The sequence below is a fragment of the Cuculus canorus genome, chromosome 12 (assembly GCF_017976375.1).
Source record: "Cuculus canorus isolate bCucCan1 chromosome 12, bCucCan1.pri, whole genome shotgun sequence".
NCBI lineage: Eukaryota > Metazoa > Chordata > Aves > Cuculiformes > Cuculidae > Cuculus > Cuculus canorus.
Window position 1 is genome coordinate 4,369,813 of NC_071412.1, and position 144,179 is coordinate 4,513,991.

Below are 144,179 nucleotides of genomic sequence, written 5' to 3' on the forward strand. Positions count from 1 at the left end.
AACTAAATTATCACAGAAAATTGCAGCAAACCTAATTAAGCTGAGTTTGTGGAGAGAGATATTGGTTTTAACCACATGAATATCTATTATCTGCAGTCACTAAAGATGCTTACAACACAGCCCTCTCTAGCAAATCATGCAGTACCTAGCTAAAATCTATAAGGACTCTCTCTCGTGTGCTTCCATATGGTACAAGGTGTTTAATATTAATCCTTAAGATGGCAAATTTTTGTGACGTTTGAAAAATGCTCACATATGCTCATAGTGAGGACCAATATGGCTACAAACAATTTGTGCAATGTGGATGACACAGCAATCTGCTCTCTCAAACAGTGGGTTTGCAACATAGAAAGATCAGGGAAGCATTTCCTAAGCAAATGCAGAATGCAAAATATTGTTCCTTCAGGAACCGGCATATAGTGCACACTGAGAATCCCACAGACCATTCATCACAGATTCTCTCTTCTAGAAAGGGAAGACAGTAAAATCCCATTATAATATTTCGATTAAGGCAGATAACAAAAGAGGTGGTGTGACCTCATGCTAATCAGAGAAGACTCGGCCGGTGTTGCACGGTCCCAACCAGACTCATCACTGAGTGAAGAATTGATTCTCTTCTGCCCCTTTCCCCTCTTCCCCGGGCTACGATTAGTATCATTATTGATTAGTGATCATTATGAAAACACTGTCCAAAGATCCCAATGAAGGTCAGAACCCCATTGCTATGGGCTTTTCAGTCCTGAGGATTTTACAGATGTAAGTCTTGCTCCGTTCTTATTGTAAGCTGCTCTGTATCTCATTGTTTACGGCCATGAATACTTCAGAGTGGTTGTCAGCTGTTCTTGTGGTGTTTTTTTCCCCAATATATTTATACTAGTTGAGAGAATTACAGTCCTTTAGTACCTGCCTGTTGACTGGATTCTGATATACTGATAGTGTAATATAGATAAAGAGAGTCACTTGGGAAACTCTACCAGAGCCTAAACAACACTAAAGGAGGAGACTGAAGGCGATAAAACCAAAATCTAAAGACTTGCTAATTGTTCATTGCTAGCTGCTGTTTCGCTTGGGACATTTGGAAAGGGGGAGAGAAGTGAAAAAGATAAATCAACATCACTTTGACCTCCTGATTTATTGTTTTTCACGTGCATCAATATTAGTGGCTCTTACCGCCATGGTCCTGTCAGGGAGTCACTGGAGGGAGACAGAATCTGGTCCAATCCTGGCAGATTTGCTATGCTGAGAGAAAGGAAGGAGGGATGCTAAAGCTAGCTGGTACTACAGTACTAATGTGACTTTCACAGGTTTTACGGGAGGATGTGTTATGCTTTTCACATTAAGAAAATTTTCTAGGGTGACTGTTTTGTGCTTTTTGTTACACAAAACTCTTAGAGATGAGAGTCTAAGTCATTCCCATAGATACTACTCTTGGCTAAAAAAAACCAAGAAAATTTTGTGGGCATAGATTCAAAGAAAATGTTTACAAAGTGGTAATTACTGCCATGTGGTGAAGGAGCTCAAGTCATCACGTCACGCAATGGAAATCTTTCTGTGTCTTAGGACTGTGCAGATCAGAGTTAACAAGTCAATATAGCCCGATAAAAACTTTTACTGTCTTGAAGAGAGGGAGTTTGGGTCAAAATGCTTCTATAAAAAAGTATACATAACATGTTGACCAAATAAAAGATCTGCATTGTTTACCTTCTCACTCATATATCATTGTTTTATTATAAAGATTGTTACCATATCTTTATTATTCCTTGTCTTCAGCCATAAATTCCTATTAAAGACTCACTGAATTTTAATGAGCATATATTTTGCAATATAACATTGGTGTTTACAGTGCAGTTTTTACAGTATGATACAATTCTGACGATGTAGAGTTATTTCTTCATAAAATGAACAATTACCTTTAAAAAAATCTTCACCCCTTAATATAAAATCAATGTATAAATGTGTGGATGTAGACAACTAAATGCTGGATATTCTGTCTGCAGAGAAATAGATCTGTGCAAGAGAGGAAGAACTAAAGGACTTTTTGTGGTCTAGCTCTTAAAATGTGTTAGTACAGCATCATACTTGGAACAGTTCAGCTGAAAGGGACCTACAGAGATCATTCAGTCCAACTGCGCGGCCACTTCAGGGCTGACCAAAAGGTAGAGCATGTTATCAACAGCGTTATCCAAACATCTCTTAAATATTGACAGGCTTAGGACAACAACTGCCTCTCTTTAGTAAAGAAATATTTTCTAAAACCTAATAGGATCCTCCCTGGATGCAGCTTTGAACCATTGCCGTGCATCCTGCTTCTGGATGCCCGGGAGAGGAGATCAGCACCACCCTCTGCCTTTCCCCACCTCAGGAAACTGCAGAAAGCAGCAAGATTTCTCCTCAGCCTCCTTTCCTCTCTACCAGACAAAACAAAAGACAGGCCAAAATTTACAGGGAGTTCCAGTAAAAAGCCATTATATGGCAGCTTATGTTTGATAAATACACTCCGTTATTTAAATATAGGAGCAGAAAAAAAGGACAGCTTATGAGATACAGCGGTGAGAGGCCCATTACAAGTCTAGCCAAAGGTCTGTTATATGTGCTCCCGAGGGCAAATCTCTCCTGTAGTGCTCAAGCTGAATGATGAGATAAGGTGATTTTAGCTTCCTGAAGGATTTTATCTCAACTGAACTCCACTGTCTCTATTAGGACTTTGCCTTAACTACAAGGCCAGTATAAACAGTCACTGTCACATTGAAGACAATAGCTGTTAGAAAGGAATCAATTTGGGTTTTTTTAAGGAACCCATGTCATTATATCTGTATCTGCCAAGTAGGAGACTGATATCACAATACAAGCAACTTCTGAGGACACATGAAAGGCAGTAATTATAGGTCAGTTTTCTGAAGACTGTTAGGAAAATAAATAAAGTGGATCGCAACCATAATGTTACAAAACATTAGGGGCTTTTTTAAAGATAAGGCTCTCTACTAAAAAAAAAAAGACCCATAACTAGCCTCCCAAACTCTAAGGCTAGATTACATGGAGTACAAAGAGAAAATGGTGACCTTTTTGAAGGATATAAAATTCCAAAGAGATTTGAGAGCATAGATGCTACAAGATGGTTTGAACTTGTGTCAAATACGTGAACAAGAGACATGAACTAAAGCCAAGAAAGGGTCAAATCCTAAAGGAATGCGAGTAGAGTGTCTCTGTGCACAAAGACTAGCTAAGTTGTACTAGAAACAAGGCAATTTTTTGAACAGCCACAGCAAGAAATCGGGTTAGGCAAATGTCTAGGGAAAAGATGTAATTATGGGATGTAGCAATTAGCTCCAGACAAGGCAGTGATGCTGAGACGATCTGATGGTTGCTTCTGATTTCATGATTCCCTTGCAGTTTGTGCATTTAGACTAAATATATTTCTGTTCAGCAACAACTGCTCTTTCTGCTCGGAGACGTTGCCGTACGTGCAATACTGGAAGCAGCAATAGTGTGAGTTCACGCTGCTTGATTAACCTTAGTATGCATGCTGCTGTTTAATAGAACCTATGTATGAGAAACTCTCTATGAAGAGTTTGCTCACAATTGCCACTCCTCGGATGCATTAATTGCTGCATCAGATTTCTTTATTGCAGCTTACTTAACCAAGATTAAAAAAACCCTGCAAATCCTCTACCCCACCCATGTTATGCTGAATGTAGGGAAGAAAACTGGGTGACTCCCTAGGTAACTAGGGAGCTCTTCACGGAGAGCTCATTTCCAGTAGACTTCTAGTGACCTTAGAGTTCCTTTAACTTACAATATGATGGCTATCTCCAGTCTCACTCCCACTTCCTTCCTCAGTATCACAGGACATACCACAGTTCAACTGAACTTTGTCTTGTTTGCTGTCCCCATGTATGAAGTTAGAGATTCCTTCTCCATATATTCTTCTTCAGATGCTGAGGACATTTTGAGACTACAGTCCACTTCAATGCTTTGTGGATTACTGCCTTTGTAACAAATTGTTTATAACATTTATAGCAAATTAAATCAAAGTAATTATAAAGATCTTTGAAGAGACGCTATTATTTCCAAAGACTGACTGTGATAATAAAAACACCCTGCAAAACAAATTTTTCAGGGTGTACACTGTCCACTTTAATGATTAATTTCACTAAACATCTCATTAATAGCACAGATTGTTTTGCCAATGCTTCTGAACAAACATAATTGGAAAATTTATCAAAAATACCTTAATGAATTTAGTGCTGCAAAGGACAAAACAGAAATTAATAGCAATATCTAATGATTTATTTGCATGTTATGGTGTATTCTTTTTGTATTTGGGATCAGAGCTGTAGATCTGTACAGCTTGCCAGTTCTAGCAGTGGGTTTTCTCCTAGCAGTGTTTTACTATTCCCAACACTCCTATGTGAAGCAAGTCTTGAACTCAGTCTTAGAACTGAAGTTTGTAAAATTCTCAAGGAATGTATATGTAAGCTGAGCAAAAGGAACCAATTAATCCCCAAAGCAGAGCTCTGCTCCTTTGGTATTCTAGCTTGGGAGCCCAGCTGTGACTCAGCCAGCTCCCCGAGCCGTGCTTCTTTCCTTAAAGGATAAAATGAGAAGCATTTTGTGCACACTGCTGTGTCAGAGAAGCAGGGACCGGGATGCTATTGTTATGCTCATCTGAAATCAGAAGTGCTCCTGCATCTGTCCATTCAGATCTACCCAAGAAGGTTGAAAATGCTGACATCTTTTCTTGTCTGTCATTGTTTTCACTGTGCAGCTTTCTTGGAACAGAACTGACATTTTCTGTGTGAAGCAGAGCAGGGAATTTAGAAAAATATGTTCTTTTTCTACATGGTAGATTGTATACAAGCAGCTAGCAATATGTTTGGATTGATTATGTTCACCATTCTAATGTTCCGAGAAATAATTTATTGAGGTTTATTGATGTTTTTAGATCTGGTACCTTAGCAGGGTTTTGGGGAGGCAGAAGGGAGGAGAGGAGGAGGTGGCAGAGCGATGAAGGGAAGGTTGGAGTGGTTTTGTGAGTATTCAGTAGTACCTTTTCAGCCAGTAGTATGCATAGCTCATGAGCCAGCAATGTAATACTCTTCTTGGATTGCAGAAATTTGAAAATTATTCCATCACAGCCTCTGGCTTGCTTTAGTTGAGCATATGGTCTCCATGAACACATTGACATGGAACTTTCAACCATTTCTCAGTGGCTTTCCATGAAAATAAAATTTAGTTGCTGTTATAATGGGACAAAGCAAATGCAGAAGTATCATGAACACAGCTCAGGAGACCTGTTAGCTGTCTTTGTAGAAAAACTATGTCAACCTTTTTGGTAGATAGCCAAACTGCTTAAGAAAATAAGCTTTGTACTAGTAATAGTGTCCTCTTAAGTTTTGAAAATGGACAAATGGACAACTCCAAACCTTCTGTTCCTTCTGTGAAACATGTATGAATACGCTAATCCAGTGTTTGAACATGTATGCGCTCATATAAACAGTCATATGAATCTGTGTATTTATATACATAAAGAGAAATATTAGTTGTAACTACCAACCAAATAAAAATACATCTTAGAAACAGAGAGATTTCTTTTAATTCTTAAAAAGACTTATAAACAATGATTACAACTCCTTCAGATACTCTGGTAACTAAGGTGGATATTTCGTGTATGTATTTCAAGTGTGTGTTCTGTGTTTCAGTAACCAATGTTAGTTGTTGACTGTTCAACTTGCACTGTTTGGTGCCAGCCTAGAACGTGCATGTCAGTTTTAACAGCAACTTAATATTACTGTTTGATTTGATTTGATTGTTTGATTATTTTCACAAACTAGAATAAGATTTAGGTCATAACTCTTACACCCTATTTCATACAGCTGAATAGCACAAAGAAATTTTATGTGGAAAGAGCTATTCATGTGCCCTAATTTGCATAATGGTCTTAGAGTCGCCTTATTAGCTCAGATGCAGTGTCACACTGATGAAGTTGTTCCTCTGCCAAAGTCAGCTCAGTAAAAAGGAATCTAAGTACCTGTACTCTGTGAGTTACACCCTCCAGCTGTGCCCTTAGAAGTTATTGATCTAATTCTTGCCTCTCCTGCAAAAAACCTTGTGACCTTCAGAAGTGTCTGATTTCTGTTTGCCTCAGTTTCACATCTGTAAATAGGACTAAATAATTTTCTTTGCTGGCTTTGTTTTATGTGGTTTAAGTGCTTTGGGATAGGGGTGATCTTTTGCTGTATAGTCAACAGGACTTTACAAGTAGACAACTATCCAGCTTGAGGTCACTGGCTGCTACAGTAGGATGCATAATTTTACTCAGTAATATATTTAACAGAAAAAAAGTAATATGAAAATTCTTGCACACTATGACTTTTGGGAAACATTCCAGAAATGATGCAACAGTGACTGCACCAATTAATCAAGTTGACCTGATACTTTGCAGAGCTTCACTATGCCAGAGGACTAATATAAAGAACCAATCTGTTGGTGCAGCCAGCTGAAAGTTCACAGAGATTCCAATTCTGAAGTGACAGATATGGGATTCAAGCACATCCAGAAGTGTAGTGTAAATAGTGGTGGACACACATTTAGGCTTACATTTTTTAACTGTGGTTTTTAACTCAGAGGTAGATAATGCAATAAGTATTCATTCAAGCACCTTTCTTCTCAAGATCTTTAAGATCAGACATTAATCTTTAGATTAAATACATCTTGTCCAGTAAGTTAGTCAATCTGTCATTTTCTCTCTATGATCAGTATTAGAAATTTAGGAGGTATCTGAGCTGTTAATAAGCTTTCTACATCTGTAACTGGACGAAGGAATAGGATCTCAGCTGCTATTAGGTTAACTACTGCAGAGAGCTTTACCAGTTACAAATATATTATTCTGTACTTCCCACTTGGCAACCGGTGCGTCTACACAATTTTCAGGTCTTATTCTCCCTGCTGAATAGCATTCCACACTGCATTTTAGCTGCTAGCCAGAAGCCAGCATACTACCCAGTTAACGTGTTCAGCACCGTGGCTTAGGTATAAAAAATGAAGATTTGAAGTTGATAACAATCTCTGCAGCTCCTTTAAAATCAATGGACTATCTAAACTGGCGTATGTCAGCTGAAGATTTGGCCTTGACACAATTTTTAATGTAGCCTTTACATGTTGTCATTGGACAAATGTTCCAAGTAATTTTATTTTTCAACAGTTGTGCCATAAATGTGCTGATGATTTTGCAAAATAGCTTTTGAAGTTCAGACATCATCAAGGCAATACTTGAACATCTTTAGCAAATTTATGGTCACTTACGAATAAGCCAGCCTGTAGTTTTCATCTTCAGTTAGAGCTTATGAGACCTTATATCGTGTGCTGTAGCAAGATGGGTTATCATTAAATCTTCTTCTCACAAGAGCAGATGAGTCTGTGTTTATGGAAGGGTATATAACTGACGAGCATCTCTGTGTCTGTTTAGGAGTCGAAGACCATCTTAGTGGAATGCCATAGTATTAACACATAATTTAAGTAGAACCCTCAGTCTTGTGTGTCGATAGTGAACTTAGAAGTCACACGGCTACTTACAGGTAGAAGAATACCTCTTGAGAACTGCAACTGATAAAACACCAATCCATGTTGAAGGATTGTATGAGAAGAGTGAGGCATGCCTTTTTCCTCAAGACAGTCAGGCACAGCACAGTCAGAAGCACAGAGAGGTCTCAATTTTCATCAACAATTCATTAAAAAACCGAACATCATCTAATACAGACTTGTCCATAAAATATGTTTGCCACTCAGTGCACTGTAACAAATATTAATAAATAACAATAAGCTTGTTTCCTTGCTATTTCTAATTAGCAGTAACAGATTAAAAACAAACAAACCCAAACTATATCTCTTGAAAACTTTAAATGTACTAAAGAAGACGATTCTCTCTGAACTGGAGAGAGATTTTTCAGCCTTGTGTTTGCTGACCTTTCTCCAAGTCTTTCAGGTGACTGGCTGTCCTCTGCAAAAACAATAACCAAGTGCTGGAGAGAATTCATTCTTTCACATAAATCCTAAAATGGCACTTTTACTCAATTAGAAAAGAAGGAATAATTTCTCTCCAAAAAGGAACAGGTGTCAGGGTTTTCTTTAATTTCATTGTGCCATCTTCCGTGCCTTCATTCTGCTCATTATAAAGATAGGGATGAAATAGGAATTCAGTGCTGACATTTTGGAGATGGACTTTGGTTCTGGTTTTGCAGTCAAGCTGTGTTTGCAAGGATGAAATTCAATTTTCCTTGCATTTCCTAATACTATAGGAAAAGTAGTGTGAATTCTATGTTTTAAAAACTAGAGGATCTTGAACTTAATTGAAATGGAGCACATGGGAATTGGCTAGATATCCCTCCAGCCTTTGGTGCTGTGACTGCGGGTTTTGCGCTTAGTTAAATGATCACGCGTGAATTGCAAGGGTGGATGATCCTTCCAAGAGGAGTTGTAGACCCTATTAATACCATCCAGTGAAAAGCAAGTCTTTTCATGTCTTTGGAGAACTGTGCTCATGCCATCCTTTGTCATAACAACTACACCAACCTCATTTTTGACTCTTGATTGTTTCCAGATGTTGATCTGGGAATATAGGAATACGTACTTACCATTATATCTTTGCTTAAACATGGCAGAGAAACTGAGTTGTATTATTAATGGCTATTGGGGCGGTGTGGAAGAAAAATGCTATACATCATTTAGACCTACAATTTAGGCCTTCCAGAGAGAGTGGGCATAATTTTTTCTTTAGTTACGTCAATCGATCTGAAAGTCTCTTTTTCCAGTGGACCAATATACACTTTATGTCCATCCTTGCAGTCTTTCGTATTCCTTCTTCTTTTATTGAAATACACTCATTAAATCTTTACTCCAGGTGATTCTTATAGCATAAGGGGAAGGAAAGAATGTTTCATAGTGATATTTTATCGCACTTGTTCCTTAAAATGTTGAAGTCTGTAACGTTGTTCAGCCCCCAGGTGTAGAACATGAACTCCTGAGGTTGAACAGAATGATTCACTTGTTTCACTATGAATTCAAAGTGGATATGAAGCATAAATCCCCTTTTTCCCTGTGTAATATAGTAGCCATGAATCACAATGTCACGCTGAGTCGATCATAATCTAACACTTCACGCCTCAGCCAACAACTTGATTTGTCAGGAGAACGGGCCTGCAAGCTGCCAATAGCATTGATTCCCATTGGAGAAGAAAGGATAATTAAGCCCTCAGTGAGCTAATTTCTCCTTTCTTTTATAAAAATAACATTTACTTTTATCTTTTAAGTAAACAGAAATTAAGAAATATTACATATGTATAGAATCAGTTAAGTGTTTACCTTCCCTAAATCACTAGTATGAGTTTCTGTTCCATTTCTACCTGGCAAAATGTGTCCAGGATCATTTTATTTTGCCATACAATAACACATTGTGCTACATCTCAATTAGGAAAAGTCACACTAAAATTAATTATATGCAGTCTGCAAGCTAAATGGCCTGAAACAGGGTACCACCATTCCTGGGTGCAAGTGTGAAGCTGTCTGTCTGTGAACTTGGTGATGAGCATGATTTAAATTGTGCTTTGTTGGAATTCCAGTGTATTGTGCTGATGTAATGAACCAAATCTGCTTTGAGTCCTAAATATGGCTTATCAGTCTTAAACGTCTATGAAGGTCAGAAGCTGTATTTCTAATATACTGTGATATTTTTCCCTCATGGAAATGTAGTATATGAAGAGATTGACCTGCTATGAGTGAAAAAATCCTGTAGTTTCCTGAGGAGGAAGAATGCCTTGATTCTTTGTTTTCACTGCTATGATTTTAGCCAACAAGTGGAGGCCTCTTTTTCATGTGTGGAAATGCTTATACAAATAAATGGTATACTGGCATGCAGGTATTTATTTTACTATGCTTATGAATATATACATTAAAATTAGATTTGGTTCTTGCATCTATACCCCCAGGGTGCTTGGGAATTTATGAAACACCTAATAGTCCTTCCTCAGGCTGGATAAATCCATTGATCAGACTATATAATAGATCCTTCAATTGTTTTTCCTTTCCATTGTAGGAAAGAATCTATGGAAGAGCCAGTACCGATCCATCAGGGCCAAATCACTCTATCCTTCTTACTTGCTAAGTTTCATGTTTGGCAGCACAACAGAAAAAGAGAAGCACAGACTTTCCATACCTAAGGTTGGAAGGTTCAATCTTGTCATCAAGTCCAATTTCCTGTAATCATAAGTAATATTACAGGAGACACACTCCTAGACTACCAGAGTTCCTGCTTGCTGTAGCCGCAAAGCACTTCCCAGTGTCCTGGAACAAACTCTGCCCTTACCATAAATGATCAGACCAGCTATCAACATGGAAAACAGTCTCTTAACTTCAGTAATACAGAGGAATCTACATCTTTGTTCTATGGCTTTTATGTAATGTAGCTGAAATATTCTCTGCTACACTATTGTATGTTTTTTTCAGGAATGGGCATTTCCAAAAGGCTGTGGTGTCAGAGAGAAGGAGCTGTTTGTATCTTTATCAACTCTGGGCATCACACAGCCCTAAGAGTTGAGGGGTGAAGCTTTCTTTGTATTTCATAGAATCATAGGATGGTTTGGTTTGGAAAGGACCTTAAAGCTCATCAAATTCCAAACCTCAGGTCATGGGCAGAGACACTTCCCCCTGGATCAGGGTGCTCAAAGCCTCATCTAATGTGGCCTCGAACACCTCCAGGGATGGGATATCAGCAGCTTCTCTCGGCAACCTGGGCCAGGGCCTCACCACTCTTACAGTAAAGCATTTCCTCCTAATATCTAATCTCAATTTCCACTCTATCTCCTTAAAACCATTCCCCCATCATCCTGTCCCCGTGCTCCCTGAGAAACAGCTCCCCCCAACTTTCCTGTAGACCCTCTTTAAGTACTAGAAAGCTGCAGGCCGAGAAAGCACTCTCATTTACAGACTTATAGCAAAGCTCAACTTGCTTAGATCAGAACGGTCATTAAAGATTTTCTGGTCACTTAGGACCTAGTCTTTTACTTACTACTACACTGAAATTTGATGCAGTTACAATATTGTGTAAAGCTTTTGTTCTCTCAGTAATTTCTTATTTCTTCCTACAACTGTCTCTCTTAAGAGCCATAATTTGGTTTTCCTATTAGATATTCTATCCTTGCTGGGATATATGCCATTCTTAAGTCTCCGGAAACAAGTGGGTTTTTTTATTTTGGCATTGAAAAAGCTTAATGTGGGCCAATTGTACTTACCTTTTTTCCAAGTATTTGCTTGGGTTGCATTGCTAAGATATCACGTCTCCACACCCTCTTCCCTTCTCCACTGGAGCAGAATGCAAACAATATCTTCGAATATGGCTGCTTTTCCACAAGTATGTTTTCTGTATTTTGGGGTTTATCTAAAAATAGAAGTTTTCCTCAGCAACTTAGCTGCTATTCAAATGAAGCTATATGCAAATTGTTCTCAGGCAGGGAATTTAAGTGGAAATTTATTTTGACATCTGTTAAAATCTTCTCAGATTTTGTTTGTGGCTAAAAGCATTTTAAAAATCTGTCAAAAAGAAAAAAAAACTACCCTAAAAACAAACAAACCAACCTTTCTTTGTTACTGAGGAAAAGCAAGGTAAGTTAAAGATGAGTTATAGACTGTGACCACTGTCTATTTGGAAGCTATAAAGTATATTTACAAGTGCTACCCACCTGCTATCAAGTTAGGATCACTTTACGCTTACAACGCAAATGGTTTCTAGTGCTGTGTCCTTACTCTTTCTACCCATCTGTGTGACTGTGTTGTTTTGGGGAGGATGCCCTCTTTAATAAATACTCACAAAGTACCGAAGACAGTTTGGCACTAATTTCTGAGTGGTCCTCAAGAGGTTAGTGCAAATATTGTGTATGCATTGTCCAGCACAAGAGCTTAGTTCCCTGCTGGAATTGGCTAGATAATTTTACACTATTAATAAATGATAATAAATATGGGATTGAAGATCTTCTTTTAGTCTTCTACAGAGAACATGCAGTGCCCCAATCGCCCACAAAAGACAGTAATTTTTAGAGGTATGTATAAAGTTATCTAGAGATTGCATACATCAGAGAATGACAAAGGAAAGAGAAGTCAAATCCAAGTGTCTTAATTACTCCCAGTTCTATCAAAATCTCCCTGGAAAATTCAGATTTATTTCCATCTTCCACGATCTTTGCAGTTCCTTCAGCAGCTACAGAAATTAACTGTACTATGACACTTGTCATTTTCTCCAGATTGTTTAGTTACTATTGTAACTGAATAAATGCAAATGTAAAAATGCAAATGTTCCATAGTAACCCATGACACAAATATGCTAATAATCGTGTTTTAGAAATAGATTTTGTTTCAACTCTCCTGCAACATTCATAGCCTGTTTCCCTCTTCAGTCTCACATGACGCATTCCAGCATATAAGTCCTTCAGAACTGGAGTCCTCACTTCTCCTGTTCACCAGGTTTGATTCTACTGCATCAATAAAGGTGACGTCATCTCACGTTGTTCCGTGACAACAAATTCTTGCAAAAAATATGATTTCAAATAGTGTGGTACTTAACATACAGTATCCATGAGATTGCTTACAGCAGATTTCTACTTCTTTGTAGTCTGTGTGTGGGGGGATTTGTGGCAGACAGGAAGAGGTGACTTTGCAGATGCGCATAGGAAGTGAGCGGCAGCTTAAGAGGAACATGGTTTCATCTGCTTCAGTAATGCCACTCTGGGTGAGCTAGCGGAGCAGGAGCCCAAAACAGTAGGAAAACTGCATCTGGGAACTAAAATTTCCATTTTGAGCCACTTTACAAAGGATCTGACATCATGGCAGAAAATTTGACCCTTAGTAAATTTTAGAGGATATTTTCAAGCAATTTTTACAAGGTATTTTGGATAGAAACCATCTTTTATGTATTAGTTGACAACTGCAGATGTTGTTTTTGTTTTTCATTTAGCTGCCTCTGAATTTTAACTAAGGCAGAGGTCAAAAGGCAAGTGCATACTCCCTAACTCTAGCAAAACAGCACTTAATAATAAAGTTCACATCTTGTATAAAGATATATTGGTTCCCATAATTCATGCATCTCTCCAAAGAAAATAACAGGAATTTGAAGAGAGATGTGTCAGAATGGGGACAAAATCCTTTTCTCTAAATGTTTTATGGCTTGGCTTATATTTTGTGTAATATCACAGATGTTTTTAGGTTTTGTTTTCTAGGAAAAAGCTATAAGTTTGTTCAGTGCAGAAGTTCAATGAACCTTAGTATGCAAGAACACATTTAAATTACATGGAAGTTACCCTTCAGTATTTTTGCTTGCTTAATGTGGGTTTAGATTATGAAAATATCCTAATTGTCAGAAAGTATCATTTTGGCAAAAGTTATATTTCTTCTTTTTCCCCCAAAATGATGCTACCAGGATTTTGTCACTTGGAATGCCATGATGTCCTTTGCCTGTTGCACAACATAGTGGTATAATACACATGAATGATACCATATTGACTCCCTTAGTCTACGGTTCTAGAACTATTTGTACTTATTTTCTCCTGGGAAAACCACTTTTAACTCACAGAAAGGACTCTCAATAGACAAAGTGACAGTAAACCAGTAAAAATTAGATGTACTAGAAACCTGCATATGACATATTAAATAATAAGCTAGCTCACTTGTAGCTTACATCAGTGAGAAGTGGTTTTAATCACTAAGGGATGTAAGGGGGAATACAGTATTGTGAATCCCTCCACTCTAGTTCTTCCTAGTTTTTCCTTTGGTTGAGCAGGAAACATACTTTAGCAAGTGGCTAATTTGATTTGCAAGATCATGGAAGTGCTGTAACTACAACTATCATGCTAACTTGGACAAGAGATTTTTTTGGCTATGAATATAGTGTCTTTGAGTGACCTGCAGAGAGGAAAGAATAACGGGCCAGAGAAGATACTACATACCGGAAAAAGTAGGAAAAAGAGTTAAAGGTGTACATCCATGATGGGATAAACAGCTCCCAGAATCTTCACCATTTTATTTACATTGAATTTGACTGTTGATTTATGGAGCCTTGGGCAGATAGCGGAGTATATGCTAAAAGTACTTCTCAGAAAGCTGAGAAAATTAAACCTTGGATTGCAAGACCTGAACACAAAATGTGAATAGCAAATAACACTACAGTGACCAAAGGGTTTAAAGACTTGATTCTAGCTGAGCTGTTTGGCCTTAATACAGCAAGGCATTTAAACTTATGCTTATCTTTAAGCATGTGAGTAGTCCCATCAAGTTTAAGTAGTCACATGCTTGAATGGTTTGCTGGTTTGAGGCCAGAGTGCTCTGAACCTTGCAGGATTAAGTCCTAAACCAATGGCTTCTCTGTCAAAACTTTAATTCATTTCTAAAAGCTCTCATCAATTCTTGAAATTCTTTATGCAATTGGATTTGGGGAGAATTTGTTTGAAGTAAGAATGGGTAAGAATTTGTAGGACTGAGCTGTCCAAGGAAAAGCAGCACAATATTTGCATATGAAAACAATGCTGCATAGCCAAGAACTATTGTAACTTTCCTTCAGCATCCTGCTGTCACCAAGCAATGTAGGCTTTGTTATTCACAGCCATGATGAAAACATCAAGGAGAACTCATATTAAAAAGAAAAAATTCATGAAGGTGTTTCTTGTTTTTTTCAGGACTGAACATATGTACTATTGTTCTCCTTATTTTTCACGCTCTTAGTAACCTTGATTTTAATCCTGCTCATTTATTTTGCCATTGAATTAAAGGGGAAAGCAGGATTGTATTTCATATTGGAAGGTTATAGTCAGCTGTGTAATCTAATTATGATGACTCACTGATCAGTTTTGATCACTCTGGCCAGGTTTCACTGCTGATTTCAGTAGAGTTAGAATTTCCATACAAAGTAAATTCTATAGCTTTTTGAAAATCAGAGCACAGCATATGCACAGAATACCGAGCTAAATCATTTAGAAGGTTCCATTTGCAGTCTCTTCATTGTGTCTACAATTTTATTTACCTATAGTAAGCTGCTTTTTCCTCTTAACATGCCTCTATCCTTTCTCTAAGGGGTCAACATGACTTAACAGGGGAGCTTCAGCCCAATGAAACTGGTAAATGCCATTTCTAAAGTCCCTGCAGTACTTCCTGATCTTCTCATGCAGAATAAATGAAGTCACTTTGTCTTAACAATAGTATGTCAATATTAATACACGTAGCGGAGGAGAAAAAGTTGCCAAGGCAAGCCACCACTAGACATGAGAAGCAGAATTCTACCTTTGAGACCTTGGATTGATTTTTAATGGGATGGCCTCACAAAGCTTATTCGTGCCAGGATTATGGCTTGTATAGTCTTTAAAAATCCATGAGCCATCTCCACTCCTGGGGACTACTGAGACCTTACAGAATACAGTTTCCTGGCATTTTTTCATGATATTAATACCATGAAGTCAGTATCTCTGAAATTGAGTATCATAGGCCTCTTTTCCTATAAAAATAGTCAAGATGATTTAACTATGTTCGAAGTTCCGCGGAGGACAAGGAAAACATAAAAGTCATGCATGGCCTGTTTCCTAAACTTTGGAGCAGGAGAGGAGATACTTTAAATTTGGACGTAAAAATGTTCCCAGTTTCTCTTCTAAATCTCAGTTTATTCCATAAATTCTCCTAAGTGAGTTTACATTCGCACTGGTGTGATTGCAAACAGAGTATAGAAGATAGGTGAAAGAAGGCAAAAAGGGATATGAGATTCTTAAATGCCTTTTAATAGGCTTCTAATGGAAGGGACTTTGGCTGCACCTTAGAAATATTATAAGCACATTCTGTCACAGGAGTATAGCTCTCTAATATGCCAGAGATGCTGATTCTGGAAGTTATAAATCACTTTATTCCTTCAGTTCCTGTTTATGTCACTAGCCTTTATTTACAGAGTGTATGGAGATTTTCATCTGTTTGGATTGCTCAGAATGGAGAGTGCATCAGGCATTATATCTACATTACATTTGTGAGAGAGCTGTGAGTCAACTGCAATTTGTTTTGCTGTAATAACATAGATAAGTATTGGTAGTAAGAAGGTGTTAGTTCAGTACCAAAATGTGAAGAGTCTCTTCATTTTCAGCAAGGTGAATTACAGTATTAATTTAATTAAAAGAACATTGTGAACAGCTATTGACAATTTTCCCTCTCTCTCTCTCTCTTAAATATGCTTGAATTGTAAACCAGATTCTGCTCTCAAACCAGATTTATACCTGAATAACTCCATTGACATCCATGAAATTATTCCTAATTTGAATCAGAGCCAACACGATTAAAAACTGAAGATTGAAAGCTCTTACTAGCAGTTTTATCCTTTATTTTGTGAGTTTATTATTTTATTATGACTCTGCTCCAGTGAGGTCGTTGCCTATTTTGGTTTTGGTTTGTGTACTACAGAGGTGGGTGTGCCTTGTTTACCTCTCAGAATAACATCACTGCTGTCCATGCCCACGTACAGACTTGCTTTCCCCTCAGAAACTTATACCAAAATGTATACAAACCTGGAGGAGGGCAACTTTGGGAGAAGTAGATCTGCCCAATAAAAACTTCTCTGGTGGTTCAAAAGCTCAGGCAATTTGAATGATATATGTACTGAACAATCTGAAAGAGGATGTTTAGATATTTGTGGTGATGGTCAAGTGGCTGAAATGGGATAATGTTTTTTATTTTATAATGAATGACTGTAAGTATGCATGAGTTTAAGTAAAAAAGCATCTTATGTTCTGGTAGTTCTATTCCAAAACCCATGAGTTCTTGCAATGCTATTATTTTTGTCAGACTATCTCGTGCTTTCATGAAATGAATCATTACTTTCTAAAGTCCATTTAGGAAAAGATGTGTTTTTCTTTCACAACTAAATGTATTACACTGTTTTCCTCAGACCAGGCGCCTCCTTTAATCACATTTTAGAGACAACTGTATTTAAACCAGACCATCCATATTGATGTTATTCTGACAGATATGTAAAGAAACTCATCTGATTATCGTACTCTGATTATCACAACAAGGTACTACAGGCTTACATACTGCCTTTCTAGGCAGCGTAAAATGGAGCAAGAATAGCCATGAGTAAACCTATATCCCAAGCAGCAAAGTTTATTTGGAGGGAAACAACCAGAAAGTTGTAATTTAATGCCTTTTGAGAACTATGTAGGCTCAGGTTTGGAAACTGTTTCAGAAGGAAACGGCTGGAAGATAAGTGAAAATGAAACCAAATTTCTCTGAGACAAAACAGTTCTTCAGCTGCCTGAGAAACCCAGGTAATGGGCAAGATCGTTAACAGAATGACTCAAGGGTTTTTTGTAATAGAAATGAGAGGAGAAGGATGAAATTGTGAAAATAACTACTCTTTTTTTACTAGATGACAAAATAGAAAAGTTATTGTCTCCATTAAGACACAAACCTCTACTGTGATGGGTATATTGTGCTCGTATCAGCCTATCTGAATCTTTTAAAAATTAAATGCAGTTTTGTTCAGCATTTGCGTAGCAGCCAAAAATTTTTTTTTTTTTTTCCTACCTTGCAAAGCACTTCACTGAAGAGAATAATCCATAGAGTCATCACTGAAATAAATCAAGTTCTTTGATTCAATGCTAAAGTTCAAAATCATCTAGTTTCAGTCTCTACTTCTAGACATCATTGCTATCTATTCAAACGAAGCAATGTGATTTAGAGATGGTGCTGCCACCTCCTCAGTGTATCATCTGGTATAGAATAGGTCCTTGAGGTTACACCGCTCTCAATGTTGCATTTTCAGTGATGTCTAATCTAATAGAAAGATCCATCCTACCATGTTTGTTTGTTTGTTTGTTTACTGGACCTGTAGCTGGTATGTACCCCCTTGTCATATTCTTGATAGACGCTCATGGATCTACAGGACTATTCTAAATTAAAATCCATGTGTACTTTTCTCTGGGATGTTGGCCATGACACAACATCAATTTTATATTTGTATAAATATAAAATTTGTCAGAATCAGATCCCGGTATATAAATGTGACATAGGTTCATCTATGCAAGTTAAGGGTGGGACTTCTCTAAAATTGTCACAGGGCCAAACTGAAAATGAAAGAGCCTGAAGAGAGATGTATTTGCTAGGATGTCAAAATATAAATTCATCACTGTGGACTCTAACACAAGAATCAGAGAGAAAAAACATGCTCCTCTTTTCTTCTCTACCACCCGCCCCAAGACAGGAGTGTTCTAATCTGTTATCTGCAATAAGGAGAGATCAAGCTTTGCACATAGTTAACTTGATGATGTTTTGATTGTCTAAAGGAAATAGCTTGTTTTGAAAAGAGCCTCCAAGAGGCTATTAGCATTTTTAATTGCATAGATTCTGTTTAATGCCACCCTATTTCCACTTCCCATTCTTCTCATCCTCTTTATTCCCTTGTGAGGAAATAGCATCTCCTTCCACTCAGATGCTCAGATGCATCAGAACTCTTCTACTATTGCCCAGAATTAGTCTCTGTCATCACTTTAGATGTCTTTTAGTTTCTGCTGGGTTCTACTATACAAATATGGGTCTGTGCAGTGCTTTCATTAGAATGATCTCAAAACTCAGCCACATACACGTAGATGCACTTATTTTCACTTCTTTCACCATTGTCATCTGCTATCCATTCTCTCAGGAATGAAAATAAAACCCCTGGCTCACTTATTTCAGTCTAAACATTTGAACGTGCTGTTTGCTCTCTGCTTTCTAACTCTGTGTAGACTGCCATTAACGTCACCTCATTGTGATACTTCACTAGAATTCACTTTTTTCAGACATTGAAATTATGTTGGGAACTAGAAAACAAGGAAGAGTCATTTGGCCACTATGGTTGATAAAGTTGCTTTATTGATGTCAATGGCACCTTACTGAATCAATCTAAGAAAAGGGACAAAAGATTGGGGGGGAGGGGGAAACAGTATGGACTTTCTTCTATCTTTTCACATCTCTTCATGTCATCTGAGATGTTTGCTGTTGTGTAGGCATGTTACAAAGGGGATATTCCAAATATTTCTGTAACTGGGAGGGAGTTCAGAATAGCACAGAACACATGCAGCCACGGTGGGAATGGAGTGGGAAGCTGTGCAGCTGTGAACACATCACACAAGTAGTGTTTCTCTTCTTCTCCATTTCCTCTGCAGGCATTTATTCCCCTCTGACAAGTCAGTGTTGGATTACTTGCAGTGCATCTGAAAGAAGCACATGCTTCCTGGGTGCTGCGTAGAGCTTTATCTTCTCCTCTGCTTTGAGAAACCATATTCAGTTGAGCCTGGATCACAAAAGAAGCCATGGTCCCCAAATACTACTGATAGAGGGAGTTAGTTCTGAATAACAGGGAGAGATCTGAAAACAAACAAAAAACAACCAAGAAAAACCAAATCCAAAACCTGCTGTTGTTGTCCTGTCTCTGTTGTGATAAATCTTTAGTTGCATTAGTTGGTTATTGGAAATCAAAATAGTTGGTTGTTTCCCTGGTGTTTAAGAGACCAGCTATTGATAAAGGGCATTTTGGGGAAGGTGGCTAATAAAAGAACTTAAAACAGATCAAAGGGCTTAGATATCAAGAGACAGACAACACGTGTGACTGCAGTGTGAAGATTGTACTGGAACACAGGTTCTTAGCAGTTTCTAAGCATTTAAAGACTGTTCACATCCTTGAGTACACCAAGGATGCAAAATACCCAAACTCTTCATGCCACAATGACAGAGTTCTATGAACATTTTGAGTTTTTTTGACTTGGGGTAATTTTTTCCTTTGGGGAGATGATCTGGTTCTTAAAGTTTTCTACAAAAGTGCTTTGTGCTTCTCAAGCTTTTCAGTTCACCAGCCTCATCAACAGAAGCTGTGAGAGGTATCAAACTGTGTAAGCAGGACAATGCAACTTCAACTGCCTTTCCTGAGTAGCCGTGTCAGACCTCCCTTGCCATCCGTTTCACAGAAGTACATCCCAGTGGCACTGTGTATGTTAATAGCGGTCAAAGGAGAAGCCTTTGTTAGTGCCGTAACTGGAAACAGATGTTAGATGCAGACAGACATCGAAGAAAATGCGCAAAAAGAATTGCTTCACAAGCTGATAATTTGAAGGCTTAATTTGCTATAGGCATTCATCTGTGCATTGGGTGGTGATCATTGATTCTGGTCTGATGTCTCACTTGATTCCTGATAATGCAGGGAGAATACATCAGCATCTGAAAGTGCTTCCAAGCAGTCTTCCAGATGTGAAAATAAATTACAATTAAAATGGCCTGTTTCAATGCTGCGTAAAGAACCTCAAGCCATCCTACGTTTCATAAAGACTTTATTCATCCTGAATATGACAATGGAGGCAGTGTGGGTAAGAAAAAGGAAGAGTCATAACTTCATAAAATATGGATAATGGAATTAAATACCTGTAGTCACATCTAAAAGAAAACAGGTAGATAATTGCCAGCCTTCAGGAGTCTATTGTTTACAGTGTGTGCCTTCTATTTAAAAAGTTCATTGAGATGCAGCGATGGGCCTGTTTTCTGGGTCTGTCTCAAGATGGCAGAGTAAGCATAATTACTTACTTCAAGAAAACAAATGCTATGTAAGAAGATTTCTAGGAGGAAAGGACAAGGATAACAGAAACAGCAGTTTGCCAGGATAAAAACAAACTTGTTCATCTGTATCTAATAAGATTGGTTTAAAATGATACTGTTTCAAATTATAAAGAACTCAAGTGAATATGTGCATGCATCTGTTTTCTTTAAGGGGAAATCTATGATTTAAAATATTCAAAATGCATTCCAAATCTGGATCTCAGGAGTCACTGGCACAACTCACAAAGCGTTAGGAAAGAGTAACGGGCCAAAACTGACTTTCAGTTCGGTTTCAGTTCAGATAAGCCTGAACTTAAAGCAAAAGTCTGGAGGCTTTGCAGTTGGTGCTGTTAAAAAAATTGCATTTTTGAAAGCTCTGATTCAGCAAAACACTGTATTCCTCAAAGCACTTCAAACCAAACACAATTTTAATTATTTTGCTGAAAAGGAATAGGTTTAATCAGATGTTTAAGAGTTGTTCCCCACTGCCCAGGTTACCATGCAATGCAATCTGAAATATCTCAGTTTTGCCCCCCATCTATATTAGAAAAGTAGTCAAATAAAATATATGGATTTCGTTTATTTTATTTTGAGCAGAAAAAAATTGCGTTAGGGTTTGAATTTTGAAGGCAACTTGTACAATGATGATGGTCTGCAATATTGTAAAGGACCAATCAAATATTATCGGTTTGAAGGTTCTGGGCCAGTGTTTTCTTCTTCGTTCAGTATGGATCTTATTTTTATTGAAGTATTTAATCTATCTCCTCTCAATTCTGCCTTTTGCATGATGCAGTTTTAGTGTAATGAATCAGGCTCTTACTGAGATATGCTCAGTTCTTTTTTGTTGTCGTCGTTAGTCTTTTTAAAGAAATCTGAAGCTAACAGTGGTTCAAATATATTTGACAAGGTGAATAGAATCATGCCCCTAGATATCCTGCATTTGTAAACTGACGAATAAAATTGTCAGTCAAATCACTGGGTTATTTTTCGGCTGTAATGAAGAGTTGAATTTTCCTTCTTTCCTATGTTTTTAACGTTGGGTAGGTTTATTTAACCTTGAGACTTCAACTCGCTCTTTCAGGTCTTGCTCTCTTCTTTTTTTTTCCTTCTGATTAATGTTTTCAAAAATAAGTCATGCAACGTTTGTGCTGTAACAATTATGTCTTCTCACTTGTCATCTCAGTATAAAAATGTTGCTGCATCTAGGTGAAGTTCAGCTCAATAAGCAAGTAATTTCTGAAGCCTTCAAAGTGACTTAGTTCCTCCCTTAGAGAGTAGAAAATATTTCCAGCGTTTGTGCCAGCACAGTTTTTAAAAAACATTATTAATAGTCAGAGGTATCTTTCTCTTGAGGAGTCAATGTGTCTTTGTTGTAAAATAAATCTGTATTCATCATCTGTCCTTTAATAGTAAATCTTTTAATTGAATTGTTCATTGAGTATAATTTTCTATGGTTTTCTTCCAGAAACTGAAGAATGGCTATTACTGCAATATATTTATTAAAATGTTTAAATATGTAAGATATTCTTCATGAATACAAACCCTACCATTTTAATTCAAGTGCATCATTAGAAGAAAAAATACTTCATGATACTGGAAAATACCGTACACCCACAGGAACAATGTCTGCTTAATTACTGAAAAATAATCTCCATCTGGTAGATCTGTCTTCCCAGTCCATACTAAAATAAGTCTTCATATAATCTCTGAAACATTCTCCTTAAACACACTAAGATTTTTGTGGTTATTAGTACTAATTGTGTTGCACAACTAGGGGAAATTTATTTAGCATGGTGGAGGAAGTAATGTCATTATGAGTTGATTAGTGTGAACAATCTTTGACAATATGTAGTAGCAGCTAAGGTTTCAACCACTGACACCTCATTATTCTGATTGCGGTTTGATTTGCAATGTTAAGAAGCAACAGGAAAAAAGCAATCATCCAAACCTACCTCTATCAGCCGAGAACAATGGGAGAGACCGTGTGGGCTTCGAGATGTTCTAGACATTTCCTTCCCACAAGAAAATAAAACCCACTAATTGACAAATGACTGACACTGTTTAGCAATTAGCACGTACACTGTGATGTATCTAACACATCTTATTCTGTGTGTGCTTTGCTGTGTCAGGAACTGATAACAAGGGTAGAAGCGTATATTATTTTATATGTTATGTACTCTTGAAGTATGTATTATTTAGAGCAAAGGTGATGGATCTCATGATGTTACAAATCATTCATTCTTTGATTGGGATCTAGCAGTAAATTAAAGGTAAAATCCTTTGGGTCAAGCTTAGCACTCTGCATGGGAATGTGGGTGGCGTAATCCCTGTTAGCATCAGCTTTTACCTCCTGGTCATGGGCAGCAGACTTTCTCCCTGTGTCTTATGGCGCAGCAGTAGCAGTTAACGATAGGAATCTCTAGGGAACAGTAGGAACGGAAGGTATTTTAGTGCGCCAGTATTCCTACTAGTACATTCTCAGGAGTGATTTGCAGGTTACCATCTCTATTAGTAGGACTTGATAAAAAAGCTACTTGTATCTCCTCTGTGGAGCGAAACTGCCTTGCAGAAAAGAATGCACCCAGGCTTTTGGTGATGCCAGTGTGTGGTTCCTGCAGAAGGGTCAGCAGCTCCTGGCAGTGTTCCTGCGAGTGGTCTCACCTGCCCATGCCAGAGAAGTTGTGCAAATGCACATTCACGTTTTCTGACTGTGGTTTCTTGACTACTTAGGACAAGGCTTTAATCCAATGGTGTTGAAATGTTTGATGTAGTCATGCTGTGGAGTACTAGTATACTTCACCATGGTGTTTGAAAGAGGTATAACAGTTTACGTTGGATACTGGTATTTGTACTTATGCGCAAGCCCACAGGGCAGAGAGATATGTGTTTTTCTTGGTTTGCTATAGGCAATGCTTCTTACGTTAGCTTCCCCCTTAGAAATCCTCTGGGCCGTAGGGGACATAAACTGACCTGTTTAGAGCTCAGTGCTCTGAAAGCCGTTCTGAGGTTTCATTTGAACCCAGGGTGACATTTTTGCAAAATGAAAATTCTCAAAAGTCATGCTAATTTTAGGACTAATTTAGTGATTAATAAATGTCCCCAATGCTTGTATTTCCCTCTTCAAAGAGCGCTGATTTAAATGCTATTTAATACTTGTTTAATGTGTTTGCCATCACTTAAACAAGTAATTAGAGCACGTGGTACAATCCGTAGCCAAGCAATTGAGTCTTTATTAGTAATCTTGGGGGAAAAGGAGAATGAGGACAAGGTGCTTGTGTTACTGTCTGTACTAATTTGGACTTAGGAAAATAAGCATCTGTTCAACCTATACATATTGGCAGGAGCTACAATTGAGCTGGGAAACAGAGTCGTAGCTTAGTATGAGAAGAAATACAGGACTATTGTCTTTCACTTAAGACAAAGAGACTGTTAGAAGACATGTTAAGATCATAGAATCATTGAGGTTGGAAAAGACCTCTAAGATCACCTCTACGTCAGCGTAACGCCACCATGTCTACTAAACCATGTCCCAAACTGTCTCATTTACATGTTTTTTTGAACACCTCCAGGAGCAGCGACCCCACCATTTCCTTGCGCAGCCATTCCAATGTTTCACCACCCTTTCAGTAAAAAAAAATTCCTAACATTCAGCCTAAACCTCCCCTGACACAACTTGAGGTCATTTCTTCTCATCCTGTCTCTTGTGACTTAGGAGAAGAGATCAACATCAGCCTCAGTACAGCCTCCTTTCAGATAGTTGTATACAGCAATAAAGTCTCCCCTCAGCTTACTCTTCTCCACACTAAATAGCCCCAGTTCCCTCAGCTGTTCTTCATAACACTTGTGCTCCGGACTGTTTAACAGCTTCGCTGCCCTTCTCTGGATACCCTCCAGCAGCTCAATGTCTTTCTTATACTGAGTGACCCAAAACTGAACACAGTATTCCAGATGCAGCCTCACCAGTGCTGAGTACAGGGGAACAATCACTTCCCTGGTCCTGCTGGCCACACTGTTTCTGATTATAAGCAAGGATTCTTTTGGCCTTCTTGGCCACCTGGGCACACTGTTGACTGATGTTCAGCCTGCTGTTCACCAGCATCCCTAGGTCCTTTTCTGCTGGGCAGCTTTCCAGCTATACTTCCCCAAGCCTGTAGCATTGCATGAGATTGTTATGATGGAAGCGCAGGACCAGGCACTTGGCCTTGTTAAACCTCCTAAAACTGACCTTGGCCCACTGATCCAGCCTGTCCAGATCCCTCTGTAGAGCCTTCCTACCCCTGAGCACATTGACAATCCCACCCAATTTGGTGTCATCCAAAAACTTAGTGAGGGAGCACTCAATCCCCTCGTCCAGATCATTGGTAATGACAACTGTCCCCAGCACTGAGCCCTGGGGAACACCACTTGTGACTGGCCTCAAACTGGATTTAGCTCTGTTCACCACAACTCTTTGGGCTCAGCCATCCAACCCAGCAAAGAGTGCACCTCTCTAAGCCATGAAAATTGTTTTCTGGGGTAAATTGCCCTCTCTGTTGTGTAGCAGGAATGCCAGGAGACTCCTTTAAATTAAACAGACTCATTCTGCCCTGAGTTTCTAGAACAAGAAACAGCATCATTTGGACAGATCGCTAAATCGGGTAAACCAGAGGCACTGTTCTCACAAGTGTCTCCTGGACTGGTAGGGCAACTGTAGGCTGCGGCTGCACTTTTAACTCAACAAGAGAAAGTTCTGGCAGTGAAATTCAGCTGTCAGTAACAAGAGCTACAAATACAAGTATTTAGATAATCATTTGGGATAAACTAGTTATTCTGTCCCTGAATGCTGTTGATTAGAACATACTTGAAATAATGAAAGATATTCAAGTGTACACAGTGTGCTTAAGACAATGGCATCCTGGTTCAGCAAATCTTAGCCAACGCTGCAAAACAAATGTTTATTCATTTGACTGCTATTCCATTAACGAAATAAGTTGCACAAGGGGGCATCTTTATAATTTAAAGACAAAATGGGAAGGACTGTTTTGTTCAATTTGCTTCATACGGTGCAGAAGACCATCAAAGCTGTTGCAAGCAGCTGCCTGCCAATAGGCCTGAGTCGCACGCTGAGAGGCCAGGGGTTCTCTGAAAGCAACATGCACTCTGCCACCTCTGATGTCAAGTTAAACTCGATCCTGGCTGAAAACTTGGTAGTTTTGCAGATTCACTGTTGTTATAGCACTGTGATGAGCAGAGGAAAAGAAAAGGAGCCCAAATATCTATTCCTCGCAGTCAGTGACTTATTCTATATCTGCCCTCCCCTGTTTTCTCCACCTTCAGGATGGTCAGAATAACTTTCTCTCAATGGCACACTGTATGAATGCTTTAGTTTATATAAATAAAGTAGTTTGAGTTCCATTGACAACCTTAGTGCAATAACTCAGGTCTCATAGTCATTTGGAGTTATTTTTATACTGTGAGTAGTTCTTAAGAGTAGCATTTCTGACTGGCTGAGAGTGACATTATAGCCCTGTCAGCTGGTTTCTGCTTCTTGTATTCATGATTACAAATTCTGATTCAGAAGAAGATATCCCACTTGGTGTGTTTCTACAGGATTGCTACACCTCTCAGAGGGTAGACTACTCTGACCTCCAGCTTCATGTTGCATAATGATACTTGAAGAGTACAGTAATCACTCATTTACTACTGCCTGGTGAAGCTTATTGCTTAAATACTATGTATGGATTTAGAAAAACAGAAAAAACAGAACCAAAGTGTGGCTGGGTCCAAACAGTTCACCGGCTTGATTGATTCAACGCACTCAGATGATGGTACTTGAAAGGCAGCAGAAAGAGGCTTGCGTCAATCTGACAGGCAGGAAAGCGAGTCAACGTGGCTGTCTCTGAACTCATGCTCTCTTCCAGGTGAACACAGACATGCAATGCAATCTGTGTGACTCTCCTGGGATCCTTGTGTGCCTCTGGGGTGCTGCAGAATGTACTGAACCCTGGAGGTTAAGTGCAAGTCTTGTAACAATCCTTTTTTATTATATTTAAAGAATAGAAATCTGGATTTGTTTTCTTTCTCTGAACGGCATCAAATCCACTTGGGGCGGTGTATCCCTTTTGGAAAACTGTTTTCTCTTTGTCAGTGAAGCTCTGCTGACATTTTTAGATTTTTACACTATTGTGGGCTTTAGAGGCTCTGGGATTTTGTGAATGCACACTGCTAGCTGCCGCGGGACAAGAAGATTGTGCAGAAAGGGTTTGCCTTGGCAGGTCAGGCCTGCAGGGTGACTTGAAGTGATTAGTCCAGCTGCAATTAGGGACTCTGACACCTGGAGTTGTATAGTGACTATGTTTAAAAAGAAAGATAGAAAGAAGCGTGCACACACACCCGTCAAGAAAAAGAAAAAAAGCAATTAAAAAAACAAAGTTCTCAGCCGAATTACAAGCAAACCTGAGTTCATTTCTTGGTTTGGGTGGACCTGGTAGCTATGCCAAGGTCTAAGTTTGGGTTGAACCTTAGCCAGACGTAAGGTTTTACTGTGCAGTAACTCTGGCAGTCAGAGAAAATACACACAGAGACAAACCTCCCATTGTGAGGCCACACAGCCCAGCCTTCCTCCTCCCCGAAAGCTCTATTTGGCTAAAGGCAAGAGCACGATTGCCATAATTCCTCTTTTCTCTGAGTCCATTTCTGGGTCTGTAGCATGTGGTTCTGTTAGCAGTTTTGCTCTCTGCGTCTCGACACTGCCCCGTGGTAGCAGCCAGCCCTCAAGGAACGGGCCACGTTACCCGTCCCGAGCTGTAACCAGTAAAATTTCACTGCCTATGAGGTCAGCTTTCGCAGTTTTGATCCTTTCTTTTTCAGTCTTTTTATTCTGTGCACATTTTATTACCAGAACAGAAGTCTGGGCATGTAGTTGTATTTTTTGCTGGATCTGGGCATGTGTTCCCATAAACCTGGTAATCAAAGCAACATGGACTTGGGAGTGTAGAACATCAGAACTACCAAGTATGCCCTGGAACGGAGAATTGCTACTGTGTTGTTGCATGTATTACTGCTGTGTTTTTTACAACTATTTTGTTCAGCTTTGTAGTACTTAATCAAATTAAGGGCAAAAGGTGAAGCATTGATCACACATTACTGATCATTTCATCTGTTGATGTTTCATGAGTATTCAGTTCTGCATACTAATAAAGCCCACTTGCTATTAGCATGCTTGAGAGGATGTGAAAAATGGTTTAGCACACTCATGTTTGGAAAGAATAACAGAATGTCTTGTTGTCAGGAAAGCACACACTGTAGAGTAGGAGTCAGAGGATGCTACATTTACTATTCTGTATGTATAATAAATAGCTGGTTAGGTATGTTACAGCTGAAATGTGAAATGTCAGGTTTTATTAATGAAAGAGATAGCGCAGAAGGATTGATGCAGACTGGCTGGCTGGGCATCCTGACTGCCTGGCTGTGGGCACTGCTTTGCAGAACAAATACGATCCAGGCAAGGGATTTGTGCCGGCTGCAGAATTTGTGATAAAACACAGATTTAAACCTTGTGATAAAGAAAGGGAAGAACATAAAAAGAGCTCTTAAGTCAGAAATAAAGGATATCATTCACAGCCCATTGAAATCACCAGGCATTATCTCATCTCAGTGGGCACTGGATTAGGCCTCCAAAGCGTTGAAGCAACATTCAAGCAAATCGACGTTCGTATCAGAGCACGAGAGCGGCGGTGTTCAAAATGAGAATGCTTTGGAGTGAACTCAAAGCACAGCCACCTGATCTTGGTCAGTCTCCTTCAGTTCATCTCTGCTTATTCAGAGTTCGGAGACAGCCATGCCCATTCTAACAGGACCCAACGTGGCTAGAGCACGGAGGGGGTCCTGCCCAGCTGTTTCTTGGAAATGAGAATGTCCAAAAGGATTCTCAGTCTTTAAAACTGCGTTTTATTAGAAACCCACAGTGATACACGGCAACAGTTCTTTAAACAAGAGAAAACTCAGATCTGCCTGGTGAGACAGGTTCAGTGAAAGGTCTTCAGGCAAACTTCCCGTGAGCCTGCTCTGTCCTTGCTAGGACAAAGAAGTGAACCCTTACCTCCATCTTTGTTTTTCAGTCTATTGACTTTCATTTTGTTTCTGGATTGCAAATATTTTCTCATCTCTTTGAGCAGACCTTTGCAGACTTTTTGATCCCTCAGGAAGTTTTCATCTATCAATGACTTTTCCAGAAACTTCAGGGGCTGTGTCCAGTTGTTCCCTCTGCATTTCCCAAGAGTCTTAGTCTGTAGTCATGTTCAAGGTTTCTTGTGTATAGTTTTCTTTCCCTTTCACAGCCCAGCCTGGCCTCTACTCCAGAAGGATCTCCAAAAACATGTATTATTAATTTCTTTTCAGTAAGGTCTATTGACATGGCTTTCTCCAGGCAGCTCCTCTTGACCTGGACTGCAACAGGGAGCAAAATGTAACTAGTTTGATCTTTTTGTCCGCAGCCAGTCTTTTTAGCAGCATATATTTTGTGACTAACAGTAGCTTGTGAACAAACAACTCCTAAGCCTCAGATTAGACTTTCCAGTAGAGACATGTGAAACTGTCAAGGACTTGGTTAGGTGACACATAATATATATGACAGACAGTAGGGAAGCAGGATGCTGTGTTTCAGTGTGCTCCTTGGATTGACACACCCTAACAGCGTAGGCGTGTGTGCGAACGGCCGTTTGTTAGTAGAACCCAGTAATGAAGTTTTCCTGTATTAAAATTTCCTTGCTATTATGACGGGAAGCACAGAGCCATTCCTAGCTTAGTGATAATCCCCCTTGATGGTTTCATTTCTGTATTGTGAGTGCTAATAGATTCGACACCCAGCTGTGTCATTACCAGGTTGTCATTCATATGGAAGTGTCTTGCCACAGGTGATAGATGCTGTTGATCCTAATATCTTTCAAATGTTGAAGCTAAGGAAATGGAATATCTGTAAGAAGTGAACTGTGGTGAAATTTCATTTGTTACAAGCTAGATTGTTTCCTTTTCTTCTCTGGGTAAGTTTGTGATGGTTGCCATGTGTTTTTTAAGCGTACTGTATGTGCGTGCATATAAACAGCATTGATTCTGACCAACAGATTATAATAAAACACAATTTCTCTTAGACTTATTAAGTAGTGTTTATGCCAGCTCTGCCTGCAGGAAGTGTCCTGTAACCAAATGCTATCTCAAAGTAGCGGTGGGCACCGCTGTGTACTGTTTTTAGATTTCCTTCTCCCTGTTCTCATTTCAGAAGCGGTATTCCTGCAATTGGCACTGAGATAACAGAAACAAAAATTTTCACAGATCAACGTTTTCATTGGATCAGAGACCAGGCCAGGTCATGGAGTAACACTAATCCTAATTATAATCTATAATACTTTTTGATGAGTAACAAAGTTTTCTGCTCTTGAATATGTCATCATATAGGGGGTGTATGTTGGAGAGCTAAAATTTAAAGCATGGCATGCTTATATAGCTGGCACTGAAAGCTGAGGGTACTCTTTGCTTATGTAAACATGTAGATTTTCTTCCAGATCTGATAAAAACAAGAAAGCAATGATCTTGTGAGCATGGCATTGGGAAATGAGTCTCACTAGGCTGCATCACTTTCTAAGAGAAAGGAAATAATGAGCTTAAACTGAAATAAATTATTTTTACAACTGTCCTAGAGAAAATTTTCATGTATGCAGAGAGACTGCACAGAGACAGAGCTGCCAGCACTGCCAGTGCTCTGACAGCTAATATAACTAAATGAGATCAGCTCCCACCTATCAGAGCATCAGGAAGGGTTCAGAGATTACTTAAGATAAAATAAGTTGAAAAGAAATGAAATAGAAGAGCTTTCTTCTTTTGAGGTACAGGAGGCACACAAATCCCATTATTTTTGTAATAGTGTTTTACAAATCCTCTCCCTCACCACTTTGAAACTCATTTGAGCTGCTTGCACAGTTCATCCAAAGCTTTCTGATTTTCTTGGGTGGGATATCCATCTGATTTACTTTGCTGCATTCAAGTTAGTCAAAAGAATCAAATGGCTCTTGGTATTTTCAGCATGTAATATGGTTTCTTCTCTGTACCCGATGCTGTATTTCTTTTAAAGAAGACTGAAAAATGAAATAAAAGAGGTTTCAGGTCTAAAAGTCTAAGCGAATCCACAGGTTCCCCCCTCTTTAATAATTGTAGTCATTCACTGTGCTCATAAATTTTTCACTGAAAACCAGGGAGAAATTAATACTGTGTTTACAGGTGGGTTCAAGCACATGTTAAGTATTCAAGAGGTTTCAAATTAGATTTAATACATTTAAATGCAATTTCATCCATGTCCTTCTGGTCTATATTGCCATTGTTCTTCATGTGGCCTTGCAGGTGAATTGACAACCATAGGATAAATTCAAATAAAAAGGTGAAAGGATTAGATCCTATGCAAAAAGTATGATTTGTGTTTCAGTAAGTTTCATAGGTTGCTTCATACATAAAAACTTTCAGTTGTGAGTCTCAATGTATTTTTAGTCCTTGAAAATCTTTTGGTTACAGCTCAGATTTCCCCTTAAGTGGCAAAATGAGTGTGGTACATCCCTTTTGCCCCTGTAGTCTCCTTTCTTGGAGGAAGTATCTTTGTCCTATAACTTTTCTCTGCTTGCCTGGCCCAGACAAGATGGCTCTGCTGAAAACCTGTCCCTACAAATTGTCATTGACTTCAGTGGATGGATGATTCCCCCCCCCCCTTGCCATTTCCATAATGGGATTACAATTTACAGAGTTGCACGGTTCTAGGAAACCTGATAGCTGGACTAATGTTAGGTCCCTCCATGGGTATACTGTGAGCTTTGTCGCAGTTATAATAATTGCCATAGTACTTTGAATTAGGATAATTGTAATTAGGATGTGTTAAACCACAGAAAGTATCTTGGGGGGTGTAAGGAGTTTCAGCTGATACTTGTTGGTTATTCTTACTAAAACTCTTCCAGACTGGGAAGGAAAATTGGCAGAGGAGTGTGATATCAGCCAGTTTTACATTGCTAGATCTCTGTGCAAGAAATTAATAGTTTGTGTTAATATGCGTTACTTAACATCATTTTCTTGTAATTCTTCTTTTGGCGAGGAAAAGTGCTAGTGGCCCACGGAGCCAATCACAGGCACGCCTGATGTTGTTGGACTATGTTGACCTCACTTACTTGGGTGTAGGTGAGAACAGAAACCTGTGAAGGCAGCACGTCCAGTGTTTGGTTTGTTCCATTGCTTCTTTTAGGGCTCTTTACTGTTTTGCAGTGAAAAGGTCCTTACTTATAAAAAATCTTTAGTAGCCAAAATCTTAGCATAGGAACTGATAAACTGGATGCCATACCTGCTCCTCTGAGTCACTTGGGGCCCCCAGGAGTGATGGTGTAAATCAGCCTTCTTCCCCAGGAAGTCACATCAGCACATTCACTGAGAGCAGTGCATGGCATGTGACTTCAGCGGGGAAAGCCTTTCCTCTCTCACTACAGCACAGCATGAGGGCAACGTGTCCCCTGGGAAAGTGCACTTTTTCTTTCAGTAATGCTGCTTCAAAGTGTGGAACCTCTTTTCAAGACTGTTCTAATCTGCAAATGCTTTAGTCCTGCCTGGTTTAAGGACACAGTGCAGGAACCGTGTGTTCTCAGTAATAACTTACACGCCTATCATCACAGAGATGAGGGGTCTGGCTGACTTAAGGATGTGAGGGTAATAAAATTGTTCAACTGAGCTTTTGAGGGGAAAACCAGACAGTTTTAGACATACACTGTCTATCCTTACTTTGTACCAAAGAAGTCAGCACTGAGTATATGACAAAATGGTTCCTTAGGACAGAACCCAAACACGTTTAGGATATTTGTCCACCTATAGGACAGAAAAAAAAAGGCTCATTTTTGTCTGAGCTCACTAGAACCATCATCCTCTTTTAGCAAAAAAGGACACTGTTTCCTCTCTACCCAAGAACAGTGAAAAGGCGCCCCTTTTCTACGACACACACAAGTGTGCTCCATTTGAAATCAGTGGACAAGTTACCTCAGGGGCAGCAAGGCACATAAGGATTGCCAGTTCTGTGACAGAAGCCTTTCAGAAATGCTTTGTTGTTATCTGTAGCCATTGACACTTAGTCTGAACGTGGACTGAGCTGCCAAAATCCTCAGAGGAACTCTATCAGCATCCTACCAGCGTTGTCTCAGGATCCTAGCGCTATTGATTTTGATTAAAGCAGTGCCTTCTGCATTTGTTTCCCTAAATACTTTACTACCCAAAGTAATAAACACAGATGGATGTTCTAGGCTCTCTTGTCAAGAACAAAAAATCTGTACAATAAAAGTCCACCTTTTAAATAGAGAAACTGTAAAAAGGCTCTACTTCCCAAGTATTATTTAATGGTAATGAAGAGAGCGTAAGATAAGCTATATTGGAAAAGCAATAAAGGCCAAGTTGCTGTACATGACATCTAATTTCTGTATCAATTGATTTACTTGCTATTGATATGCCACAGTATTTATATACCCTGCCCCAAAAAATGAAACATTAAGTATGGCAAACTGCTCCTCCTCGCTGAACATCAGCGTGGTTAGTCTGTGCTGGGGTTTTTTTATTATTATTATTGTTATTATCTTGCTAATAGGATAGTTTAAACAGCACTTTTCCCCCTTAATCTGGGAATGCCTATGAACAGTTAGGGTCATCTTCATAGCTAGCTAAAGAGCCTGGAAGCCCATGACAGTAGCTTTGTGGAGAAACTGTGATAAACCTTGTATTCTGTGAGGGAATGCATTTTGATTTGTGTGTGCATTTCAAGTGGTGTCCCCAAAGGTACGTGATCTCCTCAAAGGTGCTTGGCCTCGCCCTCACTGAGGTTGCTGGAAGTTGTTAGGTCATCACTAGAAAATCTGCATAAACATCTTTCATCCTTCCCTGTAACTGGCAGAGAGGGAACTGCATGACTGAGGGCAGTTTTGGTCCTGGGTCACTGGTGAAAACACGGTTTGGGTCCTTTGGAACTGACAAGTCATCGCTGTGCAACAACTCTTCAGCAGGTTTCGGTCTCGTCCTGGTATCTAATGGATAGTAAAGGTCATCAAGAAATCCTGATAAGTACTACCAGACAGGTTCTTTTCTCAGCAATCACAGCAAAGGAGTAGAGGTTGAAAAGGAGTGGGCGAGCATAGAGCTCAACTATCTCTCTCTGTGTTAGGTTATCGTGAAGGTGAAGCTAAGACGTATTACTGTGCAGCGTGAGGGCAGCCTGGCTTACTGCTGAATCTGCTTTGCAAATAAACAGTGACATCTACTTATCACCTGTCCCACTGATACCCTTCACACGTACCGGGGTCAGTTGCTTTCTAAATGTAAGAAACTATTTTTTTTTTTTTTTTACTTATACATATTCCCACCTCTGGTGCAACACTACTCAAAGTAATCTTTTCTACAAATTGAAATTTTTTGCCCACAACAGAGGCAGATGCAATTCTGGTTTAAATGAGCAGCATATCCAGTCACAGAACTTTGACTGTATCACGTGGCAGAGAGGTACACAAAGTACTAACTGCTGCAGTGGGAGGGGTAACTAAAGCCCCTCAGCCCTCCGCAGCGTGTCCAGCCTGCTCCTGAAATCCGAATCATCATATATAACGATGATGTTTTACTCATAACGTACTCACAGTTACAGCAAATGTAGTGGTTGTTTCTATATGGACCTAAAAGTAAGTGTTTCAAAATACCAACATTTACTCTGTCATCATTAATTTTGAAACCCAAAAGGGGAAAGCGGGAGACTCCTGTCTCCTGAAGTCACAAGGCAACTGAACCAAGTTAACTTTAAAAACTTCTCCCGGGGCTTTCTAAATCAGCCTGTGTAATAGCTCATTAGACAATATTATGCCAGATAACGTTCACTTCATTTGACTGTAAATTTTAGAAACTTACTTTTGGGTAATCAAACCTTACGGCTGCAGTAATGAAGGCTTCATACAAAACCAGGTAGATTTTAGCACTACTTATGCTGTTCAACATCTGGCACTCACTGAGAAATTATAGGCTATTGTGTTTGGATGTGTAGATGCTGCGCAGTGTTTCCTAGCTTACCAGGGATACTTTTTTCCCCAGCTCAGAAGAGCAAATAGCTTACATTGGCTTGTCCTATCAAATTCAGGCTGACACAGTCACTGATAAGGAACACCCATATTTCCAATATGTTTGTGACGAAACGTTTCAGGCACCACAACTAGGACATGTAAAATAATTCACTTAAAAAACAATGCAATTGGGAGGTGTTCCAGCTCTGTGCTGGCAAAGATTACTGAAGATTATGTATGGACATGCACAGCTAGCAGTGCTGCTGTTCTAACAAAAGGACAAGAAAGGGCCTTTAAACATCCTGAAATACTTGGATAACCTAAAAAGGAAAAAAAAAACAAAACCCAAAACATTTTTAGGAAAACAATGGATTGAAACTATCGAAGTGAAACACATCGCAGGTCCTGTGCAGAGGCCAAGACTTGATGCAAGGACCAGAAAGCAGCTTTCAGGGTGCAACTCAGCTTTTCTTATGTAGATTTTCTTTCCTTATCTGGCATAAAAATTGCAGACCTTTTCTGCTGTCCCTCTACGTCTTTCATTTCCTTGCTGGATACCGGGTGGATCTCACCATACCTTTACATGCATTTATTCTGCTCAGTGCTGCACTGAATTCCTGTGCCTGCACTGTGGTATGTTGACAAATACCACTAATTCACAAATGTTTAAAAAAAAAAAAAAAAGAGATTATTCTCAAAGCCTATCTGGACAATTTTAAATTGCTCAAATTGTCTTTAACTACAACTGCGCTTTCTAACAGAATTGTTATTTTAATACACTGCTTACTGTAGGTTGGGCTGTATTAGCATAACTTTAATCTTTAACCCTACAGGAATAAGCAACACTTCTATGATCTGTAATTTTTTTTAAGTATACCAATAGAGGGAGATATGACCAGCTGGAGTGCGTGGAGTTCTGACTGTATGGATGTATTCAGGCAGCCCAGCGGGTGCGTTTGTGATACACAAAGGCAACTAAATATGGTTGATTTCAATAAAAGCCCAGTGTCTAAATGCTGTGGTAGCATCTAAATCATCTATAAACGCTTTTAATCTTGTACAGCACCTGAAAAGTTGTGAAAACCACCACAAGTAAGAAACAATGGGGATTTGTGATGGTTTCAGGAATTTTTTACAAAGACAGTTTACACACCCTTTTGCTGTCAACAGCAGGCGTGCTTTGTGCTCTGCACCATGTCATCAAATGCTTCAGTTAATTACTCACTAATTATAACACTGTTGAATGGCTACACTGTGGCAACCATATAATTATGGAGGATAGAGTACTGAACAGTTGCAAAGCTGAGCATATTGACTGATTACAATAAATCCCCTGCTTATTGTTGATATTTTTCACCTGCTTAACAATTATAATGTTTGCCTATCATACCCTCGAACTCGGAGCAATATATGAAGTGTTAGTAGCAGAAGTTAATTAAAGTTGAAAGCAGGTAAGCTGTAGCGAAACAGTAGTGTGTGATGACAAATGTGTTGAAACACAAACCTAGAAATGGCCCTTCACAGCTGCCGGGGCACAGCACCGCTCTCACCCTCACCGTGTAACTCCCTCACTGTAATAAGGAAAAGGAGAAAGAAACCATTGATATCTTACATATAGAGTGTGGTGAGTCAAAAATCTCAGGGCAGCTCACAGAGATGGGGAAAGAGTTTAGCTTGCGTGTGCTTCCAGGCTTCCAGCATCACCGAGGGGAGAAGCCGTTGAAAGAGCTGCTGGAAATGTTGCCAGCTAATGAGCCCCACAGGGACTCTTTTGGCACGCTGGGACGGGCTGGAACACTGCATGCCCCTGCTTTACCAGCGGGTTCCCCATCTCTGGCTGGCAGGAAGCAGATGATGCACAGCTGGCTCAGGTTATACTTCCCAAACAGTCTCTTACATCACAGGAAATGTCAAAGAACCATCTTGAGGCAGCTGCTTAGGCTGCTTTATGATTGCTGATACGAAGTGTAACTGAAGATCTGCATCTACCCTTTTTTTATGTTTAAAGAAAGAAAAAGAATCCAGCCCTTGAACAAGATATTTTTCTCCTTGTGCTTTCCACAATGCTTTTTCTGGCCCCTCAAAATAAACTGATGTTCAGGATTTGGAGAAGCGTATAGTGAACTGCCACTTCCATTCATATCTGACACTGTAGCCAAGAACAAGATGCAGAGCTGTTCAGCAGAACACACTAATTCATTAAAACTCAATGAAAGCCCTGCTTGCTCATGCTGCTACAAGTAGCTCTTACTTTGTTCTGAGAATGGAATAGCAAAGCAGGAAATGTCTGATCAAAATGTTTTCAACTTCATGTAAAGGAAAGTGAGTCACTCAACGCTCGCACAGTTCTTCATTCTCTAACAATGCCACCTGCCAAATAAATACGCACTCAGAGGAAGGCTCAGTGATTGACATGTGCAGAATATGAAGTGGTGCATAGTCAATTTTTCACTTCAAGTATATGTGAAATTCTTTCCAAAAACACAAATCTTTCTCACAGAGTACTGCTAGTTCCTTCCCTGTGAGTAGAGGTTGACTCTTGGAGTGGCCTTGCTTTTTCTCTATATTTAAGAGCTCTGAAAGTCGACAGGAAGCCTACAGCATCTGTGCGAGCTATTAATGAAAGAGGAACCGATAGCACACTTTGAAGCTTCTGTCTTTATTGTTGGTGTTCATTATTGAAAAGAATAAAATGTTTTACCAAGATGTGATAAATTAACACCATATGGAAGACTGCAACAATTGGTGGGTCTGGCTTTGGACTGCATTGGGAAGAAGATAATGCTGGTGTAATTACACACAGCTCCGGACAGTGGTGTGTCTGACCTATAGTCATTTGTATGACAACAATAATCCAGTGACAGAATGTCATCCCGTTCTCCTTTCCAAATCCTCTTAGCTTTGTTACAGCTAATAATGTGTCTGTGGTCTGTACATTTTTCTCAGCGTTCAGGTTTGTTTTGGAAGCGTTCCATTCCTCAGCCAGCATATAAACTTCAGCAGAAGTGATAGCCTGGACCTGGAAGGGTTTCAGTGCACAACAAGGGAGGGCGTTTACTGCTTTTCCATGCCTGTTGAGAGTGATAGACTGGTAGACTCTTCTGTTGATGATATATGTAAACATGGCTGTTTGCTAGTGTGTTCAGTGTAGTTATAAAAAAGGCTACCACAAAAGGGTTTGCCAGAGATATAGCAAGGCTCTTTGCTCTTTACCCTACCATAGATCTGGTAGGTTATTTTTTTATGTGTGTATCTGAATTTGGGTACATTTTTCTTGTACTGTTGTAAATGGGCCTGATTCTGGCCAATTTGCTTCGTGAAGATAATCACATATTCACTCTGAGATATTTGTGCATCTTTGAGCTTTTTTCTCATTCAAAGCAGCTTTTCCTCTGGAACTTTGACCCCTTTCACTTCAGCGTGTCTCTTAGAAAAATATGACTTGTGGCTTTTAAATGTCCTTTAGCTTTGTGAAGAAGTGACCTTCAGAACACTGTCAAGATGAGGCCAGGTTATCAGCTAAGAAAAAGAGAGGACGAACAGGTTTCCCTTTACCTTTCTTGCACTTTCAGGCTTTGAACATTTTTGAAAGGCTAATATGAACCTTGCTTCTCCTCCTTCCAGACTCTTTCTGGTCCATAGAAGCTCCTGCAAACACTAGTCTTGGACAGATTCCCTAGTACTGGGAGCAGGGATTCATAGGCAAGAAACATTCAGGCTTTGATTTTGCAGAATGAGGTGCAGGGAAATGTGTTTCAGATCATGGAACACAGGGAAAACTGCTGCATTGCCACCTCGCATAGACCCGTGTAGAGCGCTGGGGTTAACGGCTCCATTTAGCATGAGGTCAAGTCACACTTGGAAAGCACCACATAATAGCATGGGTCAATCCAGTACTGCTGCAATAAATAGGAGGTTTGTAATGTATTCCTATGCCTTAGCCCGACAACATGCAGAAGCAATAAGAACACCAGACCAAAACGCTGCTTCTGATTCCTCTTCCATGAAATGCGGGTATCAGCCAAGTGTTGTTATGAGCTCCGAAAAGTTCAGTAGTCTGAACTTTCACTGATTCTACAATTCAGTGAAGGCGGCTGTTCTTGTCAAGAACGGAGCCAGAGGCACATGTAATGTAAAACTGCAGTTCCATTGATTTCAGCAGAACCAAACAGGCTTGTATTGCATCAAGAAAGATGATAGGCAATATTCAGCAAATGATGGGAAATAAATAATTTTAACCCCTAAAATCCGTATCAGTGTGCAAAAATTGTGAAATATACATGAACAATAAGCACATAGGTTTGAGCATGTGGCTGAGGGTACCTGTGACACAGTTAATTCTCTATCTAGAAAATTAATGCATAAGTGTAAAAGGGTGCTGCTCTTTGCTCAGGTCCTTTTCACACTGAGAGTGCAGTTGTAGGGAACAAGAGGAGCTAGCAGAGAGCAATGCAGCTTTTTTCACGTCGTGGAGAGGACTGATTTTCTTTGTAAAGATTTTTTCCTTTGGCTGTGCCAAGGATCATTTGCTGATTTAAAAGAACATTTCCCTCTTTGAAAGGGAACAAACAGCAGCTCTGTTTCATCTATATCAAGAGGTATAGCGGTGTACAAGGGTAGCCAGGTGACAAATAGGCAGCCTGTGCCTGAGCCCTCACATTGTTAAATGCACGCACAGAGCTGAACCCGTGTCAGGAGCTGCAGAAAGCAAATGTTTGTTGCACATGCTCCGTTAGTCCCATTATCGGCTTTGTAATGAACAAGCAAAAAGGAACTGGTTTGTCACATAGCGACTAACTCTAACACAGTGTGTCATTCATGAAGGAAATTTAATTTTGTGCTTGCAGTTTAACTCGGAATTACCCATTAATCATTTCTTCCTCCCCAGATATTGACTTTGTACTGATTGCATGCGGTAGGCTCAGCCGGGCACACGGGCGCAGGTAGTGAACGTGCACCGAATCGGGGCTCTGTGCCACACAGAGCTCTGCCGGAACTTTCCGCAGCCAATTTCTGTTATTCTCATCTGTCAAACGAGCTGATAATGTTGTGGGAAACCATAGCCCTCCCAAGCCCACAGCTATAGCTCATCACACGTGAATTAACGCACATCCTTTCCCCTGCGCAGCCCTCCCCGGGGCAGGGTGTCTGGCTCCCGGCTGCTGGCACCGTCCGGCGTTGGGCAGGGGACTCTGACAGCCAGGCCAGGGCACAGTGTTAGTCAGCACGGATAAATGAGCAGAGGTGGTTCTTTCCAGGTAGCACAGGTAAAGGTGGTCCTGAGAAAAAGCAGTGTTATGATTTTCCATATCTCAGGTAGCAACCATATGGTTTATTACATTATGATTTATCCCTGATCTAACGCACATACTAGCACTTGCACAGGGATAGACGTGCTTCCCAGCTTATGGAAGCTGGCAGGGGCTGTTGAGGAGCCTCACCAGGGGTGCCATAGGGCCAGAGTACCTTTTGAAAGCTTCATCTGCTGGGAGCTGTGTGCAGCACGACTCCAGCCTACAGCTGGTTTTACCAGCTTTTGCCCACTTGGCTGACTAAAGGAGTATAATGTTACTGCAGGATGAATTTTCTTTTATTTCAGCAATGAACAGACTTTCTGAAGAGTTTAAAAAAAACAAACCACAAACTGGGGACAAGATGAAGAATTTACAAGGCCAAACCATTTTGTTTTTTCAAGAAAGGACTTTTCAACTTTCTGCTTTGATTGAAATACTTTTTATGAGAACAGAAATGCCTGTTAAAAAAAGAATAGGTGAACTGGCTGGGTTAGATGAAATAAACTCTTTTCTTTAACTCAACAATATGATTTCCGTATTTACTTGGATTCTTACGTTTTTTCGTAGAAGCAATGGCATTAAAAGAAACTGAATCACTTTTTTTTCAGTGTTTCCTTTCCTTTTTTTTATTTTTTATTTTTGTTCCTCCTCACTCACTTTGCCCTTTCCTCAAAATCACTCCATGTTTGTATAAGGTTTGTGCCTGGAGTTGGCACAGAGCAAGCAGACGCTGTTCTTTGACCTGCATAGGGACTTTTGATGCCAACGGTATTCTTTAATGAGACTTATGTCTTCCCAGTGACCCATCTGTGCTCTTACTGAGCTGGTACAATGGGGCCTTAGGGCAACGATGAAAGAGGCAGAGTATGCTAATCCACATCCTCAGCTACTTTTCACTGTTTGCATGTCAGATAAAATTCCAAACCAGCTCCTCTCTACCCTGAAATCCAGACAACACAGCTGCGCTGCAGGCCTGTAATTCTGTTATTGCATTTTCCTTCCTACAAAGCAGGAAAGGGAGAGGTACCTGCATTTAAACCTGTCTTCAGTTTGACACTCTAAAAATTCTCTAAAAATAATATTTGCTAACTTATGATAAAAGCTTTGACTATACTTCTGTCAGGAGGATCTAGGCTACCTAATGACCAAAAGAAACACAAATTACTGTCATTCTGTGCAGTATGCCTTTTGTTCTTGAAATCTGCAGAATTATTTTTCACATTTCTACCAATGGAAACAATCTCAAACTCGTTGAGGCACAACTAAGTAAAGAACAGAGCCTCTTACAATGGGAAAAGGGGAAAAAGATAATAGATGACTGGGCTGCCTTCTTTCATTTTCTGACCTTTAATTGAACGATTGAAGATAAGTAGTTCCTGGGAGAAAGCAAAAGGCTGATTCACTTACCCTGTAGCTTTGAGTGAAAAAGCTTCCTGGAAGCCTTACTATATATTATGAATCATCCTCTTGTCATTCCAAGAAGTTTGTAGCCCAGTAAAATGTTAGGAATGGATTGATAGTGGAGTGATGGGCAGTAGGGCCTAAGTGTGAGGTTAAAGGTCTCAGGATAATACATTCAGGCGTCCCTCAGGACATTTTTGTAAAGCTGATGTTTCTGACCTCAGGAATCCTTGTCTCACTGTATTAGGATTCACTGCTCTCTTAGAATAATGTCATTTTGAAAAGTTCACTTGTTTTACATGAAGTTTTGAAGCATAAGACTGTTTCAGTTTTCTTTCAAGAAACTCAGATGGAGTTGTCATCACTTTGTGCTTGTGGGATTATAGAGCGTGTGAGCTTGACTGATTATCAGTGCCATTTCAACCCTGTGACATAATTGAGAGTAGCTATAAAATAGGTTTGATCACAGTAAGGAAGGAATCAATTATTAAATCCTTGAGGGTGGCACAGCGTGCTACGGGTAGAAAAGAACAAACTTTTGCATCTTTTGAGGAGGCAGAACAGGGGTAAGAAAAGTAGCAATTCCTCTGCCTGGGATGGGGAGCAAGTGTCTCATGGTATGGTAAGAATTCAATTGACCTTGAAAATATGTGAGACTGGTTCTTTTGTAGAACCACGTTCTCTCAAGATGCTCATTAGAACATCTAATTCTCCCTGTTGACCTAGGAACTATATTCTTTCTAAGATGTAACTGCTTCCCTTTTTTTTAAGATATATTTTAAATCAAGATGCTAACTCAGTGACCATATCTTAAGCTGACGACCGCGTGCCAGAGAGCCAATGTTCCTGTACGTAGTATTTTTATGCCCTCATGTAAACACAAGTTGAAGAATGCTCATTTCTCTCTAGTTGTTCACTTTTAACCAAAGGAGAGAACAGGGGATTTACAGAGCTTTTTCTGTGCTGTGATCTTTTCCATCGTGCACATTTAACCAATGTGGAATTGCTTCCAAGTCTTGGTGTGGACTGTCCCACGAGCCCTCGTAGTCTGACATTAGAGATGAGGAAGAACTAGTGCATTGCTACCAGTTTATTCAAAGGGTAAAAATAGCCGAATATTTTAATGACTTTCTTAAAAGTACGTAGGACTGGCATAATGATACCACTTCATTGACATGTTACCAATTTACATGTAAGCTGAAAGAGATATTTCTTGGATTGACTGAGCAGTAGCATTTAAAATTATTGTAGCTTGGATTTTAAATGAGCACTTCACTAAGGTGAATACGGTACTGAAGAGTGACGGCTTCTTTGCCTTTTTCTGCTGATATTGTTTAGCTGGAGACAGCTTTCTGCAAGACTGGATTACCAGGGCAAAAGTGCATTGATTTACATTCTGAAGGTTATCTTTCCAGCGGAAAAAGACACAACATTGTGTTTGGGGTTTTTTCTTAAGTAAAGATTTGGAAGAAAAAATACATAGTAAAATAAAATTAAAGTTGAGGAGGAATAGTTCTGTGTGGATTTCTAAATAGTGAACTTTAATGCTGAGGGGGTGAGGTGTTTATATTCTGGTCAACTCTTTGTTGTTCCTACTTGTATGCCGGTATGCATCACAATAATGTATTTTCGCCCTTGCTTTTTGCTTTAGCCATTGACTCATTGACTTGTTTGTTGATAAAAGACAGTCAGCTGAATGAATCTTGGGAAAGGTTGACCAGATTTTTGATCACTAATGGTATGGTACCTCAGACCGCTCTATATGGAATGCCATTTGATTTGATTTATATAGTGAAGAGTTAACATAATATTATCTAAAGTGCTTTTTAGGATTGATTTATATACTCCTACTTTAACATTAATTGGAAAGTATCTATTGTTATCTCTCTAAAGGTCAGTGTCTCCTCTGCTTAGTCACGTGAGTAATGTAATTGATCGCAGTGCATCTGCTCATGAGAATAAGGTGATCCTGATTTGATGCCATGTTGAATGGGAATAGCTCCAGTAAGTCTGGATTTAGATGTTGAACAACACAACTTCAGAGCAATAGACCTTATATCTTGCACATCTTTGCATTGCTTCCTTTCTTATTTTGTGTGACTAGAACACTGTTAAGAATAAACTTGGGTCCTTTTAGAAATGATTTCCAAGTCTACTTGTAAGGAGATAATCCTCGACAGCTTCAAATCCTTCATCAAATGTTCTGCCTCTTTGTCACCATCTGCTTAGAGCAGGGTAGACAAGTAGCTGCTTGGTTTTTTTTTCTCCAGCTGTAGGTACTTCATTTACTGTGCCAGTTGTTACTGTCCCAGTAAGGTAACTCGGAAACTGCATTTCTCCATTGCTCAGCATTATGCATGTTGTGTTGTCAAGCCTTGGCGTTTCAGCTCAATACAGAAGGAAAATCAAGTTTGAAATTTTAAATATAGACATATAAATAAGAAAGCAAAAATCCTATTTATTGGAACTAGGCATTTACCTGTATCCATGCTTCTCAGAGTCACTCCTGTAATTCTGCTTCCTGTCATTTTTCTGAAGTGAATAACATCCATATGCTTGTTTTTCTTCAATTATTTTTGACAGTGTTTATTTCTGACACATTAACCAATTGCTTGTAGTCTCAATTATCTCAAAGGACTGGAATTAACATTTTAATAAGATATAATCTGCTTCCATTCATAAATTTTGAGCTTTAAATTATAACACATAATGCTTTAGTGCTGAATCATTTGAGGGATTCTACAAAATATAGAGATAATTGAAATGAGGATTTAAACTTGGATTATTGAAAGGAGGATTAAATTCAATCTGTGAACAGCTTGAAATTCTTTATGTTAATACAAACACAAAAATTCTGTCAGATTTAGAGCATAGAGCCTGCTGTTCGTTGGGAAGCAAGAAACATATTTTCCTCTAGACTTGAAATACGTTAGAACTGTAAAGGGGAAAAAAGGAGACTTTATTTACAGATGTGGATCTATAGGAAAAATAAAGTTTAGAGGTTTAGGAAATCTCATGCCAATTAATAGAGTTCCTTCAGTTACAGAAGAATAAAGCTGAAAGGTACCTTGTTACATCTTCTAGTCCATCTTCCTTCTCCAAAACAAGATGTGCAGGATATTTCTGCCAGTCCTGACAGGCATTTATCTAACTTCATGCTTTGGACTTCCAATGGCAAAGCCTTTCCAGTCTCCCAGACAAGCTATTCCTAAGCTTTACTATCTTTCATAATAGGAAAAAAAAGTCTTCCTTCCTATAATTACCCACAATTATTTGCCTTGCTTATCTGGACCCAAATTTATTTTGTTCTTCCTGGCAACTGTCATATGTATGCTCCAAGAGTGTAGTATTCCTCAAACACTCTCTCCCATAATTTCTGTCCTTGGGCTAACCTACCCAAATCCCTTGTTGCAGGTCATGTTCCCTATAGTGGTTTCTGGTATAATCCCAATAGCATTTGCTTTTTTATTTTTTGGCTGCACAATACGGTTCACTCACAGTCATTTTTCAATCTGCTATCTGGCTTTTTTGCTCTCCTCAGTGCTGCATGTCTGCCTCTGACTGCTCCTGCATAAGCAAGAACAAGTCCTTATCTTTGGCTTTAATTAGTTTTATCATCTTTTTTTTTTCCCTACACCACTGCTCTGGTTAGTCAAAATCATTTTGGTTTCTGTTCCCATCCTCTAGCATACCTGCAGCCCCTCCCTCTCTGGCGTCATCCGCAAGCTTAGAAAGCCTCTCTCCTTGATCAAACCTTGGATAGAACCAGAACCAGGATGGAGCTCAGCTTCTCACTCCAGTGGTTTCCTTCTTGCCCTCTCATTAAAGGAAATGAGATTTCTTTTTTGGACACAATTTGTTCTTGCAAAATTCTTATCAGCTGTTAACTACCTTCTTGCCATCTTCCAGGTGCTTACAAATAATTTTATTACCTCCTTTTTTTTTTTTCAAGAGTTGAAGTAACCTCTCTGTCTGATAAAATTTTCCAACTACTCTTTCTTCCCGTTTTTTTACAATGAGGACTGAATTTATCCTTTCAGCAAATGGTTCCATGTTCAGATAAGATAATCACTTCTGAGATTTCTTCAGTTTGTTCTCTGCGTATTTTATAATGAAAATCATCAGGCCTTGACTGTCTGAAATCACCTTAATTACCTAAATATTCTCTAACCTACTCCCTCCTCCTTCTCTGAGATAGATCTTATCCTTTTTTAGGGTATTTAATGCGATAGCTCCTAGTTACAGTTGACTTACTCTATTACTTAAGAAGGTGTAGACCCTTCTGCCAAGTCCCTGAACGTAATACACTCAATGCATTTTTGCTGCAAAAGAATTGAGGAGATTATAAAGATTGTGCAGCAGAATTTTGATGTGCCTCACAGTAGCTCTCGAAAAAGTCTCTGTGTTGCAGAGTCGAAGGTGGTGTCTTGGCTTCAACGCAGCTGCAACTAGAGGTATTTGCCACACCATGGAGTGGTGGGCTTAGCCCATGCACCAGTGCCACCGCGGCTGGGAGACAGCACCGGTGACAAGGCTTCCCTGAAGGTCTGCTCTACTTTTACAGGTGATGCAGTCCTGTCGGTTCCATTTCCTTTGAGGGACTTCCATGTGCCCTAGTATAAAAGAATTTTTACGTTAGTTATGTCACATTCATACAGTTTCCTCCTGTAACACACCGAGTTAGCATGGGATCTATTTGTTAATCATAGAATCATGGCCAGCAGGGATGTGGAGTGACATCCCAACCAAATCCCTGTGCCGGGCTAAAACCAAAAATATTGGAATGTTTCTGCTAGATGTTTGCCATATCTGTTCTTGAGAGCTCCGCAATCCTTCCAAGTAGTTCTTTCACGTCTAACTCTCCTAATAGCTAGGAAATGTTTGCTTGTGCAGTCTAAATAATTCCTGTTGCATTGTAAGGCTTTTATTTTCCATCCTGTCCTGTCTAGCAGAGAAGTTCATTATCTTTCTCTCTGCGGCAATTGTGTATCTACTGGCAGATTGCTGTCTCATGTCCAGTCAAGGTGGTTCTTCAGTATTTACACCATTTACCTTGAAATATGTTCTAGACGTGGTGGGGACAGAGAATAGCTTGTTCAATTTCAGAGCTGACAGAATGGGAAATCATGTTTCGATTCTGTTATTCTGATATTAACCTAAAATATATTTGATCAGCTTTTATCAGTTTTCACCACAAAATCCCCTGTAGTGCTATATTTTATTTTTTAGCACATCTTTATATTGTCATAGTTATACGTTTAAACAGGATAAAACCAGAACTCATTGAAGACTCAAATATTAAAGCAAATATTTGATTTTTGCATAGTTTCCAGAAAGCAAAATTTATCCCTAGTGTAAACAGACGCAATTCTTTGGATTTAATGGGAGTATGTGGAATCATTATGAGTCTGAGCTGGTTTTTCACTGCAATATTGGTTATTGTGTATGTACAGCAGTAACAAATCTCCTGCAAGTAATATTTGTTGAAAATATAAAACATATAAGGATACATATAAGGATACATAAGTGATTCCATTTTAATGTCATTGCGATAACAATTGAAATGAGGCTGTTAGAGTACTAGGTTACCAGACCTCTGGTATTGGGTACCAGACCTCTGTTTGCACAGCTAATGAAACAAACTATATGCATAAATTAATTTTTAGGGCATCAGTATTGCAGGATTTTCCAGACTGTGGGTTGGATAAACTGTTTCATGCTTAACAAGATACATGTGAAGGCTTCAGGCTGTGACTGCAAGACACAAGGTCAATCTCTTGTGGAAGTAAAAGGAAGAAATACTACAATGAACTGCTACATACTGGCATTTGTAAATCGATGGAGCTTCTTGGGGGAAGGAAGAGAGGAAGAATAGCCTCAAAGAAGAGCATTATTCAGCAGAAGCAGTAAAAAATAATAATAAAGGGAAAACAGGACTAACATATTCTCATTAAAGATCAGATATTGATCCTTCATCCTGTGAAGGGTGAAACTTGAGCCCAGGGGCTCAGCCAGAGGAGCTGAGGGCATGCAGGGTGTTATTTGCATATAGTTTCATCATCTCATAGTTATAAAACTGAGCATTTCCAGTGGTACCAATGCCTTGTAGAAAACAGTATGCTTCTCAGAAAGAAAGAGGAGGAATAGATAACAAAGGAGATGATGGTGGTGGAATAGACTATATCAGCATCTAATTTGCTAAGGTGTTGCATTTCACTTGACGTGAATTCTGTATTGAGGCTCAATTCACTTTGAGAGCAAGTTCCTTGTCTGATACAAAAGGCAGGGTGGAGCAATACACCACTACTGTTTATGTTTGTATAATATCCATGCAAGAATAATTTGTATTATAGTTGACTTTCTAAACATGACAAGCTGGATATACCAATGCACAGTGTACCTTGTCGGTTACGCCTGGGCATGGCATCTGAGATGACTTCCGACAAAAATCCATACTTCTTAACACCTTGTGCTGTGTGGAATCACACATTCCAAGGAGTTAGGGCTTAGCAGTAACTTTAGAATTAAAAATGAAACGTATAAAAAAATGTAGTTCTTGTGTATAATCAAAGTGAACTGAAGTTCATTTAAATACTTTGATCAAAAGTCAGCATTTGACTTTTTACAAGATTTGTGTCTTCATGGAATGATTAGAATATCTCTACCTTCTTGTTTTTCTCAATTCTGAGTTTTCTTCCGCGTGTTTTCCCTGAGTCATGGCAGACTACATGATGTGAGTTGGATGTTTCTCTTAAGATACAGCATCTCAGGCGGAGATGGCGCAGGAGTTATTAGCAATAACTTCCATGCGTAAACTCTGCTGGGCCTGAATAGCAGGAAAAGGATCCTTTTTGTGATACTACGCATATAAAAGCATCCCCTAAACTTGCGCATGGGAGGAGATCTTTGTGGGGAAAAGGACATAGCCATCGGTACATTTGAGATGATTGAAACCAATGACCAAATGCTTGTTAAAAGTTAGTTATTAATATTCATGCTAAGATTTTCAAAGGAGCCTAAGGGAAATGTATGCTTCTGTCTCATTGAAATTCCAAAGAAGCTGAGTGCCTAACTCCCTTAGCTTCTGCTGCAAATCCCAGACTTAATCTTTGTGCGACAATCCGATTTTGATGTTTTACAAACCATACTTCCAATAATAAAGATATGTTCAGGAAGCTGGAAGAACGCAGTGGGTGCTTATATTTAGTGCCTTTATTTTGACATAATTGTTTAAAGGACTTTTGATGAAAATTTGTAAACATAAGGAATTTCCAGCTGAAAAGTCTTACAATACAGGCCTCGGTCTGTATTAGTGATGTAAACATATGCATTAAACTTTGTAATGGAATTTATGAAACTTAATGAGGAAATTTTTGTTGTGCTGTAGTACTATGTTGAAGCTGTTCTTCCTTTTTCATTTTTCTTTGCCTACAGCTACAAATAAATTTGACATGCCATATTATTATGTTGTCCTAGTTCACTGTAAGTTTATAATATTACCTAAAACCAGAGCCTTTCTTTGAAATTGCTGGCAAAAGTGATTTTCCATCATGCCTTTCACTCAAAATGATACACAAAACGCACCCAATCATTTGAAAAATAAGTTGACAGCATATTTTTTTTATCATATTTATTTCTAATGTTATTGCAACTATGAATCCTCAACTAAGCAAGACAGCCCAGTCAGCTTATTTCTTCAAAGACTCACTGTAACTCTGTGAACAAATGTAAACAGGTAATGGTAATTTAAACTATCAAACGACTGCTTTTGTTCAAAGACACTAAGATTTATGTGATTATGCAAATTCAGTCCTTGGTTATACTCCTGGAATCCTACTGTCATCGAACTAATTGCAGAAGTGCAACCAAAGGAGAAAGTTTTACTCTTACTGGTACATCTGTGAGCCTGACTCCATACTCTTAAAATATTTTATTTATAAGGTATCTGAGAGTGGAAATAATTGAATATTTCTACATGTGTTTCAGCCAATTGCCGTCCCAAAAATGAAGTCACTCACAAAGTCCAGTTCTCTCTACAGAACTAAAAATTTTGCCAAAGTCTTTACTGTCGGAACAGATGGAGGATTTGTAGCTGCGCTGGCAGCCTCCACCTTAAATAACTTGGATTCCTCCACATTATTGTATCAGCTTAGACCACGGGTCAAGCGTGCTTATCTGCTCTGTAAGACCACTTCAGTCTTTCAAATGACAGACAGTATTGTCACAATTATATTTCTTATAGATGAAAGTCATATTTTGAACCTCAAGAGCTGTAGCAGAGCAGAAGCAAAATATGTACAATTCACATTAATATTCCGTTAATGTTCAGAGGAATAAAGAGTAAGGTAACTATATAGATGTAAATATTATTCCCAGTGAAAGATGAACCACTATATCACTTCTCTTGTATGTGCTGCAGTCCTACCTTAGGCCCATTGACCCCTCATGGACTGTTTGGCTTTAGCGCCATGTATATGATAAATGATATTGGTAATACTCAGCGATATCACACATCACTGTTCGGCTGAAACCGGAGGATTCTTTGCTTGCCTGAAAACATTTACTGAAACAGACTTTAAAGTTAATCTTACTGTACGGTTGAAAGGCTCAATACCATACAATTCTTCTCAAGTAGGTTCACTAAAGGCAGTGTGTTACTAGCATAGCTGAAGGTCCACTTGGCTCAGACTTTCCAGGCATGCCAACCAAGGCTTTGTTTTAATGAGAAAGAAGGCTGTGTTCTGGGGCTCTGAGCTCAATTAGCTGTGGGATTTTAGTATTCTTATGCCTGATTAGCAGTCCAGGTAACAAGCAGAGCTGGTTAAATTTCTTTCATTATGAAAAGGTAGGAAAAAAAATAACTAAACTGAAGAGAAATGTCAACTTTTTTGTTAACACTTCTCCTCCATCATCTTTGGTTAATTATGAAGCTCTCCTTTTTAAATTTTGAATTTATTTTTTTTAAAAGGAACAAATTATTCCACAATTCCATAGTTCTTCCAGTTATAAACAACTCTGAAATGGACTTTTTCTCCCTACTTTGACTTAAGTTTCTCTGCCCAAGGCATGAGAAGACAAGATTTAAGAGTGATCACGTATTAAAACATTTGTTAACTTGGCTTCAGTAGCGTCTTTCAATTCCTCTTGTTAAGAGAAAATCTTTGGTAATCAAAAAACACATAGTGAAATCTCAGCCCCAAAGGCCTCAGGAAACATATTTGCACTTACTGGTAACAGAATTAAGCATCTATTTTTGATGATAACTATGTCCGCAAACTGTATTTATGCAGGCTTTCTTTACAAACTTTTTAAAATCTAACTGTTCAACAAGACATTATCCAAGCTGTAAAGAACCTGATAAGCATCGCCAATCCTGTTAACATCATTGTGATGAACATAAGTGCAGTTGGAGTCATCTGGCAACGGGGCAAACCCTCTTTTTCCTAAGCAATTCACAAAAGTGTAAAACAATCTTTTCATCTTCGTCCTGCAAGTGGAATGGCACCTTTGTCTTCAGAAACGTGTAAACTGTCACTGCCTGAAACATCAAGCTGAGCCTTGTCATGCCCGTTGATACGAGTCTGATTGTGTAGTACTAATCTACAGGCTTTGAAACTGCTTCACTTGCTAAATCCAGTTGAAGACTGAGTGCTTGATAAATCCTTAGAGTGCTTTAACTTTGAAGAACTCTTTTGCAACTGAGACAAACAGGATTAGTACACATGGCCTCCCGTAAGGGAGCTCTGGATCTCCCTTTCACTGGCAGAGCACCCTTGCCATTTTACCTCCTATTGGCACCTCTTGCTCAGAAAGGTAAAGAGATCAGTAGATCCGTAACAGCATCTTTTTAGCCTGGCTCTAATAAAATATTTGTTGAAACAGTGAGTATCTGTTCCAAAAACATTGACCAGTAAAGTCTAGTGAAGTCCGTGGAATGCTTTCCAATCAATTCCAGTGGCTCTGGATCAGGTTATAAAATTTTATGCTATTGTTTTTTCTTTTTCTTTTTTCTGTTGTGGTTCCGGCTTCATCACTAAATATATTTTAGTATTTAAAAAAAAAAATACAGGTAAACCAAAGCTTACATGATCACTTTAATCAAGGATTTAGAGCTTGTTTGGCTCTCATAAGTACTTTAAGTGACTATTTTTATTATAAAATTAAACCTTACAGGCTGCTAAAGGCTAAGCAATCTGTGGTCCCTTTTCAAGTACTTTCACCCATGCACACAAATGGCTTTTAGTCTTCTCTCCCTTTACTGAGAGTACTGGCAAGAACCTGCAGTTGTATTCGGAGGAGAAGTAGACCCTCCTCAGGCAGGAGGTGTGAGCAAGATGGAAAAGCAAGGCCTTTTACTCACCACTCCTCCCAAACATGTATGTTGTTGCAACCCAGTTTGTAAAAGCAATGGAGGACTATCCGGCATGCTGAACATTGCTTCCAGAAGTGAGGGGGATTTTGCTGCCAGGGGAAATGCCTGGCAGATTACAGTGCATGGAAATTTAGCTCATGCATTTTGGAAGTGTTTTAAGTCCATCAAAAAGGATTCTGTTCTAGGACATGAAAACACAAGTGACTGAATCGCACAAAGCCCCTGTTCTACCTCTTCAATGCCTAGGGAGCTTTGGCACCTTTTGAAAGGCAATCTGCCCAGTTGGGTTGAGTTGAGCGCTTGCTTTCCTCTGCAGCTTTTCTAGAAAGACAGACAAGATGTTCTTGCACTTGGCTGTCCAAAATGAAGACCTGTGCAGAACACATGAGCACACACTGCCAATACCGAGTTCAGCTACCAACAGCACTGGTTTGCAAAGGTTGCTCTGGTATTAGTATGGCTGGTTTCTGTCTTTAGATAGCATTCGAGCAGCTGGGAGCATTGCTCTAGGAAGTGTGAGATTATTCCCTATGACCTTTTCAGGCTGAGAAAGAGCAAAGCCACATCGTCAAAGGAAACACTATCAGCATCCACACTGCAGGTTCTGTCCAAAGTTGAGGTGCCCTTCACCTCTCAGGCGGGATCTGGGTCAGTGTATAGAAAGATTTCATAAGGTTAGACCCAGAGAAACCATGGCTAAACGAAGTAGGTACATTTGAACAGCACACTAACCATGCTGAGAATAGCTCAAGTACCAGAAGTAGCATATCAATGATGCTGAGAAGCATCATTCACTTAAAGCGATGCATTAAAGTCTCACAGGTAGTGAGGTCAGGTAGCCCTTTCTGGTACCATACTATATGAAATAGATATTCATAGAGAAAAGCAAGACTTCAATTCTTTATTTAGCATTCCCTCTTCCTTCATTTATGTGTCCTGCATCTCACATATTCTTCTATCTCCAGCAAGTTCCTTTCATAACCATAATTAGTGAATTCTGCTACCAGGGTTGAGTGCATTTGTACCTGGGCTTTAGCCTTCTGCTTGTCTGTATGGTCTCTAGCACACAGTGCTTGGTAAATAACGAGAAATACTTTCACTTGCCATGTTTTTAAAATCATGTTTAGCACAGAGAAAAAGCATCTTTGACAGCTCTGCAAACTCAATTTTGAGATACAATAGACTTTTACATTGCTGTAGTTTAAAAAGTTAATAGTATACAGTTTACTGCCTACCTAGATAGTAACATGACAGATTTTAAGCGACTTTAAGCCTCTCTAACGTAAATACTACTAATACTAAAAAATTGTTATTTCAAGCTCTTCTTTTTTTTTCTTTTTGTAAGGGGGAAACCCTACAAAGAAGGCAAACGTGTGTCTTTTCCATCACTTCACACAAAAGCAGCAAAACATACAGAAGAAAAGCCTTTCTCACTGGCTGATTTCCCAAATGTACTTTGAGTTACCAACCTCATTTAAGAGGCTGCTGGAGCTTCTTTGTACAGTGAGAAAGTGCTGAAACAGAAAAAGCATTGAGCAGAATATGCAATGACTTTGTCACAATTATGGGCATCAAACACAGGGTTTTCAGACACAATTCTTTATCCTGCAGATGTTTCAGCTCAGTGTGTTGATCAGCACATTGCCCCAGGAAATTGCCTTGCTGATCAAAAAGTGTCTGTGTGCACTGTCCTTGCACATATCCAGCTTAGTCTTTTCAGGCTTTTCAGGACAACTACTAGTTTGAATATACAGCAGCTAGCAAAATTGCAGGCAAGCAGTTGAAACATTCCACTGGTGCACCTTAACTCATTAGAAATGCAGCATCTAGAGTAAGCAAATATATTCTTCTCCACAAGTCACATTCAGCGCTTATGATGCGTGTAAGAATGTAACCTTTGCCTTTGTTTAATGCTCACCTTTGGGAAAACATATGCCTTTTGAGATATGAGGAAATGCAAGCTCAGTCATGGTAACATTTAGTTTTCCTTTCATCTTGCTGTATATGAAACCTGCCAGTGAGTGCAAATTTTCTTGGCACCATAGACATGAGGCCAAATCCTTTCCTGATATTATCTCTTTCACTAACTTGAAGTCAAGTCAAAGACTTTACCTCTATTTTGTCTTTTTTTATTTTTTTGCTAGAACTGGGGCCAATATACAAAGAAACTTTCTGAGCCAGGAAATGTCTTTTCTTTTTCACCAAAGTGATCAGTGAATTTGTGTTTTTTCTCTGTCAGATGCCCACCTTGTCCCACATGCGTCTGGAATTTGACGATGCAGAGGACCAGCTGCTCTTTCAGACTTCATTGACAGCTGGAAAGGCTCGACAGTGAGAATCGGTTTTATGGGTGAGCACTCAAAAATGGAGTTTCTATTATGTCTTTATTGCGATAAGACTCAGACTTATTTGCGACTTCAAACCTCAGTCTGCCTCTCCCGTCAGTCTAATGATTAAGAAGTGAACATTTGGGTTTGGGTTCATCCACTTAGCTCTCTGGACACCTACCCAAGGTATCAGATTGATTGTTAAATGCCCAGAGAGTCACTGCTACGGGGAAGGCTAGTCAGTGGCAGGCAGGTTTGGCTGTCAGAATTACCTCTCTTCCCCAATTCCCTACCCTACTCCATGCTGGCATCTCATACTATGGTCTGACATTATTGAGAAGGCTACTCTCAAAACGTGCCAGGGAAAACAAATTTGGGGCAAGGAAGTATGCAGGTTATGCCACGACTTGTGGACAGGGCAACGATATGTCTCTACTTGCCTTTTGAGAGATAAAGGAGGACAAGGAAGGATTGGATCCGTCTCCTCAGTGTTCTCAGCTAATATACTTCCAACCCAAGTAGGCCAAAACAAAGGGAAAAACAAGGAAGCAAAATATTTCTATGCTCTGCAAAAGAGACGGGAAGAATAAACTGTAATTCTGCAACCTGCTATTTCCTAGAGAAGCAACATGTGGCCATAATTTAATCTAGTGCTCGCTCATTAGCTCTACAGAGCATTCGCACTTTTATTCATAAATTGGATTTGGTAAATCTGACGTGTTCTACTGTGGACCAGAAGGGAAGTTCATTAGAGAAATTGCAAAGCAAAGGCCTTTTTACCTCAGAACAAGCTTTTGGGTTTTGTTAATCAGATACATTCATCATTTACATTGATGATAAACATTTGACAAGTAATCAGCTTCGGGGGAATATGATTTACTGCTGCAATCTGGATTTGTCCTATTAATAACAATAATAATGTTTGGCACCACTTTAGGCAGAGCAAGCAAAGGATAGAACAGTTTTCCCAAGCTCTAGTTGGGTGAATGTGGTTTTCCATGTCCCAACTGAGAAGGGTTTGCTAGAAACAGGCCTGTTGTGATCAGGAGAACATGGAAAAACAAAGACGAGGGCTTGGTGCAAGTCGGTCATTGTGTACTGGATTTGATAGCATTTTTGCTGTTTCGTTTCTCTCGGATGGATTCAATTTAAGACATTTTCAATGTAAAACTGTGAAAGGATTTAGTTTTTAAAGAGAAATTTGAATAGGATTCTGAAGAAACACTGTTAAAAATTTTGTCTTCAACATTTTCTTGTAGAAAATTAAGCATTTATTGAGGTGATAGTTGGATTTGGGGTGGGTTTTTTTCCTTTCATAGAAAGCGTTAGCTTTCCTTCAAAAGTAAAGGAGATCTGTTTTTATCAAAAGAATAAAAACATGCAAACCTAAAGCATTTGTTTTGATTGTAAAACCAAGTTCCCTCCCCTATTAATCCAAGTTTAGTTGTTCAAACTTCCAGTATATTCAGACAAAGAAGGGAAGGAAGACCCAAGATAGGAATTTCCAGAAACATCTCGTTTCTGTGCATGTTTCAAGAACATCACCCCGTATGTGTTTTCCTCTATTTCAAAACTACTTTTGATCCAGGTCTGTAACTATTTGCAGTGAAAATAATTCCCACCAGGTCCACTTCTGCACTTCTGATTAGCTGTTAACTCTTTCTGCAGTTAGTATACAAAGAATAAATACAGTTTCCTTTCTAAGTCAGTTGTGCGAAGGGTCCGGACAAGATTAAGAGCGGTTTGACTGACAGCAGAGCAACTTTGCCCTTAACTGAATGTGAATCACTCGCACACATGACAGCCTGTTTCCTACCGAGCAGGAGCAGGTAGTCACTAACTTGTGCATTGGTGCAGGGTTTCTTTTTTATGGCTGATTGCTTAAATAGTGCAGCTGAGCCCTGCGTGGCCCTGCTGGTGGAACGTGATAGGTCTCAGAGGGCAGCAAAGGTTATACGCCACTTTGATGATTTTATTCACTTTGGTTCCGAGCTTTGCAGAGCTGCAGCTTAGCCCTTTTCTGAAATCTTTCTGATAGCTGCATCATCTCAAAGAACTGTCACCAACATTTTACTCAATTATATTTACTTCTTTATTGAAGAATTGTTTTTCTTTCAGCTATACCTGTTTGGAATGAAAATACTATTTTTGTAATGCACTTGAGTGTTTTTCATTTTGTGCAAGTATAAAGTTTGGACTCTCTTTTCATCCCTTCTATTCCAACCTTGGTAGTATATTTGATTGATAGATTATATTACTATGGTTACTCCAATTTTATACAGCAGATTTAATTTGTGAGAGCAGTGTCATTCTCTGCCCTCTTTCAGCCTACTTTGTTTATCATTGTTTATTGCAGGGGGTTTTTTTCACTGCTTTTCTTGAAAACAATCTTGCCACAATATATGGAGCTTCTCATGTTTTTAAATCCATTACATTCTACCCTGCTACCTTAGAGAGAGAAGAATCTTATGTACTGAAGTTCCAAGACATTTTACTGGCCGCAAGAGTTCAGAAATCAAAACTGTGCAGAGAGCTTCCATCTTATTACATGATGCTTTTTTCTTTTTTTCTTTTCCCTAAAGTTTTCTTTGAAAAAAAGATTTTGCAGGGCAAGTCACAGTGATTTACTTGCATGCTGCAGGCTGATTTAGGATGCTTATTTGATCAGCCTGCTTCTAATGACACTGGAAACATGGTAATGGATGGAACATTCCTGGCCTGTTCTAAATTGGATTAGGTGGTTTACAAATGTAATAGCGGCAAACCAAATCAGCCTGTGATGCCATGGGGATTAACCTATAGGGAATATTTGATCTCTAATGCCCATGTGCTAGTTGAAATGCAGTCATATCTTTTGATTTAATAAACCGTTTTTGTATTTCCCAACGGCTTGTGTGTGTTTGAGCAGGATGAGCTAATTGGTAGAATTAGCCTTTTTAAATGAAACTTCATAACTTGCTGCTAAATGGAAGAATACTAAGTACTTCAGTCTTAAAAGATTTGGCCGTTGTTCATGCAATTTATTCTTGATAGCTTAAATGCTAAGAACCACACAAGGATTTTACACTCTCTCTTACGAGACAAAACTAATGGTGTTGATAAATCTTGTGAAATACACATTTATTACTAAAATGAGGAGTCACAAAAGATACATATCCCTGTAAGTTCAGTACTTTAGATCTGGTTTTATTGTGGGCACCAAACGATTCCTTTAAAATTTAATCCTTAATATACAGACATTTACAGATTGATGATCAAATAAATTAATAGGCAAAGGGTTAATGACAGGTTAATTAGGAAACAAGGAAATATTACAGAGTGCCATGTTTTTGGTTGTCACTTGTTAGCGCTGTACTCACGCTCACGCAGATGTGTGTGGCCTTTGGCTGGAGATAGCTCGTGCAGGTAGCAGGCAGAGAGGCACAGGGGAAGGAATAAGAGAACTGCAGAACCACAGAGCCTGAATTCCCTCTCTGTTTAGCTGTGTGCATCTTAGTGCACTTAATTAATAGCTTTTACTAACATGAATGTAAATGTCTGCATTATGCCCAGTAACTTTACTGAGAAATAAGTCCAGCAGAGGAAGTCTTTTGCTGAAATTAAGAAATTACTGTGTGTGTTTTTTCCCAGATATAATTGCGTTAGTTTGAATACCCATAACATAATGTTCGGAGACCTAAAATAAAAAGTTTCCCCTTCACTTTGCCCTCTGACTTAGGTTTTTCCATGGCTAATATTTCAGACTTCCACACAGATAATATGAACATGAGACAGTACCCACCACAATACAAAAATATGCAATTTTTCCCACCAAATTATGTTGGCCACGCATTTAGGAAATACACATTTTTTCCCTTCCCAGAACTGTGACATATTCTAAATTGAATATCCTGACTGACACCTGGGTTTGACACACTTACTATATTCCATGGCAGAGCTGGGAATACAGGATTTCCAGTTATATGTTTTGAAGTATGTAACACATGGAAGCATGTGTTTCTAGCTGTGACTATTCCCAAAATATTGATCATAAAATATTTATATGCTAATATACAGGAATAAGATTTTAGATCTTTTTAATGGTTTCAATAATTTATTACCAGTATTTCTGTAATTCCAAGTCCTATTTGAAAAGTGCTTTGAGAAACAGGATCATGAAAACAATAAGGTTCCTCCAATTTTGTCCTAAACCATTTTCTAAGAAAGAGCATAAACAGAAATTTACTGGTCTGTATAAGATCTTTTGGCTTATTTTTGCAGCTTCTGTGTAGCTAGATATCAAAATGTCGGTCAGTATAATAACCAGTACATCATCCTGCATTAGAGATGTTGTGTTCACCCAGTGGTTTGCTGGTAATTAAAGTGGACTTTCAGGTATTTTTCTTGAAATTATGATCTATCAAATATATAAAGAACAAAGACTACTAAACCGTATATTTAGATGCCTAACTGGTTTAGGTGACATGAGATGTTTGACCTTTTGACTTCCACTGTAACTTGTCCTTCCAAAGAAATCTCCAAACATTACTGTATCAGCTGATTACTCTTGCTTGCTGGAGTTGCCTTATCCTTCACTAGACCAGTTATCTTAGATGAAATCTTTAAAATAGATTATTTTTCATTGGTACTGAGTCATCGCGCATTGCCTACCTCATTCCTTTAGGTTTCTGTGAATGTTTTCTCTCACTGTAATGTTCTGTATCTCTCTTTCTCACTTTCTCTTGGTACATAGGCCAGAATCTCACTATATGTTTGTGTGAGTGGCTGAGGACACATAATGTTAAGGAAACAATTGTAGAGATTATCTCCTGCAGCTAGGTTGATCAGTCATTACTTTTCCCCAGCAAGGAGCTTTCTGATAGACGTGGACAGCTGTTCTTTGACTTACGCTACCGGCTATAAAACTTTCCCAGTGAAGGTAAGACACTTGTGGTCATAAATTAAGTTTGGGAGAAATAGTATGCACTGTCTGTTGTTTGAATGCTACTAACACGAAGAGACACCTTTTCAAATACAACTGCTTGAACTGTGCACGAGTATTTCCATGTGAGAATAGAAACTTAAGCTTTGCATTTGATCAGAGCCTTGCATTCTTCCTTTTTGCACAAGCACGTGCCGACTGTTCTGAGTCGAGGAAGTACATCTAGGATGTCGATGTACTGGAAATTTGACACTGACGGATATACATCATATCTGACATGAGGGTTACAATTAATGTTCTGAATTTTACTAGAGTTCTACAATTTAGAAGGGGAGTACAGCTAAAGTTATCAGTTAACATTTAGAAAATGTGACAGATGCAGTTGTGAAATAAATATGTTTGACTTAACTTCTGAATAATAAGTAATAGCCTCAGTAATAGATACAGAGTGATGTTCCGCATTGGAGTAACGTATTTTTGCCTGTTGGCATACCTCTGTGTAGTGCAAACATTCCTGATACTGCAATGGACTAGAAGGTACACAGGTTTTGTAGCATAACTATATGGAGCCCCAGGAGTCTTAGTAGTTCTTGATTCATAAATCTGCTGAAAAACATTCAAAAACATACATATATAATTATTTTCCCATGTGCAGTATTTATAGACAGTCAATGAATGCATTTATTCAGCTCATCATGTAGTGAGTTGCAAGTGATAGTGACTATGAATGAAACTGAAAATAACAGGAGGAAGAAATGCTACAGGAGTTCCAAATGCCCTGACAACATCAAGACCCTGTGCGGTCGGTTCAGTGACTGGGACACTTCAATCTGTATCGAATAACTCAAAATAAAGCTGTTATTTTGAAGGCACGTTTTACAACAACTTTAACTTTTGATCATCTGGGTTATCTCAAGCTCAAAATGAAAGACCATAATGTTTTGGACAGTGATAGAGGCTTCTTACATTTCTTGTTTGAAACAATAATAACAGCAGTGGAAATAAAGATGTAGCTATTACACAGCTATATGTATATATAAGATATATACTTTGAATCTGGGATTTAGTTCCTTGCATACTGTCCAAGATGCTTTAAACACTTTAAAGACCTTGCTGTAAACCATACCTGCTATTTTCCGTGTCTATGGAAAGCCATGAGAAAGCAGGCTTTGAAACCCATGCTCACCAGTGTATGCGTACGAGCTGGCTGAAATCTCTTCTGACTTTTCTCACTGTCAAACCATATAACTGCTTCCAAAGAGACCTGATTTTACTGATGAAGAGCTATGATAAATTGTTCCAATAAACATTGCCAAAAATATTCTGATGACACTTAGAGCCGCATAAAGGTAATGTCAGTAAAGAGCAACAAACAAGCGGTACTTCACCTTAGCTGTAATTCCAGCAAGATAAACACAGGACTCCAGAGAACCAAACACACACTGCCTGCGCAAGAGAAGAAAAACTGTAGGATGATGATGATGACTTGGAACAGCACAAGAATAATGTTCTGGTTTTGTATTCCACCACTTTGTACCCCTTGACTTTCAGAAGCAACTATTTCATAAAAGTTGTATTTGCTTTCCTTTGATTTACAATTATTGAAATTTTAATAAGGATTGTGCAGTGACTCCAGACATCACATATTGTCTGTGAGAAATTATAACTTTATTGCAGCACACACTGACAGCCAACTCATAAAAATGAATGACATTCTATATCATAACATCTCGTAGGCTGTTCAGCATGTTAATAGCTCACTTCATCTTTCTTTAGCATAATGAGGCAGACAGTGTACCAATATTCAACGTGAAAATGAAGATTAAGAAAATTTGAATTGAAGTAAGAAAGTAGCATTTAGCAGAGGTTCAGGCAACATTCAGATAAAAAGTTTCAATTAAAGTACTGTTAGGGAGCCTTTTATCACTGAAGCAAAGCTCTGTTATCAAAGACCAACACTTCCTACAAAAAATGTCTGTTTCCAGCTGTACTTAGCTTTTGAAATGCTACTTCTGAAAGGATCTATAGTCTTTCTCTTACCCCATATAGTACTTTTTTTTATTGTAGATTCAATTGTATAAGGTTAGATTGATTTATAGTAAGCTATTTTTTCATAGTAGAGCAAACTAAAAAATGGAAGCAAAATTTAGGAAAGTGAGTAGACATTTTTGCGACTAACTTAGATAATAATTTTCTTTACAGTATTCTACAAAAAGACAAAAGTATTTAGTAGCCAATCTACAAACTGTTGTCGTGTAAAGCACTGGTTACAACATATGAGTGTCTCTGAAAAGGAGATCTACTTTAGCTCCAAGAGATGCAGTTACAACAGCAATAGTCATGTTACAGAACTACTACTTAGAAATATACTTTTAAGAGATGTAAACCAAAATGTCAGGGCTGATAATGTATTAGGTGGCATTACAGATCAATTTTTATCACTTTTATTAGCAGTTCCCAATGTACCTACCTGAACGTGGACGAAGCTTTCCACTTACTGGCCCAAATCTGGGAGCAATATTAATAAAAACTCTGTAGTCGCTGAGAACTGTTTAAGACACAACTGCAGACTCACTATGGTCAACTATGAATGTATTTCTCCATAGTATGGACCCGAATCAACTAAATATAACTACTTAAATGAGTAAAAAATGCAGCACACTGCTGGCTCATGTTCAGTCGCTGTCAACCATTACCCCCAGGTCCTTCTCCTCCGTGCAGCTCTCCAGCCACTCTTCCCCCAGTCTGTAGCACTGCATAGGGTTGTTGTGCCCCAAGTGCAGGACCCGGCATTTGGCCTTGTTGAACCTCATGCCATTGGCCTCAACCCAGCGGTCCAGCCTGTTCAGATCCCTTTGCAGAGCCTCCCTACCCTCCAGCAGATCCACGCTTCCACCCAGCTTAGTGTCATCTGCAAACTTGCTGAGGGTGCACTCAATGCCTTCATCCAGGTCATTGATAAAGACATTGAACAGGGCTGGACCCAGTACTGAGCCCTGAGGAACCCCACTTGTAACTGGCCTCCAGCTGGAGTTAACTCCATTGACCACCACTCTCTGGGCTCGGCCATCCAACCAGTTTTCCACCCAGGAGAGTGTGCGCCTGTCAAGGCCAGAGGCTGACAGTTTGTGAAGCAGAATGCTGTGAGAAACTGTGTCAAAGGCTTTACTGAAGTCCAAGAAGACTACATCCACAGCCTTTCCCCCATCCAGTAGTTGAGTGACTTTGTTATAGAAGGCGATAAGGTTAGTTTGGCAAGATCTGCCTTTTGTGAACCTGTGTTGACTGGGCCTGATCACCCGGTTCTCTTGCATGTGCTTCATGATAGCACTCAAGATTACCTGTTCCATGACTTTCCCCAGGACTGAGGTCAGATTGACAGGCCTGTAGTTCCCTGGATCCTCCTTGCGACTCTTCTTGTAGATGGGCACAACATCAGCCAGCCTCCAGCCCAGTGGAACCTCCCCAGTCAGCCAGGACGCTGGAAGATGATGGAAAGGGGTTTTGAAAGGACATCCGCCAGTTCCTTCAATACTCTTGGGTGGATCCCATCCAGCCCCATAGACTTGCTCAAGGGTATCAAAGCACTCTCTAACACAGAGGGCTACACCACCTTCTCTCCTACCCTTTCTGTCCCACCTGAAGAGTTTATATCCCCCTGTAGCTGCACTTCAGTTATACGAGTTGTCCCACCACGTTTCCGTGATGGCAACAACATCATAGTCACCTTGCCCTACAACAGCTTCTAACTTCTTCTTAATGCCCAGTCTGTGTGCTTTGGTGTAAATGCACTTCAGCTGGGCTGGCAAACCTTCAGCCCTCATAAAGGGAATAGAGCTCATTCCCGATCGACTGGTCCTTGGAATATAAAGCCCTATTTAAGAGCCTAGCTAGATTTTTAGTAAGGACTTTAGTCCCCCTTGGAGACAAGTGTGTCCCATCCCTAGTGAGAAAGCCTGGGGGTGGGTGGGTCACCCCATGATCAAAGAACTCAAACCCTCTCCCCTCACACCAGGCTCAGAGCCAGGCATTAATCAACTGCTTCTCTTATTAATCAACAGCTTCATGTGGCAATATGTCTTGTGTCTGCTGGAAGGGAATGGGGTCCATGTTCTGGATAGTGCACAGTAGAGTGATATTCCTTCTTGGAATAGAATGGCGGATTTGATCCTTTATCACTCTGGAAGGGTCTTTTAGTGGAGTTTCTGTGTGAAAAATGTCAGATAAGTACAATGTTTCACCTATCTCAGAAATATTTGTGATTAACCACCTTACTTTGGAGTCTACAGTCAGCAGTGGTGGAGATTGTTGGTGCTCTAGGGCACCAGCTCCAGCCAGGCTGTCTGACACAGAGAGCCCTCTGTTGTTGGAAATGGCCACAGGTCCAGGACAAATTGATTTATTCGTTTATTTATTTCAAATCCCACTGGTAGAGAGGATAACTTAATCTTCAGGCTTGTTTTTTACTATTATTCAAACCAACAAGCGATTTCTTCTCAGCACTCCCAGAATGCCTGACACCTGCAATGTTGTCAGCTGAGGTACATGAAATAACAGTAACATCCTGGAAGCGTTACTAAAGACACATCCAATTTTCAGCCAATTTAATTGAATTCTCTATTCTCGTTCCAAAACCAAAGAAATAAGCACTGCATGTTCCAGCTAAAAAAGACACTCCTAGTGATGTATGTTCTCTGAGGAGAGCTGTCTACCCAAATTTAATGGTCCTCCTCTGTTTGTCTGAACTGCTTTTGCTACTGCTTTTTTCACCTTTTTGATTTGAAACTTAATCCTTCAGCATGTTTTTCAGTTCACGGTCTTTGGGTTTTCTATCACCAACCAACTATTCATTCTGATTTGTTACCTAATGGCCTAAGCTGACTCCTGATTTGATTCTTCATTCATTAAGACTTTTCGTTATGGATGACTTCGAAATTTATGTTGATACTTTGGAACATCCACTCTTACAAAGGTTTAATGATTTGTTGAATCTCTTCAGTTTATCACATTATGTTAATTTTCCTTCTTGCAAAATGGGCCTTACATTTAGAATCGGGTATGTTACTTAATCTTCATCACAGTAACATACTACTCCCTTTTCCTTCGTATTTTTTCTGCATTGTGGACTAGCTAAAGATTTCTTTCCTTAACCTTGCTTGTCCTGTGATATTTACCAGCTGCCCAGTGCTCGGTGGTGCTTTTAAATCAACAACCCTAAATAAAGACAGTTCTCAGAGCCAGCCAAAGCCCCCTCCCAGGTCCTCTCTCCCTTCTGGTTGTCTCCTCTGTGCCTTCTTCTTCACTCAGCTCTTAGGGATTCCTGCTTGCAGTTCCTTTCCCTTCATTCATTTTGTTCAATGTACTGTCAAGCACAGAGTGGTTGTATTGATATTTATTGCAGTTTTTTCATCAAATTGTAATTCACTTCCCTGTAGTTGTGTAAACAAGACAGATTAGGTTACTTTGCTCTGTTTTGATGATTTGCCTTGTTTTAAGTACACTGTATCCATTCCTAAGGCTAATCAACCTTCTGCTGAATATGCCTTATCACTCAAGGTCAGCTCCTAGCTTGCTAGAATATACCTGCAATTACTTTTAGAATTAAGAAAGCTTGGCTAGTCTGACTAAATGTAGTGACTTTTAATCCGATCTATAACATTCCTTTTCTTTCACCGGCAGTTGAGAAGGTGGTAGCGAAATAGCTTTGCAGCAGCTTCATATATTTGATTTTATCAGTAAGCCTTAGTTCCCAGATCTGATTGCTCATTGGAAAAACTCAGAAGTAATTCTCTGAAGCCAGTGAGTTTAATTTATCCCTATGTCATAAGTGAGTTCAGCTTAGGACTGGAGGTCTGCTGCAGAGAACTACTACTTTAAAGGTTATCTGTCTTTCTCCAGGGTTTAGGAAGTATAGCTGCAGTTAACAGTAACCGGAATGCAACCGCTGTCTGGCAGTGTCATGGGCACCAACAAATTTGTTGAAGGAAGTATAAAGCTTCCCATATACATCAGGAGATGACAAGTAAGGATTGTCTTCCAGGTTGATGAAATCACTTCTCTCACCTGCGGTATGACTGTACCATCCACTCCAGCCGACGAAAGATAGGGACCTCCTGTTTGATGAAATCAGCTCTCACTCTTGCAATACAAATTTATGATAAAGTAGAAATGATTTAGGAAAAAGGTAATACAAATGGGAAGCTTCATGTGCTATGCTACTTCATTTGAGGATGATTGCCTTGAATTCATGAGAGTTCAGCGATAAAAATCTGTTGCAATCTGGGTAAGATTATACAGGATGTCTCATTTTGCACCAGCTCATAGCGTTCAAACTTCTCAACCCGTAGCGTGCAGCCAAATAATTGCTCTACCTGATGTCTGTTTTCCTGCTTACTAAATTTCTTTTTTATGATCCAGATATCTGTTATTTTTTCCTCTTTACCTGGGATTTGGATTTGTTTATCAAATTTTGGGGTTCTGTCTTCTGTTAGTATTTTCTTAATGCCATTTATCTGAGGAATTATTACTGCAACTGCTGGATGCCTTTTGTGGTCAAAATACAAAGGTAACATTATTCATGTACATTGTTTGTGATGTCGCTGGCATGAAGATATATCCAAGTATACTTTCCAGTCTTCACAGATCTTGAAAAGCTGTTGGTGTTTTGCGTAATTATCTGAGGGATACTTAAAGATAGATGACTTCATGTTTCTTCAGCGTGCAAAGTACAGTCAAGCCGCTATTAAATTTCTGGTTTCCAAAAGAGTGTTCAGGGTGAAAAAACAGCTTTCTGCCCTTTTTTCTTCCTTTTAAATATACACTGTACTTATTACTAAAGCTATTTGCAGGTGATGTGGGCTTTTTAGTTTGGTCTTAAAATCCACTGTTTCAGTGTGCAAATACCATATTTAGATGGGTTTTGTCATCTTTTCTGGAAGATAATCCTCCCACTTTGCTATAGGTACATGAATTCCCAAGAAAATGCCTGAGTTCTCATACAATTTGTGTACAAGTTCATGATTACTTGCGCTTACTTCTGTACTATTTCCAATTTGTTTTCTTCTTTGATTCAGCTTCTCAGAGGAATGGAGAACAACAAAAAATAGGAGAAATTAAACAGACTTTTTATTAACAAAGATTTTGAAGCGTAGAGCCTGCTCTCAGCAGTTCAGCTCAGCATACAGAGGCAGAGAGTAAGAACCAATATCCCCCTTTTTTTTTCTCTTTGAGAAGGAGCAAGATAGTTACTTTGCCAGGAATTCAGAATGCCCACACCGATATCTGGCATAATTGCTAGTCATCCATGTATGAAATGCATTGAACGCTGGAGTAGATTGTCCTAGGAGTGAGAAATCTCCGGCACGGGAGCTTCAAGGGCTTCACTATCCCTTGTTTTCATGGGGGACTTTCGCCTACCAGATGTCTGCTGGAAATACAGTACAGCAGAGAGGAAAAGAGTGTAGGAGGTTCCTGGAGCGCATACAGCTAACTTCCTGCCATAGCTGTTGAAGGAGCCAGCTAGGGGAGTTGTCTTACTAGTCCTGTTGTTCATGAAGAGAGAAGAACTTGTGGGTGATGTGACAGTCGGAGGCTGTCTTGGATATAGTGATCATGAAAGGACAGGGATTTAATTCTTGGGGAAATGAGGAGGGGGGGGGTCAGTAGAACGGTCACCTTACACTTCTGGAGGGCAGACTTTGGTCTGTGTAGGAAATGGATTGACAGAGTCTGTAGGGAGGCAGTCTTGAAGGGCAAAGGAGTCCAGGAAGGCTGGACACGCTTCAAAAGGAGTTCTTAAAGAACTGCAAGAGCAGGCTGTTCCCATGCACCAAAAGACAAGCTGGCAGGGAAAACCAGCCTGGCTGAACAGTTAGCTTTGGCTGGAACTTAGGAAAAAAAGGAGAGTTCATGACCTTCAGAAGAAGGGGTAGACAACTCAGGAGGCCAATTGTGAGGTTATGCAGGGAGGAAATATGAAAGGCCAAAGCCCAACTAGAACTTACTGTTGTAAAAGACAATTGAAAATGATTCTATAAATACATTAGCAGCAAAAGGAGGGCTAAGGAGAATCCCCATCCTTTATTGAGTGCAAGGGGAAAGTGTCAAAGGGTGATGAAAAGGCTGAGGTACTTAATGCCTTCTTCACCTCAGTCCTTCAGAGAAAGACCAGTTGTTCTCTGGGCACTCAGCCCCCTTAGCTGGAAGGCAGGGGTGGGGAGCAGAATGGAGCCCCCATAACCCAAGAGGAAATGATTAGCAACCTGCTACACCACTTAGATATACACAAGTCTGTGGGGCGGATAGGATCCACCCAAAGGTGCTGAGCAGGCAGGAGTGCTCACCAAGCCCCTTTCAATCATTTATCAGCTGTCCTGGCTAACCAGGGAGGTCCCAGTTGACTGAAGTCTCACAAATGTCACTCCCATGTGCAAGAAGAGCCAGAAGGAGAATATGGGGAACTGTTAATCTGACCTTGGTGCCAGGGAAGGTTATGGAGCAGATCATCTTGAGTGCCATCTTGTGACATGTACAGGATAACCAGGTGATCAGATCCAGCCAAGAGAGGTTTAGGAAAGGCAGATCTTGCTTGCCTAACCTGATCTTCTTCTATGACAAGGTGGCCCACTTAGTGGATGAGGGAAAGCCTGTGGATGCAGTCTAGGTAGATTTTTAGCAAAGGTTTTGACACTGTTTCTCACAGCATTCTCTTGGAGAAACCAGCTGCTCGTGGCTTGGACAGGTGTACTCTTCACTGGATGAAAAAAATGGCTGGATGGCCAGGCTCAAGGAGTTGTGGTTAAATCCAGTTGGTGGCAGATTAGAAGGGATGTTCTCTGGGGGTCACTTTTGGGTCCAATTCTGTTTAATATCTTTATAGATGATCTGGATGAAAGGATTGAGTGCACACTCACTAAGTTTTGCAGATAACATCAAGTTAGGCAGGAGAGTTGACCTGTTTGAGGGAAGGAAGGCTCTGTGGAGGCGTCTGGACAGGTTGGATCGATGGGCCAAAGCCAGTTATATGGGGTTCAGCAAGACTAAGCGTAGGGCCCTGTAGTTGAGTCACGATACCACCATGTAACGCTACAGTCTTGGGAAAGAATGGCTGGAAAGGTGCCTCGTGGAAAAGGACTTGGTTGTGTTGGTCAACAGCCAGCTGAATATGAGTCAGCAATGTGCTCAGGTGGCCAAGAAGGCCCAGAGCATCCTGGCTTGTATCAGAAACAGCATGGCCAGCAGGCCCAGGGTAGTGATTGTCCGCTTATACTCGGCACTGATGAGGTCACACCTCGAATACTGTGTTCAGTTTTGGAATCCTCAATACAAGAAGGACATTAAGGTACAAGGAGTAGCTGAGGTAACTGAGGTTGTTTAGTCTGAAGAAAAGGAGGCTGAGGGGAGACCTTATTGCTCTTTATAACAACCTGAAAGGAGGGTGCAATGACGTGGGTGTAGGACTCTTCTCCCTCACTTGGGAGTGATAAGACAAGAGGAAATGGCCTCAAGGTGTGCCGGGGAGGTATAGACTAGATGTCAGGAAAAATTTCTTCATCGAAAGGTTTGTCAGGCATTGGAAGAGGCTGCCCAAGTGGTTGAGTAACCATCCCTGGAGGTATTTAAAAGACGTGATTTAGTGGTGAGCTTGGCAGTGTTAGGTTAAATGTTGACTTGATGATCTTAAAGGTCCTTTCCAATCTAAACAGTTCTGTGATTCTATAATTCCAAGAACGGGCTAGACAAGAATTTGTCAGCAGTATTTTAAGTCTAATTCATCTTGCCTTCTGGAAGCAGTTGGATTAGTTGACATCAGAAAGCTATTTCAAGCACCATTTTATGTATTTCCATGGTTGCATTCATTAAAGTAGTAACTGACTTTCAGGATCAGTACAGATTGTCATTACCTTTCCCAGCATTTAGTGATACCGTAGTTGCAGGTCAGAAAAGCGCTTCATCCAAAACTTAAGGATGTCTTTTGCTACATAGCTTATAAAATCTGATTTTCCACTTCCATCTTTGGGCTCAGTGAAAGATTTTTCAAGCTACACAGGACAGCCTATAGGAATATCTCAAATAAGACAGCCTCTTACATTTTAATTATTTGTAGTGATCCACCAGGTTCTTGCATTCATGATTGAAATGTGTATAAGGACAGTGAATGATTTGTGCCTGTTGGAGTAATAGCATTGAAACATTAGCAAGGAGAATGTATGATGCCATACATCACTTACTTATTTTAACACTCTTATTTAAAAAAAGAAAAAAAGAAAAAAAGGAAAGGAAGCACTTAATGCAGCTCTTTTACAAATGTTCCTTCATTGTGTCTGTAACCCTCCTTCCATCCAAAAAGGATATATTTCTAACTCCTATTTTAGACAATTAATTGAATATTGTGCTCTTGCACTCAAAAGCATTAGATAAAACTTCATTTGTTTACCTTCATATTGCCTTGCCTCTTTCCTCCTCTGTTCTGTGAGCTCAAAGTTCTTTGTGTTTCCACTAGAAAATAACATTTAATTACAGAGGTAAAAGGATCTTCTGTTTATTTTAAAGGTACAATTTTATTTCTAGAAAAATAACGGGACCATTTGGCGTGGGAACATGCTGATCAAATACACCATGCTTTAATAAAACATATCCAACAACAAAAAGAGGGATGCGGGACAGTAGCATAAAATCAATAATAGGTGTCTAACGTGAATATATTGCCTGAAAGAACTTCAGGCTAATTTTCCTGATTTTAAAAGAGCTGAAATGGAACTGAGACCAACTCAACAAATGTCCTTGTCTGTCCATGTCTGTTTCCTCATGTGTAAAACAGACATAATAACATTTTCCTCCCCAATACGGTGTTACAAATCTCAATTAACATGCTTTCATTGCCTCAGCAATAAAATGTTTTGTTCTGTTGGTCTAAATCCAATGTAAAAGCTACACATGGGCAACGGCAGAATTGGACCCTACGGTATTATTAGAGTCCTAATAATCATAACTCCAATCATTGTTAATTTCACTTAGGGATTTAAATTTACGAAATAAAAATATGAAGCCACTGTTGTCCACAATCTGAGAAGGGATAAAGGGAGCAATGTGTGATTAAACATTTGCTAAATTATTGTCAATTAACAAATGCAAACTCCATCATGCTGACAAAGCATTAGAGCAGCCTGGAACTATTAAATTATAGTCTTCAAAATGTTTGATAGGTAGACAAAAAAACGTGTTTTGTGGGTTAATGCAAAGAATCTTATGCCACTCTTTTTAAGATAGATGAAGTGAGCACAGGGAGACAATATACTGATATTAAATCTGCACATAGGAGTATTGTTATAAAACTAGTGCTGTAAAATATGTGCTGTTGATTCATGGCACAAATTCAACATTTCTTCCCCATATTTCTGAAGCTAATTTGATTTAAAACACTATTATCTGAATGAAGCATGTCCTACAAACCAGAACACAATGGATATTAAATATTGACTTTTCAGTTGGAAGGACATATTCATTATCCAACTGGAATCGCCCTATCTTAAACGTACATAAGAAAACAGAATCTAAAAGCTATAGAATTCCTCTTGAAAAGTAATGTTTATTGGATCCATATGGGTCTTCTGACTCTGCATTTTGTTGCTTCTGCTGCTTGTCAGCTATCTGATGTTAGATGCTCTCTTCCTATTATGGCTTAAATAACGTTACAGTCTCGTTTAAAATTGTTGTGCACAATAACCTGTTCTGACAATTGCTGTTACAGGCTTTCTAGAGGTGGCATCACGTTTTCTAATTTTCTGATACCAAAAAGTGTCCTTGTATATTTTTTTTTTCTCTCTTTATTTAAAACTTTATAGATTCCACGGAACTTGTGTTGCCTCAGTAATGAAAGTGCTAATCTTTTTTCTTTCTTCTTTTTTAAAGCAATTTTTCACGCAGGACACTTTCAAAACTTCATTAAGCTGGTTCTTTTTATCTAGTGAATTCCTGCTTAGAATTGTGCACAGAGTAGCGAAGGAGAGTGTAAGCCAGCGTTACGACTCCTCACATCTCAAGCTGTCTGCAGCCCAAAGTAGGACAAATCACTCAGGCCTCATTTCCAGTAACAGAAATAGACCGCTAGCCTGTACGAAGGCCTATCGGGCTCTCCATCTGCTGGCTTCTGTCCTTCCCGGTCTATGTCCATTTGCAGGCTGCGAATTCAGCTCTCCTTGCTCTGTCCCTACCTGATTTTCCGGCTGTCTGTGTGCTGCGACGCATAGGGCACTCAGCCAAGACCAAGCGCCGTGTCCATTCTATGTATTAGCACAGTCAAACATACACACGTTGGTAGTTTTGCTCCAGTTCTGGTTAATCTTTGGCTGAGGCAGTTCTATTTCAACATCACAGTACCGTTAACTCCAATTGGAGAAAAGAGTAATGTCCGAGACCAGCTTTGGGTTGGAGTTTGGCTTGATTTCCAGGCTCACTTTGACCACAAAACTGTTCTGTGTTCTTCTTTCTCTGAACTAATAAATATGTATAAAGTAAAAGATTGCAGCTGTCCGATGTGGCTGATTAGGGTGCTTACCTGCAATATTATCCCTGTTCTACAGTATCTAAAGCAGAGGGCCAGGCTGCTTCTCATCTGAGTGTCTCAGGCACTCAGCTACTTACTGTTTGCCTCTTTCCTGCTATTTTTTCCGGAACACATATTCCATACCTAATTTCAGAAATCATTCTAGTGAAAACATAACCTAGTAAATATCTTTTACCAGATTTAAAGTTCAGCCACCACGGTGACTGGATATTCAGAAAGCCCTCTGCCACTGCAGACTGCTGAGGACAGGCATGCCTCACGTGAGAAGAATATTTGCTACACTTGATAAATCCCCCCAGAAGTGCTCTCCTTAAAATCATTACTTCTGTGCTACCTCGAGTGGGCCTGAGGCTGTGACCTTCTATTCAGAATCTGTTCTGTAAGAAATTAGAGTCTGAAAACTCTAAGTTTGATTAAAAGATGTAGAGCTGAGACACTTCAGCAAACTGATAATGCTCGTGCTTAACAGTCACCTCCCTTGGCATCATATCAGCTGTAGTCAAATTGGTGTGGGGAGAGGGAGTTTTTTAGATATGTGAACCAGCAGCTACATTTCTGATATCTCGGAGATCAGTTTTCAGCTTAGTGGAGCTGAAAGTTTTTATTTTTACAGCTTTCCACCCTACTTAGTTTCTTGGCAAGTCATAAAATCTATGGTCCTGCAATATTTAGCCTATTCGTGTCCACGTAGACAGCTTCTATCTGCACTATCCAATACAAAGCTGCCTTTGCATTATTCCTGTTTAAACAGACATTTGAGGATCCCCACATTAAGCAAGTGTAACTTCTTGTCAAGAAAAGCGTAACGCATTTCTTTCCTACATTCAGACGTCTTTAATTGTTGATTATTCCTGACTGTCACCATGGCCCATTGTAGCCACAGGTACTGGATGTAATTGAGAACATCCATCAGCTGCCTTTGAATTGCAGCACAGAACTACACCTGTTCAAAATTAAAACTGGGAAAAAAAGAAAAAATATGTTGGAGCAGTTTCCCACTGGAAATTGCAGATTTAAATTTACTGGAGCATTTCAGAGTAATCTGTTCACCTTATGAATATTTTGAATGATAGTACCAAAGTTTAGCTTTAAAAATAATGTAAGGCTTTTAATTTTTACTTTGTGTATTAGCATATAATCAATTAAAAGTGAGATCAAAACAATAATGAGAGAAAAAGCATTATGGAGATGAACTGTTTCTACAAAACTGTTTGACATTTCTCTGAAACATTCTTCTAGAATTTTTTAATTCATGGGAAGATCGACATTTTTGACCTTTTCAGATTCAGTAAGAAAGGAAATTTCACAATAGTGACAGGTATTTTGTAGAAATTGTATAGTTGAAGTTCTATGATAAAAAGCTTTGTTAATTTATTTTGAATGACAGTGAAAATTGTGGAAATAGCACAAAAAGAGTAAAGCTTTTCAGCACAGTCTGAGATATTTATGAGAGCGCCTGCTTTGGGACCAGCTCGCTTTCTATAGAGATATAGCAGCTCTAAGGATGGATATAAGGTTGGACACGGGAATCACAGAGCTAAGCCAGAGGCAGAAACAGGAACCACGAGCCAGAGGCTTAACAGGCAGGAGTGGGAATACAAGACAGAAGCAAGAATGCCGAGCTGAATTACAGCTTGAGGAAAAGTGTAGGAACGGTGATAGATTTGAGGAGGTTTCATTCCTATGTGGTGTCAAGAGGTGGGTGCTGTGGTGTGAGACATCGTTCTGGCTCCTGCAGCCCCAAGGTCCAGCAACATCTCTGAGTGAACCCATGTCTCCTCATTGCGTGTCCCCTACTGCTGACACTCCACCACAGGGGACTGTCCCTTCTTAGCAAAGGTGCTTGCATTAATAGCTACTATGTTATACATGAAATAAATCGAAGAAATTAAGGGATGGAGTTCCCAGACTGGGCTACTCTTGATCTCTGGAAGGAAAGGGTCAAGTTCCTATTTCAGTAGTATCAGAATGACTGGAAATAAATTTTAGATAATACCATAGCACTAAAATCCACTATAATTTTTTAAAGAAACTCTTTTGTAAATAGTCACTCTGCTAAAAAGTTTTGCTTTGCTATTCAGAAAAGGCAAGCAACAAGGAAAAGAATGATTCAAAATAACTGCACCTTTACAATTACTTGCAAAACATTAAAGGATAATCACAAAATTATTCATTTTGGTGATTTTTCCTCTTTGCTAGATTCTGCTGGTTTAAAGAAGCTCTGGAAAAAGCAGTCATTAATATAAACTCCTGGTTATTTTCTTCATGGTATTTCATTCTAAGTGCTTGTGTACTATTGCTAAAATAAACTGTGCTTTAAGAAGTTGTCTAATCTCTTCTCCACGCTGGTCACAGAGCTCCAGACAGAATAATTACAGTACATCTTAAAATCCGATAATGCACGTAGCTTTGCAGTCTAGGTTATATCTGCATTACCTGGAATACTCATCCTGTTTTTATTGAACTGCTTTTTTACCCGCTAATATAGATAATTCCAGCATCATGGCCAGGAGACCATGGGCTTATCATAATCTGGAAAAAAATAATCTGAACAGCTGGAAAAGGGGAGCCAGAACCCCACCCTAGGAAATATTGTGGGACAAGAGCTAATTCTTCAGAGACAGTGGAGAGAGGAAGAGTTGTGCGGTGGCTATGGCAATTATCGCTTTTTAAAAAGGAAACAACATTGCTGTATTTCAGTCTCTGTAAAGCAGAAGACATTTTTACAAAGTAGTAGCTGAAACTTTAATCTTGATTTGATTGTGTCTGGTTTTCTTTTATTTGTGAATATTCCAACAACCCAGCCTTTGATGTTACCTTTGAGCACAGCCTTATCAGGTCCTGAAAATAGCTTCCCAGATGAATTTTTTTTCCAATTGTATTAGCCTGGCTTGAGAAAAAACCTAATTGACCTGCTGTAATAATAGGTTTTACGTTAAAGTTCAATCCCAGCTTACAAGGGTTTGCGTCTCTTGGTTCTGTCTTTTGAACACTTAATAAAGAGACATTTTTTTAGCTTCTAAAAGGCTTTTAGCTCTTCCACATGTATGGACAGTACCTAATAGACCCTACCCATTTATCCACTGATCTCCACAACTGTGAAATGTGATTCTTTTATGTTTTACAACTTCAAAATGCTTTCTATTTTTAGGTCCAAATGAAAAATCCATTTGTCTTATTTAGCTTTTTAAATATTTATTTTATGGTATTTTACAATCTTTATGCTTTTGCCCTGGGGCATTTCTACAAAACGTGCTGTAAAATGGGCATGTGATTGATTTGTAGGGCTGGCAACAGGAGTCAGATTTCACTCCGTCTGAAACAGCAGGAAAGTGATGGGGCCTTATTAGAGAAAGGAAATATTCCATTTGCCTTGCAAAGAAGAAGAAAAGTTATATTTTTTAAAAAATATGACCATGAAAGAGCTTTAAAAAGAGTGGTCTGGTTTATTTTCTGGATCTGTGCTGGATCTGCCAGGTAAGAATCTGGCCTAGTATTTTTTTTTGTAGTCTGTAACTTGAGTGAGCCACGAAAAGTCAAGCCAAAACCATTTCACTGCCCATACATCTTACTGCCTCAATTGAGAAATATGATAATTTATTACTGAGAGGCAGAAACAGACTCTGTATTTGAATTGTCTCTGCCATTTCCACTCCATAGGGCGGCATAATAGAACATGTCAGGTCAAAGGGTGGAAAATATTCTTTCCAGGGGCAGGTGCTGATTGAACTGTTTAAGCTGCGTTCTTCAAGTTGCTCTGCAGTGGTTCCTGCTCACTTAAACAGCCCCTGTTGATGAGAACTGGAGCTGTGCACTTTACAGACACTGGGCTGGATCTGAACAACCTGACTTCGTGTTTATGCAGTCAAAATTCACACATCAGTTAATGGGAATTGTGTGAGAACAGGGATTTAGTAAAAACGGAGGATGGCAGGATTTGGACCTGTACCAAACGTCTAGGAGAAGGCAGTGCTTCCTGCCCTCTCAGTTAGTAGTTGTGTGCTGTGAAACAGCCAGCAATGCCAAGACAGTTGGCAAGTAAGCAAGACAGAAATAATAGAATTAAAGGATAGAAGGACTTTTTGCAATTAAAATTGCATGTACTGGCATTTCTAGTATGTGGCAGAGATCCTGCACATTTTACTCCTGAGCAACAAAGAACAGAGCTGTGTATGTCACCATGGAAATGTAAATGGAGCTCCTTTGACGAACAGAAAAATGTATGCACTCCTCTATGCTCAAATGAACTGTTAGTAGTGGGATGCAAGAGAAGAATGGGATGTCTGTTACTGAAAAGACACGAAAATGCAATTGTAGTACCTTGGTCTCCATTCTAGTTTTATTAGGAGTTTAAAAAATACAAGGAAGAGAAAGGGTTTGGGTTTTTTTCTAAATAATTAATTAATACAGTATTTTTCACAGGCAGTATAAAATAGCAGTGGTCAAATGTAGCAAAGAGCACAAGAGAAAGTATAGATTTGTGTGCTCTGCTGCTTAATTTAAAACAAAAAAAGGAAAATGAAATAAAGGATAGACGTTTATGGTTGAAAGGAAATTTAAAATGAATAAATGAGTGGGCAGCTGTGTTACAACATTATGGAGTTAATTGGAGAGTAGTTTTTGTTTAGTTTTTATGATCAACAGATGTTTGATAATTTCTGTTCTAATTCTGACTTCATCCTTTCTTTCTTGGGGCACATGTATGTGTAGAGTACGAGGAAAAGATTATAAACAACAACCTATACTGGGAGCTCGAGAACTCATAACTTTTCTAATATTCCGAAGATATCTGCTTAGCTTTTCGCTATGTGCCGTTTGGAAGAGAGTGCTAGGTAAAGAACATCAAATATTTTCTATGTTGCTGCTTTAACATATGTTTGTTCTTGATTCCACCAAATATTTCTGAGTTCAACTCCCACAATGACTGTGAGAAGTGAGTATTTGTCTCATACGTTTGGATATTTGAACTAGAAATGTTTTAAGAGATAAGCAGGGAGATGGAGTTGCCAAGCCAGTTGCTCTAGAGTCAAAGCATAAAGGCAAAGAAAACACAGAAGGATTTAAATCCAAACTCTTTATTTACCTTTTTACTCCCTCTGGAGTTCTGTTTTACGACTGTCATAAGATGAAATAACTTTAAATTCTACAGCAAAGCAATAAACTTTACGGTATCCTGTTTTCCTCTTAGGAATAAGGCCTTGGATGAGATTTCTGCAACTGAGAAAGTAAAAACTTTAATGGTATCTATTGTTCACTTAATTTTGCTTATTTTCATTTCTTTCTAACAGAAACCACCCAGTAGTTTCTTTAACCTACATTCCTGATTTAAATTACTTAAATGAAGCTCCATCTAGCTCACATCTTGAACATGGAATCTTAAATATTTTCAGGAAAGGTTGTCATCAAGGTATAGCGTGCTTTTCATAAGTTATAGAAGAGATTTTTTGAGTGAAGATGGAAATCACGAGCAACCTGAAGAATTTCCAGTAACAGAAAAGGTCAGTAAATTAATAATTTCCTCTGAAATACAACCATGAAGTCTGCTTAGAGACTAAGCGGGCTTGTGAAAATACGCTCAGGTGCATTATGAACTAAGTCTCAATGTATTTTTTTTCACGAAATTTGTGTTTAGGAAAATAAGGGAAAACTTAGTGCCTTCGGAGATAATTATAATCACTTTATTTCTGTAGACTGTTCTCCCCCAAAATACGCCAAGTTGATGCTCTTTGTTTCCTGATGCTAAAATGCAACTGATTTTTAAATGAAAGTGGTACCAGGTAGCAGCACTTCACAGTACCTTGAGGCAGAAAGAACCTGTCTGGCCATGCAGGATCACTTTAGGGAGACAAAATATTTTATGACCCGAGTGAAAACAGTGCTGTCCAGAGGAAGGCAGTAGCTTGTGTCATCAATTTTCACAAAGTATCTGGTTTTCCTTCAAAAGTTAGTATTTCCTTTCAAAGTTGGCACTCCACCCCTATGATAACAGTCCTTTAGACTTTAGACCACTAAAGATGGACCACTTTCTGGTGGTCACTTCTCAACTGTGATACACTAGAAGGCTGTGTTGCTGTGAACAGTGGCTCGCAGATTGAAGAGGTTATCCTCCCCTTTTACTCTGCCCCAGTGAAGTGTTGTGTCCATTGTGTCCTAGAGGAGTAATTACATCCGATTCTGGGTTCTCCGATTCAAGAAAGACAGGGAGCTACCGTAGAGAGTCCAGTGGAGGGCCACAAACATGATAAGGGAACTGGAGCATCTCTCTTATAAGGAAGGCTGAGAGACTGGGGTTTCTTTAGCCTGGAGAAGACCAAGAGGGGATCTTATCAATGCTTATAAATATCTAAAAGGTGAGCCTCAAGAGGATGGCATCAGACTCCTTTCAGTGGTTCCCAGTGACAGGATAGGAGGCAACGAGCACAAACCAGAGCACAGCAAGTTCCACCTTAACACGAGCAAAAGCTTCTTTACTGTAAGGGTGAAGGAGCACTGGAACAGGCTGCCCAAGGAGGCTGTGGAATCCCCTTCTCTGGAGATATTCAAAACCCACTTGGATGCATTCCTATGCAACCTGCTCGAGGTGAACCTTCTTCAGCAGGGAGATTGGAGTAGGTGATCCCCAGCGGTCCATTCCAGCCCTGCTATTCTCTGATTCTGTAATTCTGCTTTCTCCTTTGTGACCGACATGTCAAACACCCTAGATTTTGTCTTGATTCCTTCTAAATGACAGGATTTTGTATAACACGATATTGGCTTGGCTTGATAGACAAGTTACATGAGGTTGGCTTGTTACCTCTTCATGCAATGTTTAACTGCATAGGAACTACAGCACGGTGCTATCTTCTTACACTGGCTTCAGGACATTGCTTGCTAACCGCTGCAAACTTCTGCACTGAGCTTAATATTCTGGGAAATGTTTTACAATACAACTTTTTCTTGTCTGCTACACATTCTGTTTTGCAGGGGTCATACTGTTGGGGTTTTCCCCCACAGCCTATTGTGATATGTTTTGGGGGAAGGATAGAAATTCTAGAATGAGATAGAATCAAACTAATGAGTTATTTCCCTCATGAAATCTAGTATTTTTGAGTTGCTATCCAAAAGTTGACAGAAGCACTGCGACAATGATGATTCTTGTGTGAATAGCACTTTGGAGTCTCATGATCAGCTGGATTTAGTGTTTCAGCTTTCTAGGGATGAGGATGCTGTGGGGGCGTGGTTGTAGCAGGAGAAACAAGAGCAAGTAAGGAAATATGAACAGGTGTGTTTGCAGGCCTTTATAATCAGCTGCTTTTAAAGTAAGTACACCCCAGTTATACTGTCATCCCAAGGGAGCTGCTTTGCCTTGCATTGTGCATGCCAAAATAAAGTATGTGCTTTGTCTCAATTTCTTTTTTATGACACCTACAGTTCAGCATAAAGCACACTACAAAATTAATAGCATTCTGCAGTAATTGTTTTCAACCCAAGAGGTTCAAACACCCCTGGATGCATATAACACCTTATGATCTCTGCGCTGTTTAAAATGTCTCTGTAGCCTAATTTGGGCTACTTAGCTCATAAAACCCCATCTTAACCCAAAACTGAATGAATAAATGAAACTGATAGTCACTTCTTACATTGCTTTTCCTGTGGCTGCAATAAACATGTTTGTTTTGTAATGTAGTTGAATTTTGCACCCATCTGCCCCCACCTTGTGCTGAGTTTCACAGAAAGATGAAGAGAGCCGGCATGCAGTTAGGAATACAGGAGAAGGCTTGGAAAGTGGCTCCAGAAAAAGGGCATATATGTAACAAGTCTTCTTTCTGCTTTTAGGATTTCTTACTGCAAGGACATAAAACCTCACAGCATTAGGTCTATGGTCCATTTACGCTATAGTGAGTGACTTGACAACGAGAGGATTAAAAGACAACAGGCTGGGAGCTGCAGCTTCTAACCAAAATGGTAATGAAGAGCTGGATACAGGAAAATGAGATTTAAATTCCTCCCTGTGCAATTTATAAGATAATGCAGTTCATTACGCTTAATAACAGATCTGCTTCTGTTCTATAGATTTTTACGTAAGGGTTTGATGAGTTATGTTACACCGCTTTAGCGTGGTTTGTGGATGCACGCTGCCGGCCAGACCACGGAGACCGCAGGAGCTGCTCGGGGGCTCGCGGACACTGCCCATCCCCTCCTGCAGGGAGGCTTCAGGAACACGAGGAAAACAGTCATGTATAGCGTTATTTTGTTTGTTGCTATCAGTATATAGTAAGAGTTTCTAACATTTCTTTCCGTGGCCCGGTGAAGAAGAGTTTTAGCAGAGTTCCTCTTGTCTTCTGCTCTTTTTTTGCCAAAGCTTTTCTTGCCACTGAGGACAGATCTGGTTGTCCCATTTTCATTTATTTTTTCAGACTCTCATAGGTGCCTTCAGTCTTTGGAAGGGGCTGTTATGCAGTTCACCAAAGATATAAATTAAATATAGGGCCTCTAGCGCACATAGAAGCACCTGAAAAATACTACTTTTGAAGGGGGTGTGACACTGCTTGCATGGACTCAGCTCTGCCTGGGGTCTAAAAGGAACTTCTGGCTGTCTATCAGCCTTTGAGGTTAGATAAGAAAACGCATACATAAGAGATCAGATCTGCCGTCGAAGCATGGGTGCGTGGACATATAATACAGTGACAGTAGCATCAAAATAGGATAGAAAAGTGGTTTTTCATTGCCTAGAACAGAGGTGTTCAATGGTGTTACTTGTGTTTCAGAAGGATTACTCACGCAGAAATGATATGCTAAGCATAGGGCATAGATTGAAAGGATTTTAAGGACAATAAAGAAAAATCACTATGTGAAATAAACTGATAGTTTCAATGTAGTTCCTAGGATATTGATGTCATATCACTAAATTAATGGAATTTATAGTAGTTGCATCTCAGCTGTCAGATTCATCGGGGAAAAATTAGTTCACAAACTTAACTAGGGCCTGATCCTGTGGAGAGTTCTGCAGAAGAAGAATGGGCATGGTGCACAAGTCACTGTGGGCAACCTGACACTACAAACTTGGACTGTAAATTTGCTCTCTGTATAAAGAAATAGCAAAATCATTCCGCATATTTCAAAACACCATTTTTAGCTAAATCTCACTCTAGGCAGAGTAGGAAAACAGCACAGTGATGAAGAGGAAAATAACAGAAGTGGAAAAACTCAAGCTATCTCGAAAACTTTATATAATAAGAATCAAAATGTGAAAGCTCTCTGTACTGATTCAGAAAACGTGGCTCTTGCAGTCATTTAAAGTCTCACAGCAAAAAGCAGTAGCAGGACATTCATGAAGGTCCAGCACAGCAATGTCCAGCAGAAAATCTGTACAGCAGATTTCCCTAGTAAGAGCTAAAGAAATCTTCTAGCATAATCTTTCTAATTTTCTTAAGATTAGAAATTTTGTCATCTTGGTAAACTGGACAGCTATGGTTGCAGGAGACCTGCTGTGTGTAGAACTGTTGCTGTTATTATTAATAATATGAATATGTACCAGAAGTTCAGGTATAGACCTAAATTAGTAGGGCTGCTGAAGCCAGGCAGGAAAGTTAGACTTTGATGAGTAACGTTTTACTTGATATTTTTTAGAACATCAGAAAAAACTTGTGGATCAGATAAAGATTTTAATATTCAAAATATCCTGTTACTTTAAAAACAGAGAACAAGCCTTTTTCTCTTTGGTCTGCTCCGTGAATGGGAATTCCCTACATATATTGTCTGCCCATCAGCAGGATAATACACGGTATGCAGCACACAGCTCATTTTCCAGCTTTTTCTTTCTTAGTATCAGAAACATAATGTTAGGCACTAGGTTTGCAGGCGTAGAATCATCAGTGAATGACAACCTACCTTACATTCAGCAAGCTAGGAAATTCTCAGTGAATTAGACAGCTAGAGAGCTTTTCACAGAGTAATTATATGAAAATGTTCAGGTTCACTACAACTTTTTTTCCCATATGTTTGAACATCTGGAATATGGAAGAGCTTTCTCTATCTGTTTATACGTAGCTAGACTAAATGTTGTACTGACTTCTACATATTAGAAATTGGTACCTCTGTTCTATTGAAATGCCCAAGGGATACACTACACTCAGGAGCTGACAGATACCACGGATCTATGAAGATCTGTTGAGAAGAGCCAAACAAATGCTTGAAAATAATGAAACAAAGAAGGAAGAGGGAAGTAAAAACAAACTTGGGACAGTTATATTGTTCAAATGAAGCAAGGCTAAGAGAAATAGCATTGGTAATATCCTATTATGCTAGTGAGACACAATAAACTGATTCTTTTCTGATTTACATCTACATTCATCTGAGGTAACTTATGGCAACCATAGAAGAAGTCTAGATTTGCAGTTTGAGTAAGTTTGATCAATATCTGCTGCACTAATAGCAGTATAAAATTCTAAATCTTCCCACTTCAAGTTATTTAAAACCTTCATATTTCTATAGTGTTATTCGCAAATGGGTGCTAAAGTTGCTACCTTTTGCATGTTCTCTAAGTATTTTTCTAGTAAAAAGGCTAGTGTGTTGATTAACAGAGAATTACTAATAAAATAAAAAATACAGCACGGTATTCTTTTTTTTTTTTTGGTGTCAGAACTGCATAGCAGTGCTCTTCACAAGAAGGTATTCTTATCTGATAAGAAATTCCACAGCTAAATTCATTCATATAATGAAGATTAAACAATTTTCTTGTACCTTTTCTTCTTTCTGGAAGAATCATGACAGCACTAATGAAGGTTGAGTAGGCTGAGGAATGATGTGTAGAATATCTGTGGGAGATCTCAGATACATGTAGCTTATAAAAAGGCATTGTAGCACCTTCCACATCATGTGTCATGTCAGGTGAAAAAAGTCTTTCTTCAATTCCGCAGGCATTTCAAATATAATTACTCTAAATACAATGGGTGAAGAATCCGATTAGTTACAAATCAAGTGTTCAAAGGCATTCTTTTCTCTCCTCCTGTTTTGTTATATTTGGCTGTTTTTTCACTGTCATTTTTTAGAAATGCAATTATGTTGAGTCTGATATTGAAATAACAAATGAAACAGAAGCTGTAGGAATGTGTAAGACCTGCAGTGTCCCAAGTCAGTTAACTACACGTGAGCCGGATGATAAACCTTCCTTCGCTGGATGTATAATCCAGGTCCAATTTACATCTTTGGTGTTAAGAGCAAGACAGTGCTCGGACTCTCTTAGCAGACAAAGGAAATTAAAAAACATTGACTTTTCCCTAAATCCATTCATGGTCTTTTCTGAAGATAGAACTGAGGAAGGAACTGTGGAGTGTTAAACGATTTCAGTAGATTTGGAGGTATCCTGTGAGAATTTATGAGGTGAGCCACGTTCACCTTATTGTGACCTGCAAATAGAGTACAGTTAGCTTAACAGTGAAGTGTTCATAATAACCACAGGAAAGAAAATAATAGCTCATGATAGCCATCTCTTTGCAAAGACTTTTCTTAAAGGATAATACCAAAACTATTAATTTTGATATTTTTGTTGTGGCTGTGAAGCCACAAAACTTGCTTTGTCCCATAATGGAAAAAGCCTATGTGAGAGACTAACAAAAGACTTGACTGTGGCTGAAGGAAAGACATTTACTCACTGGAGAAAAATGGCTATCAAGGAAGCAAATTAAAACATGATGCTTGTTTGAATGCACGTGACGAAGTTAGCCTTGCCTATGTTGCAATCAAGTTGGCGAGGTGTAAGTATGCTCGTCTATAATGCTAGCCAGTCTCAGGAACCTGTAATTATAGTTTTATTTCCACTGCTAATCTATATGGTGTTTGGTCATTTAAATGGATTTTCTGACCAGCATACATACCTCCTAAATGGAAGAAGTCCACATGTGCTTGAATTCAGAAGAATAGAGTGTGTAGTTGTATGCATGGTTTGACAGTTTCTTAGCAGTTTTGGCATTTCTTCCCAAAAGAGACAAAAGGTCTGACAGCTGGGGATGAAGGCAATCTGAAAACTCAGAAAGGAAGCGTGTCCAGTGAACTGCAGAGCCATAATAGATATGCATCTAGTTTATGATCTTTCTGGAGTGCGTGTTCAGACTCTGTCTTGACTACTTATCTCCAAACCCTAAATGAGGGAGGGAAGGCTGGTTCTGTTGTACATGAGATTTTCATTAAATTAAAGAAAAAACAATGCTTCTTTTGCCCAGAGCAGGAGAACTTCAACTTTAGAAACTGTGGGCCCAAATTTGTAAGAGACTGACATGTCCATTCTTTTCACCGCTGGAAGGAAAGTCAGGGACATTATACTAGTATCAAACATTAGGTCAATTTGTGAGAGGAACACAAACAAAACCAGACAAAAAGGGCTGTCCTGCAAATTGAAGTCACTGATGCCAAAACAAAATCCTTCAGGCTCAGACGCTAGGCAAAATAGTCACATTGATGGCAACATACCAGAGCACTCACAGTAGCTAACAAAAAATTCAAGAGGAATAATATTAAAAAATGGGAAGGATATTTGTAGCAGAAAATAGAAATATGGAACAATATTAAAAAATTAAAGCTTTATAGCACTACAACAGGAGTGAGAGTTTAAAGTCCAGTGCAGTCTGGTTGCTAATACAAGGCTGTGAGAGCTGGAGCTATCCAAAGTCTAAAATCAGACACCCTAAAAAGCAGATGTATATAAAAGATTCTGATTCAAGATGAACATACTTTAAAAAAAACATGGAAAGATGAGAAATCAAAATCACCAGCCAGCAGCTTATCTCCATCAGTATGAAGAACTCACTCAGAAGATGTGTACTGTGTAATTCAGATGCCAGGACACAGACACTCACTTGGAGCCGTCAAGTGCAAACTTTCCGGTGTTAGCGAAAAGAGGCAGTGCAAAAGAAGCCCTTGGAAAAAGCCTTTAGCAAGCAGGATGCATTAGCAAGGCAGTCACAGCTCTGTAGGGCACTTGGAAATAGCAGCAAATGTCAGAAGTAGAGGAGACTAGTTTCTGACCTATTCACTTACATTGGCAAGGAGTTATTAAGCCAAAGAATATATTCATTGAAAGTGACTACATCCTTAGGTCAAAATAGCCAATTTCTTGGTTAATTCAAGTGAACAGAATCTTCTCCTAAAACTTTGAATTCTCTGGCACTTTTAGCTAACCAAAACTAATAACAGAGGTATCATTTGCATACAAAGAACAGAACTTGTCAGAAACCTCAGGATCCTCAAATAGTATATAGGAGATTAGCAGATAAGGGCTATGGGTTCAGTGTATCCCAGTTTATTTCCTACATGGATTGTGAAAATCATTCCCCCTCATGCCTGAGAGATCAGCAATCCCTATGAAAAATCCAAAACATGAACTTCCTCTTTTACTGCTTTGAAAGCTGGTAGGATGACTGCTTGGTTCCTACACGTTAAGAGAGAGAAAATGCTCATCTTCCACTTGGAGAGCTCTGTTCTGACTGTGGGCTCTGTGGGGCAGCCCACTGGGGAAGCTGTGACGAGAGTATGGTATACAGGGAGGATTGCTGCCTGTCCTGAATGGATAATATATCTACTACAGGTTTGGACACCTGGTCCCAGGTTGCAGAGAGGAGACATAGGCTGTAATCCCAAAAGAGAGCGCTTTATTTGAAACTGAGTGCTCTTCATCTCTATAATCCAACGTATTTTCAGTGTCTCCAGTAGATGGACAGAAAGATATCGGTACAAGGTTCGGTTGCTGTTAGAAGCTGTGCTAAGCAATTCTGCTTTGGAGGAATTTATTCTGTGAAGTAAATAAATAATTAAACCTGACAAACGTGCTTTTCAAAACTCTGAGGAACTGCACATCGCCTGCTGGCACTTCTGAATTTAGAGTGCTGCATATCGAATTGTTTCTGCTCTCCTGTATTTTGCTTCGCTTTCAAAAGCTTTTTCTACTGCAATTTGTAAAACATCTTGTGGGCAATTCCTCTGCTTGCAGCCTTGCCTGTCACATCGCTTTTCCTTCACAAGTAGTATAAGTAAATAGAGAATGACTGTCTGGGATGATATAGGTTCTTTTGTTGATATTGCATATGGACAGACTTGCGTTGTAAACTGGTTACCACCTGTTTTCTTCTGAAAACAGAAAAGAAATTTTCTTCTTTCTTATAAAACACATGAAACAGCTAATTAATTTTGCTCATATCCACTCATTTACATAATAAATCCTCATAGGACCACATGCTGAACGGTTAGTCACAATTCTCAGTAATCCATTAAGACTTTGCATGTGTTTAGTAGTAGCGTTTGGGGAAGCGCGGGGGAGGGGTGGCAGGAATCTAAATCCAGGAAATCCTGCAAAGTAGTCCCACTCAGTTTTGGAGTGACATTTCTATTTTTATCACTGTGTATGTCCTTTGAGATCAAATCTTACCACTTGAATGTCTGGTACCACCGAGTTGTTCCTCTTGCAGACAGGTTGGGCAGCATTGTTTCCAGTCTTTATATGTGTGTTTCTTCCAGGGAATTTGGAGTCTGACACAGGTTGGCCTGTAGAAACTGGGAGGCTGTACTCCAACTTCTGGCTCTGCAAAATCAATGAGATCTGTTGTGGAGGGACTGAAGGCTTGTTGATACTTTTGAACAAAGTTTTCACACGTTGCTCTTTCATTCTTTATCTCCCAACAATGCACAAAACAAGAGTAAATAAATTTGCTTCCTTCTGCCCCATCAAAATGTTACAAACTCTTTATGTGCTGTCTCAATAAATTATTAATCATATTGGGGGCTTTAAGACATTTGTACCACAAACAGCATTCTTGCTGCACTTACTCTTTCATCAGGGAATTATGGAGTCAACAGCATTCCTGTTGTGGCCTCACTGGGACATTGAACAGAATGGCACTGGTGGGTGATTTAGCCCCCCAAAAAGTTGAAGATCAATAGTAACTAAATTCAAATATTTCAAACTTCCTGTCCTTTCTCAAATCCTTGGCTTTTCCTTTAGATCCATCAGTCAGTACTAGATTCGGTGTGTTCTATTTCCCAGCATCGTGTCATTTATGATAATAAAATACATTGTCATTAATCTGCCTAAAGGAGGTTTTAAATAAATCCATGCACATTTATAAATCCAGGTGAACATATAATTCTTAATATCCTGCATAGTTGTGTGATAAATAATTGTCATTGAGTTTCCTCATTTTTAATTTCAGTGACAAAAAACTTGTTGCCATACATCTGTATAGCAGGAAGAGTAACGAGGCACAGCAGAATACAGTTGTTTGTTGTATTTTGAGGCATTTTTTATGCTAGCTATCAAATCCATTTTTACACCTTGTTAGGAGCATTTCTCCATAGAATTTTTAAGGGGAAAAATGAATTGTGTAAGAAGTTATGTTTAATTATTCCCTTTAGTCAGTGCCATGCAGGGAACATGGGTTTGAGGGGCGCCAGACAGATAGTGCAGCCTTGAGGAAAGCCTTGAGTGGGTGCAGTTTTTCATGTCCGAGGAAACCGTGGGGTGTTGGGAGTGGAGAGGGCTGCTCTGTTGCCTATTGCTTGGGGCTCATGATGCAGGGGAGCAAACATCCCCTGGGCAGTGGTCTTTGTTGTAGGTCCTTTGGACTTCAAATGGAACTGGCAGTGCTTAACGCCTTGCAGTAGCCTATGAACAGCGAAGCAGACAACTTAGTTATTAACTGGTCAAAAACTAAGAAAAAAAATTATAGGAGAAAAGCAGCATGGCCATCAAGGCCAAGCACAGATAGAAGAATTTAACCACTTATAGGAGCCTAAGAAACAGGGTGTAGTGTGACAACTACCCAAACACTGTGTGTCCCAGAGTCATTATGGTCTAAACAGTCTATTTGAAGGACAGACAAACAGGCCCATGTGTGAGTGTAGTTCAATGCCAGAGATGCTAGGTAGGTCAGTCTGGCTTCACTCTGGAGCAAATCACAGTCTTGCTCACTGTCCCCCTCTATTTCCTACCAGAAGAACCAGCACAGATCGTGAATTTAGCAGCCACCTTCTGATCTGCCAAGAAAATTATGGAATGAGTGCTAACTATGGTATCTGAGTGCAAGTAAAGGCCTTTGATATTCCATAATATGTAGCTACTCTAAAGTAATTCCAACAAGGTAACTGGTTAATTACATATTTCTATCTAAATACTTGTGTAATTTTAAAGGAGTATTTTTCCCAAGGTGGTCGTAAATTGCAAAGGTAGATAGCATTAGGCAATTACCATTTTGAAGAATAGATGTTGTCACCATTAAAAGTGGGTACTTGGGACATATAATAGCAGTGTCACATTCATCACAGCATCTAAGAGACAGGATGCTTAAACGCAGTGAGAAGGCTATTAATGCAGAAAGGTTTTAAAACTGCCATCAGATCTCTTGTAGTCAATACCGGTGCTTTACATAAAAATTGCCTGCACTGATGATAAGGTAACTTGTCTGAGCTCAAATCATTGGAGAACAATCAAATATGATAAATGATTGCCAGGTGCTGCCATTTTCAAAGTAGAGACGGAAACTTAAGATAATAGAGCTAACACGATTCACAGAAACTTCAAGGGGTGACCCCTTCAAGTATTGTGTGATTCCTGACACTCAGTCAATGAAAATTATACCTGACTTTTATAGGCAGTAACAGGTTTATTTTCAATACATCCATAACCATTTATATGTGGTAGACGCAGTCTATACTTAAAAACAACTCTATATACCTAACATCCAAAATTGTTATTTAGAATAGCTACACTCGCTATAGAGACTCCCATAAAATATTATCAGACCATCTGTACTGAGCAATTGGAGTTGTTGTTAACTTTGTTTGTGGTCAAGGGTGCACAGCACTGTTGCAAATGATGCCTGAGTGAAGTTCAAATATCACATTAGCAGAGTAGGCATTTAAAGTGAAGTATAATTTTGCTTATAATACAGAATTGCTATGAATATTATATACTTTAATGTTCAGGAAATTTCTATGAGCTCATATGAGCAGGCTGAAAATATGCCTTTTTTTTTTTTTTTCAAAAAGAAAGGAAACACCTGTTTCGGGACCAATTATTAACTTCATAGAACTATCAGTCCTAATTACTAAATAGCTGCAGGATTCTCATTTAAGCAAAATTAACCACACTTGAAAACTAAACTTAGAATGTAAATGATGCAATCATTCATAATTCATTCTGCCACAGTACACAAAAGCAAAGCCTATAGTAGGCTGTTCCTAAATCCTTTGTGCAAATTAATACAGACAATACTAGAGTTTTAAAAGCTGTTCAGGAGAAACAGATCTTTTAAGGGTACTATTCCTTTATCCAACATTTTAAAACTGGTTTTAGATTTGAATGCATCTGCTTTAAAAGAAAGACTTGACAGAAAAGGCGGTGTTATAAGCGTTCTGTCTTTGAGGATAGTGATCTATGTTTGCTGCTCAACAGAATATTAGCTGCTTATTAAAGGATGTTGTATTACCATTTGCAAGGCCCGTACTTACTTGTAACTGGTAAGTTAAATTTTGAATCTGACAGTAGATAATATCTACTGCCCATACATTAGTGGAATCAATGATCCAAGGTAATCCAAGGATAATTTCTCAGGCAAGCTAACTGAGGGCAAGACCTCAACATCTCAAATACAGCTACAGCTCTCCTGGGGAAGAAGAGAATACTCTCAATATCAATTCTTGATTTGCAGGTCTCAGCCTTTTTGCAGGCTAGAATGGCCACACAAATTAGTTGTCCAAGCTCAGACTGAGGTTTGCTGCTGTTACCTTTATCAATGGAAACTTATTATAATGACTGAATTCGTTTTACATGTCATTTTTATGTGGAATTACTTCTTGCACTCAAACAGCAACCCATGCAGACATAAATATGAAACCCACAGAAAGTTGGTTACTTCGTACAATACATTCTAGAGCAGCAATTCTATGCTTTATAGTGTTATTCATGTGCAAAGTTTAGCTGGAGCTCAGCAGTTTAACGTCTGTGGTATTTCTGTATACCAGTACTAAATACTTTGTGAGACACTATTAATGCAGTAGGTACCTTGGGAAAGAATTTGCAGTAAAAACTATATTAATCAAATTTAGTCGTTCTTTCTGTTTGCAAATTGATTGAACAGACTGTAAGATCTTCATATTTGTTTGCCATCAGTTACGCTTTGTCAAATATTATGGTGAGAAGAACTGAGCCTGTTGATTGATCATAAATTGTTGGCTGATGTTGTAAATATATATAAATATAATGTACTCCTCCTACATGTGTAGTAATTTCATATGCCATCTGTGTGATCCATCACTTCAGAAAACATTATTAAATTCCCTTTGCCTTAACCTTTTTTCAACTCAAAATGTTACATTTCTCTAAAATTGCTTTCCGTATACATCCCTCGCAATGAAACTGTTTTTCCCATGTTTCTATACTATCTAACCATTTGCAGTCTATCTCTTTATCTGACAGTGACAGTGTCCAATCTAGTGGCAATCAGATCCATGCTGGGCTGTTAGTCTCAGCGGTCCATATGTGTATAGCACTCGCAAGATGACTGGATATGTATTACCTTGAAGCGTTTCTTTGTCATTTAAGCTGATCTACAACTTTCTGTTTACACTTGTTTACTCCTGGTTGAACAATTTAAGACTGGTGATATCACCTGTTCCTTCCATTTCTTTATTTGCAGTGTAGATCATATTAAATGGGGACTTCTTGCAGGTGGTCCCTGCGTGAGTACACCTTTGATTGAAGATAGATGGTAGAAGATGATGCTATAGATTGCAGCAAACCAGAGATTCTTGTCCTTCCTGTCATATTGAATACTTACATACTCATAGAATCATAGAATGGTTTGGGTTGGAAGGGACCTGTAAAGATTATTTAGTTCCAACCCCCCTGCCATGGGCAGGGACACCTCCCACCAGCCCAGGCTGCTCAAAGCCCATCCAACCTGGCCTGGAACACCTCCAGGGATGGGGCAGCCACAGCTTCCCTGGGCAATCTGGGCCAGTGCCTCACCATCCTCATGGTGAAGAAATTCCTCCTTATGTCTAGACTAAGTCTGCCCCTCTCCAGTTTATACCTATTCAGGGTTTTGCTTGAAGTAAGGTTTGGGAAGAGCTGAATTCCCTAGAAAGTGTGCTGAGATTTTTAATTTAACTCTGATTACTTTGACAAAGACAATGCATTTGCATTTTCACAGCAGGAAAAGCCAATACTTAAACAAAACTTAATCCCATACTTCGAAAACCTGCAAATGATTTGAACTCTGTTACTGGTCACTTTAGATTTCATTAAAGAATAATGGCATGAAAAACTAGCAAGCCACAGTGTTCCCTCATAATTTGAAAATATAACATTACAGATAATCGAAGGTAATTGTCCAGAGGTTCATGGAAATGTTTCCACAGACAATAATTTATGTAACAAGAAAGAAACCCCCACTGTCCACTTAGAAGGGTTAAAAGGGAGAATGTGGGAATATAAACTATGCTATGCAATCAAATTCTTGACATAATTGCTTTTGGTTTTGTGTTTTGTGTGTCAAAGCTGCGTAAGAGCATGTGTTCTAAATGCAGTATTTACTTTAAAGAAATCTTTCTGCATGTGTATTAGGGAACATAAAAGAAACTATGTAAAAGTTCAAGCATTCAGCATCTTTAACCATTTATGAGTTGTTCATTAATATTTTATTAACTATTGCTCAAAAGAACAGTGAAAATGCTACTCACCGATTCAAAGAACGTAAGTGATCCTTAGTTTAATGATTTAGCATATAAGCTTTATGAAATTATGAAACGTGTTGGTTGCTATGGTGCACAGGCATTTCTCTGACAGAATAGATGGAAAAGTAACACATTACCCATTTCATTTTCTTGCAGGAAGAATATAATTCCTTCCGGATCCTTTTGAGTCTAACCAACCTTTTTCTTCTAGAGACTTAATTTCCTGTCTTTACTTTTTCTTACTGGATAGTACTCTTTGCTTGTGGTAAAAATGCGTTCAGCAATTGAATCACCCCCTTTTTGGAAGTGGGAAACCTTATGATGCACTTTTCTAAAGTATCTGTTGCATTTACAGCAGTTGAACCGAGACAGATTTTGAAAGATTGTGAAAAAATATTGCTATTTTTGCCAGCAGGAAGTGTTTCATGAATGCAAAAGCTGTACAGAAAATAGAGTTCTAATTCATACCACACAGGGTATTTTTACCACCTTGTATATAATGCACTATACATCATAATCTCTCCCTAATTTCTGTCTTACTCTTTATGATATACACTTCCATGAACCATTCATGATAATAATAACTAAAACAAATACTGGCTGTTATTTTCACTGTGATTATTTTAAAATGCCAGGTAAGTATAACAGATTGTGTTGGTTGTCTGTGGAGACTCTGAAACAGATTCTCGGTAAAAGAGGTACAACTGAAGTTACTGAAACATGTCAAATCATTTGTGCGAATGGAACACTGAAATTGGATTGTAATCTAAGAGATACAAAGCTGGTAGAAGAAAATCAGAGAGGACAGCATGTAATAGTAAGGGCATCTCAATGTGTAGACAACTCAGAAGAGAACAGTCTGGGAATACTGCAGATAAATGTGTTAGCAGAAAAATCCAAAGGCACACCTTTGGCAACATGTACAGATCATCAAGTCCGAATAAAGAAGAGATGAGCGTATCCTTAGCATGTAACTAAACAAAAAAATTAAAGTTTGGGAGAAAAACGCTGAAACTAGCATGCAAATAGTAACAAGAGATCAATAAAATTCCTCACAGTTTTCCATTAAAAAGCCAGTTTGCCCCAAACGGGCTATTTCTGGGTTTTAACCTGAATTTTGTAGTGTGCACAAATATGACAATCCCAGCAATTATGTTTCAAAAGGGGAAAATGTTTCACCATTGGAAAACCTGATTGGGACAAAAAAAAAAAAAATTACACGATGTGTGAATGAAAATTCATCATCTAATGAGGATAATGTTATGGAGTTTTGGTAGGGCTAAAGGGGAAGCCTGCAACTTTTCTGTAAAGGTGTAGAAATATGCGTAAAACACCTACCACTAGAACTCATGAATGAGGCAAAGATTGGGAGAACGGTAACCATGAAGATGGGGTGTCCATACAATAATATTTAACCTTTTAAGCTGCCTTAAAGAAGTGCTTTAAGACAGGCAGATGCAAAGTTGTTCATCCTGGGATGCAGAAAGCTGGGCAAAATATCTAAGACAAGATCAGATCTTCAGCAGACAGCGAACATATATATCCTTCAGGCCAAAGTGTGTCTTGGAGACATCCTAACATGCTGTGAACAAGCTAACTCCTCACTGCATATAATAGAGCTATGGCAAAACAGAGTCCTAAACAATCTAATTATCCTGCTAAGAAGCTTGATTAAGAACTAGCCAGGGTATCCCTGCGATGCACTACAGTTTATGGTACTCATATATTTGTAGATATGACTTTTCTCTCTATAGGAGATCTTTTTTTTTAATGATGGGTTGTTTCTGGTTGTTTACTAGGCTTTCTTAAAGTTCCGTACTAACCTCTCTCTTCCTCTAGGCAACAAGATTGAAACAGGTAATTTTCATCTTCGAAGATCTAGGCTAATTTTCTGCTTCTGTCAAAACTTCGTACAGGGTCTGAAATATGTACTGGGATTGTAGATAACTACTGTTTTCTCTGTGAATTTATCCCTTTGCTTTGTACATGTAAAATAGTCAACATGCAGACACAGAAAAGGTTAACTTTTGACAATGTAGCCTAAAATACATTTGCTTCTATTTTCTCCTGTCTCTAGGTGTGCTTAGAATAGAACTATTGGCCTCCAGTTATAACAGTAGAGTCCAAGTTGTAATTCAGGGCTTCTGTCATCTAACTTGTCAAAGTGTAAGTATTGCACTTAACGTGGTAGAAATCTTTGTTCCAAGATCTTAGCTGCCACTTCTTCACTGATTTTCATGAGATGGGATTTCATTAATGCTTGATGGGTATATTTAGTTGACGTGAATCAGTTCATGTCTGTGCTCATTTGGGTTTGCAATAACAATTGTGGGACAACACACGTTTGTAGGCTTGTTTACCTTTTAAATATCTCTCAGTTCTTACATGTATCGAATTATTTTTTAGATTTTTCTCTTTATCTTGGGTCTAGTTCACTAGGGTAGCTGATTAGTCCACTGCAATAGGGTGTTTTGCTTTAAAAGGTTTGAGAACAGAGAATTTTGAGAATTTTTCTGCTATCTCTGTACTATCTTGTAAAATTTTGCCAAGAATCTTTTAATCTTCATGTCTAGACAGATTTTATTGTAAAACTGGTCATATATCAGCATTTACTATCCGGATTATTATTAAGTGACGGTGTCTTTTAAAACAAAACAGAATAGTTAGTTGCCCTTTTACTAGTATTTTATGTCCGAGATATGAAATAAGTTTTGACTTCCACTTTCATGCCCTTTTTTTAATCTGAAGCATCACCACAAGAATAACAAACCATTGTGTGCCATTATCTGCTCGGAAACAATTCTGCTATTAATGTCTAGTTGTATTCTGCAATCTCAAGCAATTTCATGTGCATTCACTGAGTCTGATTCTCTAGGACTCTGAGTTTGGAATAATATCTTGTGACAATTTTGGTTAAGGGTAAATTATGGCAGTTAAAGTTAAATAAAACGTACATTGGGAAGGAATCAGACCTTTCAATTTTCTTTGCAAAATCTCGTTATATTCCCCTTTTTACAGATAGTCTGCTTCTACTTACTTTTACATATTTGGGTTAATATTGCAACTCTAAGAACTACACAGTTCACATTTTTTAAATGAAAATTTAAATTTCCAGGCATTATTCTGTAAAAAGAAGAGAATTTTATTTCCATTATATCGGAGCACGTAGAGATTCAACTTGATGTTGTCTGTTCTAAGCTTAAATATTTTAAATGTAAATACTGTTTCATCATGACAAAGAATGATACTTTTGAGACACTGACATAGCTAATGTGGCTAGAAAGCCACATTCTCTTGAACAATTTATTTCCTGTTACCAATAAGGAGAAGTAATGATGGAATAGATAACAAAGTTTCAGATCTAAGAATTCTGCCATCCACATTTAAAAGTGTGGAGATTTTCTAGGTAGAGATCACATTGTCTGCAGGACAGCTGTCTTCTGGCTAAAGTAGAGGAGGTTTTGATTAGTTTGGCTTATTGTTAAGGCTAATGCATAAGTTCTACAGCAAGCAAAACTAAGCTCAGCTAAATATTGCAGGAGAAAGATCACATCAAAAACAACATGCAGTGCAGAAAAGACAAAGTGCCATGCCAAGAAGTTCAGATAGCAGGACATGGACACAAGGACTAATCCTGTGTATCTGCAGCAGAGAGAAAGAAAACAAACGCTTACAGGAGATGAAGAGTCATGAGGCAGACCCAAGGACTTCATATTCCACTGCCATAACTATAAATACAAATAGCAGCACCTACAGTGCTTAAGAATATTGAGAATTCCAGGGAGCGAGCGGACATCTGCCTTATGACCTGAACTGTTTCACAAACGCTTGATTTAAATGCTCTGCTGGAAAAAAAGCTGCTATATTTGCAACTGAGCTATTAGATCACAAACCAATTCAATTGCAACTGAATCATGGGACCAGCTGCAATATGAGCCCCAGAAATATTGATAATATTACAAATATTACACTAGAGAAATGTAGCTGAGAGCTGGTGATACCGTATGTGTACTCTGAGTCCTGTAAGCAAAACCAAGCTGCTAATAAGAAATCTGTGAAACAAGCAACATTATCTCTTGGAGTCTGTAACAGCTGACAGGCAGGAACACCTTGCTGAGCGACAGTGTAGCGTGAAAAAGAGCAATTTACTCACAAAATGCCATCAAACACACCGCAAGGTGCGAGAGGGAGGACAACAGCATCCCAGTTTGATGGGGATCATCCACTCCTCCAGCAGCCCTAATAATGCAATTGAAGAAGAAACAGGCACCTCTTCAAAGAAAAGGAATTCTTACTTCTTCTGAGACAAGCACAGTGTGGATCTGCTTCCCAGTAGTGGTGACATAGTTTTCTTGGTAAGCTAGAGATTGACATTGGCTCAGAAGCACTTCCTAGTGGAGTGCCTTGCTCGTGAACAGCCCCTGAGGGGCTCTTGCCGGCTTTGCTGACATTCAGGAGTGGTCATTTTGTGCTAAATTACACAAGCTCTCCTGACAAAGTTTTCTTCATCCTGTGATAAGGACCTCTGAAAATGAGTAACTATGGATACTTCAAGGAAACATTCTGGTTTACGCTGAACTGATTATAAACTGAACGAGGGACTTCCCAGGTGTTAAGATCAGAGCAGATAATAGTTTTATTTCAGGAAATGGAAAGGCCAAGGAAAAAGTTATGCAGTGCTATGAAACTTATTATCATATTTCTTCCCTCCTTTGGATATTCGATTTCTGTGTCCATCCACACAAACTATAAGAAAGGTATCTAGAAAAGTATCACCACAAGAGGTAAAAAAAACTGAACGCTATGGGCTCAGATCACTTTTTTGTCAGTGAATTGCCTCCACATTCCTACATCCAGGGTGAGTGCCATGCACCAGGCTGCAAAGCAGAGCTCCTCCAGCTCCTCTTGCTCGAGCCTTGTTGAACTCCATGTGGAAATTAATGCTTATTGAGAAGCATGAGCAGGACTCCAGTCTCCCTGTTCTCACCTGAGAGAAGACTCTGATCTAATTCCTGCTTCAGTTAATGTTGTTTGTACATATTGAAATAGTATTGGCAGGAAAAGTGTCTTCTCTTCCCTCTTCTTCCACCCCTAAATAATGTACAACTTAGTGGATCAGCAAGAAGAATTCAAATTCACTCAGGCAGAGAACAGACCTAGACCTAGATCTTGTACATGTTTTAACATTTACCTAGCCTTTAAGATAATAGAAGAAGAAAGATTGATGAAAATTATTCTGGCCCATTTGTGAATTTTATCCTGAAAATACCCAAACCCCCATATTCAGTAAAGATAATCCAAATCTGTAAGTATTTGAGGGTACTGAGTGAAACTGCGCCTTTGTTGAATTTAATGCATAGAAAAATATAATTATCACAGCTTTTATGTACAATTTTGTTTAAAGGGAACTAAGTAAAAATTCTAGGCAATTTAATCACTGATATTATAAGACAGACGCATGCTCACAACTTGAGACAGAGACATTCTCAAAAATAGCAAGAGAGGGGAGAGCTTCTGTTTTCCAGTAATGAATGTTCAAATGAGATCATTTGTGGGACAGTAAGAGAAATGCAAAGAATACACAGATTGGCAGGAGAGAGATCTCTGCCCCACGCGGTCATGGTGTCCCTCTGCAAAGGGGACTACAGGATCCAAATCCACAAGCCGACCCGGCTGCAGTACATTCAGACGAGAATTGTAATGACAAATCTGAAGGTGCTAAAGTCTACTGAAATGCCTTGTTCAGCCAACATTACACTGTGGTGAGATATGAATGATTTGTTGCCAAATGGGAATCTCAGTGACGGATATCTTCTCAGTACCCTCTTCGCCTTCTGCAGAGTCAGCAGGAATGACAGCCAAGAGATGGGTGGTGATGGCAGAACGGACAGAAACGGATCCCTCTCTCGAGGTACTGGACCATCACAACATGAAGAAATTTATAACACAGTTTGTGCTGAAACTGATGTGCTCTGAACAGGATTCCATTTCCTCTCTGATGACTGTAGCCCCTGCGGTGAGTTGACCTTGTCTGGCTGCCCACCCAGCCGCTCTCTCTTTCCATTCCTTAGCAGGACAGGGGAGAAAATAACTTCGAAAATCTTGGAGGGTGTGATAAAGACAGGGAGATCATTTACCAACTACTGTCACGGATAAAACAAACTTAATTTGGGGAAAACTAATTTAATTTCTTGCCAATCGAAGATAGAGTTGGATAGTGAAAAGCGAAGCCAAAACCCACCTCCCTCCTCCCAAGGCTCACTTTGGTGCCTCACCCCTGACTCCTTTACCTCCTCCCCACCCTGAGCTTCTTGATGGGCCACTGGGGAAAAGGCTGGGATCAGCCGTGCTTGGCACGCGCAGCCCTGCCCTCTCCTCACAGAAGCGGCCCCTATTCTACCGAAACCGAGAGATGTGCACCCAGCTCAGCCCGGGGGAGAAGGAAATCCACACGAGGCAGCTGAGCATGGGAAGCAAAGCCGGCAGCCAGGAGGGAGAGGTGCCAGGTATGCACGAATGAGCAGGGCTTTATCCAGCGTCAACACTCACACAAAGCACTGCCACCATGCCAAGCACGGTCCTTCTAGCTGGGCCTGGTTCGCGGTAGCGGTGACAGAGAAATCAAATGCAATTGCAAAACAATGTCTGACAGTGAGTCCATTCCCAAACTCAAAGACAGAACAGGGAGTCTTAGCAGCTTAGCACATTTGGAGGAGTAGAAAGAAATGGGGTTTGGAAACTTGCAAGATACCACCAAGAAAAACTAGAACAGCAGCAATGCCGAGGCAAATACCCCACCACAAGTAATAACACAGTGACAGACTGAATCAGCACATGTGTTTTTACAGGAGACAGCGCCCAAGCAGAGTGAGAAGGGCTGTGGAAAGGACAAGCCTTCAGCTGGGCTCAGCATGACAGCAAGTGACAAAGGCTGCAGCGCGGGACCTGCACAGGCAGCTGATGGAAAAGGAAGCAGAAAAGATTTCGGAGGAGGTAGCAGAAAGTCAGCCCTCCTGCCTGTGGCTTGAAGCCAAGCTGCTGTTGCAGAATCTGAGAAACATGATTGTCACCAGAGGACTTATCATCCTCCTCCCTGCACAAGTATCACTTTCCTGCCTAGCAGTCCTCTTCCTTGCCTGTAGAGGAACCTGTACCTGGAGAAGGATGTGATGATTTCCTCAATAGATTATGCTTGAAGATAAGCTGCAAAATAATTACTCTTCTGTATGCGTTACCTTCTGTTCCTTTCCAAAGGGAGTATCTGGATTCTGAACTCAGATTAGAACTACCCAAACCATCGATCTAGTATGCGTTTGTTTGCTGTGGGGGTGTTTTTTCTTCAGAGAAAATGAGAGTAAACCGAAGAGATTCAAAATGGACATTATGTTGCAACTCCCCCCAAAAATTAGATTTTAATAAACAGTAGCAGTCAAACAGAGGCTGTGAAGACTGAGAAGTCATTGCTGCAGAATCTGTTAACAGAAACCCGAACCAGAGCAGACAGTTACTGTTTTGCACCAGAGTCAAAGATGAGGGCTTTTGTTGATGAACTCGCTGGGTTCTCTGCTCTCGCTCTGTTGCAGGTCAAGGAGAAGCCGTGGCACCTCGGAACCCGCAGCTCCTTGGGGAGGGGAGCCCTGACGTTCACAGCTAATGGAGAAAGTTCTCCAGGATGCCAAGAAGGAAAAGTAAACCCTTTTACTTCTCAACAGGAAAGCTCTGCTTGATACCCTTTCCTTCTTCATTGATTGCTGAAGAGCAAGTTGTGAAATGAATGAGCACACTGCCCACAGGATTGTGTTGTTAAGATGAAGGCAAAAAATGAACTGTAGTCACAAATACTGTTAAGAATTGAATTAGGGACCAACACCCACAGTGACAGGAAAGAAATTAATTCAGTCAATAGAAGATCATTACAGAAAGGGCAATAAAAATGGAAAATGAAAACAAACTGCTTCTACAGCAGAAAGGGATTAAATAGCTACATTGATGATAAATAATGCAAACATTTTATTCCGGAAAAAAAAAAACCCAAAACCCTATACCCCATTTTATAAATCACTTCAAGATTTCTTCTTTCTTTGAAGAAACGATAGATCACTTTCCATAACTACAACAGCAGCTCCGTATCGTGGATTTCGCCTTTGGAATCAAACTCCGCGTTCGGCAGAGGTGCTGCTCCGGGAGCTCAACGACTCCGCGCCTCAGCGGAGGAGCGCACCGGGCGAGTCCCTCGAGGCCCATCAGCCCCGAGAGCAGCCCCAGCACCGCTGCGCGCGCACGAGCCGCGCGCGGGCACCGCTCCACCGGCGCCTCACGGCAGAGACCTCGGACCCGCGCGGCCCCGCGCAGCCGAAGGAGAACTCCTTCGTGGGTGCGGCGAACAAAGTGATCGGGGAACGCACTTGTGAGAGCGATGGGCGCTCGCGGGTGTTGGGCGAGGCTGTCAGAGCCCCCGACTGCCTCGGACACCCATGTGCCCCGTGCTGAGGGCAAAGGGGTTCACCGGCGCGGCGGAGACACAGACCTTTACCGGCGCTTATGCTCTAAGGCACCCGGGAAGGCGCTAACATCAGTTCAAATAAATAAATAAGCGTTTCCTCCGAGCCCATTGGAGAATAAGGATGAAGGACCACCAAACAAAAAGCAATCAAGGCAGTCAGGTGCTTCTGGTCCAGCGAGATCAGCCCCAGCGAGCAGCCGAGGGGCGGGAGCTCCAACGCTTTCTTACAGCAGATATTTGGAAGCGCTTTGAAGCCGGGGGAGCCCCCGCAGGTGCGGGGCGGGGCTGGGGGTGCGGAGCCCCCGCAGGTGCTCGGGGCGGGGCGGGGGGTGCGCGGAGCCCCCGCAGGTGCTCGGGGGGACGGGGGGCGCGGAGTTCCCGCAGGTGCTCAGGGCGGGGTGTGCGCGGAGCCCCCGCAGGTGCGGGGCGGGGGCGCGGGGCGGGGCGCGGGGCGGGCCGTGCTTGGCGGCCGCGCAGGGCGGGCTGTGCCGCTCGGCAGCCGCTGAGTCCGCTGCGCGCACAGCCGCGCCCGGAGCCGCGATCGTCGGAGCGCCCGCTCGCCCCTCCCTCGGCCGCTGTAAGTCTGTCCGCCTGTCCTCCCCTCTCCCTGCGGTCTCGCCCATCGCCCATTGTTGGCGGCGCCCCGGGCGGGGTGCGGAGGAGCCCCGGCTCTGCCCCAGCGCTCCGGGCGTCTCGGAGCTCGCGGCTGCTGTTCCTTCTTCCTCAGATGTTCCCACTTTGCCATTATCCTCTCAGCTGCGAGCTCGGCTTATTCCGCTCGGAGGAAACGCTTATTTATTTATTTGAACTGATGTTAGCGCCTTCCCGGGTGCCTTAGAGCATAAGCGCCGGTAAAGGTCTGTGTCTCCGCCGCGCCGGTGAACCCCTTTGCCCTCAGCACGGGGCACATGGGTGTCCGAGGCAGTCGGGGGCTCTGACAGCCTCGCCCAACACCCGCGAGCGCCCATCGCTCTCACAAGTGCGTTCCCCGATCACTTTGTTCGCCGCACCCACGAAGGAGTTCTCCTTCGGCTGCGCGGGGCCGCGCGGGTCCGAGCTCTCTGCCGTGAGGCGCCGGTGGAGCGGTGCCCGCGCGCGGCTCGTGCGCGCGCAGCGGTGCTGGGGCTGCTCTCGGGGCTGATGGGCCTCGAGGGACTCGCCCGGTGCGCTCCTCCGCTGAGGCGCGGAGTTGTTGAGCTCCCGGAGCAGCACCTCTGCCGAGCGCGGAGTTTGATTCCAAAGGCGAAATCCACGATACGGAGCTGCTGTTGTAGTTGTGGAAAGTGATCTATCGTTTCTTCAAAGAAAGAAGAAATCTTGAAGTGATTTATAAGATGGGGTATAGGGTTTTTGGTTTTTTTTTTTTTTCCCAGGAATAAAATGTTTGCATTATTTATCATCAGTGTAGCTATTTAATCCCTTTCTGCTGTAGAAGCAATTTGTTTTCATTTTCCATTTTTATTGCCCTTTCCGTAATGATCTTCTATTGACTGAATTAATTTCTTTCCTGTCACTGTGGGTATTGGTCCCTAATTCAATTCTAACAGTATTTGTGACTACAGTTCATTTTTTGCCTTCATCTTAACAACAACAACAACAAAATCCTATGGGCAGTGTGCTCATTCATTTCACAACTTCGAATTTATAGGATGTATGCAGTATTGATCCCTCTATTGTTCGTTTGTCTTCTTTTTCAAATGCTAATGTAGTTTGGCCCATTTCAGGCAGGTCTTGATTGGGAAGGTGAGTTAAAAAATATATTGGCTGCCTTTAATGATCATTTTAGCTACTCCCATTGTGTGTTCTCCAGTTACAATATGATGCGAGTTGTAAGTCTGTACATCTCTTTTCCCCCTTCTGCCCCTCCTCACTTATCTTTTTCCTCTTCCCCAAAATGTTTAGTAATCAGCAAGCCCAGCTTTCACGTAACAGGAATTTGGTTAAAAATGGTGCTAAAATACACAGGATTGCTATGATTTTTTTTTTTCATTCCATAAGAAAATAAAAAGAAGTTAAGATGTGTGTAAGGAAAGGTTTAATAGGCAGGCAGAGAACCAGAGATTTCTTTCTTTCGGAAAAGAACCCTTACCAATGTTTATTGAATTTGCTCCTCTACATGAAGAAAAGAACTGTTGTTTTGTTATCTAGCAGCTGTAGGAAGATTGACAGCTACAAATTGCAAATCTATGGAGGATCTGTCCATGACACAATTTTTAGTTCATTTAGATAGTTATCCTACACATCTTGTCATTTGCAAAATTATATAAACAAGATTAGTAAGTTTGTGAAGAAGCTATAAATGCAGTGAATGTACTGTAAAGATTTTGAAGCTCTTTGGGATAATTAGCAGAGCATGGTCTTGCCTGAAATGACATTAATACAGTTAATTTAAATTCAAATACGAACACAGCATTGTAAACATTGTATGGTAGAAAAGAAATACATATTTTGAAACATGCTAGCTCTGTCAGAAAAAACATTAAGTGTAATAGTCTTTTTGTTAAGATAAAGAGAACATCATTGATGTCGTGGCGTGCTTTGCATTTTTAAACAGAATCTAATGAATTACAAACATTCATTATGCTACGAGCAATTGCTGAAACTTCTCAGACCCCAAAATAGAGAGTTATTTGTATACTGATACTCGCATGTTTGCTGATTATGGTTTGACTGTAAAAGCAGAAAGAAATTTAAAAAAAGCTATTGTCTGAAGGGAATTCTCTGCTAGCTCCAAATCCTTTGTTGGTCTTCTTTTCTTTTGTAAATTTATGTTTAAATATCTCAGCGTGTTCAGGTTATGGAACTTTCTGTTGGGAAGTATGGGAAAGCTACAGGATGGGGCTGGGAGCAGTTTTTGGATCTTGGAAGAGTTAAGGGCATGTAATCTTCTGCGGAAGGTCAGGTTTACCAAATGCCTGAGAAAGAAGATAGCTGAAATTTTCAAAGGTCAAAAACCAGCGATGTGATAGTTTTAAAGGACATCTTGTATAAATATTGCTTATCTTAACGTCAAAATATGAAAAAAAAAAAAATTCGTGGTCTGTGTTTTTTATCTTAAATGTTTATTTTAACAATTCACTCATTCTTAAATATGGTATTGGTAACACAGTTACTGTTCTTCTTATGCTGTTTCATTCTTTGCGGACTCTAGAATGAGCCCTTAGAAATGGTCTGCATTTATAGGCCTGGGCCAACTTAAAACTTTTGAATGCCTCAATTCGTGATTCTTCTTGGCACCGCACGTAGAAGACTATCAGTTTCCAAAAATTGATTTCTTTGAAACTTTAAGGTCTGTGGAATTCATTTTCATTTTACCTTTTGTTTGGTTCCTGTGTGTGCGTGGCAGGGGTGGTGGTGGTCGTGGTCAGCAGAATGACATAGAGCTCATCGCTGCTGACCGTGTTGACCACCAGCACTGTAGGTTGAGCTGCTTGTGGTCCAAAAGGCTGCTCGGCTTGTGTCAACTAAAACTAGATCCTCTTGGGGATGTGAATGGAGCAGGAAGCAGACATCCTCTGCTGTCCCCCACCAAAGACAGGTACTGACAGTTTATTACTGAACTCTGCTGCTGTTTACAGCTGGTTTGAATTTATTTTTAAATACTGTCTCTTAATCCTTTATCTACAAAGCACTATAGTTTTAAATTAACTCAAACTTGAGTGGATTAAAAATGCAGGTGACCCTTATTATAAATGACAATATCGATGACATGACAAAATATATAGGCTGGAGAATACATACCAGTTTCTGTTGTTTTGTGGTACTTTCTGTGTCACACTACAGCTGTCTTGATTATCCTGATGCTTCAGGTGATTCTACTTGAATTAATTGGGGTGGGGCTGAAGCGGGGATTGCAACAGAGTGTGCTCCTGCAGGAGCTCTAGGCCACAAAACAAGATCTAGGTTTGGTCTGAAATAATCAAGTATTGTTTATCCTCCTAGGAAGTGCTTAGTGCTCATCTATTTCCAGATGAGAAAGCAGCCGCTGAGGATGTCTGTTACGTGGGGAGTGAAGTTTTAATGGAGAGAAGTCTGTGTCTCAGATTATGGTGATGTTATGGATGATTTAACTGTGAACTAATGTAAATGGTGTCTAGAAAACCAGACAGATATTCAAAATGTAATTATAAATCAAAACAAGGGGAATGAAAAGAAGGATGCAGTATTTTTGAAGGCTGATACCTGGCAATGTTTCAGGGCTAGAAACAAATGTTATTCTATGAAAGAACCAGGGAGTTCTTTTTTTCTGATGGGATAAAACACCTAGTTCTTCCTTTGTAAACTGAAGATCACTTGACTTCATCATACAATTCAAATGTTTCAGACTGCTTTCTTTGGCAAGGAAGTGTCATTGTATTTCTCAGTGTGTTCTGCTCCTGTGGCAGGCCTGTGAATGCAATAAGTGCTTACGATGCTATTAACCAAGGGACTGTTCCTTTAGCTGTACTAGGAAAGATCTCTACTTGGAATAGAGGCTTTTGAGTCCTTTCTTCCAAAGTAGGAGGAGTACCTATCAGTTTTGCAGTAGTATTTTTAAATCGCTTCAATTACATATTCTTAACTTTGTTTCACTAATGGTAGCTCACCTTTCAGTCTCTCCGACCTTTTTCAGTGAGGTTATCTTCCTCTGAAGCCACCCTGCCTGTTCTGTTAGGTTGTAATTCCCTTTACAATGTCATCTTTTGCCTCCCTTTATTCTGTTACTTCTGCTTTTGATCATCTTCCCACAATTCTCAGAAATATTTTGTATTCATTAATCCTTACCTTTCCCACTGACATACCACTTCTGTCTCCCTTAGTCTATCCAAAGAAACCAATTCCTTCTACTCCAACTGTTTGATTTGCTCGCTAGCTCTAAGAACTCTTTACACCTACAACTTTTTCTCCCACTTCAAAGTTAGTAATGACAATGTGACAGCACACATTTTCCTTCTCCAGCTGTAGCGTGCATCTGTAACTCTAGCATTATACTTCTGAACGTGAATTTTTATGCCACTAACAGAGCACATAAAACTGTCCAGATGAAGAGAGTTCAGCCTGACAAGTAGTATTACTGTGGAAATGAGTGAACCATCCACGTTGTTGAAAGCTAGCAGAATTGATGCTTAAGGACTTCTTCCGCGTGTTAGAGCAGAACCATTGCACAGATTATCTAAGAGGCATATGTGATACTAATTTTCAGTGTTAAAAAGTTAACTGACAAACTGCTAATGGACTCTTCTCTATTTGCTCCTAGAACAAAAAGAAGCTGTCTTCTTGAGTTAGCAGCCTGTGTCCCTTTGCCTTGCTAGTCTTCCATGGCTCAAAATTCTCTCTTGACATCCATTCTCTGCTAGAGATCTTAGTTTTTGTCTACAAAATGTATTAGAAGGCTTTTTGAGAGCCTGAAGTTCAGAATTCTGCTGTATTGCAGCTGCTCTGGAAGGAAGTAGTCTAACCATGTGTTGTCTTTGTGGGTGATACGTTCTTGCTGATCATGGGAAACATTATTGTAGTTCCAACACTAGCCAAATTTAAAAAAAAATCTATTTAAAAAAATGCTCTAACCTCATTTATTTGTTGGTAAGGGCTAAGGAAGCAAGTGAGTTCTTTGTGTATAATGAAAATGACCGGTACAGAGTCAGGCATAGCCAACCTGAAAATGTCAGATTGTAAAGTTCAGCATTTTTGAATTGGGGTTGAGGTAGGGGAGACCCACTTGTACTTTGCCTTTTCAAGCAAGTATTTTTTTTTTTCCATTCTCCCATAATTCATATTACAGGTGAATGAACCTGTCTGAGGCTGTAAAATTAAAAAGAAAAATCGCCTTTGGAAGGAAGACAAACCAACCATTTCAAGAGGCAAAAGATCAAGATGGGATATTTCGACTATAAATAAGAAATTACACAAACATCATTAGCATGAGAATGAGGGTTTAAAGTACAAAGTCTAGTGAAGTGATAAGTTCCTTTTTGCTTCACATAAAACATAAGAAAATAAAATCCCAGGATACGAATAGTAGTCAGAAAGTCAAGTATCCAAAATGTTTCAAAACTAGAATTTATGTTTTCTATGCAATCTCCAATTAGAGCTCTCAATTATTTGTTTTAAAAACAAAATCATGAAATGCTCACCTCAAGAGATCTGTGAGTTATCCGGTATCTATCATGTGCCATGTGTCGTGTCCCTCGTTTACTGAATATTGTTGACTTTGTTATGAGATGAGAAATTTTAATAGTCAAATCTATTTTCTTACTGTACTTTGCAGCTTTTCAGTGAATTTTTCAGTAGCAGTACCACCCAGGCTTTTATTGAGAAAGCAGGCTGAAACGACCCGCAGGCTTCTCACTCGCAGTTTGTGAATGCGAAACGCTACAGTTTTTTTAAAAAATATTGTGTTTGTGTTGTTTTGTCTTAATACCTTCCTATACTGTGAAGAGGTGAAGGGATTGTGTTTATTTCCTCAGCCTGTGAAGGACGTTTGAACCTTTGGATCACCAGGCATGTTTGTGCCACCTGCCTGAACTAATGAAATGTTAAGGAAAATAGCTGGTTCTGCTTGAACTATGTTAGTGGAGAACATGGTGTGTACTTTGCTGGATCTACCTCCCCCCCTTCTTTTATCATTTCCCCAGCAATCCCTTTCAAATCTGGAAACGTTTTCAAATTCATTCATTGAAATTTGCATCCTGATGACTGGACGTGTCTTTTTTTCCACATCCACCATCTTCTTTGCTCTAGTGCCCCACATAAATCTGACCTGATTTCTTGTTTCAGACTTTTCCACCTTGTTTCATCCCAGTTTTGTTTTCCATTCCTAGACTGCTGCTCCATACATCTTGCTAAGTCACTGATTTCTTTTAACAGCCCTCTCCTACTCCCTCCTCTCCTCCCATACAGGTTGGCTGACCCCTGTGTTTCTTTATTGCTCTCATTTTCACTTCCCATATGAATTTAGTAGTCTGCTCTATAGTCTTCTTGCTCCTTTTCTATTCTGGTAGTGAGTCCACTCTTGTTTCCATTTGAAAACTAGTAAAAACCTGCTCTTTTTTCCAAGTTGCTTGAGATTGTGAGGACAGAAGTTTTACCTGCTTGTTGCCTGGGTAGCCAAAGCTGTGCTGGCTCCACCTAATTGAAAAGAAGAAAACCAAAAAACAAACAAAACAAAAAAAAAAACCCAAAAAACCCAAACCCCAAACAAACAACAATTTGGTGAGAGTTTTGCCACATCCCTGAACATATTAAGTTAAATTATGTTGAACACATGCTGAATTTCCAGAAAATGCAGCTGCTAAACTCTAAATCCCTACAGAGAATGCCACACACTTATAAAGTAGACAAGCTTCTCTTCTTCCAAGTGAAGAATTCATCTTTTTTATTAGGACATGTTAGAAATGTTATTGTTTAGATCAGCTGTCAAGTCTTTCCACCAATGGAGGAAACATTCAGATTTTCTCAGGAAAGCATGGCTTGTCCATATTTAAGTATTCTCTTGGCAAACTATATGTGGTAAACTGTGAAATTTTGATGAAGCACTTATTGAAGAAGCTTGAGGAAAAGCCTTTCTCTTTCCAGAGAGTAAAATGTCAGCATGAGGACACTTTTGCAAAAATACACTTAAAACGTACTTATAACAGCATCCTGTAATAGGAAATGTTGGCTAGCCCTAGGAAGGCATGCAGCTTCCATCCTACCTTTGATGTTTCACGGGTGGTCTGGAATATTTTTCTGTGTGCACATCCCTAGACCTGTGCCTGTGCTTGCACTGTATTGATATGAAAGCCAGTTAGGTAAGAAAAAACCCAAGGTGAATTAACACAAGTAGAGCGCTTTGCTACTAGATCTCCTCTGTAAAGAGTAGTTAAAAAATTCCCACAAGATACTTCTGTACTCAGTATACCTGTGAGTTTTTTGGTGAATGGAGCTATACTCTGAAAAGCAATTACATCTGTGGGTATACACCGAGTGTGTCTACAGGCGTATGGGCGAGAGGGAGAAAATATGTGATAATGTACGCGTCGAGTTGGATTGCTACTGAAATCTCTTAGATGACTGCATTACTCACAATTGGAAGAGGTATATACGTTGATGGATAGATGCAGAGAGTGAAAGAGATTTGTACGTATGTAGGTATTTATCTGCTTGAAAATAAGATGGAGTGAAGATGAAATGCAGTTAAATCTTAAAGCACTGCAATCTGAGTAGTAACACTGTTCTGTAATCGTTTTACCCTGCAGAAATGTTCACATACGTGGTTGAGCTCATTATCTGTGAGTACGGAGTTTCTGAAGATGGCAATTAATTTCCAAGTAGGGATTTGCCTTATTAGGCTCTCAATTGCTTAAAGAAAAGTTTTAGAATTTAATTTTGTATGTGATGAGAGGAAATATGTAATTTTTATGAGGCTTTTTGCTTTGTTTAAACTGTAAAGGTAGAACTCTTCTTAACCTGCGCATTGTTCCAGTGTGCTGTGAGAATCTGAATGATATACTCATTGAGAAGTTGTTGATAATGTTGTTACCACTTTGCTTTCTGGCAGTCTGTGATCCAGTTTGTCAAATGAATTTTCTTGATTGCCTTGCAGCATATGCAATGCACTTAAAAATGTCATAATCAACTCTCTGAAATGTTGACGGGGGGAGAACGGAGAGATAAAAGAACATGGGCAAAAATTCAGCTTTCTGTTGCAAGTATAATATAAAGAAAATGGTATTGTGTAAAGGCAGCGCACAAAAAAATGTAACAAATGTTGTAATGAGAGCAATCAAGTCCTTCAAAAGGCTGGATAGTGGTTGATGGGGTTGGGGAATTCCGCAGATTGCTGTGTATAACGTTGAATGTGTATTTGTTTTTATTGAGCAAGCTAAACTTAAACCATGGGCTGCACTTGTCTGACTTTCACTTGAATATAAATATGTGAGTTGTCAGTTCTGCAGAAGTTTTAAACATGGGGTGCTTGTTGAAGTTGATAGGTGTCCCTCTGCCTCTAAGTCCACTGTTCAAACTTGCTTTAAAGATCAAAAAATATTTCTACTATTCTAATATTGAATGCATTTTAGAGTACATGTAAACAATTATCAACTTTGGCTTTCTGCAGAGTTTACAGCTTACTCCGGATTTGTTACCTACACTGAAGCTGGGGGGAAATGTGTTTCCTATGTGTTATTCTGTTTGGGTTATAACTAGTCTTAAGCTATTGTTTCTTCTATGCTAACTTATGGTCTCCTTACCAAAATCACGCTTACAGTTTTCATCAGGAATCTGTGGAGGGCAAAGATATAAACACTTATCAAAGAGGCAGAGTTTCACAGAGGAGTGAGAAAACACTTTGCAAGATTCATGGTATGAATTAAGCTGCTAGCTGATTAGCTTTTGCAGCTATTTTCCCAACCACTCAAGAAAGGCCAATGTGTGGTATGATAAATCTAGAGATCTCAGAGGCTGATATTCCTGTATCTTAGCCTCTTGATTTCTAAAATGTCAGTAGTGATTATAAATTAGAAGATTCTGCTTGGCATTCTGGGTGTTGTGCCTTTGAAAGCCAGGCTCTGGAGAGAGCACCATGGTTGTTGCTTTTTGGCTAAAACTGCCAAGAACTGTCTGCAGAAAAAAATTCTCTTATATAGGAAAAGACCTTCTCGGTCTGTTGCCAGGAGGTGTCACTACAGCTCAGGACTAACTATTTTGTCCCTCGAGACACACTTTAATAGTTTCAAGGTCTCATTTCAGTGCTGGTGTCATCAGGTGCAATAATGGACTGCTCTTTATCATATGTCTGAAGAAGGAATACTGAAATTGTGCAGTCAACTAATTAGTATTAGCATCACCTCTTTACTTGTCTATGTGTGCTAGATGTGTTGTCCATCAAAAATACCCTTCCTACATTGATACCAAAATACGCATGCAGTGTGATATGTGTAGATCCTTCCTTTGGGGAATTAGTGCTTACACAGAGCTATCTGATGCAGTCATTTGTTCTCCCTTGGTCCTGTTCATCTCGGAATTGTAGCAGGATTTCAGCAATCACTGATCAAATGTATTACGCTGGAATTAGCATGGCAAGATATCTGTTGAAAACCAGGAGGGTGAAAGTGTCAGTCTGAGGGAGATGGAGCCATAAGTAGGTTTGGGAATCATATCCTTAAATGCTACCGATACCCGTCTTTTAGAACAATTTAAATCATTTATTTTAATGCATGAGAAGCTTTTTATTCTCAATCAGTTGCACAGCATATTATATGTATTTTATACAGCCTGCTAATGAGCTGAAGACTTGTTAATTATATGTGTGTGGAATGGCATAGCTGTTGAATTATGCACATTATTTTTCTTTACAACGAAGCCTTCCTATTAACTGTGTCTATCCTGGTTAAAAATGTACACCTCGTGTTGTTATTGTTATTACTAACTCATCTTCTGTCACTTCATTATCATCAGTCTTAGGGTTTTGGTGGTTTGAAGAGTCAGTCTGAAAGCTGGAAGAGTTAGATATGCGATAAAAAAATATAATGTTTAAAAGCAGCTTCCTGTGCCGCATAAAACAGCTGTTGCGAATTTATATCCCCTGAAATAAAAGGGAAAAAAAGTTTATTAAAGGAGAGTATAATCTGTAATGCTTCACTTCATTTTCTTTCTTTGGCCGTCTGGTTTGTAATTCATTACAGTTTGCCTATTGAATATTGTCCTCTTGATGTGGTGAAAAAAAAAAAAACAACCGACCAAAAAAAAAAAAACCACAACCCCCTAAAAATCCCCAACCTTCCAACATTCACAACTGAAGTTATACATGTTTTTTTACAGCAAAATATTCTATTATACCAGATCAGTGTTGTGAGCATTAGAATCTAAGTAGAGAGGTGCACTATTTCCTGTATTTATTACTCTTACTAAGAATATAAAATCTAATGGTGAAGCTGATCAGCTGTTTCTTACCTTGGATAATCCCAGAGAGCAAAAATTTGCAATGCAGGTGATACCAGTTACTTACTAAACAGCAGGTTTCTGTGTAAACTTGGGTTCTAGTGTGGAATTTAAATCATTATGTGGAAATAAGATTTTCAAAATCTCTCTGTCTTTTTACTATGAATTATTCATATTAATGAATACTGATATCTAGCTTGGTATGCGTTGAACGGGGATGATATTTAATTTACATATATTGGAGGTCATCCTTGTAGATCTAGGGGTAAACATCTAGATGATGAAAGCGAACTGGTATACCTTTGCTTTTATCAAGAGCTCTAACCTCCAGACGTATTTAGATTGTGAGGTCGCTGTTGAAGTCGGGCCACGTAGTACTCCTTACTGTATGCGCATTGTCAGAACAGAGTGAGTGTATCTTTTAAGCCTCCGCTGATGAAAGATGTTCAAAAATAATGAAGAACCATACGGAAAACTTTCAAAATTGTCAGTTGAAAGTTAGGAGTGTGCGTCACTACTTAATCTTTCCTTGGTGCTTTCGAGTTTCATTTTGATGTTTAAAGTGATGGTTTTGATTTAGGAGCCTTAAGTGGATGGAGATCAGCTTATGTTAGCAGTTTTCTCAAGTCATTATCACACTACCCATGTCAGAAGCTCCGCGTGTTCTGGGGCTCACTGCTGCTTGAGTATGTGTCCATTAAAAAGCACTTGCGTTTGCTGTGCTCTGTCCTCTTCCCATGTTGTGGGTGATGAGGTCTGTTCCAGGCTGATGAAACACTCCTGTATTTGCAGGTGCTGTTGGAAAGCAGAGAGTTTTTAAACAAGGATTTCCATCTTGTTGAAAGTCCAGAACTTAAACAATGTCGTGATCGCAGAAAGCCTGGTGTGCTGAAAGTCTTTCTCAGTGTCAAAGGTTGATTCTTCCAAAACAAACCCAAACACTCCAACTACCAAAACAAAAACATGCTTGGAAAAAACTTTGTTTTCAGTTTAGAAAAGCTGGAGTTTATTTTTCTCTAAAGATAGAGTTGTAAAAGTGAAAGATTTTTGGGAGATGGAAATGGGTGAAAATTTTGCTGAAGATTTTTGAAACTTTGGGGAAGGGAGGATGTGAGAAAAGCAAGGCTTCAATAGTAAAATTACGCATGTAATAAAAGGAGCCACAGCTTTATTCAATATCTTGTATTTTTTAGTTAGTCGGTGTAGATAAGGGAGTTGTATGTGGCTAAAATAAGTGGAAGAAAGGCATTGGACTGTCTTGATCACAGGCCCTGGCTACATAAATCAGTATCACCTCCAACAGACAAAGTATTTGCAATAATGACGCTTGAAAACCAGATTAGAAATGGTATGTGTTTGCACTCAGAGCTGCATTAGTGAATCTGACTGAGGACCTTCAGTATTTTTCTCTAGTTGTTGGGTCTTTTTTTGTGATTCATAAGCGGGAAAAAAAAGAAGAGCTGCAATGTGTCAGAGTACGTGTTCTCCTGGGGAGAGGGAGAGGCCCAAAGAACAAATAATATCCTATATTAGCTTGAAGGCTTCTTCAGTCTTCTGTTTATGCAGAGTGTGTTCCAAGAGATTTCACCTGTTGCACTAACATCAGCTTGTTTCAAACAAGCCATGAAATGACTATTAGACAGATTATCAGCCTTGAAGGATTATATGCATCTTTTGTCTTAGGTGCTGCTGCAGCATAAACACGGTAGCAACCATCAGCTTAGTTAAGTCCAAGTAGGTGGTCTAAAGGCCAAAGTGCATTTTCCTTCCGTCTTCAACAGCGGAATATGTGATTATGTAGACAATAATTAGGAAAATTGCTTAGAGACATTTTGGAGTCTTATGTTCTAGGTTTTGTTTTTTCTCATTTTAACCTACTGATTTCATGACATGAGCATGAAAAGTTTTGATTTTCTTGCCTGTTTCGCAAAGGAGAGCAGTGTATCAGGGCAGGATGGTGAGTGGATTCCCCTTTCTACCTCCTTGATGACCTTGCGGCCATTCAGGTTTTGTCAAGAAAACCTTCTTTCCTTTCCCATAAACAATATTGATGTTTCTCTTCCTGCCATTGAAACATAGTATCTTTGCAGGTAAAGAGACAGTGTGACCACTTCCTTCCAAGGTCTGGAAACTGGAGGTGGCAGTAGAGTTGGGTGGTGGCCAGCTGGTGGTTGGTAATAGAGGAGCTGGTGCCTCTGGGTGGCTTCTTCATATTAATTGTGTGAGCTGACTGCTGCAGAGCCCATGGAGTGCCAAGGGTTAATCAGACGCGTAACAGCTTTGTAGTTAAGACTGAGGCTTAGATCCAAAATAACTTCTAGCCACTGTATGTTTCCCAATAACTTGGGATTTGGCCTTCCTTAACAGATCCATTCTGTTTTCCTCAAGTTGTTAAATGTCTAAATTAGTTTGTTTCTTTGAAATAAATTACTTCCCTTAGTAGTAGTAAATGTACATTCCAGATTATTTAAGGGGTTGATACTATACCAAGTATTTTTATACCTGGAAATAACTGTAAAATCAGAAAAGGAAAGTGGAGCTGTACAATTACATGTTGGGATTCAGTGACTGAGTTATTTTTAAGTGTGTCATTATAGGGCTTAATTAACTGCTTGCCAAACTTTGCAGATCAGTGTCAATGTTCATAAACAATTTGGTGTACAATTTATGGTAAAATCTTTGAGAAAATTCATGTGACCAAGAAAATGTCTGCATTAAGCAGTCATTTCTGTTCTCATTTAATTATTTTCCTTTCTGCAGAATTCTTTTGCGTGTTCTCTATGACTGGTATAAAACCATGACAGTTTTAATTTTGTTGAAAGGTATTGTTCTTAAGAACACTTATGGCAAAATGGTACAATATAAGGTGATAGAAGTAAACATGGGAAAGAGGCACAGTTTTAAGACTTGAAATATTATAAAGCCACAGAAGCTATGGTTAATTGAAGAGTTTAAAAAAGCCCTTTTTTGGTTTTGTTTTTTATTAATGGTTTAAAGCTTGTTTAGAAAGTGACATGGAAATCCTTTGACCTACAGATCAAATAAAAAGAGAGGGAGAAAAAGAGGCACGAGTAATGTAGTAAACTCTCCTGCAGTTGACCAGATCAGTGTTCTGGGGCAGAGAATGAAGGAAGGAACTGGGAGGAGAAGACAGCCTAAAAGACTGCTGCACAATCTCTATTTAAGGTGGTCTTTCCTACATATGGCTAAAATTTCCTTTTTTATCTCATGTATTCAGAGGAAAGCTTGTGCAATTTGCATTTCTTGAATGCTCACTCTTGCTAATTTATGTCAGGACAATTTGTTTCTACATTAGGTGGCTTTGTTTAGGACAGTGCTTAGAAGACTATTCAAATCTGAATATTAAACTCTTCACAAAGTAAGTTTCAAGGTAGGAACCCACGAAGAATGAATAGAATGTTATGAAGCTCCTTCATAAGTCTCTCTATGTGGCAACAAGATTATTTACTACAATATTTTGAAGTAATTGATTGATTTCATCTGGCTGAGATGAAAGTACATTCAGGACAGTGCATTTTCAGACTTTTTGCCATGACCTTGGTTTTGATTCCTCTTTATGGATTGTCCAGATAGAGGTGTCAACATGGTGTTTTATTGCAGAGAGCGCTGATATTTAAGAAATGCAGGAGGAAAAAAAAGCTTTATTTTTTCCCTAAGCTGTGCCACAAATAAATTGCAAGCAGAATGAGCAAGAGACTGATTTCACTTGAATTGTGGTTGAAGGGGGGCATTTTATCCTTCTATCTCATGTAAATCCAATCTGATTTTTTTGGAAATGAGATGCTACTTGCCCTCAAAAATCTGTACTAGCTTTCCTCATTGCAATAGGTTTTGCTTATAATAACACACAACATACTCTGTATTTTGCCGCAGATGGGTCTGCTGGGAATGGAGTGGAAACATACATTAGTGAGACAATGTAAAGATTTCACACTTTTCTCTGCTTCTGTAGTGCTTGTGTTTGAGATAAATGACAGACTCCAGGACACCGATTCTCCTCCTCATTTGCACTTTCTCTAGGCACTAAGAGAAAGATTCAGAAGCCTAAACATAGACCTCTAATGCCATTTTAGATGCTTTGGTACCTGAGATATCTGTCAGGGTTAGGAAGTGTGACGGATGACTTAATGCCTTCTTTAGCAGCACTTGAAAGCCATGGTGGGATGCCCTCAGGCAACAAATAGCACTAGATGCCTATGCTTCCATACATGCATTGCTCCTTAATGCTCTGCTGTAAAATGAAGTAAATTGGGTAAAAATGATTTAAACAATTGTACTGGTATGTTTGTATGTGTTTAAGAAATTACCTGGGGTAATTTGGTAGTGAAAGATAGTAATAAAAATGATACTTAAGCTAAATTTCCTTTCATTTCCATTTAAATCGCTTTAAGAATTGCGTGTAGTACATTCTCTCTACAAATTTGCAGTTGGATAACAAGTGAGGTGGGGGCTTTGGTTTTACATGATCTAGATCGCCACTCATATTAAACTTGGTTTATGTTGAACTACTGAAATTGCTGCTTTATGAGGTAACTGGTGTCAAACTCTCATCACTCGATTGAGGAAGATTCCCAGCAGTTTGAATACAAGTGACTGGTGCCATTGTGGAGCTAAGACCGTAGTTTGTCCAGTGCAACACTGACGAGGCAGAGCCTGTGCTAGGGGTACTCCTAGCAGTGCCCTTGCTTTGTTGTTAGAGTGCCTTTATACACCTGTATGCTGCTGTGATCCTTCAGATTTTATCGCAGACAAAAAAAACCCAGGGACTGGGGGAACTAAGATTCAAGTTCTCTCTTGCAGTAGAAGAGAAATACGGAGACCGTCTGCCACCTCAAAGACTGCCTTAGATGCGCTGTCAGTTTAGAAGTAACAGCAGCATTTCTTATTTTAAGGCATTCAGTAGCCAGGTAATATAGATCTTTAAATAGATTCAATAAATTCTAAATAACGGTGTTCTGGAAGTAGTAGTTACCCGTTGAGCTCTATGATCAGAAAGAAATGTTGAGTATTCCAATATTATATTATGTATTTAGATTCTTTGTAGTCGACGTATAGTTAAACAATAAGGCACAACAGGCATTAATCCCTTTGAAATATACTCCCAGTGTCGGAGGCATTGTTGGGAATGAGCTAAAGGGTGTGTTACTTTAACTACCTGCCTGGTACAGTAATCTTTTATGAATTCATTACCTGGGGTGTCTCATTGCTATTATGAAACGGTAATTTAAATAAATAAATGAAAACCTCAAGGAGCTGCTCTTTAATTTACGGAGGATTTTAACAGGTTTGGCATCGGTGGTGGCTAGTAAGGAAAGTTATATTTACGTTCTGCATTCTGAAGATGTCTCATTCGCATCAAGTCTACGTGACATGGTCGCAGCTACCAGAACTATCAAAAATTCAAAGCAACTGTGGTCAGTAGATGAAGAAACTTATACATGCTATCCATAATTTATTCCAAGCAAAGCCAGAAATAACTTGTGCTTTAAAAACAGTGAGAGTGATGAAAACCATAGTACAGTGCAAGCCTTTTTGACGCTTTCCCGTCCGGATCATCTAGTTAAACAGTATGTTATTACAAACTACAGAAGGAGCAAACGAAAGTAGGAGCAGACTTCTTGTTACTTTTTTTTTTTTGTCTAATACGCAATCACAGTTAGTACAAGATGTTTTTATTTTAAAATATGGGAGTGTATATATTCATAGGTTTTAGCATCTGTTCTTTTCCAATTGTTTTCTTACCAGCTATTCTTAAATATTTCAGAAAAAACCCAAGGGCTTATTAAAATTTTACTAAGAAAGCTTATTTTTTTCAGAGCACACAAGATGTTACCTCTAAAGAAATATTAGTGAACTACTACTTTCTCTTGACTGTAATGGCTTTATAATTGTACTTATTCATAAAGGAAATGTGCACAGGCTCATTGTTTTTCAAATCTTTTCTGGGTAAAGCTAAACTTGCCAAGAAGTGTGGACAGATGGGAATAACCATTGCAAGCATTAGTTATGATGTTTTCTGTGCAAAAATTAGTTTTATGGTTTATCTTGATTTTTATTTTGAGGAGAAAAACAAACCAAGAAGTCCATACACATCCCACTGTATTTTGGTTGCTCTTTATAGTGATAAGCTGGAAAAAGATAACATAGAGTACTTTCATAGGTTGGAAATGATGACTGCAAAAGTGACATGGAAAAAGAGAATGCTGTATTATGAGGTTTCACAATGAAGCAGGCAAGAATGTATTCATGTTATACTATTATTTTTTTTTTTATGAAGTAATATCTTGTCAGATATAGACTCTAGAAAGGTCTTTTCGGACCATGAGGATCTTTTTCTTGTAGTCTTTAGTGTTGGGTATGATCTGTTTCCTAGAGCTGTTTGGAATATTTATTTTATTTAGTTACTTGCACAGGAATAAAAAATACAGACAAAACCTTTGGTTGCTTCCGTATAGTGTTTCTGACATGTTGGCTTTTAGTGCTAAAATCCTCTTTTTTTAAATTTTTTTAATTTTTTTTAGGATTAAGTTATCTGTATTTTGTGGAAGGCAAAGGAGCCTGGGAAAGGGGGTCCCCTTGTGGAGCTGGCTTGGTAATGTCTGTTGGAAGCTTTGTGCTATCCTATGAATGCACAGTTATTCCTCTTCATGCTTTTGTACTCTAGACTAGAGGTCCAGCATTTCATAAATATGACTTTTTAAAAAGCAAAGTAGCCTGCGATACTGCAACTCCTATAATTCTGAAGAATGTAAGATAGAAATGTTCACATTAATCTAATGGCAAACAGAAATGCCTAAAATTTTGCAGTATCTCACAATGTATGACTAATCCAAAATAATTAGAATAGAATGATATGTATTCCTCACCCTTGTCAGTAAACAGCTGACTGAAGTATAAGGAATTCATATATCATCCTTCAATGTATTTATTTATGCTCAGCCAGCCAGCCGATACTGTCTTCCTATTTAATTATTTATTTAAATATCTATTCCTCTCCGAGTCCTACTAAGCTCTTTGGCTGCAAGTTTTTCCTGTAGGAAACTCCCTAGTTTGTCATGCGGTGTGCAAAAATACTGCCTTCCTTCAATTTTGCATGTTTTGCCTTCAAATTTTGTTGCATTTCTCCATTACTCTGTGAGAAATGTCTGATTCAGCTTCTCTGTGCAATTTATTGTTCTGCAGAACTTTATTATATTAGATATTGCATGTTTGTCAGTTACAGAAACTAGACCGATCTTCAAAGCCCTCTGCCGTGCCTCCAGTCATTTTCACTGCCTATCCGTGGACCTCTTCAATGTTTTCTAGTGTTGATTTGTGTAATTGAATTATTGTATTTTGAATGTTTGTTCTATTTCTCTATGTACTAGTGGTTTTTTCCTGCATGCTTGCAGTTCAGGTTGATGCTAATGTGTAAGCAAGACTGTGCGGCAGCCACTTCTGGCAAATGGCACTGAACCTCCTCTAATACATGGGTTTAGAAACCATCATAGCAAGCTCTGCTGCCCTCCGGGTTTTCCTTTCTGTTTCTTCCTTTTGACTTCAGCCAAGACCCAAAAGTACTTATCCCCAGTGCAGGAGGAGGGAGTTTATTCTTGATTCCTAGCTCTCAGACCCTGGGGGTGTCACTGGCAAGTCCACCTGCCTTGGAGCTGTCAAGAGGAATCTTCCTAGTCTGCCTTCTCTGCCTCCTCCTACTCGTAAATCCATTGTGAGCTACCTCGAGGACTTAAAAGTATGGAAAACTACCATGTGCAAAAAAATTGTGGTTTTTTTCCCATGTTCATAACACTAAACTGGCTTAAACTGCAGAGGTCGGGGAGGGCTGAATAACCCTATTGACAACAGCTCATTGTTCAAGCCTGCTTGTGTGGTAGAGCTGCGCTCAGAGCAGTCCGTAGTGTTCCTTCTGGAGTGCCTTGCCTTGTGTGTGAGCTTATTAATTTGCTATAGTGTCACCATTCAAACTGGTGATTGTTAAAATCTGCGTGCTTTCCCTGATTGACTCAATTCATTGATGTTTTTTTTCTTTAGTTTAATTTTGTTTTCCTCTCATTCTTTCCAGAATGAGAATGTACTATCAGTTGCTCCTGCTCCTTCAGTGCAGTTTAGACCTTTCAAATCCTCTTTGAGCTGCATAAGCAGCAGAATTAATGCTTGTAAAACTTAAAATACTTTCTTTCATGATGAGAGAAACCAGATAAGTGGCAGAATTTTTTTATAGACTACCTGAGGCCTGATTACAGCCAGCCAAATCTGTGGCTGAAGGAACTCTTTGAGAGGGTAAGCAGTCAAATCAGTTTAATATAAACCTTAAAACCCACATTCCGGTAAACCAGAAGTGCTTTTTTGGTAGTTGTGTGTGAAGTGAGTTCAAAATAATTACAAAAAATGGCCACTGTAGCATATATACTGATGCATGTCAATCTAATCCTTTAAACTGGTTGAGGGCTATTAAAATAGTTCTCTGCTTTCCAAATCAGATTTTTCTTTCAGGGAGAAAAAGCATGAAAGACTGAAATTTATTGAATGTAATTAGCCATCACTTGCAGTGCTAGCTGTTTGCTTTTCTTCAGCAAGCTCTAAATTCGTTTACTCCACACCTGATGATATTACACATGTTGAAGGAACTCGCATGTTATTAGGTGCTTGAATGGTGAGAGGTTTTGAAGCATTTAAAAAAGAGGAATTGTGAGAGGAGAAAGCAGTTCCTGAGGATTTGTACAAATATGTGGGTGCAGACATACTACACAATCCATTTGGTAGTGTTCTGATGTTGTTTAACTGTGGAACTAATAACGTGACACACTTCCCAAGAGACAGGAGAGTTTGTAAGAAGTAATTATTCTTATGTCATGATGCTGCCCTTTCTAAATTGATTTTAAGATGCAAGATACTATACATTATTCCTGCGGTAAGTGTAAAATTATTAACCGTTGGATCCTCATGTTTTGAGAGACATACTGTTATTCATCAGTTTCTTTGTTAAGTGTGTGTATACAAACAATAAAAATCAGAATCATAATTGTGAATAATACACTAGAGGCTTTCTTCTGAGTATGTCATTGCAGTATTTATTGACATAGGGGATGTACAAAAGCGCTTTCAGCCTCTGAGTATGAATCTTCCATATTGCGAGAAAGTCAGCCTGAACTATTTTATTTTGTATGTGTATGTATACATAATACCAACCTCGCAGAGAAAAGGATTAAGGTATTATTTTAAGCACAAAATAAACTCATGCTTTTTCCATATGGCAAGAATGGATGTTATAGGGGAAAAGGAACCATATTCGGAGTAAGGGAATAAATATTCTTCTAACTTAGTGCACAGAACTGACCTTTCCTATGAAAACTCAATTCACTGCAGAAATGGCTCATGTGGTCTGCAGGGCTTACGCAAGGCATACACTCTGGTAAACTCATGAAAATTCAATGATCAACAGGCACCAGCATGGGCTGCTTGGAAACATAATAATTTTTGCATGTATAGGTCTTGAATGTTTTTTTATCAGACTTCCATAGTACGTATTGATCTGCTAAAGAACTAATAAAAAGAATTTAGATCGTAGACTAAAATATGGAAATGGTAGTAATACCCTTTGCGTGCAATCAATAGGTGCCTTTCAACATTTCCTCTATTACTGAAAGCAAGTCTGCAGTATAACAGTTTTAACTCTCCTGCTTAGAGATTACATTCAGCACAAGCTAGTAAGGAAGCACATTTGTAGAGGAAGGGAGCTGAATGCAAAGAGGTTACAGGTGCATTATAAGGTCAGCGTTTTTCTGTGCAAATCACTGCATCGCATTGAGACTATTGCCTACTTCATATCCTCCTTTAAGAGGAAATTATACAGTAAACGTTTAGGTAATGCCTGAAGACAGCAAATCAAAGTCATTGACGTCAGCACGTACAATCCCACTGACATGTCCATTGCGATCTGTAGTTTTGAGGCTTGGTATTAACTCTAATAGGAGCTAAAAAAAGCGAGATGAGCAAAAAGCAGGGACAGCGCATGAAATTGATTTTTGACAAGTGAAAAACTGCTCAAACTGGAAGAACTTCACGTACACATTGCTGCTTTCTCTTCAGCCTCACGTACAGCGATGCTCCACCATCAGCTTTTTTTCAGGTGATAAATCATTTTGTGGTCTCATCTACTTACTGACTTCTAGTGTATGTGGAATAAGGTAGCAGAATCTATCGCTGGTAAACCTAATTATATCTCTCTGTGACTGTGAGAAATCATCTTTTTGTCTCAGAAGAGATTGCCTGTATCTCAGACAGCCCAATGAAGTCACTAAAAACCCAGGAAGGGAGGAAACAAGCTTGCATGCAGAAGCGTAATGCTGCCGTTTTAAGGAATTTGCTCATCCACTTAAGAAGGAAGGAGAGAGGCACCGGCAATTCTCAATGTCTACATCTCCTACTTGGTCTCACAGTAACTTGAAAACATCCAGATATTATCAGAAACATGGGACCAAAAGTGTCCTATTCTAAGGTAACGTCCAGCAAATGTGAGTTTTAGGGAACTTTAGGCCTCCATTGAAAAAAAACACGTCACGTCCCATAAATAATTTTGATTGTATTTGCTAAATAAATTCTCTAGAGTAGCATAGAATATAAAAATCAAAGTTAGATATTACATTTAAGGGGAATGACAAAACTGACTTCAATTAGGTAATTTTTCACACTAAATGTCTAGGGTGCTAGAAAAAGAAAAATGGTTTATTGGGGGGGAAAGAAAAGCCCATACCCAAAGGCAGTACTGAATTTGGAGCCGATGGTGATCCAGTCTTCATTAACAATTGCTAGAGTTCTGGTACATTTTATTCTGTGTTTTCTAGAGGATTATTTCCTTTTTCTATTTGCCTTTGGCCTTGCCAGTGCGTTGTATTGAGTGTAGTCTGATAGAATTGTGACTTGCATTTTTGTTTATTGATTGGTATTAAACTTGAGTTAAAATGCAACTGCATATATTAAAACATAATATCTTATTAGAATGGAAATTCTGGGGTTTTTTGATTTGGTTTTTTTCTCTCTCCAGTCAAAGTGTAGGTTTATCTTGTCCTTATGCTTCCACTGGCAGTCATCACGTGCATGATCTTTGGTCTACTATTGCAGAAGCAAATTGTTACATTCAAGGGACAAAACAAACTGGTTTATATTGTCAAAACATTTGTCAATTTTTCACATTAGGTGCAAATTAAAAGAAATATTTCACTAAGCAGAGCTACTAATAGGAGCTATATTAATAACGAAAGATAATTTAACAGGATGACTGCACAAGCAAAACAAGCCTTTGAAAAGGTCCGAACTTATGACTGTGACTGAATAAACCCATTAATTCCTTACACATTTTCATTCTCATTCCAGGCAATCAAAATGAAAATACGCAGCTCTTTATTATAGGGAAGGAAGATGTGCTGTATTCAGAATATCACAATACAAACCTGGTTGCCTATAAAATGTCATGAAGACAAGGAACACCATATTTTTAGATCATAAAAAAAAAGCATGTATTCTGTGGTGGCTGTTTTTCTTACAGAACTCCCTGTACTGATCATATTTCAGGTCCATCATGCTGAAAATGTTCAACAAATCAGAGCAAATGATTAAAAATTAAGAAAAACATAAAATCTTCCTGATTTCTGATGTGCAATGGGGAAACAAATAGAGCTTTTGAAGCGTTACAGCTTTTGTTCTGCTGTTGATCAAACTAATTTTGCATGTTTTCAGATGTGCCAGTATAACATTGGAGGAGTCACTCATATATAAATATACATACTTGAGAGAGCTGCTGTGATGTGTTGATTTGTCACTTTTTGTTGTTTCTTTGTAGACCAGTTCTGTCATTAGGCAGTAGACCTGAAAGAATGGATTTTTCTTAAAAACAAAACAACTGATGAGTTGCTGGGGCTAGATTTGCGATGAAAGAGTAGGGGTAGATAAAAGGAGCTGTAACTCATTCCCTAATCTTTTGTTGTCCATTTCTGACCTTCTTTAACTCAACCAAGGTCCTAAATAACTTAAAACATCTGCATAATTGGGATCTGTGTTACTATTTTCTACCACAGCTGTTTTCTCACAGTGGAACAAGGAGAAAAAAGTCTAGTACAACTCTTCCATATTGCTGCTTGTGGCAATTTTACGAATGAATGGGAAATCTTCTCTTGATCTCCCCTGCTACACCAGTACTGAAAAGTCTGGTAGGAATTGTTGCCTGAATACTTGACAGATACAAATAAATTTGATATGATAGCAAAATCATAGAATCTTAGAATAGTTTGGGTTGGAAGGGACCTTAAAGATCCTCTAGTTCCAATGACATCCCACGAAATCAGGCTGCCCAAGGCCCATCCAACCCGGCCTTGAACACCTCCAGGGATGTGGCATCTACAACTTACCTGGGCCAGGGTCTCACCACTCTCATGGTGAAGAAATTCTTCCTAATATCCAGTCTAAATCTGCCCCCGTCCTGTTCCCCCTCATCCTGTCACCACAAGCCTTTGTGAACAGCCCCTCTGCAGCTTTCCTGTAGCCCCTTCGGGTATTGGAAGGTACTGGAAGGTAAGATCTCCTCTGAGCCTTCTCTTCTCCAGGTTGAGCAAGCCTGACTCTCTCACCCTGTCCTTGTAGGTAGGGTGCTCCAGCTCTCTGATGATCTTTGTAGCCTCTTCTGGATCTGTTCCAACAGCTCCATCTCCTTCTTACACTGAGGATTCCAGAACTGGACACAGTATTCCACATGAGGTCTCACAAGAGAGGAACAGAGGGGCAGAATCCCCTCCCTCCCTGCTGGCCACGCTTCTTTTGATGCAGCCCAGGACACAGTTGGCCTTCTGGGCTGCGAGTGCACATTAGCGGCTCGTCGAGCTTCTCATCAACCAGCACCCTCAAGTCCTTCTCTGCTGGGCTGCTCACAATCACATTATCCCCCATTGTGTACTGAAAATGGAGATTGCCCCGACCCAGGTGCAGGATCTTGGCCTTGTTGAACCTCATGAGGTTCTCACAGGCCCACTTCTCCAGTCTGTCCAGGTCTCTCTGGATGACATCCCATCCTTCCAGTGTGGCAACTATACCACTCAGCTTGGTGTAACTGCTTGCACTGCCTGTGCAGTTCCCTCTTCTCTTTTAGTGTAACCAGCAGGTCTTAACTCAGCCATGCTGGTCTCTTCGCTTTCCTGACTGATTTTCTACATACGGGGACTGAGTGCTATTGTGCTTTATGGAAAGCTTCCTTAAATATTTTCCAGCTCTGTTTCGCTCCCTTGTCTTGGAGGACCATGTCCCAGGGGGTCCTACCGAATAATTCCTTGAAGAGCTGGAGATACACTTTTTAAAGGGATATAGGAAGAATTCTACAGTGAAGGAAGGTGAGGAAAAAAGAGGAATTGAAAGAGGATGGTCATTTCAGTCTCTTAAACTAATAACTTCTCAACTTCTTCCTCTGAAGGTTTTTTTTAATGTCAAGCAAATTAGAGAATACATTGAAAAGGCTTGCTGTGAAAATGGCTGACAGCCATCAGGAAATTCGGAGGTAACGCCAACACTATCTCTACTAGCTATTGTACTGCTCTGTCACCGGGGTGGCTTGCACTTGTTGTCCTAATCTTTAATACAAAACTTATTGTGCTTCCTGTCAGAAATAGGACGCGGTACCCAAATTGGTACACCAATTACTTGTCTTATCATTCCTTGTTTAGACTTTGCTTCGGGTACTTTTAAATGAGAATTTCTGAAATCTTGAAATTAAACCTCTAGTTATTAGATGTGATGCTTCAGACGGTGCGGAGGGAGTAGCTCCTTTCCATTCTGTGTTTGATAGACACTTCCTTACATATATAATAAAACAGCCTTGAATTAATTCATATAGGCTTTTGCCTCGGGGAGAACAACAAGTTTAGGTAGATGACTCTGAGTATGATCCTTTGTCTATTGACAGTATTTTTAAACAGTTCTTCCTCGGGCTGTGGCAAAGTGCTCTAAATAAATGATAAACACCGTACCTTACAAAGTGCACGCCAACCGTTTGAGCTACAGAGAGTGCTTCCCAGGTAGTTGAGAGGTTTGTGTGCGTGAACTATTTGACTAGGAAAGGGCATGAGGGGCTGGTGGTGCTGTTCTGTGGCCAGTTTTCTCAGACTGCTATTCACATAGTTGGCAGTGGAGGTGGGCGGTGTCTAGTAGTATTGTTAACTCAAGCTTATTTAAAAACAAAAATAATAATCACTACAATTTGCATTACACTGTGGCTGAACTGTTAGCTAGTATCGTGATCAAAAAATGGGAGAAACTGCTGTTTTTCCATGTAGCTGTACTGCTAGTCCTTAAGTCTTATCACAGCAATTCGTAGTGGCAAAACATAAGATTGTAACGGTAAAAAGTGCTGATTTCTTCTCTGATCAAACGGATAAGCTGATTAAATACCTGGCAAGTCTCTTCCGAAGGCCAGTTTTATTGCATGCTTCCAATAAACAGAAAAGAATTAGGGACATAATCGCATATAGCAAAATGAAGAAAGAAAGTGGCTTGATTTGAACTTAAGCAGTAAAGAGACTATTACTTGTATGCAGATGTCCTTATTTTTCTATGTATGTCAAAGATAATAAGATAATATAATTTGCTCACTTACTGCTTTTAGAGCAAAAGAAATGTTTCAGATGATAACTGTTTGTCCTCATTCTGAAACATATCCATTAAACTGTAGGAGAATACCTGTCAGGAGGGTCACTTTGAGAAAAGAAGCACATTGACCAGTTCAGGCTTATGCTACTGGAAAACCAGATATGACAATGGAGCTGTTTATCATAGCTGAAATTATTCTGGGTCCAAAAGGATTGATTATTCCACAGAATGTCTTCCATGTTTTATGTTTTCTGCTGTAAATATTTATTACTCTCATATTTTGTTTGTTGTTTCTAAACATAATGAGTTTCTGTAGCATAAGCAACCTCCCTGCTCTGCCAACCCAAAAAGAGACAGTGGGTGCAAGGGAAGTGTCAGGAGAAACCCAGCATGCCTATGACGTGACACTTTGTCTAATACACTGCCACGTTATTCCTGCAGAAGTTTGCTAATTAGTCATTAAGCTAAAGCGATCCCTACAATCTTGTCTAAAATGTCATGTGAATAACATTCATTCAAAACCAACAGACAAAGATGGTAATATTTTTTTCAAGCTGTCCACATAATTTTGTGTTATTTTATGGGGTGCCTTTTAGTCTCTGAGCACAGCACGTGCCCTTTTTACCAGCTGGCATGAACCAGATTTTAAGTAGGTGAAACAGTCCTGGGATTTAAGTGTGGGAACAACAGACTCACGTGTAGCTGGGGTTGCTGTATAACTACATATCCTTCGAGTGCTGATACCTTTTAAAGTCCTTGCTAGGCTGGGTGCAAGATCTGTATGGGGAAGTAACTGGGGCAATACTCTACTCTGGGTATTTTGGGGTTGGAAAGAGATGGCCTGTATTTCACACTGTCTTCTTCTGTGCCTTTAAAAAGTGTTAGTAAATTATCTTTATGCTGTAAACAAGTACTGCTTAGGAGGAAGGGGAACATACGTACCAGCCTCTCATGACCTAGCTGCAGAGAGACGCGGGCTGTGTAGAGATTCAGTAGCAGATGAATGGTGTCTACACTTGATGGGATTTCTCTCTTTCTGTTTTTAGTGCTATTTTTAACCGAATTAATAGCCAGTTAACTTGCTGCAAGCCGCAAAGCTTTGTAGTCTGCCCTAGGGGACAGACATTTGGAGAGTGCCCAGTGTGTAACCTTTAGAGAGATGTTAACTATTCTTAATTATTTGGCTGTTACTAAAAATGTAAGACTCTCCAGAGCGCTGGGAACAGCAGGGACCTCTGTTGGACTGGGCATGCAGGGTGCTCTTGTGTCCAGCCAGGAGGTTCTTGTCTCCACAGACCTGTGACCATACATCTTTCACTGATAACCGCCTCCGGTTTCAGGGCCATTGTCAAAGGGCACTGAACTCTGACAGTCATCTCAACAAAGTCTTCTATTTGGCACAGCTTCATGTACGTTTTTTTTTCTGTGAGAATTTATGTTTGAAGTTCCTGTCTCCCAGTGTGAAGTTCAGCTGTTCCCTCTGTCGTGCCTTTTCAGCGCTTGGCTGGGTGGCTCCATTTTATGGGTCGAATATGGAAAAACTACTAGCTTCTGTTGTTTTTTGTTTTATTTTGGGTTTTTTGTTTGTTTTTTTTTTAAAGAAAAAAAACAAACCCAAAATACCATGAAAACCACCCTTCAAAGTTGCACAAACTCTGCCCCTGCAACTGTCATCAGTTGGAGCAATTTTTATTGGAGGTTCTGTACTGTATAGGAGCAGTTATTGTGCGCATATCTATTTTTGATTTGTTGGGTTTTTTTTTCCACAAATGAATGCAAAATGTTAAATGGTGCAGTAAAGACCATAGACCTATTTAAGGAGTGGAGAAAATACCTGCAGTGAGACATTTGATCCACACCAGTGCATTTTATCAAAATTTTATTTGGAGATAACTTGATTAAGATGTCTATATTTGCTGTAGGGAAAAAAACAACACACAGGAAGAGTACTTTAATAAGAAAGGACAAAGAAAGTTCACATCTGAAAGAGGACTTGGTATTTTCTTTAAATAGAAAATCTGACAAACTATTGAAACAAGATATTGACAGATGCAGTGAATTTTGTAGGTTGTAATGATGTTGATTTGGAAGCATATGCTTGAGGAAGTAGCCAGACTTTTAAAGTTAGGCTACTGCTGGTACTTTTAAATTCTTAGGGATGACCCTTTCCTCAAACTTGTAATTGAAAATACTCAAAGGATGTTATAATTTAAAAGAAAATCCTAGGCTTTGTAGACTACCTAAGGATTCATTTGTTGCGATCTTGTAGATCACAGCAGAAGAGCCATTGTGTTACTCAAAATAAGACCTAATTTAGTTGGAAAGCAGCTATTTTGGTTGTTAGACTCATAATTGAATTAAATGAAGATCAGATTTTAATAGCTGGTGATCTTTTTGGCTTTAAACTCTCCTAAGATAAGGAGTAGTATTACCTCTCCTAAATCAAAAAAGTAACGAGAATGTGAAAGTCCTAAACTCTAGGAAGATCTAATTGGAATGACTCTGCAAACTATTTAATGTTCCCTTGGCCTTAGTTACTCAAGCAATTGACAAACATGTTGGCAGCAACCATGAACTCTTAGGGTAGAACAGATATGGCTGAAAGATTGAAACAGATCAGTCTGCGGCAAAAAAGTAGAAATCAGCCATTTTTGAGAAGACGTGGAAGTGATCGGGTTTATATGGGAAATGTTCATATGAATGAAACTTTCTTTTTTTACAGCAATATCTGGATGATGATTCAACAAAACCTGGAGGAGTAAGAAACATCATTTGTCTTTTTCCTCTCAGCCTTTCATCAGGAGGAAACAGGATATTGATGTCTTGAGTCTATCTGAGCACCTGTCAGTCAATTAAAATTCACTGACAATCTGCAGACAAAAGCATTTCAACTGACTCTGTGTTGCTGAACTTGCAATATAGTGATGCGGTTGGTGCAGTCAGTTTTGACAGCTTGCTTGGGCAGCGAGTAGCTTGCCTGGTTTTCTACTTTCTTGCCTTGTGCCTTTTAACAGTATCCCATGGGTATGGCCAGGTTGATATTCCCCCCATTTTGTCTCCTGAAATAGCTATTAGTTGCTGATACACCCATTGTGAATCATAGAATAGTTTGGGTTGGAAGGGACCTTAAAGATCATAGAATCATAGAATAGTTTGGGTTGGAAGGGACCTTAAAGATCATCCAGTTCCAACCCCCTGCCATGGGCAGGGACACCTCCCACCAGCCCAGGGGCTCAAAGCCCCATCCAGCCTGGCCTGGAACACCTCCAGGGATGGGGCAGCCACAGCTTCCCTGGGCAACCTGTCCTAGTGCCTCACCACTCTCATCATGAAGAAATTCTTCCTTATATCAAGCCTAAATCTGCCCCTTTCTGGCTTATACCCTTAAATCACTGGAAATGCTAATATTCCTACCGGCCTGTGGTCTCTTGCACTCTGTGTCTTTCATCCAGCGATGGTGCCACGCTGGACAAAGGTTCCCTTGCCTGCCATTTACTTCCAGGAAAGGTTTGGTCCAGCAGTTCTGTTTGTAAAAGGAAAACTTTTGTAGCTGAATTGTTTTAAGACAGTCTCTCTGATGACAGTATTCCTCTAAGACAATTGAAACCGAAATCCTGTTTTCAAACCTAGTTTGTTCTTTCATTTTGGTGTGAGCTGTATTCAAGTGACATAATGGCTTTTTCATCGGATCTAACCTAAGGGAAAAAGTTGAGGGTGGCTGTGACTCACATTTTAAGACAAGTTGGATCCTAAAAACTGCTTATGTGAATGGCTGACTGTTGTGGTAGGTGGGATCTTTATAGACTTTAGGATCTGCTGTTGTGGAAAAATTGTGCATTTAATGTGTAATAATGTGAGCGCTGTTTCTTAGTGCTCTCTGCTAAATGTGGTGTGTGGTAGATAGACGTTAGGCTCTATGGTTTGCTCCTTCGGAGTTTCAGCATCACCTTCCGCAAGAGCAGGATTAGGTCCTTTGTATATAAGCAAATTGTTACGGAATGAGATGTTTGCAATGCATTTCCAATACTGCTGTCAAAGGCAGAGTCAATTTATTGAAATGACGTACTATGCTCTTCACACAATTACTTTTGGGCCTCAACCAACAGCCATTTAAGGATGTGGAAAGCTCCCATTGACTTTAATTAGGGCTGGCTTAGTTGCACACTGAAGTCTTAATTGTCATTTGAAGCTAAGACATAACAGTGTGAGGTACTTTATAACTACCAGAGATAAACAAATGCTATTAGAATGATTTTATTTGTATGTAAGTAGGAAGTACAATTGTCTGTAAAATCCTTCTTACTATTTTTATTATCTGTTATTTAGTAATAAATAAAATAAATTTGCCTTTAAACTGTTGAGTAACTACACCATGATTGCACTTTAGTATAACATGAAAGTGGTGCTGTCATACTCCCTCATATTGATTTTTAAAGATGGAACCCCAAGGCATTATTTTGTTTTGGTTTTGACTGTCTTTGTATTAAATTTTAAAAAGGTAAAATGTGTGTAGCTCTGAGTACTCCTAAACATGAACTTTTCATCACTTGCATTATTGCTTTTAATGACAGGGGGTTTTGTATTAGAAATGTTAAAGAATGCAATAATTTGCAGTGAAATGGAAGAGGCTGATAATTCAGAGGAGTTCTCAGCGTATTCTTAACTAGGTCTGGGGGACACCTTTTGGATACCGTAAAGCCTTCCTCAATTATATGAGACTTCCCACAGCATATGACAGTTGAACAGACTGGGGGATATTACACACATTACATTCCTGTTAATGGTAATAAGAATTACATGTGCACTTTCTGAAATTAATAAAGAAACTGATATTGCCTCAGATAGCTTTAGATTGTTTCTACATTTTGTAATCTCTCAGAAATGCCTCAAACTTCTGCAAACAGTACCTGTTTCTCCGAAGTGCACATACATGTGGAACTGGATACAGCCAAGGAAGGAAAACCAGGTAGTGAATGCAGACAATACAGTAGCACCACCAAAGCAAAAGCAAGCGGCATTATTTTTCCTGCAGAGCTATTAATGAATAAGTTCAGAGATGACATAAATCCACCAGGAAGAGAAATTATGCGAAATGGGGATCCAAGCTGAAATGTTTCCACTAGTGGATGAGAAACAGCGTGTACTTGATGTCACATTATACCTGTATGTGACTTGATTTAGGAAGTATATTTGCTTGGCAATAACAGATTTTGTCACTTGAGTCGAGGAGGGGATAGATTTTCTCTATTGTCGGTTGAAGGGATCTGGAGCAGAGTAGTTTATTTGTGACTCATTGAGGCACGTGCGGTGACCTCACCCCCAAGTGCAGAGGTTGCTGTTAAGATCTGGAAGAAGAACGAAAGAGATCTTAAGGTTGAACCATAAGGTTCTTGCGAACGACACACTGAAGAGAAAGAATCAGGAGAAAACGGGGCCAAGGGAGGGGAATATATTGAACAGTATATAATCAGTGCTTTTAAGCCAGGTCTGAGGGTGAAACAGGAGGCTACAGTATTGACTGTCACTAACCTTTTTACTAGGAATTGTGTTATACTTCTAGGAATAGCTGAGTGTATTACAAGACAAAAGAGCAGGACAAATGTGATGTATTGGGCATAATGGTATGGAGATGGCAATGAGATTGGGGAGGAAAAGTTACTGGAGCAAACTGGGGATAATATATGAAGAGTGCTGAAGTGTGGCTTTAGGAAAATCAGCTTACATTGTCATTTATTCTCTGAAGGAATCATTAGATGCACAGATAGAAGAGCAAGACAAGGGTTTAAAAGAGAGAGAAATGGTTTCAAAAGAAAAAAGACAAAAATAACATAAAGAAATCTAGGTTTACAAGGATAGCATTCTGCCAGGGTAGAGAATTAAGAGTATTGTAGCTAGGAAGATGTCAGAGCTGAAGGGCAAAAGCATTTATAGAGAAAGATGTCAAGTTGGTCAATTCTTTCCTGCCAGGAATGCCCACAGCAACACATAATAGCAGAGAACACAGATGCTGTGGATGAACTGGGCCTGTAGGCTGGCAAACCAGGCATCACTTTTGTAGAGAAAGAAGAGAGGGTTGTAGTTAGGAGTACAGCCTGGAGAAATTCAGAAGGTCACAGAAGTAGACCTGAAGAAAACGAGGAGAGAGAACACTTGGAGCAGAAGTCAAGTCAGCCTTGTGCATTAGCTGGAAATTCACTGCATAGATATATATGAAAGAGGAACGACTGGAAACATGTTGGATATTAGGAAAGACTTGGTAATTTTGTCAGAGCCTTTCCAGTTTCAGGACATGTTGCATGTTAACACAGCTCACCTCTCTCACCCCCTCAAAAAAAAAATATGTAAAATTGGAGCCACATTTATGGGACCGAAGAAATAGTAATGTATTATAGTGCAGATATATTTATCTAGTACCTTTTGGCTATGTAAAATTCCTTCTGGAGTGTTAGGATTCTTCATAAAATAAAGACTTGACTGCTGTGGGGTGAGGTTAAAATGAATTAAGCTGTGCTTGGTTGTTTTTTGGGGTTTTTTTGTCTTGTTTTGTTTTTCCTTTTCAACAGCTTTTGGCAGTTCCTTATCTTTTATTTTAAGCAGAGTAGACTCAAACCCAGTTATTACATTTAAGGTCTTTGGAAACTTTGATCACATCTGGCTATCATGAATTGTAGTGTGCTAGAGTCCAGTTTGTGGCCTAATTGAATGTAGGTTTAGCGAACAAGGTCTGCTGTCAGAGTTACAAGTGGCCGCGGTGGTAATTAAGGCACTGAGAGGTGGCACAGTTTCTCTTTTATTGTGTGACATGGACAGTGTGCCATACTGAGGAGTGTTAATGAGAAGGGAGCTGTGCTGACTGAATTACTGCTGTTGAATCTTCCAAATTAAACTAATAAAAGTCTAAATAACAGTTAAGTTTTTGAAATGTCACTATTTGGATCCTCTGCAGGGACTTTAAATATGAGTGGCTGCATTGACAGGACAAAAATTATTTATCTTTCATGGCGTTTGGGGTTTTTTTTTAGTATGAGATGTCAGAATGTTTTCATTCAGCATCGAAAGTCTCACAAAATTCACAAAAAGAATTTCCCTTTTTCCTTTTCTGTCCCATTTCAAGCCATGGCAGATTCTTTTCCTCTACTAAGAGCAGTTAGCAACACTATAAAACATGGTTTATGCACAGGGAACATGCCACTGTTTTTTTATTTTGCTGGGAGGGGAATGATTTCCTTTAATTTGTTTCAGTAGTTCCCTAATTCTTCTCAGCTTTATTTGCTGACAGGAGCTTTGCAATCTCCACTCCTGAATGTGATACAGGAGGTCAGTTAAAATTTGCTGTGTTGGTGACTGTAGTTGCTGTCTTCTGCAGCCGCCTGTGGGGCAGCATCCCTCACAGGGTGTCAGAGCCTCTTCCAGCAGTACCTGCTGGAGTGGTATATGCATATTCCTGTTCATTCTCTGCTCCCTTCCTGGCTAAGGAGCGTGTCTTCTGTTTCTTTGTCACTTGCAATAACTTCTCTGTTATGAATTTGTTTGGACTATGCTTTATTTTTCTCCTTGAGACTGTAGTTCATTTATTGTTTTGTATTATGTTAGATAAAATATTTTCTGTCAACGCCAGACATCGGCCAGAATAAGCACCGTAAAATCAGTGGAGGGTTTTAAACTGACCTGTTTTTTTGACTAATTAGTCATTTCCACACATTATTTTAATGAAGAAGTTAAGATTTAAAGAGCTTTTGTTCAATTGGTGTGACTGATGAAGCACTTGTATATAGTATTAATAGAATCAGTAGTAGGAATTGTTGAGAGAATACAGCAAATCAGAATTATAGTTCACTGTGAATTTAATTTGAATTAAGTCTAAATATACTTGTCTCTTTTCTTCTTATCTGCTTTAGCAGTCTGATTGTCTTTCAGCAGTCTTTAAAAGTATTCTGTGCTTTCTTCTTTGCCCATCAGGTCTGCCCATTTTACTTTGCTGTTAATTTTATTCTTATTTTCAAGCCCCCTTTTCAAAAGTTTGTGTTATTGCTGTAGATTGTTTTACTCGTAGGTATGTTCTTACATTGCACTTTCCAAGGGGAATGTAGTTGTCTTCAAATAGAAATATAGTCTCTGATTTCTTTACAAAAGAGAGGAAAATGCACTGAACACTTGATGTGCTTACCAGGGGTCAGTTATAAGGAAGTTTTTGTCAAATTTGATCTGGTCAGTGTTTAGAAATGATTGATTGTTTGTTTGTTTATGTATTATAAATTTTAAAACTTCAGACTTGGGCTAATTGAAAACCTGCCTGCAAAAAGAAACCGGGTAACATTGAAGCTAACAGACTTCTGCATTGCTAAAACGTGTAAATAAATTGCATTGAGTCTGTTCTGTTCTATTCATTACGGCTGGAACCTTTAAATATTTATGTGTGTACGTAACTGCTTATTTGAGTAAGGGTTCCCGTTTGTGTCTATACTAGTGAGAAAGACACTTGGATGTTACAAGGCTTTACACAATTGTGGTGCAGATATTGTTACCTTTATCTGAAACTTTAGTTCTCTATTCATTGAATTATACCATAGTCTGTGGCTTAGCTTAACATGTGTGAGTTGTTTGGGGATTTTGCATTCTTAAGCATTAATCTTTTCCAGATATGAGTGAGCATCCCTCATCCTGGGAAAGATTTATCACAGGACAAGTCTAAAAGTTTGTAATTCTATTTTCTCTGCAGTTGGCTGTTTTGTTCTAGATGCTTAAAATGCGAGGAGCAAACATAAAGGCAAGCTCAGTGAATAATGTCCTCCAGCTCCTGAAGGAAAAAAATCTGAAAACCATCTAACTTAAATAAGAATGGGATTTTAGGACTGAGTGGATTCTTAAAACAGACAGGATATAATTCAGAAAGGATACCTGCGAGGAGGGAACAGATGTCACAAAAGAGAGGCCAAAAAAAAAAACCCAAGAAGTGGTAGGATTGTGCCACTGAGGACCTGGGACAGTGATGAAGTACTTGATTATACCGAAACATTTGAAGATAGAGCTGTAGTGTACCTTAGTAGCATAATGTCCCTATATGTATGCAGCCTTCATAGTAAATATTATGTATGACCTATTAAAAGTGAGAAAGCTTATAGAATGCCCAGCGGAAATCCATCTAGAAATTCAGGCAGTGAAGAAACAATCATCTGAAAATTGCCTGAGATAAGGGAGATTAAAGAAAAATGTTTTTTTCCAAAGGAATCTGGATTTGTTTTTCTCTTTTTCTCTTTACATAGGCTCATTATGAAGGAAAAGAGGTGAATCTTGGTTCCCATAAAGAGTAGCAGTTAAGAAGGTTCATGCTGGGCTCTTCCTCCTCGCAAGTTTATCACCTGGCTATAACAACTGAGCCATGACCACACAGCCAACAAAAAATTTTATCAGCATAGGACTGTGAATGTTCAGAAAGACCAATACATTTATTTAAAAATGGAGAAAAGCACAATCCTTGCAAGCATGCTGGTCACTTCTGGCCTTTAGAAGGATAAAATTAACTCGTGGTAATATTGATAGGTGGTTCACATGGTACTTCAAGTAAGTAAGTCAGTAGTGCACTGTTGGGCCAGCACAGTGTAAAAAGGAGTTTTTACGTTGAAGAAGGAATGTGTGCAGGGAGCAGATTTCTGTTCAATGAATCTCCTCTCCTATAGATGTTTTTGTCACTCTTCTGCTTTGGAGGGATGGGCACATGTTACCTGTAGCTGTCATTGCGCCAGGTGATTCTGGGCATGTGCGGTAGGCTAATACCATCTTATCGATGTCTCTCAGAGTAGTTGTTGGTAGCTGCTTTGCCTTTCCAAGATCACCTGTTCAGCCCTTTCTTCTCGGTTTGTGCCTTTAATGACGCTGAAGACAATTGGGTTTTGACTGTGTCATTTGGGGATGAAGGAGAAGCTTAGAGTAATTTGAGAGCCCCGTGGGTCTGAGAAATTTGATAATGGTAAGACTGGAAGAAACTAAATTGACTTTCCTGGTTTGTTTTCATTTTGAGACCAAGCAATTAGTGGATGGAGGAAGGAGGTTGGGGAGCAGTGAGGGGCAGGGAGAGATCACCTTGTTAATTGGTTAGATCTGAACATTTCTGAGGGATAGTACGTATGGAACCATATGTGGCTGTTCTTAAACAAATATTTTTCTGCATGGAACAATACTTCAGTGGTATTCAACATCGAAATTAATGTTTGGATGTGTAAACCTGGATTTCCACAGAGGTTCCGTTCCATTTTGTACCACATTTAGAATTTGGGAGTGGGGGAGGTGTACTGCATAGATGGTAATAAACTAAACCTAGAAGCAATGGCAAAAAGGCATGGTAGGGCATATAGTGAAGTAGCAGTATGGAAAACTAACATTGCTACTGGTGTTACTCTTTTGATTCTTTAAATGTGCAGTTTTATCATAGTGTTAACATAGTTTTCTTACTTGACTCTAAAGAGCAGGAAAAAAAATGCCTATGCGTATTAGTGTAAACTAAGAAAAATATTAAATGTTCTCCATTGAAACGGTAGCTGAGGTACAGAGAGTTCTGCTGAAATCCAGCCATACTTTTCCATAGAATATCAATTTTAATTGGGCACTGGAGTTGGTGGTGGCATCTGTTTAAGAAACAGCATTTTTTTTTCCACGCATTTTGTGTAGGTAGCTGAAATATGATAAGCATGAAAAACATGTGTGTAAACACATCAAACAATGTTGTATTTCTTTCCTCTCACAACATTCCAAACACGTCAAAATTAATCTTGCTTATGTATCCCAAACTTATGTCAGTGGATCTTGAATGCTTGAAGTATGCAGAGTCAAATCCTCATTTCAGTCTACAGCTACATAAAAAAATATCAGTTATGATATTAACAGCCCTGACACTAATGGGTGCAAAAACATGGCAGAACACAAATTTAAATCTTATGACTTCATTGCAGATTATTAATATATTGGAAAGGACGGTCAGCATCTGTCTTGTCTCTTTTACTGCTAATCAAGTTTCATTTGCAATAGTTGACATAATAAATTAGATATAAATAAAAGCTTTTCTCAGATCTAAATGGGGTCTTCCACATTCTGGAAGTGTTTTATGAAAAGAAAGTTAAATTGGCTTTTGGCTATTACATTAAGACCAAAAGGGATCCCAAGAAAACTTTGTCCTTTTTATGGTATAGAAATCCTAGTAACCGTATAGCCATATAATACAGAATTGCAATTCATTTTAACTTGAGTAGGTGAATAGAAAACTATTGGAGAGAAAAATGCCAATTGAAAAACAACTTTTGTGTCCCTGTATAGTTTACAGCAACGTATCGGATCAAGAGCTACATGCAATATGTTCTTTTAGAATTCAATAATATATTGCTGTGGTAGTATTTATGAAAATGCAAAACTTAGGAGAGAAAATAATCTCTTTTGTTTAAGAGATGAGTAGGTAGTGTAGTAAATATACCTGATGACAGTTTGTGTAGGTAACTTATAAACCTGTGGCAGACAATTATCCTTACAGGGGTTTTTTAGCACCTTCCTTTTTTTGTTCACACACACAAACCTGGTAAATTGTAAATAAGTTTAACTATGAGGAATGGGGAGGAAGCTGAATATACTAAAATGCACTAATATTCTTTTTTTTTTGCCCCTAGGTAGTACTGGGAACTCTAATAAACAGTAAGAAATGGAAGATACTGTAGTAGTGTAATCAAGCTTCACTAGTCATGGGTAATCATCTCAAACATACTGATAGGAACTGTTCTTCTGAGTTCTCCAAGATATTTCAGTTTACGCAAATTTAAAGTGATTTTCAGTAAGCTTGCAATGAGTGAGACGTGACAAGTGAGGAGTCCGGCGCAACAGCAGCTCACGAGGTGACAGAACCCTTTCAGAGCTCCATATAATTTGCTGGGGAGATGAGGTGATGTCCTGCCTAACCAAATGCCCTGTGCTGTGGGTGTAACAGGGGCCCAGGCTGGGATCCGGGTAGGAGACTGTGGTGTCAAGACCCTCACTTTCCAGACCAACTCTCTTACACGTAACCATAGAAGTAAAACTTGACTGCCATGGGAAATGTGTTCTAGGTCGTGCCCTCATTTTTGTACTAGGAGATTCACTGCAATGTAGCCTACATTAAGATTTCCAGCTAAATAACATTCATAAATACTGTTGGAATTGGTTCAGGGGCAGAATTGGTTGAGCAGTCAACAGTGAAAGGAGAGCCCTGTGCCTTGAACCATGAGGGATAAAACTAAATGAAATCGGTCCCGCGGGTCTCCAGCATATGAACGGAATTACAGAAGTCACAAAACAATATCTTTCAACGTAATTATTTTATTTACTTCCAAAGCGCAGATTTCTAAGGAGAACTGAATTTAGACAAAATTCTTTTTCTTTCTGTGGAAGCAAAGCTGTGTTTTAATTTCTAAGAAAGGCAGATAATTCCTGGTATTGTGGAAACCCAAAGGCTACTTTTCTACAACTAACTACCACTAATCTTTGAAGGCTGCATTCACTTAAATTAAAGAACAAATGATGCACATCCAAAATGTTATTCAGTGTAGTTTTGATTGTTTTGGGATATTTATCTTTGACAACAAGAGTAAAGTTTATCAGCACAGCCAAGAAACAACAGGTTTTTCAGTTCTATCAGCAGGAGAGCTTTGTTATGGGCAACAACTTTAAAAATTATCTCAGGAGGTGGGGTTAATCTGGGGAAATTAAATTAGTTAAACTGACGTTTAATGAGGTTCAGGTAAATGAAAGACAGGAAATTATATTATCCTTTCAGATTATGTAGCAGTCTTATACTATAGAACTGGAAAGAAGCATCACTCCTCATCTGAATAACCTCATATTCTCTCAAAAGGCCTGCTTCTTATATTGGTATATATTAGTTAACAAAAGAAATTATGCAAAAAATAGGGTGCATTAATGCTAGCCAGATAACTTCTTGTTATGTACAGCTGTACAGGAAGCAAATTCAAAGTTAATGTTTATATTTATCAGATATTTTCCATTAACTCTCTATGTAACAGATGATCAGCTATTGTATGTAATATCCAATCTCCAGAAGTCTTAATGATCATGGATGTGCGCAGTAGGAGGTGAGCATAAAATTAGCACTGATGCAGCTATTGAAGAATCTCAAAAGATTCTGATATCCTGGTACATAAATTGGTCTGCAGGATATATCTGAACTTTGTCAACCCCCCCAGGCTAGCAGGATCCAGGCATGCTTATGGTCCCCTGGGGTGTCATCCCTATATTCCTAGACCCTCTTTACTATTTTGTACTAATCTTCATATTCAACAAAATAATTTATAAAGCTCTAGGGGACTTGTTCCCAGCTGACTCATCTTTTAGGATCAAACCTTCAAAAGGATGCAAGTGACTGAGTGAGTCCTGGACAAAGGTGTGCTAAGTGTTTTCATATCCATATTTACTGCTTCAGCACAATGCTCAAGGTGGGAGTGGGAGTTGAGGGGTGTCCTGGCTGGTTGTATTTTAAGCTTTCTAAATGCACTTCTCGCAAAGCTATGCAATAGTCACGTTGTATATCATGTCAGGGCATCCAAGTATATTATAGAATCATAGAATACTTTGGGTTGGAAGGGACCTTAAAAGCCCATCCAGTTCCAACCCCCCTGCCATGGGCAGGGACATCCCACCAGCCCAGGCTGCCCAAGGCCCATCCAACCTGGCCTGGAACACCTCCAGGGATGGGGCAGCCACAGCTTCCCTGGGCAACCTGGGCCAGAGCCTCACCACCCTCATAGTGAAGACGTCTAATGTCCTAATGTCTAATCTAAATCTTCCCCTCTCAAATTTAAAGCCTTTGCTCCTCATCCTATCACTACATGTCTCTGGAAAAAGTTCCTCTCCAGCTTTCCTGTAACCCTTGATATCTCTAAACCAGATGTTCTGTAGGCTATCCTATTGTCAAAATCCCCAAAGTTATTATGGTGAATGAAGCCATGAAGCCATGTATTAATAGACTGGACCCATCTGATCCTTCCATTGTCACTGTCCGCAACTAGGATTGATGAAAAAAACACCTGGGCCCCATATTCCCTCACTAGCCATTCCAAGGCCCTGAAATCTCATTTGACCACCCTTGGGCTGTGTACTGCAGCTTTGCCACCTCCCACTTGGAGCAGCAGTAGCAGGCAGTAGTCTGAGAGCTGTACCAGACTGGGGCGTTTCCTAGTGATATCCCTTAGCTGGGCTCCTTCCATACGAGTAGGTTCTGCTTGACATATTGGACCCTCTGTTCTCCGCAGCAGGGAGTCACCTACGACTATGACTTGCCTTTTCCTCCTTGTGGCAATTGTAGTAATATGGGGGGAATGTGTGTCATTCTGACCTTGGTCGCCCCTCTGGTGTAGATGAATCATCACTCACGTTGTCCTCTGGTCGGTCTTCCACAGCTAGAGTCTTGTATCTGTTGCGGAGAGGCACATGGGGAGGCGTGGGTGAAGAGGGGCATTATCACATCTTGGTTTGATGTTGTCGGTTACTTACTGTAAATCAATCTTTTTAATATAAAAAGTAACAATTTCGTGATAATGTCCTGTTTCCATAATTTCCCTCAACCCAGCTCTTGTTGTAGGGTCACACTGAATTGCAGCTCTCCCCTGTATCCTTACTCTACTGAATGCTTCAATTTGTAGGATATGAAACAGGATTCTCAGGAAGCCAAGCATATTTTAAAAAGAATCTGTTAGCCCTCTAGGGAATATCGTCACCAAAATGGAATATTTCCAAGATGAAGCAAACTCTTTAAATAATCTGAAGTTAATTCTGATTTTTTTCAGCACCAGAGTTTGGGATGAAGTGTTTTCTTTCATATTCCTCTGACATCTCTTCAAACTGCCTTGTTTGTCCCTACTGGATACAACTTCCTGCTACTTGCAAAGCAGTAATTATCCTAATTATGCTTCAGCATTTACAGCCATCTTCTGGAAAATGATTTACAAGAATTACATAAAAGAGATCTATATACAATGACACACTTACTTGTTTGGCCTGAAGCGTTTTATGTTTTCCAGCTTAATCAGAATTCTTATGATGAGTAGAGAAGTTCTAATGAGTTTCTGCATGAGTCTGTGCCTGAAGTTGCATTCAGAAGTATACTTGGCCAGTCTTTAGTCTGTGACCAGCTGAGATGGTAAAGCAAGCCTCTATATTACTCTGATTCACTATAAGGTGTTTATTGTGACTAGGTGAGATCACAGATCTACCACTATGTGCAAGTTTCCGCTAGTTGAAAAGTTAAAAATGAGAAGTTACCGAATGGAAGCTAAAAATAGAATCAAGAACAAGAAGAAGATTGATACACTGGTGTGAACCAACGTGTCGTTCTTCTTCTGGAGAGGAGAATTCAAAGAAAATATGAAACTGAGATAATCTACAGAAGGCACTGAAGGATTTCTGCCTCTGCTTTTTGATATCATTGGGTCATAGATCTAGACTTCGGGGTGTTAGGAGGGGATACAGCTGCATGAATTTTTGATAAAGACACTATGGCAGCATTTTTTCTTCTTTCTGTCTGTTTATCAGATACAGTTACCAAAACAGATAAAAATGATTGGTTGGACAAGAGATGGCAGTAATTTGATTTACGCCTGTTTGGAGTTTTCTAGTCATACCCAAGATTAGTCTCAACTTTGTGTATCTTGGAAAGTTTGCCTTTAAAGCATAGACAACATGTATAGTAACCGATATATCAAGATAAAATAGTAATGAGTGTCATGATTCGGTGAGCTTCAATCAGTCCTGAAAAACCTGTAGGCATGTGACAATATGCTTGATTTAAATTTGAAGGCCGTTTCAGAACACTTCGGTCGTACATAGAATAGTTTCAATGCAAAACATATTTTGAGTAATTTTCTAAGTTCCCAAACTATAATTCATATATTTCTGAGGTACGGCGCTTACTATGGTGCAATACTAAAAGGAAAGGCCAATCTTTAAAAGCAGATTACTCTTCACTCTTCAGAAGTCTCATATGAAAATCCAGAATGCATCACAATGCCATTATACTTATTACATCTCTATATATGCTTCCAAGAGTGTGAATCATTAACATACAGTGGGTTAATATACATTGAAAATTGATTATAGAACCATTCAGGAGCTTTTCTTCCCTTAGCTTTTTGCCTCTACATCTAAAATAGTGATGAGAAAATGGTCCAGTACAGAAAATCTAGTGGCTTATCATGGTAAGACTGTTACAACAGAAGTGGTTGTAATAGAGGAAAGTAATTGAATCATCTAACATAAGATATTCTGCTTTCAAATGCTGGGGTTATGGTGATACGCAGTCTAGTTTTATAAAACAGTTAAGTATTTTCTTCAGATGGAACAGGGTACGCCAAGCTATTCCATTAAGTACCCTCCTCGAAGCCCTCACTGTATGTTACTGCTAGCAATGAGGAATAATTCATAAAAAAAAAAAATAGATTGCCTGATGATTTCTTAAAATATAACTTTCTTTGAAGCATTTAATGCTTTAGGTTTTTTCTCACTGCCTTAAATAGTGAAAAGGGAATTGCATCTAGTTTTTCATATAATGCTTATCATCAAATATTAAACTTTTCTTACAGGGCAGATTTTTGAACAGGCGTTTTAAGCGAATTTATAGAACAACAAAAGTACTCTAGCTGCTGACCGAGCAACTGAAAATGTTCACATACAATTTCTTATTGGTCAAATATCATTCTTCCTGACTTCCTTGAGTTACTGGATGGGGACACTTCAGAAACCTTTATGTGGTGAAGTTGTGGTCTTGACTGAATTTCTGAGAGCTGGATATCCTCACACCAGGCAAGGATGATGCTACTAATTCTCCAGCCCTCTTCATACCTTGTAATAAAGAAAAGTCTGCAAGGTAATTGAGATGTAAGCACTCATATTTCACTTGTATGGTTTTCAAATGGAAACACACCTCATGTTTTGAGAGGCAAAATGTAAAAGGCGGACTTCTCTCTAGAGGAAGACTTATGAACACTAACTTGGTTTGCGAAAGGTTTGGGTCCTCTGATTAGTGTTCTTCAAGTCAAACATGACATCAGAAACCCAGCAACCAAATTGCTTGCTTTGATGCTCATGGGTATTATTTGCCTACAGTGTGTCCAAGTATCTTGTGTTGTAGGAAAAAAAGTAGGTAAAAAGTAATGAACTTTCAGATTCTACATTTATTTGGGAAAATTAAGACGGAACAAGACTGCATGGCTTAAAGCTTAGTGAGTGGTCAGCATAATGGAAGGTGAAATGTGATATTGACTAATGCAAAGTAATGCACATTAAAATAATTTCAACAGCTCATAGAGATTATGGGCATGTAATTAACTGTAATCACTCAGGAAAAAGGCCTACGTATCTCTGTGGAAAGGTTAAATAGATATCCCTTTGAAGCAGAACGTGGTGGTCAGGAAAGTTCATAAAGATGGATAAGCCTAGAAAATGCAATTTTAGAAAATAAATCTGAAAATACTGTAATTCTCTATTTGGAATCAATTGCTTACCACAGTTTTAAATGTTGTATAAAGTTTTCATCAGCCATTCTAAAACTAATATGGCAAAGAAGATAAGGATTGGTGGACTGGTATTTACTCTTGTAGGATATCATTGTAGCAAAAAGCTTAGCAGGATTCAAGGAAGGATTAGAAATTTCCTTTTAAAATGAGAACACCCATGTTTACAAAAAGACAGGATAAGAACATTTTGTAAGAAATATACCCTGAAGGTGAAAGACTGAAGTCAGCCTTCAACTGGAGGTAAATGGAAAGCAATTTCTCTTAGGACAGTTTCACTGTTGTTGGATTTCTCTTCCATTTACTATAACTGCTCTTGGAAGTAGCATTAGAGACAACAAATTGGTGTTGTTTAGCACAGCAAAGGTTGTGTGTAACTTTCTCCCTCCAGTGTAAGAAAGATTTGCATCTGTGACAGATTTCTTGTGAATTCTTTACCTTGACTAGAGATCTTCTATGTTTACGTTTAAAAAATGGACAGATTCAAACTTACATTCTTCATTCTGGGCATTATCAGCACAATCAAAGGAAACCAGAAAGGAGCTAACGTTTCCCAGTGGGTTTTGAGGCGTCTTGCCGAGGGCTTCAATGTTACTAGCACTATAGTTGGATGTAAATGTTAACAAAGAGAATTCAACGTAAAATCACACAGCCTGGATCATAGTAAGATTTAAAAAAAAAAAAAAAAATTTTCACCTTTTATTTCTGTAGAGTTTTCCAGAAAGTCCGTTTCTGTGCTTTCCCACCGATTTTTTTTTTTTCACAGGTTTATTTTAATTTTTTTTACATTTATAAAATGCATATTTTATTTCAGGCAGCAGCAAAACTCAAGAGACAATCACTGTGTTGATACTTCTTTTTTTTTTTTACTTGACGTGTTCAGAAATATTTATGCATTCAATTATTTTTATTGAACAAATTATCAAGAGACAAAGTCTTAACACTTCTTTATTGTCCTGTTTTTCCCCACCAACATTTTTGAAAGAGACGAGTGGCGAGTGTGAGCTTTTTTTAGTGATGCGTGGTTCATCTATCTGGAAATAATGTCAGACCACGGAATATTACATTTTTGTACTCTGTCTCCATCACTATACCAGAAGTGTTCAAATTCAAGATTTGCTTGAGCTACATGTTCCATTGGCACGAAATCCTCAGCCCTTCCCCTGAACATGCCAACCCCTCTTTGTAGAGACCAGACCTGGGGAGAGGTGGGGAAGGATGGATGTGGCTATTCCTAGGTGCTCTATTGTCCCCATAGGAACCTGATGTATTCAAAACACTTTGGGGATGAGACCTAAGCC